This window comes from Pseudogymnoascus destructans (genome assembly GCF_001641265.1).
Source record: "Pseudogymnoascus destructans isolate 20631-21 unplaced genomic scaffold scaffold_4, whole genome shotgun sequence".
Classification (NCBI taxonomy): Eukaryota; Fungi; Ascomycota; class Leotiomycetes; order Thelebolales; family Thelebolaceae; genus Pseudogymnoascus; species Pseudogymnoascus destructans.
The window spans coordinates 1,550,290-1,685,931 of record NW_020167523.1 but is presented as its reverse complement, the minus strand read 5'-3'; the positions used below and the strand labels follow the sequence as shown (position 1 = coordinate 1,685,931).

The following is a 135,642-nucleotide window of genomic DNA, read 5'->3' as shown; positions in this document are numbered from 1 at the left end:
TTCACCCCCTCCACTACCGCTTCAAACACCATCCCGGCTACCCTGCCAACTTACGCCATCCCCCCACCCGGCGCGGCACTCAAGACTGAAGGCCTCTCTTCCTCAGCTGCGGACGCGGTGGCGGATCTGCGCTTTGATGATTTCCCGAGTGCGCCGAAGAAGGTGGTTAATGTTGGGGAGGATGGGCTGGCGAGGGAGGGCGTGCCGAGTGTTGCTGGTGTGGCGGCGGGGTTGAGGGAGGAGGAGTTGCTTTCTTAGAGAGGTTGTTTGTTTGTGAAGAGTGAAGGGGAAGTGGGGATGATGGGGGGGTGTTGTAAGAAGAGAAGGTGTATGCTTATATCTTTGTCCGCGACGACTTTTAACGTTTTTCCTCTCTCTGCCGCGACGAAAAATTGGAGGAGGATGGATGGTTGATATTTTTCTTCCAAGGGAACGAACGACGGAACGGGACTTAATTCACTGCTTGGTGTGTGCGTGCTGGTTGCTGGTTGCTTTTTTTTGTGGCTGCTGTTAGGTGACTAGGTAGCTGGTACCGTGGGAAGGAAGATTGGGGGAGGTTTCTAGATTGGGAGGATAGGGAATGGAGTCGTTTTATTTTATACTTTTGGTCTTTCAATGTGTATGTGATTATTGAAAGTACTTGAAGTTATGGTTCTTATTCGTCTTTTGATCTGATATCTAGATTCTACCCTCTCTTTTCTCATCTTCCAAATCCATCACCACAATCCATCACGCACCAACCTCCCCCCACACCTCCTCAACCACCTTCCCAATCTCACTCAAAAACCTACTCACCTCCTCCTCCGTCCCAACCGTCACTCTTAGACACCCAAGACACCCAAATTCCGTTCCTCTAAACCTCACCACAACTCCCCTCCCCACCGCAAGCTTCTCATAAACGCCCTTCGCGACCTTATTATCCGGCTCCCCCTTCTGATTCAATATCTCAAACAGCAGGAAATTCGCCGCCTCCCCTCCTCTCAGCCTTCCAACCCCCTTGATCGATGGGAGAGCAGCAACGAGCCGTTCGCGCTGCTTAACGATTTGCGCGCGCGAGGATTCCATTTCGGCGATCCCCTCCTTCGACAAGGCGGCGGAGGCGAGGATGCTGGTGGGCGTGCTGATGTTATATGGTGCTTTCAGGGCGTTCATTAACCCCGCTACCTCCTTGGCCGCAAACGCGGCTCCGAGTCTTACGCCCGCGAGTCCGAAGGCTTTGGAGAGGGTTTGCAGGACCACGAGGTTCGGATAAGCAGTGACCAGCGGCGCGGCGGAGGAGGATGGGGGTGCGAAATCGATGTAGGCTTCGTCTACTACTATGATACCGTTGTATGTCTTGTGGTTGAGTAACCCGATGATATCCGCCGGGGGGATGAGGGATCCGGTGGGGTTGCCGGGGGAGCAGAGGTAGAGGATCTTGATTGTCGGGTCTGCGGCGAGCGCGGCGGAGAGGGCGGGGACGTCGGGGCCGAATGTTGGCGCGGGGAGGAGCGGGATGGAGACGAGGGAGACGTCGTTGGTGTGTGCGGAGACGGTGTACATCCCGTATGTAGGCGGGCAGACGAGGATCTTATCCCGTCCCGGGACGCAGAAGGAGCGCAGGAGGGCGTCGATTGCTTCGTCGCTTCCGACGCCTAGGAAGAGGTTCTCGGCTGTTAGAGGCGTGGGCGTTGGTGTTGAGGAGGGTGGGGTGGTGACGCATTGCGTAAGTCGCAGAGGAGGGTTTTCAGCGGGCGTTGGTGGGGGTCGGGGTACCGGTTTAGAGTCTTGAGGGAGAGGTCGGCGCTGGTGAGGGAGGGGGGAGGGAGGGGCCGAAGGCGTTTTCGTTGGCGTCGAGGAGGATGTTGGTGCCGTCGTCTTTGTAGTCGCTGGGAGGGGGGGTTAATTGGGGGATTGAGGGGGGGGCTGGAGGGGAAAGGCTTACTCGCGCGCGCAGCGGTAGGGTTGGAGGGCGAGGATGTTGGGGCGGGCGCAGGTTTGGAGGTTAAAGGGTGAGGATGAGGAAGGCATGGTGGGCGGATTGGGGGGGTGAAGTTGGTGATGGGGGAGGAAGAAGGGAGGAGGGGGATTGGGGATGATATCTGGTGGGGGAGGGGAGTCACGTGTAAGTCGTCTACCACAACCTGGTTGGTCTCGCATACCCAACCACAACTCAACAATTGAAAACCTCTAATGGTCTGTAGCAAGAGAAAACCCTCGTAAAGTGGATAAAAGTCCTTACCAACCCTTACTAACAGTGGCTACGCACCTAGTCATCGAATACAAGTACGACTAGGAAGACGGATCGAATCACAAAGTGTTGTAGCTGCTCGATGTTGCAGTTTTTGGGACAAATGCCTCACAACCGCACTATCGCCGCTTAATGAAGCACAGCTCACGCGCATCCAGAAAGCGGATAGTTAACCACATAGATAAAAGCAAGAAGAAGCTCTTTTCAGCTTAGAGAGGCGCAGGATTACAACCACTGCAACCGTAGCGCATAATACAAGAGGTTACGCTTCTAACATCTAACGTGACGACTGCAGATGCCGACCTAAAACACCAACACAACACGATATTTTTGATACCGTCTTTCAGAATAGTAGCCCACCTAATTTTGCTACATGGCGAAGAGCAAATACTGTACTAGGAACAGCGTTAGACCTTTGTACGGTGTTGGACACACGGACAACAAAATATATATCCACAACTTAGCTAATGCATCTACCGAGGAACTACGTGTGCAGGTTCTAGAGGCTGAGGAAGAGGCCGAGGAAGAAGCCGAGGAAGAGGCCGAGGAAGCCACCCGACAGAAAGCAACAAAAAGTCGAGCCACGGGCGATTGAAGAGTAAATTGTCCAAGACGACCTAGAGGAGGAATTAGACTAACTTACATTATAGTCGAGTACTAAACTAAGAAATTGATTTGTTTTAAAGGTACAGTATTGTAAGCCGCTGTAGGATTTATGTTACGGTGGCGTCATGTGACCTAGTGCGCAGTTTTGGTGGGGTGCGTCTCTCGGCTGGCCAAGACACCACTTTACGCGGGAAAACGCGTCTTGGGTTTAAGCGCGTCGCGTCAAATCTCCTATCCACCAACTTCAAATGCCCCCATGGAAGGAACAACTTCGGAAGTAAATTACCGCCACAACCAACGACCAAGTTTACTGCATCTCTTGTTGGCAGAATATTCCAAGTCGGTTTCTGAGGAGCGAATACCCGGCCCTGTTTGCCTATCCCTCGCTCGTAATCGCCCATCATGAACGGCTTGGAGCTGAGAGATGAAGTGGTGAAGGACCGCATCCGCCAGGCGGAGGAGTTTCTTGATCCTAGTATGTCGTCTTGAGATTGCTGATTACTTACTGGCGAGCGTGAATCTAACAGCTCCCAGATGACCACCAAGCGCGCAGCTACCGCTCCGAGATCATCCTCATGCTGCAGCAAAGGAAGCGCCGCCTCGTCGTCTCCATCGACATCGTGCGCGACCACAACGTCGAGCTGGCAGAGGGCCTGCTTAACCAGCCCTTTGACTTTTCACAAGCCTTTGACAAGGCGCTCAAGAATGTCGTGGCGACGATGCCAAACATATCGAAGAAGCAGGCGGACGAGGAGACGATGTACTACTGCGCCTTCGCTGGCTCCTTCGGCCACCTGGCCTGCAACCCTCGCACAATCAACTCGTCGCATCTGAACCGGATGGTCAGCCTTGAGGGTATCGTGACGAAATGCAGTTTGGTGCGGCCGAAGATTGTGAAATCGGTTCATTATAATGAGAAAGAGGAGAAGATGCACTTTAGGACGTACCAGGACCAGACGATGACGATGGGCCAGGCGTCGACGAGTAGCGTGTATCCGCAGGAGGATGAGCATGGGAATCCGCTTACGACGGAGTATGGTTTGTCGACGTACAGGGATCACCAGACGATTAGTATACAGGAGATGCCGGAGAAGGCGCCGGCGGGACAGCTGCCTAGGGGTGTGGATGTGATTGTTGATGATGATCTGGTGGACATGGTGAAGCCGGGAGATCGCATCCAGCTTGTGGGCACGTTCCGCTCCCTCGGAAACCGCAATACATCGCATAACAACGCGCTCTTCAAGACGGTAGTGCTAGCCAACAATATCATCCTACTATCCTCCAAATCTGGCGGCGGCATCGCAACGGCAACAATCACCGACATAGATATCCGCAACATCAACAAGATCTCCAAGAAGAAGAACGTCTTTGAGCTACTCTCGCAAAGTTTGGCACCTAGTATCTACGGACACGACTACATCAAGAAAGCCATTCTGCTGATGCTCCTAAGCGGTATGGAGAAGAACCTCGATAACGGCACGCATCTAAGAGGAGACATCAACATCCTCATGGTCGGCGATCCCTCGACCGCCAAATCGCAACTCCTCCGCTTCGTCCTCAACACCGCCCCCCTCGCCATTGCCACCACCGGCCGCGGCTCCTCGGGCGTCGGTCTCACCGCCGCCGTCACCACGGACCAAGAAACCGGCGAGCGCCGCCTCGAAGCCGGAGCCATGGTCCTCGCCGACCGCGGTGTCGTATGCATCGACGAGTTCGACAAGATGTCCGACATTGACCGCGTCGCCATCCACGAAGTAATGGAGCAGCAGACCGTCACCATCGCCAAAGCCGGGATCCACACCTCCCTCAACGCGCGCTGCTCCGTGTTGGCGGCCGCGAACCCGATTTACGGACAGTATGATACGCACAAGGATCCGCATAAGAACATTAACCTGCCCGACTCGCTGCTGTCGCGTTTCGATCTGCTGTTTATCGTCACGGATGATATTGAGGATAAGCGCGATCGCCAAGTCAGCGAGCACGTCCTGCGCATGCACCGCTACCGCCAGCCCGGCACCGAGGAAGGCGCCCCTGTGCGCGAATCCGGCGGCCAGACCCTCGGCGTCGGAATCGCGAACGACGCCTCCGTCGGCGCACCCACGGACGTCTTCGAGAAATTCGACGTCATGCTGCACTCCGGCGTGACCCTGACCCGCGGCCGCGGCGCCAACAAACGCATCGAAGTCCTCTCCATCCCCTTCGTCAAGAAGTACATCCAATACGCCAAGACGCGGATCAAGCCCCAGCTAACCCAGGAGGCGATCGAGCGAATCACGGAGGTCTACGTTAGTCTGCGTAATGACGATATGGCGGGGAACCAGCGCAAGACTTCGCCGATGACGGTGAGGACGCTGGAGACGCTTATTCGTCTCGCCACCGCGCACGCGAAGGCACGACTGAGTCCCATGGTGGAGGAACGGGATTCCCTTGCTGCGGAGGGGATCCTCCGCTTCGCGCTGTTTAAGGAAGTAGTTGAAGACGAGAAGCGCGGGAAGCGCCGCAAGACGAGGGTCGTGGATGAGGAGAGCAGTGGTGATGAAGATAGTAGCGATGATGACGAGGACGAGACGCCTGTTTCTAGAAGCGCGACTGCGCCGTCGACACGCGGTACAGCGAGGACGAGAGCGATGCCAAAACGCGGCGCGAGACAGGCGAGCGAGGAGAGTGAGGAGGAGGTGTATACCGCCTCCCCCCGCACCACAAGGACGAGGGCGTCGGCGTCGCAATCCCAGGCTGCGAGGGAGTCGACTGCAGATCTAGCGAGCGGGACGGCGGCGTTGTCGCTTGCGCCGGATGCGGATGCTATGGATGACGACGACGAGGAGGAAGAGGGAGAAGGGATCAGTGATGCGAGGTTTGTAGTTTTCCGCGCGGCGTTGGGGAAGGTGGTTGGTGGGCCGCTGTTTGCGGATGATGCGGCGGAGGTGGGGGATGTGGTTGTTGCTGTTAATAGGGAGAGTGTGGGGGCTGGGGGGGGGGTGTTTGGGAGGGGGGAGGTGGTGGCGGGGTTGAGGAGGATGGATGGGTTGAATCAGATTATGTGAGTATTCCCCTTTTCTTGGCCCTTTCCTGTTAGTAGGGGGTTTGGAAGTTTGTTGGAGATGGAGACTAATGGACGATTGATAGGTTTGCGGATGGGGAGATGGTTTATAAGATCTAAGACCCTGGATGTGGGACGGATGGATGCGGTGGGATGTGGGATGTAATTGGGATTTTTACGAAAGGTGATGATAGTTGAGATGCGACACATGTGAGGGACACCACGGTAGGAAGAGATGATAGGGGATGGGAAGGCGTTATTGAAATTTGGCCCACGGTGGGCGTTGCGGCGTTAGAAGACGCTGGGGCTGCATGCACGGAGACGAACGACGGTAGGGGGGATGTGTGAACTAAGAATCAAATATATTTGTCTATCTATTTGTCTGTGTGTCTGCTTGCTCCAAGGCGCCTTTTCAACGCTAAGGCGCCTTGGAGCAAGCAGACACACAAGAATGGTAGTATCACGAATTCAACCCACCCACCCTCTCTCTTTCAAACCTTCAAAAAAAACCCAAAACTCCCCTTCAAACGCCCATCTCCTTCCCCATCAACTAACCTCCAACCTCTCATATTGACACACCCACCATACGCCCCGCCAACCCCTCATCCCCCACCCCACGCCGTCCCTCCAACTCCCTCATCCTCTCCCCCACATCCACCCCATTCCACCTCTCCTCCCCCCACTCATCAAAACTAAGAACCGGCATCCCCACCTGCTCAATCGCCAAACTTGCCGCCACATTCCCCCACCGCGCCGCCTCCTCCAGCCCCGCCCCGCGCGCGCGCGTTATAGATAGGGCGCCGAGGAACGCGTTTCCGCCTCCCGTGGGATCGATGACCTTTTCAGAAGAGGTGTGGTAGGGTGGGAGCCACGTCGAGAGGCCGAAGTCGCGGGTTGAATGGTCGTCTTCTTCCGGTTCGGAGGAGGTGGGAGAAGTGGAAGTGGGCGAGGGGGGGGAGGAGGGGATATCAGCGAAGAGGGACATCATGTCTATATCCGCCGTGAGCGCCAGTCCCCCACCGCAGATTTTCTTCGCTTTCTTCGGGGGAGGGGGAGGAGGGGACGCGAGGTTCGAGTTTGAGGACGGTGTAGGGCGCGGGTGTGTTGGGGCTGAGCGTCCCCCGTTTTGCGCGATGTAGCACCCGTCCGCGCCGCAGCGGACGATGATCGCGACTGCGGAGAGGGGCATGGACGCTAATAGCATCTCCGCCGCGTCCTCGACGAACGTGCGGTCTACGGAGCCATCTGGGAGGGAAGCGGGGGAGCTCATCAGGGTGCCGAGCTCGGAGTGGTTGGGGGAGCATATGTCGACGTATCCGAGTGCTGCGGTGGTGGAGAGAAGCTCGGTGGGGAGACAGCAGTCTGGGACTGGTTCCCAGATGAAGAGCGGTTTGGGGGGGGAGAGGGGGTAGAGGGTTTCTCTGCGCAGAGAGAGGATGTTGGTGACGAGGCTGATGCAGCGGGTGGGTGAGCAGATGAGGTGGAATGATTTGGCGTGCAGGAGGACGGGGGAGTCGAGGAGGTCGTTGTGCTCGAGGCGGAGCTTGGGGGTTGTGTAGCGGAAGGCGCGGTGCTGGGGGTCGGTGGGGGAGGAGTAGCTGTTTAAGGCGCGGGTGGTGAGGCGGGTGGGGTCGGTGCGCAGGAGGCAGGAGGTTTGCCAGGTGTTGAGGAGGGGGGTGAGGGGGGGGGGGAAATCGGAGCCCCGGTCGACTATCCAGCCTACTTTTTTGGAGAGGAGGGGGGCGGGGGAGGCGATGCGGGCGCCGAGGGCGGAGTAGGCGCCGGCGCCGCCGAGGATGTTGTGTTGGGGTGGTTTGGGGAGGGGGTATTGTATTTCATCTGTGAGCTGTTAGAGGGGTTGGGATGGCAAACACGTGTTCTGAAGTAGCCAGCGGCCAAGGGAATGAATAGATAAATTCCAGGCTGGATTGCAGTAGCACTCCTTTCAAATCCACCAAAAGTCATTTTTAAGAGAGCTCAAGATCATCCGTCTACCGACGAACGGAGAAAATCATTCTTCCAGACAGGAGATGAGAGGATGAGGGGCAATAGTAGATGAACATTAAGTTATAAAGGCGAGACTGGCTTATATGAAACGTATAGCAGAGTCTCCAGAATCCCAAACTATTCACATATGTAGGCAAGGGTATCTATGCATCCTGGCTGTATAATCGATGGTGGTATCCGCCTGGGAGGATAGACGGAGAACAGACAGAATAAACACAGCAGCTTACCAAGAATGAACATTCCAAGAGTGCAAAAGTCTATCTCCTGATCTGGGTTGGGTTCCTCCACGTCCATAGCGGTGACCATTTTCTGTTAATATCGTTGTTATCGTGAAGTTATAGAGCTCAACTCTACAGTAGAGGGGAAAGCAACGGACGACGACGACAACGACGACGACGACGACGACGGCGGCGGCGACAAGGCTGAGGGTTTTATTTGTGGCGGGGCAGAATTTAGTTGCTGGGCCCACCACCCACAAAGCCGCAAGGCTCCCACTCAGCCCTTCAGGAGGCCGGAATAAATATATCGCCGAACTTCCGTTTAATTACAAAGAGTGGCCCGACGAGCTACTATTTACTCAATGTCAGCCTACGACATTGACAATTGTTCTCTTCGCTGTTAGAAAGTATATATCTTTATATCTTTATATCTTTATATCTTTACATAAGTCAACATATATCATCGCGCTTTCCTGCATAAAGCTTGCAGTTGTTGTCTTTTGACGTTACAGTTACGACGCATACGTCGGCCAAGAACCGTCTGCCCTGTCCAACTGTCTGTCTGCGCCTTCCTTCTTTCAAATCATTCCGTACAACAGAGCTACACAAGATGGCTACCAACATGAATAACCTGACAACTCTCGTTAAGAGGTAATCCCCATTCAATTCTCTCTCTTCCCGTCTTCAAAGCACAACAACTACGGGCGCAGCCTACCACTCATATTCCGAGGAGACCAATTTGGTCAACCAGGATGAACGACAGGCTAATTAGACTGGCTCACAGGTTGGAAGCTGCGACATCTAGGTTGGAGGATTTGGTGACACCGGCCTTCGAGGACCTAGCATCGTTGTCAACACCAAAAGAAAACGGCGACGATTCCACAACCACTCGAACCCCCGATGCGTCGGGGAGCAAGAGGCCCGCAGCTGGTGCTGCTGCTGCTGCTGCTCCGGCTCCGGTAGTCGCCGCTGCCGCAGCGAATACTACTTCTCCACCCAAGCCAGCGCATGACCCAGTGCCTGAGTCGGTGGAGGACTTTGATACCTTCCTAGACACTTCGGTCAAGAAGTATGTCGACCTCAGTAATGAAATAGGCGGCGCTATTGCGGCTCAGGCGGCACGAGTCGCAAAGGTCTTCCAGAATGAGCGCACGCTGCTCTTCATCTCCACAATGTCGAAGAAACCCGACTCGGCTGGGAGCGAGTATATGGAGCTCCTCAAGCCTCTTCAGCAAGAGATTAGAACGGTTGTCGATGTAAAGGATGCGAACCGTGGCTCGGAACTCTCGAACCAGCTCAGTGCTGTTGCTGAGAGTATAGGGGTCATCGCTTGGGTCACAATTGACAACAAGCCGTTCAAGCATGTTGATGAGAGCTTGGGGTCCGCTCAGTACTTTGGAAACAGAGTCCTGAAAGAGTTTAAAGACAAGTGAGTTTGCCACGATGTCAGGTCGTTACGGCATACTAATAGAAGCGAGGGACCCGCAACAAGTTCAATGGATCCAATCTTACTATCAAATATTCAAGGACCTGAGCGCATATGTCAAGTCCACCTTCCCCCACGGATTGACGTGGAATGCGAACGGTGTCAGCCCGAAGGAGGCCATGAAGACTGTTAGCTCGAGGGAGTCGACTCCTAGCCAGACTCCAGCGTCATCTCCCTCTTCGTCTCAAGCGTCGTCTGCAGCTTCAGGAGGACCGCCACCACCCCCTCCACCTCCACCAGGCCCAGCGCCAAAATTCGATATCAAAGAGGCAGCGAAACCTGCAGCTGCTGTAGAGGGAATTGGCGCGGTTTTCTCCGAACTGAACAAGGGCGATTCAGTGACTAAGGGTCTTAAGAAAGTAAGCGCGAACGAAATGACACATAAGAACCCGTCGCTGCGTGCTAGCTCCATCGTCCCAGACCGGAGCGAGAGTAGCCTGAGCCCTACGTCGTCCATCGCGCGCAACAAGAGCCCTGCGCCACGTAAGACTCCAAAGCCAGAGTCGCTGAGAACCAAGAAGCCCCCGAAGAAGGAGCTCGATGGGAACAAGTGGATTATCGAGCACTTCGATAACGAACCTGAGATGATTGAGATTGAAGCTTCCATCTCTCAATCCATCCTCATCAGCAGGTGCAGCAAGACCACTATTAGAATCAATGGAAAGGCCAATGCCATTTCGATTGACAACTGTCCCCGCCTGTCTCTCATCATCGACTCTCTCGTCTCGTCCGTTGACGTTGTTAAGTCCTCCAACTTCGCATTGCAGGTTATTGGCACACTGCCAACTATTCTTCTCGACCAGGTCGACGGCGCCCAGATGTACCTGGGCAAGGATAGCATGAAAACGGAGGTCTTTTCTAGCAAGTCCTCGAGTGTTAACCTGAATATCATTGAGGGCGAAGAGGGCGACTTCAAAGAGGTCGCGCTACCGGAGCAGATCCGCACCTATATTAATGAGAAAGGCCAGCTTATTAGTGAGATTGTAGAGCATGCCGGTTAGATAGGTTTTCTCGGCGGATTTTGTTTATATTTGTATCGATAGGTGTGCCTCTCTGTTGATACCAGGGTTGCATGGGGTTGTTGTAGAGCGTGACAGTCACATAGCTTTAGCAATTGAAGTATCTTTGTTTGTCAAGATATTTCTCGTATTTTTACTAATATTGTCCCTTCGTCTATGACCCTTGATGCGACTCCGAATATGTACAAACACAGCCATCCAACATCTTATGCGGACTTCTTCCCCTCCTTGACATCCTTCTCGTGCTCAATAATCTGCTTGCTCCAGCTATATCCCGTTAGTATCCATTGCGGTATTCAATGCATGCTGCGGCAAGAGATTGCACATACTATCGACTTGGGTAGAAGCGTCCCTGCTCTGGGAACTTCGTCCGGTACTCGTTCTCGGCGCTGAACTTCCATGCCATTGCCGTGACTCCGAAGATAGCAGTCAACATCACCGCGGTGTTGACCTTCCAGTTCTTAGGCTGCGTGTACCAGCCACCAGCTGGTGACCAGACGTGCTTGGGGTATCTACAAATAGTTGGTTAGTTGATTGCCCTCGCGAAATCGTGTCGTGGAGAGAGCTCGCAAACGTACGGAACTTTTGCGCCGCCACCCTAATAAAAATTAGTACGCATCCCACATATCGCAGACGTGGAATTGAACTTACCATCTTGATGAATCGGCTGTAATCGTGGTGGTTGATGTTCCGCTCCAACGCGAAATTCAGTGGATGAGGTTGGATTGGAGGTGGTGAGGGACTTCCCGGTCCGCTTAGTCATCACCCAATTGAGGCACGAGATCTTTCTCGCAAGCTTTAAAAATTATTGGGAACCGCGCATATCTCCTCCTACCGCAGCAGTTTGCCCAACCGCCCGAGCCCAAGTCGACCATTTACGAAGTTATCATACCGGACCGGCGGGGACGTACAAGAGGAGGACATATACATTATACCCGATGAAGAGTTTACGGGTGGCTGAGAAATGGACGGGCCAGCTGTTGGCAAGGAGGACTGCAAGACCCTGCTGCATCCGACAGCAGCGCCAACAATGCCAACAGCAGCAGCTCGTACGAGGCATTGCCAGCACGAGGCAACTGTCGAGCGCGGCCGCCGCAGCAGACGAAGTTCTCTTTGAAGATGAATCGCTCAACCCTCTCCGCCAAGCACCCGAGGAGTCCTTCCCATCACCCCTACCCAGCGCGGCTCACACCTCCGCCAAGCTGGCCGCACTACACGCCCGTCTAAGCCTCCCCGCGAAGCTCCCCGTGGAAACGCTGGCGAGGACGCTCGTCGACCCCTCCGCCGACGCGGCGAGAGACTTCAATAACGCATCCCTCGCCCTAGTAGGCTCCTCGCTTCTCTCCTTCCACGTCTCAGAGTGGATCCTATGCACCTACCCCCGCCTCCCCATGGCCGTCCTTTTCGCCTCAATGAACGCCTACGTCGGCCCCGCCACGCTCTCCAAGCTCGCCCAAGAATGGGGTGTCGAGTCCGCCGCCGCCCCCGGGTCGGAAGTCGACCCGGGACTCCTCCAGTTCTCCAAGCTGAAACCGGGAAACCAGCTCCCGACCGCGACATCGGGGCGTCCGAACGATGACCAGAATTACCGTCGCGGACTGAGCAGTCGTGTGGTCTACGACGACGAGTTCGGTGATGTGGTCAGCAAGTTCTCCCTGGCTGGGGCGCAGACCTCGGAGGCGGCACATGCGAACTTCGTGCGCGCTCTCGTGGGAGCAGTGTACATTCACAATGGTCGCGCAGCCGCAAAGGCGTTTATCCGCGCACACGTCCTATCGCGGCACCTCGCGATCGAGAAGCTTTTCGTGTTCGAGACGGCGACGCGGGATCTGTCGCGGCTGTGTGCGCGCGAGGACTTTGAGTTCCCCGTCGCCAGGCTGCTGAGCGAGACAGGACGGAACAGCAGACATCCGGTGTATGTGGTTGGGATTTTTAGCGGGAAGGATAAGCTTGGTGAGGCGGCGGGTGCGAGTCTGGGGGAAGCGAAGACGAGGGCCGCGATTGCGGCGTTGAAGGCGTGGTATATGTATTCCCCGGTTGCGGGACAGGGGACGAGCGCGCCGGTGCCGAGTGATGTGGAGGAGGGGGGGAGGTGGGAGGGGGCGCATATTGATATGGGTGAGATTGTGGCTTGTTAGATGGGTGGAATTGGGGGAGGGGGTTTTGTATGTATAGACTATATGATGGATTTGGGGCATGGGAATGGGGCAGACTTCGTATATTGGACTACTCTAGCGAGAATTAGGGATGAGAGATGGCATCGTCGTTGTGCGCATGCTGGTGTACTATTTGTGGATAGTTGTACAATATACCGGCTCATGTAGAATTCAATGCACACCTCTCGAACATGAACGTATATCCCATCAAAAGTGCACAAAAATTCAACCATATATCATGCATGGTGTCCAAAGATCAAATGATGTATGCGGGCATATCAAACGCAAGATTTCACGCCACCGAAATAACAAAAATCCCATCCATATCTCTTATACAAATGCTACCATTCCTAACAGTCTGGCAGCTATATAGAACCACCCTCTCGATACCCAAACGCCCAACAAAGTATTTTTGAGGCAAGCAAACGAAATGCATCCAAATAAAAATCGCCTACGAAGCCGCAGCCGGTGCCAGCGCCTCCTTAGTGTCAACCTTCTTAGCCGGTGCCTGTCCTGCTCCTCCGTCATCCTCGCGCGCACGCTTGTTGTTGCTCTCACCTCCTTCCGGCGCGGAAGCCTTAGCAGCACTATCATTCAGTCAGTACAGGCGCAATATTCGGGGAGCTCCAACTTACGCCTCCTCGTTTCTGTTGTTATCCGGGCGTGGGCCCCTGGCCTCGCGGTTGGGGTTGCCACCACGTCCGCCACGACCTCCACGTCCACCGCGGCCACCACGGCCTCCACGACCCCCCTTGTTATCCCTGAATCCGTGCCTCTGGTCGTCAGCACGGCGTTTCTTCCAGTCGCCTTGGTCGCGGTCGCCTCCACGTCCACCGCGGCCACCGCCACGGACCTTGGTCTCCTTTGGCTTCCTCACGCCATCCGCAATCTCCTTGTTGCACGTCATGACATAGTCGGCCTTGGAGATGACCTCGAGCTCCTGCTCGCCCTTCCACTTCGGTTTGGGGTCCAGCGCGAGGAACGCTTTGGCCAGCTCCTCGCTCGCGAACTCAACGTACACGGACCCCTTGAAGGCCTTGGTGTCGTCGTCGCGGCGGAGGCGGACCGCGTTGGTGGGGCCGTACGTCGCGAAGAAAGCCTCGATGTCGAATTGGGTGGTTGCCTCTTCGTCGCCGAAGCCCTTGGCGTAGACGGAGCGGGCCTCCTTCGCCTTGTATAGCTGAGTGGCTTCGGAGCCTTGGTTATTTCTCAGTGGTACCTTGCGCTTCACGACTTCCTCGTCGGCGGCGCCGCTGACCTCGACGACAACGGAGGTCTTCAGCGCCTCGACGATGGTGGAGTAGGGCTGGAAACGCTTCATGCGGCCGAATTCGTGGACTTTCTTCAGCGATACGGGCTTGTTCTCCGATCCGCCGGTCAATTCTAGCAAGAAGTCGTCGGTGGGAAGATTGGAGTCACCGAAGTAGAAGTCAACCTTCAAACCTGTCAGCGATCGTCAAGAATAAGGGAAGGGAAATGGCGCATACCTGGGCGCGGATCTCGGACGGGTTGTCCGTGATTGGGAGCTTAGATGGGTCGAACTTGCTCTTGCTCTCGTATCTCTTGAACACGCGTGGTCCTCTGTCCTGGCCGTTGCGCTGGAATTCTCCCTTCCTGTCAGAGCTGTCCTTCGCCTCCTCTCCAGTCTTCTCAGCGCCATTGGCAGGGGTTTCAGTAGCAGTTGCAACCGGGGCAGCATCCGCTGCTGGTGCAGCCTCTGTCTTCTCTGGCGCAGCTTCAGTCGCCACTGGGACTTCTGCAAGCGCCTGAGTTGCGACAGGCTCTGCCAACTTGGCGACCTCAGGAACGGAATCCGACATATTAATTAGATTGTTGACGGATTGACCGGCAAACAATTGATATATGTATCCTTTAATGTAACGTGCAGGTTATATTAAGTCGATGTTGGAGTGACGGATGCGTCAATGAGGGAAAGGCGGGGTGAAAGGTTGATAACACGCGGTCCAACCTGCAGTGTCTTTTTGCTTTCTTGTCAAGAAATAATCCTGTTAAGCAAATATAAGTATGCCGTGTAAAAGATATATGTATATTGACGGGATTGACGTACAAAAATGGCGACAGAGTGGTTATGAGTGTTTTAATGCTTCGACTAAAATGCAAGGCTGGTGACCAAAAGTTCGACAAAAGAAACGAAGAGTTGCCTCGCTTGATGGGCAAGGCTGCAAATTCCGCAAAAGCTTTCCGCCGCCCTCCGCTGCCTCCGCTCCGCTCCGCGCCGCCCACTAGACCACATTGAGATTTTTCGAGGCTTGCATTTCGAGGTGAAGCATCCCGAACGTCGTCTCGTGCTCGAATTGGGTCTTGAATTGCCGCGTGCTGCTTCCAATTCCCGCAGTCCAGCACATACACGTAACTCACCATGAGGACAAAACGCTTCCATGGCCTCAAGGCGCCAGTAAGCTTCATTCCAGTCCCAATTTCCGCGTCTCCAAACGCTTCACCCGTGTGCGCCTGCTAACCATCTGAACCTGCTAGAAAATCCGCATGTCGATGAGCAAATACAACCTCTACAACCTCTCTCAACAAAGAACCACATTCCTTCGCGCCACCTACTTCCAGCAGAAATGGTTTGCGAAGAGGGCAACCCGCGCCTACCACGGCGAGCAGATCCGCGAGAAGAAGTGGCAGCGAATGTTTACGTCCCGCATCAAGTCCGTAATACCCATGAATCACAGATACATGGCCTACTACGATGGATCTGAGCAGGCCACCGGCCGCGGCTCGGGTCTTCAGACCGGTGAAGCTTTAGATGCAAAAGGTCGTCGGTTGAGACAAAACAAAGTGATCCCCTACATGGGCATGACATATGCACCAGTAGAGCGGAGACTAGACACAGCTGTCTTCCGGGCCCTGTTCGCCAGCAGTGCAAGGCAAGCACGGCAGTTTGTTCTACACGGAGGCGTCAAGGTCAATGGCAAGAAGGTATGGGTGTTAACTGTCCACACAAGCCAATTACCGGCTAACAACAGCTTTAGATGACCTATCCCGGCTACCACCTCAACCCCGGCGACATGTTCCAAGTCGAGCCCGACCGCGTCCTCTTTGCCACCGGCGCTCCCAAAGAAGTTGAGGACGTCCAAGCAACCAAAGCCCACCGCAAGCGTCTCGCCGCCGCGAAAGCTCCCCGCTCCGAGGAGACCACCTCTGAAGAGACCTTGGAAGAAGCCACACCCGCCGAGGAACCCGAGCTCGACGAAGCAGCCATCGAGAAGAAGCAGCGCAAAGAGCACAAAGACAACCTCCAATCCCTCCTCGCCAGCGCGCGCGCCGTCCTCGCCGACAAGAGCGCCCACAGCCCCAACGCCAAGAAGAAGCAGGAGATCCGCGCCTTCTCCGCCACCGTGCGCCGCGCAATCGGCAGCGTGAGCCGCACCACCACCGAAGACCTCGACGCGCAAGTCGCCGAGCTCGTGTCCAAGCTTTCCCTCGCCAACGTGCCTAAGGCCAAACCGGCCGCCGCTCCGACTTCCGGAAACGTCGACCCATCGCTGCAGGCGCAGGTCGTAGCTACCAAGGAGTCAGCAATGCAGAAGGCACCTGAGGCGGACCGCAAGACGCTCGCGGAGGCGCTGCGCGAGGTTCGCGAGAACCCGATTGATTCGAGTAAGCCGTATGCGACGCCGTGGAGGCCGCGTCCGTATATGTCTGCGTTTGCGTTTGTGCCGAGATATCTGGAGGTTAACCATAATATCTGCGCGGCGGTGTACTTGAGGCATCCGGTGGCGCGACCGGGGATTGCGGAGGTGCCGTCGCCGTTCCCGTCGGACGCCTCGACGCTGGCTTATAACTGGTACTTGAGACGGAGATAGATGGGGATAAGGCAGGGGAGGAGAAGATGGAAGGGGTAAGATAGTCTGGGGATGGACAGTGTAGCGTGCATTTGTATCATAGGTGGGGTTTATGCAATGTTTCGAACGTGTATGATTGGGGTATTGAAATGAGATAAAATGTATTTCTATATAGAAATGTACAGCTCTTCTAAGTTATATGGCAATTCCTAAAATTCTGCCAAGTGTCGAGCGTTTCTTTGATCTTGAGGACTTGGTCCACAAGGCCGAGACACAGGACCCTCGTCCACCCTGTTTAGCAGTTTCTTCACAGCCGAGGCAAGATATCATTTACGGTAACGAGAAGATATTTAACAAAGAGAGTAGACATTCAATTCCAAACATATGTCATAAGACCCTAGGTAACAGATGGAAGCGCTCTGCTATCCACCACTCAAGATACTATCCAGACACCCCAACGCCAAAATTGTATGCATGTCCCGCAAGCAAGGACAGTAAATATGCAAACCGCTCTCCTTAAATATAATCCGCTTCGCCCTCTCCTTCATGCAAGTCATCATGCTCAATCTCTTCAACCCTTCAGCTCATTCCATACGTCCATCCACCCTCTCTCCTCAGCCTCTCCCTCGCAACCAGATCGCGTTGAATCTCCTCCTCCGTCAACCGATCAGTCCCGCTCCAGTTGGCACTGCTCGTTCTCTGCCTAAATTTCCCCCAACGCTCCTTATTCCTAAAGACCTCTTCCATCCTCAGCTCCCCTGGTGCTCCAAACACACTCGTCGGATCACAGCCCTCCTGCGCCATGATCCCAGCCGCGAGGTTAGGGCTGTTTGCCCACTCGGGGACCGCGAAGTCACCGCCTGCATCCGAGTTCTCGTCTTCGGAGTCCGTGTGGATCTCGGGCAAGTCGATGTTCTCGCCGTTGATGTATCGCGGTGACGACTTAGCCGAAGGCTTCGAGGTCGACTTGCCGTTGGGGTGGCCAGGGCCAAGAGGACGCGCAGGAGTCTTGTGCGCGGGGTTGGGTGCGAAGTTGATGGGTGCCTTGGATGTCTGGGTCATGTCCATTGGGCGGGTAGGCTTGGATTGCATGTGCTGGGGGATTGCATGTGGTGCGTTGTGGACCGTGCTGTGCGAAGATGGTGCGGCGGAGTAGCCAGTAGGGAAGAGAGACTTCATTGGGACATCCTGAAATTTGGTTAGCTTAGTCTGGAGATGTTCCGTTGAGTTGCATACCTTGTGACGAATGGTTGACTGTCTAATTGGAGGAGCCATTGCTCCCCTAGGTTGAGTCTCCATGGCATCATCAAGGAACTCGTCCTCGGTCTTGCGTCGCTTCGAATCATTTTGGTGATAAGAAGGCCCGTTCCGCGGCATAGCTGGACGGGATTGAGCTTCGTCAGCAGGCATTGGGCGCTTCGGCGGTGCCTTTGTAGTATTCTGGAGAGTGTTCATTCTGCTCTCTTCCTGGGGCCTCTGCATGGTAGGGTTCATGCGATGAACTGGCTCAGGCTCCACACGATGGGTGGTAGGAAGCGGTTTGTCCCGTTCAGCATGTGGGTTCGGGCGAGCAGGTGGCGGAGGAGGCCTGTTGAGCTTTGCCTTTTCCAACTCCTGCTTCTTCTCCAGAGCACGCTGAGCGTTGCGCTTTGACTCGAGCTGGCTTGTCAGCTCAGCTTTGGCGTCACGCTTCCGCTGAGCCTCTCGCTCATCCTGCTCCCTCTTACGGGCGGCGGCTTCCAAAGCCTTGACTTTCGTTGTCGTCGATGATGAAACGCTCTTCAAGCTATCAACAGATGCCTTTGGGTGAAGACCTCTGACAGGTTGCTTGGCTCTGGATGGTCCAGCAACAGGTTGGGGAGCAGCCGGAGGCAGCGAGTCGCCAAGAGAAGCTGCCAATGCCGCGTTGGATGGCTGGAACGGGCGGGATCCAGTGTTAACCCGAATTACAACGGGCGCACCACGAGAGTTGGTAGGTGGCTGCTTGGCGGTAGGTCTTAATGTACGTTTGACTGGCTCCTTTGGCCTTCCAATTTGCGAACGACTAAGAGATTGAGGTATGGACGAAGATTCTGTCATCTCGACATTTTCATCTGCATATTCTGCTGTAGCGGCGGCAGCCTTCCCTTCTGCTTCAAGCTGTGCCTTTGTCTTTCGTGGACTCGTTCTTGTAGCGCGGGGCGCAGGTGCCTCGCGAGCCAGAGCCTCACGTTCAAAAGCCTTTCTCTCTTCCTCCTTCTGGATAGCAGCCAGCCTCTCCTGCTCTTGCTGTGCAGTAATTCGTCGATCCTCCTCCTTCTGTGCAGCAAGCCTCCTCTCTTCCTCCTTTTGAGCGGCGGCTCTTCTCTCCTGCTCCTTCTGTTCCTTCTGTGCAGCCACCTTGCGTTCCATCGCAGCGACTCTTTCGCGTTCTTGCTGTATAAAAAGTCGGGCCTTCTCAGCTTCCTTTTCGCGTTCTCTATCCAGCTTATTCAGCTGTTGCACCATGACTTCCGCGTCTCTCACTTCCTTCTCCTTCGCCTTGCGTACGGTAGCCTTCTTAGACGGGCTCTCTGGTATTAGGCTCTGGCTACTGAGCTGAGTCTTGAGCGACGGATAGATGGAAGGTGCGTGTGTTGATTCCATAAGGTCAGCAATTGACTTTGACGCTTGGCAGGTCATTCGTCCAGGTGGTGGCGATAATGTTGACGCCATAGCATCTGCACTGGCTGCAGCGCTACTTGCGAAGAGTCCCTTGGAGGTCTTCAAGATAGATGAAAGCTTGTCTTTGGCCGCCTTCAATGGGCTCTCGCGATAACTTCTTGTAGGCGACTTAGGAGGTGATTGCTCGCCGCCAGGATTCGGGTTCGAAACTGAAATGGTCTTCTTGAGAAGCTCATTATCATCATGGGCCTTGTTTGGAGACCGGATAACAGACGTGGATTGGGACTTTGCGTGGCCGAAAAGGCCATTCGGACGATACTGAGCAACTTCTCGTAATGGAGAAGGTTGGCGTATTTCACGCTGCTTTGGGACGTTGAATTCATGGCCACCAATGCTCTCCTTGCCACGAATGTCTTCCATCACCTCAGTCGTATAGCTCTTCGTTAATGCAGGTCTCGGGCTGAACGGCTTCGATGGGGCAGCTGTGGTTGGCGGCCCAATCCAGGAATCCTCATCTTCTGGGAACGCTCCAGGTGCGTTGAACGCGCGTTCAGTTCTACTTGGGGATTCTGCAGGGCGAGATTCTTGCTGTTGTGCAGCCATGGCGGCAATGTTAGGAATCGACTTTGATGGTCTAGGCGCATTCGGTTTTGATTGCCCCAGCATACTGATTTGGTCTTGCAGACGCTGAGTGTACGTCTTGTTGAAAGCCCGTGCTGCTGTTGAGGCAGGCTCTGCCGCTGGCTCAACATCGTCTACGTCCATCTCATCGTCATCTCCATCTTCGTTCCCGAAACCTCTGTCATCGTTGCCTTTTCCATAGTAGCTCGTTCGGTTTTGCTCCAGATGGCTTGGGCGGTTGCCCATGCTCTTCTTCGTTGTCAATGGCTCTCGTGCCGGCAGCGCAGCAAAACTAAGACTGCTCTTGCGGACAATTTGGCTGACTGGGCTCGAGCCACCCGATGGTGTCGCAGCCTCGTCAAATACTTCCGTTTCTTTCTGCTCGGTCCCAGGCAGCTGAGGTAGCTCTTTTTCTAGCGGAGCGGGCGCGGCAGTTTCTGGGGACTTCGGTTCAGGGGATGCCGGTCGAATCTGCTCGGGCGAGTCAAAATCCACCTCCAAGGGTTGCTTTGTGACTGGAGCGGTGTCCGCGACAACCTTTTCCATCGCCATCTGCATAGTCTGCTCTTCCTTTGCGTATTCATATGAGCCTTCGGTTGTTCGCCGTTCTTCTGATTGCACGTCATCCACTTCTGAAAGGAGGTCGGCTTTGGCGGGTGTCCTCGATGGATTGCACGGTTGTGTAAATGGTTGTGTAAATGGTTGCGTTGCCTCTTGCGTAGATTCTTGAGTCTCAAACACCATAGATGCAGCCTGAGTAGATTGGCTACCATGGTAACCCGAATCCTGGAATATGTTGTTGCCTGCCCGTGCTGGTTTTGGCGGCATTGCGAAATCGGCTTGTGGCACCAGCACGTCTTCCGCGACCTTGAACTTAGGAGCTTGGCGCTCATAAACCTGTCGCAAGGGACTCCCATTTCCGTTTTGTCGCGGTGATGCCGAGAAGATATCGGAAAGAGGCTATAACAGTCAGTCAAGCCCAATATTCCACGAAGCATAAGTACTCACCGCTCTCACTTCTAAGGGATTCCGCTTCCTCGCCGTCCGCGGCGTTTTGCCACGCAATTTTCCAGGTGTCTTGAACATCTCTGTAACATTCCTGCGTTCGCGTTAGCAATCGGACTGCCGGCACAAAAGCCACGTCAACCTACATCTGGTTCTCGTTGAATATCTCCGCCATGTGCTCGTTCAACCAGTCCAGCTCGTTACGCGCAGAGAAGGTAAACTCCTCCACTTCCGCATCTGCAATCTGAACCGCAGATGACCTCTCCTCCGCCACCCAAGCGGCTGATCCAACCTGAAGTCTCGTAGCTAAACGTCCGGTAGCCATCTTGAGGAGATGTAAACAAAGGCTATATGAGCTCTATTCTTCAACGCGCGCGCGGCTTTTCGAATTTTAAAGCTGTAGAGTCGTAGCGTCACAGCATCGCAATGATTTCGAGCTGTTGTCGATTGTTGATAGTCGTTTTTCGTCGAGTATATTACTGTTTTGTCGTTGTTGAATGGTGCTGAGGCTGGTTTGTTTTGGTCGCTGCTACCCTGTCATACGCGAAAGGTGGGATGCACTAGTGGAGTTGCCACACGTGTCTCAAGGCGAGCTGAATTCAAGGAAGGAACTGAGAACTGAGAACATCACAACACCAGCCTATGGTCGATAATATCAATAACTTGAGGTCAACAGCCCACGGTAGCTGCTTGGATGTTAATCCCGGATATTTGTTAAGCGGCGCAGGATTTCTGTATAAAAAATGAGAATTAATCTATGGTATATTTATTGAAGCGTAACGTAATCGTCGGTGTTCGCACCGACCACCTTACAGGTGGTCGGCGAAAGCGAAGTGCATCCGGAAAGCGAAATTGCATCCCGTCATAGCCGAGTCAGAGATTTACACCCAAATATATATGTTTCCCACTCTCAACTATGCACCTGCGATAATTTTGCTCTGTATAATGGACCAAGCCCTCGAATTCCTCCGCAAGAACCCTTCCGAAAAGCCAATCACCGCCGCTCAAATTTATAATGTTAAGACGCTTAATTCCTATACTCGACGAGCGAAGTTGAAAGCCGCCGAAGCCCCAATATCGTCTCCTATTTCTAAACGCGGAGGACAAAATAAGATACTCTCAGAGGTACAAATTAAGGCAATATACAAATATGTCGAAGATTCGTATCATGCGGGTTAAGGGGCATCAAGAGCAATGGTTTTTGCTGCAATTAGCCACTTGTAGGCGGTAGAAATACCACCGAAACCAGCGCCTTCATGGCGCTGGTTTCAGGGCTTTATAAAAAGCCATTCTAACCTTTTTCGAGTCGTTAAAACGAAAGTGATTGCTCGACTTCGAGTTACAACTCATGATATTTCAGCAGTAGAGGACTGGTTTTCAGTATATTTGTCATGGTGTATCCAACATGATATCTAGCCACAAAACGTCTATAACTTTGATGAAACTGGCTTTCATGTTGGATTAGCACTAAGGAGGAGGTAATACTTCCTATATATATTACAGAGGTATGTACAATTAGTTATCGTCATTGAAATATAAATAAACTGACCCTACTAAGATGTATGTTCCAATGGCCGAAAATCGCAGGTCTATTACTATAATCGAGTCAATCTGTGCAATTGGACAAGTGATTCCACTAGTGATTATTATACAAGGACGACAACATATGGAGTCCTGGTATAATGAAAAGCTAAGCGGAGCTCATATTGCTCTCTGATTCTGGATATACAAATGGCGAACAAGCAATGCTTTATTTAGAGCATTTCATTAAACATTCTGATGCTAGGCCTAATAAATGTAAGGATGCCAAAGCCCTCAGTGATGGAAAGCATCGGAGTCGGGCAGGTTACGGTCACGTGGGGAGCATTAGGGTAGGTTAGCCGAGTCGGACCCATTTCGGGTACTTAAGGGGATTGACCAAACGGGGTTCCTCATCATCTTTTTTGTATCCTTCGTAGTAGACCTATAGGATAGCATCCGTTTAGCCTCCGACTCGCACTCTCATATGCTATTACTGTGAGCTGGGTGCCTGTGTCCTTACATTATACAAAAAAGATCACGCCTGCTGGGGACGGCCGTACTTAAATAATATCCCACACCGGAACGACTCAGGAGAACTACCGTTACACCATCGACTGCGACTCGGTGACATTTCGGAGGAGAGACCTGACGACTTCAAATAGCCGTGATTCCAGAGATCTCACGGACAGCCAGTGGATCAGGGTTTGATTCTTCAGAACAAGCTGGTAAAGTCGCCGACGCGTTGGCGCCAAATAGGATACGAGATCCTTAAGAACCACCTCATAGCACAGAGGAAATTGTGGACAAGAGCGTTGATAGCTACGAGCTACCGGAAGTCAAGCTCTTTCGTATCTGGACCGATACACACCTGAGGCAATATGTCGAAAAAGCTGACATCAAACATACCCCAAGACAACGACGGTCAACTGCCCAGAATGACTACCAGACAAACCACCGCTGCAGCTACGACCGCTGGGCCATCCGAAGACATCCCGAGTCTAATGGACCACCTCGAAGCACAGATACAGGAGGTCAAGGATCTACTAGTTATCCTGTCGGCATCCCAGAGATATCAACAGAGTACTTGGGCTTAAGAACTGTACTAATTGATGGAACGAATAGCTCTCAATAAGTCGCAAGGAGAGGTTATTTGATACAACGAATGAGAGTAATAACTCTCAGTATTTCGCTCTACTATTCGATGCTTGAGCTTGAGCAGGCTGGACTTGCATGTAATGGTGGGTGCACCAGATGTGAGAATCTAGCCACCCAAGGAAGGGATGAATTTACTAAGACAACACACTGTCTTAGGAAACAGAGCCAAAGGGTTGTAGCTTAGACTATTCCACAACGCAGCAATCAGGTGTATGATGTGGTGAAGTGGTTTAGACAAGTTGCAACAAATGTTGAGTCTGAGAACTCAGGGGTAAATCAGAGGTTAACACCTCACTGACTTTTCAGAAACAAGGAGTAACAAGATGAATGCTTGGAAGCTTGGAAAAGACGTAGAAGTATGTGCTAGTCGATTTACTGTATTGCCTGCTTGCCCTTTCTTAAGGAAAGGGCAATCCTATTTATGCCAAAGGAGTGTAGTTCTCTCATTTTCCATGACTTTCCATGCCTGACCAGGCTTGGTAAATGTATTAGAAATCAAGTGCGACCCACAACTAGCTTGCTAATCATGTAGTGAACATAAGAGAATCCCATAGAACCATCTCTTGGGTTCCTAGCCTATAGGAAGTGAAAAGGAGGTCCAAGGTCAGAGTACCTATAGACAAATTATGTCATAACTTAACCAATCTTGTGGGTAACTAAGGAGCGATGACGTGTAATGAATCATAGAGGGTTGTAGAAGCTTCTAGAGCTATCGTTCATGTTCCTAGGCCTCTAGTTGGTAGAGATATGCCATGTGGTAGTATTGGCCCACCCCCTTAAGGAGGAGAGTTTTTTAATAACTTGTTCAATGAGTGTCCAAATGATATGCCGTGATGTATGTAGCATAAACAGATGTAGTAGAAGAGTTTGCAGCAATCGTTGAGTAGTATTGCTTCTGTTGTTGGTGTGATAAGCCAAGATATGTATGGTGACTTGTAGGTTTGAGGAGGAGATTTCTAAGTTTGCTCTTGAGTTTGATAGCAAATTGAGTGCAACGAATGTCAGTATGACATTGCAGGTTCCGCGGCTGTGGCTCAAAAAATGACGATGCACTACTTGATGGGCTTGACGGCGTAATCGTATGACCTTTCATTGTATATGCTACTGTTGGATGCTTCTGGGTATAGTGCTTCCAAAGATTACCAGTTGAAGTCTGACTTCATAGCTGCGGAGTAGGTGAATATCCGCAGTCTGGTTGTAAGCAAGTTACCTTAACTGTAGGTGGGTTACTATCAAGTATCAATCGCGAATACAATAGCTTCGTAAATAGTATCGATGACGTCGGTGGCAGCATCCGTCCTGGAGGCTGGAGCCGGAGTGGTGTAGGATTAATATCCTGTTGAATATGAATAGGGGGCGGTAGCGTCGGCAGACTTGGCTCATTATGAGTATCATAGCAATTATAGCCCTCAAGCTCTGTCGGTATATCTGATACCGACGAGTCGCTCATTATCACTTTATACAGCATCAATACAGGTCTCACGACGTTGGAAAAAAGAGGTCTTGGCTACGCTTGGCTATTCTTGGCATATATCCGGATATATACTCGAGAGTATCCGGATATGCCGGATACTCCTAAAATATCGCCGGGTAGGTATATACTCGAGGATATACCCGGATACCACAGGTATATTGGTATCTGTGCCAAACACTGAAGGGATCTTAGTGGCGGTTTAGGGCACTTGAAGAAAGTTCAACTTAAAACAGATCATAGGAAAAGAAATTAGAGTAGTGCACCTATTAGAGGCACGAAAGAGTGAACTAGAAAAGATGGCTTAGGCCTTAGTAGAAGTTAGAAGAGCACTATTAGTGCAACAACAGGTAGCACCATTTGTTTAATAAGAAATGAAGAGACGACTAGGGAAACACATAGCAGAGAAGCTTAAGAATATCATCGACGATGTTAAGACAAGTGCTTAGAAGGAAGTAGATGAGGTTACTGTAACGCTAACTTCTAAATGATAGAAGACATAGAGGTTTCTTGTGTAAGGTTGACTTGACAGAGGAGGCAGGGGATTAGACACAAAGGCTTTCCAAGTAACACGTTACAGTATTGTAAAGAATACTATATTGAGTTGAGCATGAAGCTCCTATCTAAGGAAATACTATCTACTTATATAGTGGCGTCGTGCCAAAGGGATATCCGTGGATAACATGGATAACATAATATCCATGATATCCAATGTTATCCATTACCTGATATTCTGTGGATTCCCGTGGATAACATGGATAACATAATATCCATGATATCCAATGTTATCCATCACCTGATATTCCATGGATCCCCGTGGATAACATGGATAACATAATATCCATGATATCCAATGTTATCCATCACATGACATTCCGTGGATCGCTGTGGATAACATGGATAACATAATATCCATGATATCCAATGTTATCCATCATGTGAGGTTGCAGCCATAAGTGCTAGCCATAGCACTAGCACTTAGCTGTAACAGTAAGGCTATCCCTCATTATATACAGCTGTTCACTTAGTGATCCTTTGTAACCTTAGTAGCTACTATAGCTGCACCAGAATCCCGTCCACACCGCCGGTGGACGCCCCCATACCCACAGTTGAAGCTACGGAGCAACGAACGCCTCGTACACGAAACACCCCCGAGACAGTTTAATTGCCGCCTCTTCGGAACACTCATTCTCCCTCGATTCCAGGGTCATCACGAATGCACACCGAGGACCCTCCGAATCGCTATAAGAAATCAACCATCTCTGAGAAAATCCTTCCTCTCAGCGATGGGGTAGAACATACCTTCTTACAATGGAGCGCTTCGATTCGGGACCGACTCGTAGTCAATGAGGACCACAACCTTACCGACGTCTCGAGAAGAGCATTGATATGGGGAACTACGACCGGCCTGGCGAAGACCTACCTAGAGCCCCAATACCTGTCCGCTACGCATGGGTTCCGCAGTGCTGAGGAGATGATGGATCTACTAGGTTCATACTACCTCACAGGCAACGAGACGGAACAGGCCAGGAACCTCTTCGACGACCTGCAAATGGGAGAGAAGGGGCATGCTAGCGAAACCTTCCCAGAGTTCAAGGCTCGTTTCCAAAGTGCAGCTATCACAGGACAAGTCTCCGAGTCGGAATGGTTTCGGTACATGTGGAACAAGTTGACTCCCCAATTCCGCAGCTGTGTCGCGATCATCAAAAACCAATGGAATGGAGAATACCAGACCATGGTACGAGAACTTCCCGCCTTCGATCAGGAACGGCGCCGGAACAACGAATTGAATCCGCTACCCGCTCTCGCAAGGACGTCCACACGTACCACGGATACGGAGAAAGTTCATCCTAATTCGATTCGACCTTCGGTTCAAGAACCATCACCTGTATAGTGTCATACTGACATTCGTTGCACTCAGTTTGCTATCAAACTCAAGAGCAAACTAGGAAATCTCCTCCTCAAACCTACAAGTCACTATACATATTTTGGCTTATCACACCAACAACAAGAGCAATACTACTCAACGATTGCTACAACGCCAATATTACCACATAGCATATCTCTACAACCCTCTATGATTTATTACATGACATCACTCATATTACCACATGACATATCTCTACCAACTAGAGGCCTAGGAGCATGAACGATAGCTCTAAAAGCTCCTATGAACCTCTATGATTCATTACATGTCATCGCTCTATAGTTACCCACAAGATTGGTTAAGTTATGACATAATTTGTCTATGACATAATTTGTCTATAGGGGTACTCTGACCTTGGACCTCCTTTTACTTCCTATAGGCTACGAACCTAAGAGATGGTTCTATGGGATTCTATTACATCGACTACAGTTACCAAGCCTGGTAAGTCATGGAAAGTCTTGGAAAATGAGGGAACTACACTCCTTTAGCATAAATAGGATTGCCCTTTCTTAAGAAAGGGCAAGCAGACAATACAGTAAATCGACTATCACATACTTCCACGTCTTTTCCAAGCTTCCAAGCATTCATCTTGTTACTCCTTGTTTCTGAAAAGTCAGTGAGGTGTTAACCTCTGACTTACCCCTGAGTTCCCAGACTCAACATTTGTTGCAACTTGTCTGAACCACTTCATTACATCACACACCTGATTGCTGCGTTGTGGAATAGTCTAAGCTACAACCCTTTGGCTCTGTTTCCTAAGACAGTGTGTTGTCTTAGTAAATTCGTCCCTTCCTTGGGTGGCTAGATTCTCACATCTGGTGCACCCACCATTACATAGAGGTAGAAGGTGTCACGGTTCACCAAGGCATAGGGCGCCAGTTGGGTATTATGAATTAAACTCAATCTAGAGAAGAAAGGAAAGAGAAGAGGAGCACTCGAGCAGTGGCTCGATCTGTATACAGTTATGTTGTTGTGGAGTGAATTCTCTTTAGCGAGACCAGTTCTGAGAATTCACTCCACAACTGAAAACTTCGCTCCAACCCCGGAAAGCTCCCCACACCCCTGAACCCCTACTCGAGAATTTTTGGATGTTTTTTCAAAAATGGCAGCAGACAAGCTACCTCCCCATCGACCTTCAGACCATCATATTGAACTCGAAGGTGATGCAAAGCTGGGATATGCACCACTCTGGAATATGTCAAAGGAAGAACTTGATTTGGTCGAAGAATATGTCTTCGAGCACTTGCCAAAAGGGTTCATTGAAGCAAGCAAAGCCCCATTCTCTTCACCCATTATGTTTGTGAGAAAGCCAGGTGGTGGTCTTCGATTCCGTGTCGACTACAGGAAGCTAAATGCCATAACGAAAAAGGATCAATATCCCATACCACTCATTGATGAAACGCTGGCCCAAGTCATAGGAGCAAAATATCTCACCAAACTGGACATTCGACATGCCTTCAATCGAATTCGAATGCAGACAGAAGAAGATGAAGACCTCACTACATTCAGAACTCGATTTGGATCCTACAAATACAAGGTCATGCCCTTCGGACTCACAAATGGTCCAGCAACATTCCAGAGGTACATGAATGAAACCCTCATGGATTACCTCAACCAATTTGTCACCGCATACATGGATGACATTCTTATCTACAGTGCTACTCGAGCAGAGCATACAGAGCACATAAGGAAAGTCCTACAGAAGCTTCGAGAAGCTGGACTGCAAGCAGATATCTCAAAATGTGAGTTTTTCGTCCAAGAAACCAAATTCCTAGGACTCATCATGGGAGTCAATGGCATTCACATGGACCCTGCAAAGGTTTCTACTATATTGGAATGGCGAACTCCAAAATCGCTCAGGGATATGCAAGCTTTCATTGGATTCTGCAATTTCTATCGAAGGTTCATCTGAAATTACTCCAGCATCATGAGGCCATTGGTGAACCTTACCAGAAAGGATCAGATATTCGAATGGACTCATGCATGCCAAACTGCATTTGAGCTGTTGAAACAAACAGTCACAGAAGCTCCTGTCTTGAGGCATTTTGATAGAAACAAGACAGCCTATGTCGAAGCAGATTCCTCAGACTTCATCTCATCAGGAGTCTTGTCACAAAAAGATGATCAAGGGGTTCTACATCCAGTGGCATACTTCTCGAAAAAGCTAGCACCTGCAGAATGCAATTACGAGATATATGACAAGGAATTGCTTGCAATCATCAGATGTTTTGAAGCATGGAGACCTGAACTTGAAGGGACAGATTTTCCAGTCCAAGTCTTATCTGATCACAAAAGCTTGGAATACTTCATGTCCACCAAGAAGCTGACAAGAAGACAAGCTCGGTGGGCTGAATTCCTCTCTCGATACAACTTCCAGATCATCTATAGGCCTGGGAAGCAAAATGGAAAAGCAGATGCTTTGACTCGAAGGCCTGGTGACAGACCAGAAGGCAATGATGAGGATGATCGACAAAAGCAACAGCTTCAGGTGTTGCTACCACCTTCAAGGCTACATCCAGACATTCAGAAACTCGAAGAACAAGGCCAAACAGCTCAGCTAGCTCCAGTGGAAACTCATATCAGAGAAATGACAATTCTTGAGAAAATCCAAAAGTCTCAACTGGAAGACAAATTCTGCAAGGCTACACTACAGAAGCTTGAGAATGGTGATCGAACAAGCAAAGAGGTTGCATTGGCTTATTGCGAACTCAAAAACGGCATACTAGAATATCAAAATCGAGTTTGGGTGCCAGAAACCATTCAGGTGGACTTGTTGAGAGAAGTTCATGAACAACCTTCTATGGGACATCCAGGAGCTGGAAAGATGCTGCGAGTCATGAAACGGCACTATTACTGGCCAAACATGGACAAAACAATAGTTCAATATATCAAAAACTGCCATAGTTGTCGAAGATCGAAACCATCTCGAGATGCCTACAATGGACTTCTACAACCAATCCCTATTGACAGTCGACCATGGATGGATATATCAATGGATTTCGTGACAGGATTACCACTCTGTGAAGGGAACAATGCTATCTTGGTTGTTGCATGCAGGTTGATGAAAGAAAGACATTTCATTCCGTGTTTCGCTGGGCAAGAAGGGACTACTGCAGAAGCTACAGCACAGCTCTTACTTCGACATGTATGGAAGCACCATGGTCTACCAAACTCGATAATATCAGACAGAGGTCCTCAGTTCATTGCAGAAGTCTGGAGTTTGCTCTGCAAAATTTGGAAAATTTCAGCCAAACTTTCAACTGCCTTCCACCCAGAAACAGATGGACAGACTGAGCGATTCAATGCAGAGCTCGAACACTACTTGCGAGCTCATGTGAACTATCTTCAAGACAATTGGGTTTCATACTTGTGCATGGCGGAGTTTGCTGCCAACAGTTTGCCATCAGATGCAACCAAGACAAGTGTGTTTTTTGCGAACAAGGGCTATGAACCAAGTATGAGCTTTGATACAGAGCAGCAAGCATATCACGAAGCCAAACAAGAGCACAAGAACATAGCTCAGACCATGGCCAAGGTTTGGGAGTTTCTGCAGGATGAAATCATGCTCTCGCAAGCAAAAATGGAACATTTCGCAAACAAGAAAAGGAAACCTGCACCACACTATCAAGTGGGAGACAGAGTATGGCTTTCAACTCGAAACAGAGGCCATCAAAGAAGCTAGTCCACAAGCAAGTGGGACCTTTTGAAATTCTAGAGCGAATTGGGAAAGTGTTATGGCTACGGTAACGTGACATCATAGAGTGTTATGACTATGGTAACGTGATGTCATGGTTACAGGACCAGGGCCTAGTAACGTGACGTGTGAGTCACAGGGGGCAAGTGGGGTAGGCTGCCATGTGATGGGGCTAATGGATAGTTGCAGAAACTAGTGGATATTGGATAGTTGAGCTATCCACGAACTATCCTGAATATCTAGCTATCCGCCAATTATCCAGATTACCCATGAGGCACGACGCCACTATATAAGTAGATAGTATTTCCTTAGATAGGAGCTTCGTGCTCAACTGTAAGGATGTCCTCTCGTTTCTCACTCTAAGGAGCAGACAAGGAGCAGACTCTGAGTAGCTGCAGGTCACGTGTGATCATTTGGGCGGGCTAACCGAGTCGGAGGGGTTTCGGGTACTTGAGGGAAATGACTCATGGGGTTCCCCCTTCATCTTAAGAGTTAAGGCAGGTTAGCCGAGTCGGACCCGTTTCTGGTACTTAAGGAGATTGACCCAACGGGGGTTCCTCTCTTCATCTTTTTTGTATCCTTCGTAGTAGACCTATAGGATCGCATCCGTTTAGCCTCCGACTCGCACTCTCATATGCTATTACTGTGAGCTGGGTGCCCTGTGTCCTTACATTCAACTCAATATAGTATTCTTTACAATACTGTAACGTGTTACTTGGAAAGCCTTTTTGTCTAATCCCCTGCCTCCTCTGTCAAGTCAACCTTACGCAAGAAACCTCTGTGTCTTCTATTGTTTAGAAGTCAGCGTTACAGCAAGTTGCATATCGGCTCAAACTTCCAAACAGCATGAAGATTCATCCAGTCTTTCATGCCAATCTATTAAGACTTGACTTGAATGATGCAATCAAAGGGCAGCAACAGGAGCCAGAGCCTCCAGTCATTGTCAATGGCAAAGAGGAGTGGGAAGTGGACGAAATCCTCGACTCAAAAGTTAGTTGAAAGAAGCTTTTCTACAAGGCAGCTTGGAAGAACTATCCACCAGACGAGACATGGTACACTGCAGAGAGCTTCGAAAATTCTCCAGAAGTTACCCAAGCATATCACTGCAAGGCGCACTTGATATGTTACGATATCAAGTGCGCCTTGCAGCTTGAGACCTCTGACTAGACATCTTCATAGACCCTTTAAGGCTCTAAAAGATCCTCAAAAATATTTGAACTACTGTATTAAGTCTTCTAGAAGGCCAACATGTCCTTTTTAGCTTGATTAATCCAATTAGGCCATTGCTTTGTAAAGTACACCCATTTGATCTAAGGATCAAGAACAATTGAAGCAATATAAGCCTCACTGGCCTCTGTTATATTGTAGTACTTATTGAGCTTATTCCATGCATAATTAGCCATAGATTTAATTGCATCTGGATATTTGATTTCCGTTTTTGACTCTGTAATGTCTTCGAAAGCTTAAAGCAAAAAATCCATGGTCATAATCACCTTGGTAAGAGAGCTAAACGAGCCTTCTACATCAAGTGTAGTTTGTTCTAGGATCTTGAGAATCCTAAATACTTCTTCAAGATGAGACCACTCATTAGTAGTCAAAGTATCATCCTAAAGCTCGTCCTTGTGCTCTAAGCAAAACATCTGAATTACAGGCTAAACACCAGGCTATAGAACACAGCTAATCATATAAGACCAAGAGTTCCAATGAGTTCAGTTGTCCTGTTCAAGCCTTTTGCCTTGGCTATACTCCCTAAATTCAACAATTCGTTATAGCGACTGTTATACAAAAACAACAATGTTATGAAGCTTTCTAAGAGCCCTATTTATGCACCAATTAGGTAGTTTAAGTGGTGTTGGATTAGGTGAGACGTCGTGCTTAGTATCACCAAAAAGGAAGGCTTGAACTGTGAGATAGATGATGTGACCCATATAATGAAGTCTATGGTGCTTGCTATCGTAATCAATTTGGTACTCGTTCTTGAGATCTAGATATGTAATTAGATTTGATATTTAAAATAAGTGGTCTAATAATCTTAAATAAACGTACTTTGTGACAAATGCTTTATAAGAGTATCGTTATTTGAAGCGTTATGTTTTCCGTGAGCTTATAGGCCCACATACTAGTGAGAACAATGCTCTTGTTGAGTTTGATATTATTAACAAGCTTGGCTATATAATGCTTAAGGGCAAGGTACTGCTTAATCTCTGTAGAACGGAAAGAAGCCTTGAAAACTGTCTTATGGACATGCCTGCTTGTCGATACCATCGACTTGGGATGCATTGCTGTCAACGCGTTCAGAGGGGAGATTGGATTGCGCGCGATGTGGATGGGTGGTGGCGCTGGGGTGGCTGGTGCGGTTTTTGCGGCCTCTGCATTAAGGGCTTTGTAAGGAGGTTTTGTTGGGGGTTTGTTGGAGCAATGATGTGAGATTATTTAGATTGGCGCAGAACTGAATGGGTTAGAAGTGTATATACGCATAGGATTTAATATTTATGTTTATTCGAGCATAAAGCTGATAATCGCTCTTCGTGCTGCCCTTTGGGACCGGTTCTGAGTCAATGGTCTCTGTGGCCAGCGCATATTTCATCCTAAAGAAGCTCATTTCGCGTCTTGCCATATGCTAAGGTTTGCTGCACTTTTTTACTTGTTTTGGCACCGACTACGGTAGCATCTATATACAGTACTCTCTCACTGTAACCCCCATTTACATCCCCCTGCCACCACCTACACAGGTTCATCTGCCCAATCCGCCTCCGCATAACTCCCACCCTTCGCCCTACCCCTCGCATCCAGCTTCGCTAAAAACTCTGGAGGCACCGTCGGGATATACTTTCTCTCTCTCTCTCTATTCACCCCTCCAAACCCAGCCCCGAAACTAACCAGCATATCCGTGCTCGTCGGAAGCGAAAACGGAAGCATGAGTGCGGGATCCAGTAATAAGTTCTCGGGCGCGTCCTCCTCCTCTTCTTCCTCTTCGCGCTGTATCGAGTCTGGCGTCGGGGATACGCTGCTGTTGCCATTGTTCTGCCTAGGTTTTACAGGCGTAGAAGGCGCCGAGTCGCCTGGTCGCGGTGATGAGGCAGCAGCCCGCTGGCGATCTTTCCGTGCTTTCGTTTCGAGCTGGAGATTGATGATGTATTTCATGGCGCTCTTCGGTAGACCCTTCTCGCCGACTTCCGGACGGTAGTGTTTCACGGAATGGATGAGTTGTTGTGGCGTCAGCTTCGTAAGTTGCTGGAGAGTCCCGACGAGACTCTCAAAGTCGTCAGGGGCGAGGGATGAAAAGCACTGCAACCACTGAAGGAGCTGTATGATGGGCGCGAGATGGCGGCGCGCCGCTTCGACTGTGGTCTCACCTGACGCGGACATGGACCCGTTTTCGTAGTGCTCTGGCTTGCGGTTGTTCGCGCGGGCCCAGTCCTCGAGGATGGAGATGTTCATGCGGATCTGCATCGCCTTGGTGCGGGCTAGATAACGCCGATTGGACATGACGCGGTTGAAGAGCTCAGCAGCGATCCAGTAGAAGAGCTGAGCAAGGATTTGTGCCGAGATGACGGTGTGAATGTCGTATAGGTCGAGGACGAAGAGGGTTGAGGAGAGGAGGGAGGTGACGTTGCGCGGGGCAGGCTTGGCGCGCTGTTTCGGGGACGGCGGTCGGAAACGCTTTTCTGCGGGCTGCTCCTTGACAGTCGTTTTTCGCTTGAAGATTTTCCATTCGTCTTGGAAGGCAATGTCTTCGAATCCAGGGATTGTTTCGTGGTCGAGCATTGCGGGGTCGAGGACCTTGTCTATCCTACGCTCTGCGTCTCTGATGACAAGGATGAATATCTCATTGATGAGCTCCGCTAGCTGCAGCTGAAACTCGCCCGTCGATTCCGAGAGTCCCCCATCCTTCTTCAAGTAGTGTAATAGAAGTGTGGCGTTCGACATCCAAAAGGCCAAGATTGTCATATCCCACTGATATGCCTCGACGACATCGTTGATCTTGTCCATGGCTATGGTGAGCAGTTTGCCGAGGAGCTCTTGGCTGGAGTGGTAGTGTGCGTAGCGCGCGCTGAGGAAAATCATGTTTGCTGGCACCGGTTTTTGCGAGGTCGATCGTTGGGGCGTCATGTTGGTGATGACAATATCCAAGATGCGGTTGAGCTCGCTTTCTTGGAAGACGAACATTTGGTCGTGCAGGCAGCGCGCCCAGTCGAATTCCTGCATCTCCTCTTCCAATTCTTCGGGGGTCTACAGAGTCAGTATAGTCCAGGGTAGGGAAGTTTGATCTCACCTCTGGCTGGTCATCCATCCCAACATTCCCCAGATCGACCTCCAGATCCCTTGCACTCTCCATCATCATCCGCCGCCTCAACTCATTTTCAGCCATCTCCTCTTCAAAGCGATCCTGTTCGAACCCGGCATTGTAAAAGTCGTCTGCCACGCCTGCATTCCCAATGTGATATCCACTATCATGAAGATAATCAGAGAGCTCGCTGTCGGGTGCAACAAAGTCAAAGGCAGTGCGGCCAGAAGATGATTTGGCGTCCGGGGAAGCGCCTGCGTCGAGGAGCGTTTTGGCGATTCCTTTGTGTCGGTTGGTCATGGCCCACATGAGCGCACTCCATTGATTTCGGTCTTGCTTGTCGACGTTGGCGCCGGCTTCGAGAAGGGCGACTACGACTGGTTCATGGCCCTACATTTGTTAGATCGGGCTTATAGCCTTGAGGGACAACGTACAAAACAGCTGGCATAAATCAGTGGTGCAGTGCCTTCCTCATCTGGCAGATCCAGATCGACGTACTTCCTCGCGTCCCCTCCCAGAATCCGTTGTATGCGCTCTACATCTCCATTACTGGCTGCCATATTCAGCGCCCGTTGCAACATTGTTCTCTTCTTGGCATCATCCAGCTTCTCGTCCGCTGCGATTGCGTCTTCGTCTCCGTCTGGTGCCGACCCATCACGGTGCGCGGCCTGCGCGGCGAGCATCCCCATCAGTCTGCTGTCGCTGTCCTCGACTCGTTGGGGGACATCGCCAAAATCGTCCGAGAGGGAGAGATTGTTGAACTGTAGAGGTCTGGCAAGCACTGGCGCAGTGAGGAACTGTGATTGTCCTATGTTATATTAGCCGGGTCCTTCACCGCATGGGGAGACGCACCCTGCCACGCATCATACATCTCCGTCTCTGCTGTATACTCGGGAATGGCACGGCGATCGTTGAGGGATTTCGGGAGGTCGGCGGGGAGCTCTTTCGGTTTCGGCCTGGTGGGGGACAGATCATCGTCGCTGTAGGTGGCAGCAGGGACCCCGCCATCGGGGTCCTCAGTGTTCATTGTGGCCTGTCGGGTGTTGTATTCATGCGTAGTGGTGAGGGTGAGATGTGTAAGTTAGATGCTTGCTAACATGGCGAGAGAAGTGTCGTGCTTTATATCTTTGTCGAAATTCCAAAACATGGTGGTGGTGGTTGGCGGTGCCTTGAGGGGCGCGTCATTGGTTAGTGGCTTGTTTGATGTCCTGGACGGTGAACGAAAGGAGTGATTCTGCCAGACTATCCTCCGGGGCTTCAAAATATATTGATGCCTCTTGGCGGCTCCAACAGTAACGATGCCTCCACGCATACGACCTCTCCTTCGCCGGCCGCAATGGCGTCCTTATCATCCATCACCTCGTCTTCGGGCTGAACCTTCTCGGCCTTCTATAGCTCAAAAACCGACCATTGACATCAAGCACATCCGCCAAAATCCGGACCTCTATACCCAGAACGCGATTGAGCGAAACTACGGAGCGCAGAGTTCGAATCCGCAACGTATCAATGAGCTGTTTGCGCAATGGCAGGGGCATCAGCGGGATGGTCGATCTATGCGCGAACAAAGCAATGTCCTACAAGCTGCGCTCGCGAATCCGAAATCTGCCAGACACCAGGACGCCGCGCGAGCGATTGGATTCGAAGATTTGAGCAGAGATGGGATTATTGCCGCCAGCCGTAGCCTGAAGAGTAAACTGGCGAGCATCGAAACGGAAGAGGCGAAATTGACTAGGTCGATCGAAGGGCTGGCCCTCGAACTGCCGAATTTCACAAGCCCCGACACCCCGCGCGGGCACGAACCAAAGGTGCTGAGCTACATCAATGAGCATCCGTCTGGGGAGTCGGAAAAGTCTCACGTCGACATTGGAACCTCTCTTGGGATACTCGACTTTGCGAGCGCAGGCTCGACGTCTGGGTGGGGATGGTACTACCTTATGGGCGCCGCGGCACAACTCGAGCAGGCGCTGGTGCAGTTTGCGCTTTCGAAGGCAACGGCACGCGGATGGACACTTGTGGCGCCACCGAGTATTGTTTACTCTCACGTCGCGGCAGCCTGTGGATTCATGCCACGAGACCAGAGCGGCGAGACGCAGATATATACGATTGCGCAGGGGGAGGGGGATGTGGCTCGAGGGCGTCCAGAGCTGTGTCTCGCGGGCACGGCGGAGATTCCACTCGCGGGGATGGGAGCGGGTGCGTTGTTGGATTCTGCGGTGCTTCCGAGGAAGTATGTCGCTGCCAGCCGCTGTTATCGCGCAGAGGCAGGCGCGAGAGGAGTCGATACGAAGGGGTTATACCGTGTGCACGAGTTTACAAAGGTGGAGCTGTTTTCATGGACCACACCGGAGCTCGAGGCCGCGACAGAGGTGTTTGAGGAGATTGTGGACATGCAGGTGGAGGTTCTGCGCGAGCTGGGACTGCACTGCCGCGTGCTCGAGATGCCGAGCACTGACCTTGGCGCGAGCGCTTTCCGGAAGAAGGATATCGAGGCGTTCTTTCCGTCGCGGAGAGGGAGGGATGGGGGGTATGGGGAGGTCACGTCGGCGAGCGTGTGTACGGATTTTCAGGCGCGGCGGCTCGGGACGAAGATGAGTCGGGGGGGAAAGAAGGAGTGGGTGTATACAGTTAATGGGACGGGCATGGCAGTGCCGAGGGTGCTCGCGGCGGTGTTGGAGAATGGGTGGGATGAGAGGAGGGGACAGGTGGCGGCCCCCGAGTGTTTATGGCCGTGGATGGGGGGGTTGAAGGTTATTAAGGGGAAGATTGTAGTATAATGTATTCCACAAGTGAGCTGGCCACCCAAGCGAGCTGGCCACAAAACCACCACAACCTAAATATTCCGTACTAGAACTTAACCTTAACACCTTTAGTTTACAAAACTACTCCTCGTTATCTTCTTTAGATGATGAGATAGCTAGATAGCTATCTAACAAGTTCTTGCGTTATGTTCTAACTCTAATACGTGTTTTCTCTACAACCAGTCATGCAAATCCAAACTAACGAAGCATGAATTATTATAGCTATCGAAGCTATCCGAACATCCAAAAATTTAAGCTGTCGAGCTGCTGCAAAAATCTATCAAGTTCCCGAGTCTACGTTGCGTGACAATACAAGAGGGTTTGCGCCCCAGTTAACTGGCGTGGAAGATATGGCAAATTTGATCCTACAAACGCGTGGAGGGCGACGCGTCGGAAAGCTCTAGGCGCATCGATTTGTAAAGCGACAACCAGCCCTTAAGACGCGTTTTAATCGCGTTTATGATTTCCAAAGGGCCTTATGCGAAGATTCTGAGCTAATTAGCTCGTGGTTCCGACTATTGAAAATATAAGAGCAAAATACGGGGTTTTGGACTGTGACTTCTACAACTTCGACGAAACCAAAATGGAGATAGGATTCTTATAGACAAACAAGCCAAGATTCTCTACCTAGGCATAAATGAAGAGCATGCCTGCCTCCTGCACATAGTAAATGCGAAAGGAAAGATATACCAAAGATTAGAGAAGATGTTTTTAGCAGTAAGGGATGAGATTACAGGGCAGTTTGTCTAAAGGTTGCTGACTAAGTCTCTAGTTATAAGCAGTTTTTTCCAAGCATAAGGGATCCAGTGTTCGGCGGATACATATCCGGGTAGTATCCGTGAAGCTCACGGGTAGGGTATATACCCGGCGACGATCTGACGGGTAGAGTAGGGTATATATCCGGATACATGAGGCTGAATATTGTATATAAAAATAGAATATTGTATATAAAAAAAAATGAAGCTTTTGATAACAGTAGTAAACCCCTTTCCGCGAGCCCCCTTTCCGTAAGCCCCTATTTAGGTGCTTCATCGTCAGCATCATCGCCGTCGCTATCAGCCTCCCATATTTTACCCCAATTCGGTAAGCAAAGTAAATATCTAATAGTTGGCAGTGATAACCTATTCCGCTTCTTTGTAATAATATCACTACCATTACTGAATACTCGTTCCGATGCTGCAAATGTTGCTGGAATAGCTAAATGGTCACGAGCAATACGGGCAATAACTGGATATTGGTATTGCTTTGCGCACCAATATTTGAGAATATCAGTATGCTCACCGGGCCGTGGTTCAAGCATCCAGCGCCTCCATTCTGGCTCTTGAAAAGCCAAGCCTTCTGACGCAAATAGATCTTTGTCGGAATCGGGTTCTTGATCTATTGTAGCAGTAGCACCTATTGCTTCTGCAAGAGCTGTTTCGTGAGTAATTCGCTCTGTATCAAGGTGATACTCTTGCTTTTTGTACGTTCTACAAACGTCTTCGAACTGCGCTCTTGCTCATGATCTTCGTGTATTGTCTATAGCATTTGGATATATCTTCTTGAATACTGTATGATTCATTCGTGGGTCGCAAATTGTAGCAACAGCTGAGTGCTTACACTGCTGATTCGTCGTAAGAGTATAATACTCATTGAGCTTTTGAAGTGCAGCTCCACAAGCTACTCTGATCGCAGAGCTTCTACCAAGCTCCTCTTGTAGCGATGTGACCTTATTTATCATCTTCAAGTAAAGAGGAATAGTAAAGTTAAGCGTTGGATATGAATCGCTTTGTAGCCGTCTTGACGGCTTTAAGAATACCAAGAATAATCGTTCGAGAGCTTCAATAATAGCCCAATCGTTGCTTGTTAACGCAATATCCTTCATACTAATATCAAGCTTCTGCGTAGAGCATACTGCAGTAATCGGTATTCGAAGCTTTATAGCTGTTTCAAGCATATAGTACGTTGAATTCCAGCGTACAGGCATATCAAGTGATAACTGGCATGGCTTCTGGCCTGCAGCTTTCATCTGCTTCTGTAACGCATCCTTCCATGCTCTTCGGTTTCGAAAGACATAAATATGCCTTTGGAGCTTCTCAAGTGTAGCTGATACTTCAGTAGAAGAGTTATCAATACACTGCGGAATCCGGGCAAGTCCTTGCTGACACCAGTACGCCTCTGTTTCTGTATCTGGGCTGGCTTTCAAGCTCTTTAGAGCAGCTTGAACTGCAAGATTGATAATATGAGCAATATACCGAACGTCCCCTTCCTTTACAGTAAACGTCCATGGCTGTTGAATAGTCGTCTGCCGCTCACTAGCTATTTTCTCATATTCCGAAAGCATCACAGTATTCGCTGAGGCATTATCCCACGTACAAGTAAAGACAGCACCTGTAATTTCGAAGCTATCTGTTACTGCAGCTAACTCTTGAGCAAGATATTCGCCGCTATGAATTGGCTCTTGAAGGTGGATTACATCAAGTAATACGCACCGGTGCTGCCACTTCTCATTAATCCAATGACCTGTGACAGCAGCGTACTCTGTATAGTTCCGCGCAGTCCATGCATTTGTTGTGATAGATATCTGGCCGCCATAGGTAATATGAGACTGGAGTTCTAATTATAGCAATCCTCGGTGATATGAGAATTGCCGCTGTAGCTCTCGGTGTAGCGTTCGTGAGCTGCCTGTTCCCATAGTTACTTGCAGCTGTTAGCTGTGATCATAATAATACAGAACAGAAGATAATTACTCTCTATATGCCACCACACTCATCACACATTTTTCAGCCACTTAATGTTATCTGCTTTGCTCTGCTAAAGCTTTTGTACAGATTAGATTGAAACCTTCGTATAGAACAGGCTAAACCATATCACAAAGCTTGAGTTTCTCTCTACATTCAAAGAAGCATTTAAAGCTATATTTATAGAGCAGAACATTAAGAGCAGATTCCGAGCTATAGGTCTAGTTCCGTACACACCATAGAATGTCCTCTCCTTCTTAAATCTACACTTAAGAACTCTAACTCCTCCTATAGTTAAGAGTAACAGTTAGACTTCAAAGACTCCTCAAACTATAAGGGAGCTTGATTTTCAAACAGAGCATATTAAGAACTACATTATACGATATCAGAATAGCTCTCCTACCTCAATTAATGATGCTATTAGCTGCCTTGTTAAGGGGGTGTAAGTTATGATACATTCTACTATTCTACTAAAGGCAGAAGTTAAGGCTCTACAAGTAGCAAATGACTAGAAAAAGAGGTGGAAAAGGAATCGCAAGAGGCGTATAATGCAAGGGGGTAGCCTCTCTATACAAAATGGAGAGGATATCCTTTAGAGTGCTAAGGTTGATGCTTAAGTATATATAGAGGTAGCAAGTGAGAGTAGTTTGTAGGTAGGCTCTAAGGGCTGACAGAAGCGCTATGGCTGATGTGAGAAAATAGGACATAATACCCGTATGTATAAGAGGCGCTAGGAATCAATTACAATTAAATAGGGATTATTATATAAGGTGGTAGTGTAGTAGTTGTAGTAATAGTTAATTTTTGTGTTTTTGCTGCCGACTCGCTTTAGGATGCCGACTCGCTTAGGATGCCGACTCGCTTGGGATACCGACTTGCTTAGGATGCCGACTCGCTTAGGATGCCGACTTGTGAAATACGTTATAGAAAATCACTATTCATATTCATGAATAATTCATGAATTTGAATATTCAAGGTTATGTAATATTTGAATATTTAAATATTCAAGAATATGTTGAATAATTTTGCTAACCCTGCTCGATGGAAATGTTGTATGTATTAATCATCGTGCCGCTTATAATTCGTGCTAGTTATTATAGAAGTTATAACAATCACTAGTTATCCGTGATTAATCAATTTTCGCCAACAAACACCATTAATATTCCTTGCGCTATTTAAACCAGTCGCTCCTCACAGTGTTAACCATATCGAAACAATCCTTAATAATCCTAACCTATATCAAGTCCCTTTTAGACTTTTAGCCAACACGATTATCTTAAGTGAGAGCTTAAATATACGAGTCTTCTGAATGGACAGGAGCGTTGTACCCCACAGTATCTAGTAAGGCTGTACCCTGCAGTCGCGGTTTTTAGCTGCTCTCCCGCTTACCGGGGCACTAACCCCACTTTCCGCTAGTGGCTAGGTTTCAAAAGTCGTCATCGATCACGGTGATACCAATTACGAATCCAAGTGATACAAGTCATACAACCTACATAATACCAACTTCTGCACTTCGCCCTCACCCTCACCCCCGCCCTCTATCCACCTCCCCGATCATCCATCCTCTCGCCAACTGTGAACGAAGAGTCACTGTCAGAGCTATCGGAATCATGGCGTCGGCGACTGGCATTCCACAACTTACACCGGACGAGATTGCGCGCCGCGATCCGGTTCCTACCTTGGGACTCGCAGAGGATGAACCGCTCCTTGGCCGCCGAGGAGCTGCATCACAGCGGGAAGGGAGGGCATTGGGGTGGAATCTGATTCTCGGTATATCTTCCTTGCCATCCGATCCTACATCCACTAACACCCTCCCAGGGACAGCCCTCATATCCCAAGCCGGGATCATCGTCCTCATCGTCCTCATCTTCTCCGCTATCTTCACCCACCAATTTTCCCTCTTCTCTTACCATCCACTCTTCAACATCTCCGCCGTCGCCCTCGTCACCCAAGCCGTCATCATCCTCCAGCCGACCCACACAACCTCCCAAAAGATATCAGGGACTCACGTCCACGCTGCCCTCCTTGGCGTCGCAAGTCTGGCCTTTGCAGCGGCCTTCACGATAATAGAATACAACAAGTTCGACCATGGCGTTAATCACTTCACCTCTGCGCACGGTCGCCTCGGGTTCACGACTTACATCTTGATCCTCCTCCAGGCCCTAATCGGCGTGACACAGTTCTTTGTCCCAGGGCTTTACGGTGGCGTGGAGAAGGCAAAGAGGGTGTATAGATGGCATCGTGCGAGCGGGTATGCACTGCTGCTGCTGATGCTAATTACTGTGGCAGCGGCGGCGCTAACGGAGACTGGAGGGGACGTGTTGGGATTGAAGTTGGGGCTTGTGGGGGGTGCGGCGGCGTTGGTTGCGGTTGGCGTAGCGGCGAGAGTTAGGCCCGGGAAGTTTCGATTTGGAGGAGGGGTATGGGCGAGTCATGAGGTTCAGGATAGTGCTGGGGAGGGGGTGGTGGCATGAGAGTGGCCCATGTGGACAGTGAGTATCTGTGAGCGTGCGTTTGAGTTTCGTTAATGAGCAATGGAAGGAAATATATATGCAGGGTAGTGCCCAATTTAGTTCAGTCCATATATTTTTCTATGAGGCCACTATTCGTTGCATGAGACGAGCCAGAGCGGCATGGAGGCCGGACCACTTCTAATTGGAAGCACATTATGGACCCTACAATCACTCATCCTTCGGTCAGGTCGCCGACTGCGATGGGGGGATCAGGATGAAGTTTCACCCAACGTTAGGTAAGGCTAGTATTATGCGTGGGAAGTTGCCACTCTGCTCTCTTAAGGATCCTAGACGAAAACGTCATCGTCCATCAGCATCACCAACTGCTGCCTATTGTCATATTATAAGTTTATGCAAGGTTATGGTGTCAGAGCTGCTGTTTTGAGCTGGCGCTAGTTGCTGCTTTACGCAGCCCCGTGTTGCAAATGCGGCCCTACACCCGTTAAGGAACTCGTAATCTTGGCTGGTAATCGGGTAATATCCCACAGCCGAGCTAAGTTCTCACTTTTAGGTGCGTAAGGTAACGCTTCATTAGAATATGAGTAACGTACATGTATAACGAACCAGCCAACAAGCGAACCGGCCAAAATTATCTACCCCCGCAACAAAAATTACGATAAACACCATGACACTAGAAATCAATTGAAACTACTCGGAGTCCTCTTCCTCAGACATGTCTATTACAATCTGACAAGTGCGCGCATTGTGTCCAGTCTCTCCACACTTCCCACAGCGGCGTGCACGCATTTCTTCCCTTGGCTTGCGACCACTGCTCGCCCTTATTTCCTGCTCTACTTGCTGCACAACATCCCTCTCATCCTGTAGACCCTGCGCATCCTATTGAGTAAGTGATCCTCCTTGCTGTAGACGTGTTTTTTTAGCCCTCCGGCGCTTGCTTATTACTTCATTTGCCTGTCAGAGGTTCTGGTTCTCTGCCTTTAACAATGCTAATTGATGCATTATTTGCGATGCACCCTTTGTAAACTGGTCGACAGCTGCATAGATTGATGTTGGAGAGCTATTCTGATGATGCGCAATTCGGTTTTTAATGAAGGTAGATTTTGATGAGGCTTCAATTGGGTTATTTGGTGTTTGGGAAACCCAAGGTTGAGCAGTACCCGGGCGGGAGCTTTGAGGTGTTGGTGTCTTTAACTTAAGATCAAGTGCAGATATCACTCTCTCAGGGTCGAATGGAAGAAGCCCTGCTCCTCGGAACCCGCCCTGAATGTTGCTTTCAGTTATTGCAGTGTTAAATGCAGCATGGAAGGCAGGAAAGAAGTCATCCTTAGTAATGTGAATAATATGAGCACGCATCATATCTTCAATTTGCCGACCGTAAGCCTTCTTTAATGGGCCAAAACAGCCAACATCAAGTGGCTGGAGTATATGGGAAGAGTGAGCAGGCATACAAGCGTAATAATGTTGTGTTCCTTGCAGTATTCCTCAAACTCATCTGAGTGGTGGCTCTCATGACCATCAAGGACTAAGAGGCGATAACCACCAAACTCCGGGTCTTTGTATGCTTCTCAAAATGCTGAATCCAATCCATGTCTCTCTCATTTGTAGTCCAGCCATTTTCTGTAACAGCAATTACCCAATCGCCTGGAAATCCACTGTTCTCATACCAAGATGCAAGGTGGTTTTTGCCTGCAACAATGACAAATGGCGGCACTGCCCAACCTTGAGAACTAACACCTTGGATTACTGTAACCCATTCCTGATTGCCAGGCTGTACCTTCTTTGCTTTTGTACGCCCGTCTGAGCTTGTCACAACCATAGCAGTTGAGATAACGCCCATCATAAACCCAGTCTCATCAAAGTTGTAGATATCTGCTTCATTGATGCCATATTTTGCAATTGTGTTGCGTAGAAGCTCAAACCAACAACGGATGACTTCTGGGTCCTCGAACTTAGCCCTCTGGTAGTCGTATTTGCGCTGGAAGCGTGTCCGGAGCTCTACACGCCGCTTAACAAAGTTTGAAGCCCAACACGACCCGACGGGTGTCCGGAGCTCTACACGCCGCTTAACGAAGTTTGAAGCCCAACGCGACCCAACGCGTGGCGCGTCACATGTTGCAAGTAGCCGATTTGCCATATCTTCAACAATAGACAACTGAGGAGGAAATCCTTTTGTAGCTAGGTCGAGTATGTATTGAACAAGGACTAATTCCTCTAGATTTGTCAATTTCTGTGAGTTGGCTTGGATATCGCGTCGTGAAGGTATGCCTAGTAATCGACGACCTAGCTTACGGTGGTCTACAGAAAAGGTCCTAGCTACAGCTCGAAGGCGTAACTTTGCGTCACTTTGTAGAGCTTGGATAGCTAGCAGTAATTGCCTTTCATCGTTTTTTGGCAGCATGTTTTGTTGTGGAGGAATTTAACATTTAGTTGGGGGTTATTGTCACCGCATCATTTTGGCCGGTTCGCTTGTTTGGCCGGTTCGCTATACATGTACGTTAATTACAGTATACTATAGTAGGCAGTAATAGACAGTAGGAATAGACTAGATTAAAGAGCTTCCTGTAATGATGTACGGTTATGCTCGCGCTACATCCCACTAAGCCAAAAAGACTACAATATTCCAGCTCGCCCAGAATACGCATAACACGCTATATATACTATAATGGTTACACTCTAGCACCCCGTTACAATTACCCCTCCTTCTAGTCTGTGACGTCCTGGCATGCTGTGCTCTTGTTAAGGTTTCCTAGTGCAATAGTCAGGCTCCCTAATTGGCGCTTGGTGTAAGCAGATTGCCTTAAAACTCTAACGCATTAGGTTTTAGGCCCAAACCCTTCTGTTACTTAGGGCGTTTAGGTAGGCCCTCCAAATGATATTAGAGCGCTATTAACAACAAGTTTATGCTCGAATGTCATACTGACATTCGTTGCACTCAGTTTGCTATCAAACTCAAGAGCAAACTTAGAAATCTCCTCCTCAAACCTACAAGTCACCATACATATCTTGGCTTATCACACCAACAACAAGAGCAATACTACTCAACGATTGCTGCAAACTCTTCTACTACATCTGTTTATGCTACATACATCACGGCATATCATTTGGACACTCATTGAACAAGTTATTAAGAAAATCTCCTCCTTAAGGGGGTGGGCCAATACTACCAACTAGATACCTAGGAACATGAACGATAGCTCTAAAGCTTCTACAACCCTCTATGATTCATTACACATCATCGCTCCTTAGTTACCCACAATATTGGTTAAGTTATGACATAATTTGTCTATAGGGGTACTCTGACCTTGGACCTCCTTTTCACTTCCTATAGGCTAGAAACCCAAGAGATGGTTCTATGGGATTCTCTTATGTTTACTACATGATTAGCAAGCTAGTTGTGGGTCGCACTTGATTTCTAATACAGTTACCAAGCCTAGTTAGTCATAGAAAGTCTTGGAAAATGAGAGAACTACACTCCTTTAGCATAAATAAGATTGCCCTTTCCTTAAGAAAGGGCAAGCAGACAATACGGAAAATCGACTAGCACATACTTCTATGTCTTTTCCAAGCTTCCAAGCATTGATCTTGTTATTCTTTGTTTCTGAAAAGTCAGTGAGGTGCTAACCTCTGACTTACCCCTGAGTTCTCAGACTCAACATTTGTTACAACTTGTCTAAACGACTTCACTACATTATACACCTGATTTCTGCATTGTGGAATTTGATTGATTCGCATTTGATAGAGACTATCCTTACCCATCCGTGACTTCTTTTTGCAAATGTCCGATGCAAGATGTGTTGCCATAGACTTTGGGCCAGCAGACTTGATTGCAGGATGCGTAAGGGCCTTCGAACAATAAGTACAAATGACACATGGTTCTCCAGAAAGCTGGTCTGCTCCTTGGTGATAACTTCTCCAGTATTGAGAACTCCGGTTCGTTGAATCCCATGCAATCTTCGTAAGGAGTTTTGTAGTATGATCTGAGTGTTGTTCATACCATCGTGATAGCTTCCACCACTCAATGAATACATCGTGTGTATCCTTAGTCCATTTGATGAATTGGTTTAATTTGCCAATATATTCAAGGCCTGCAGGGACTTGATTTAACGAGGATAGTCATTGAGAAGATGGAAAAGAGTCTGAGAATACATCTGCAATAGGATTGTCTTAGATGAAGTCGGACGGGAATATTGGCTCTCTGCAACTATATAGTGCAAAATCTATGCCACAAGTCTGGATGGAAGAGCCCTATGCTTAGGAATGGTATAACTCAGTCAGATTATCTACAATATTAGGCATCCCTTGATGTATAGGCTGACCAAGTGTAGATGATAGTATTATGGCAGTAATAATCTAAGGGTCCAGGGTTAGCACAAATAATCATAATAATCATGACTATTCGAATAGTCAAATATTACATAAGCATGATTATTCATAATCATGAATATTCATGGTTAACGTGGTTGTACACCGAGTCGTGAATGTCACCGAGTCGTGAAACTTTTTTATACCCACCACTGTAAGGTATAATTAAACAACCACAACATGTATTAAAACTAAAACTATTCAGAATCTGATGAGCTAAGTACTTCTATGACCTCCTGACAAGTTCGTGCATTATGGCCAGCCCCCCCGCAAGTGCCACAATGTCGTACACCTGGTTGCCCCTCATTCCTACCAACCCCTCCAGAGCGCTTCTCGCGATTTATTTGCTCCGTAACTGCCCTTTGGGACAAATCATCATGTGCATCCCCTACAGAAAGTGCACACCCTTGACGGACACGAGACTTTTTAGCCCTCCAGCGTTTGCTAAGAGCTTCGTTTGCTGCTCGAAGGGTGCGGACTTCAGCTGACAATAAAGTCATTTCATGTGCCAAAATCTCTGTCCCTTTAGCTAATGCAGTAACAGTAGCAAAAATGGGGGTTGGCGAGCTTCCTTGGTGCCGTGCAATGCGATTTTTAACTAGAGTAGTCTGTGAGAGAGCATCTATTGGGTTGCGAGGCGTTTGAGAAACCCAAGGATCAGCGTCTATAGAGGGGGGTCCTGTAGGTGTAGGAGTCCGCAACTTGACGTCTAGCTTTGAAATGATTACTTGCGGATCAAAGGGCACTAAACCAGCTCCGCGAAATCCAGCTTTGGCGTTTTGAGTTGTTATTGACTGGTTATAAGCTGCGTGGAAAGCTATAAAAAACTCAACCTTTGTAATATGGTTTATATGAGCCTTAATAAAGGTCTCAATTTGACGCCCATACATGCGTTTAAGAACACTAAAGCACCCAACATCAAGTGGCTGAGTTAGGTGAGACGAGTGAGGAGGTAGACAGAGAGTTATGATGTTGTTTGCTTTGCAATATTCCTGAAACGCAGCTGATTCGTGACTTTCATGCCCGTCTAAAACCAACATCCGATATGGTCCTTTTGCATGACTGCAAGTATGTTTATCGAAATGATGAAGCCATTCTAGACCTGTCTCGTTGTTGGTCCATCCATTGCTTGTTGGTTTAATTACCCAATTGTGAGGAAGGCCGCCTTCAGTATACCAACTTGAAAGGTGACATTTCCCTTGAACTACTAAAAACGGAGGGATACTCCCGCCTTCAGCATTCACACAAACAATTGCTGTAGCCCATTCCCGATTGCCAGGCTAAACTGCCTTGCCTCTGCCACATCGATCGGCGCGCGTAACAACTAAAGCTGAGCTAATAACGCCCATCATGAAGCCCGTCTCGTCAAAGTTGTAGAAATCGCAGTCTTGGATGCCGTACTTTGCTCTCATGTTCTGCACAAGTTGAAACCACGCTCCAATAAGCTCAGGATCTTCGCACAAGGCTCTTTGAAAGTCATAAACGCGATTAAAACGCGTCTTTAACTCAGGGCGGCGTTGTATAAATCGATATGCCCACCGCGTCCCAACGTGCTTTCCCCCACGCGATTCAAGGATATAATTTGCCATATCCTCCACACTAGCAGGCCGAGGTGCAAATCCTCTTGCATCCATATCCAATATATTTCGAATAATCACTTCCTCTTCTAGCTCAGTCAATTTATGACTATTGGCTTTGGTTTCGCGTCGAGAAGGTCGGCCGGCCATTCTATCAGTAAGCGTAGAATAAGGCACTTTATATAGTATTGATGCAGACCTGCGATTAAGCGATTTACATGTTTGAAGAGCCTCAATAGCTAGAATGATTCGCGCTTCTTGGGTTTGGATTTCCATTGGTAGTTGTGGAGGAAACGCGTGTTGAAGTTCGTAGGTAGCTAAGTAGGGAAAAGTTCACGACTCGGTGACATTCACGACTCGGTGTACAACCACGTTATGAGTTTTTGATAATCATGAATATTCATGATTATCACATGATGTTAGAATCACGTGGCCTAAGTAATTATCTAGTATAGTAGAAAAGGAAACCAAATATATATTAATCTATCTAAATACTTCTTAAAGTATTAATTTAGCTATAAATTCCTCTTCTAGATCCTCTTCTTCTTCCTTTATAAAATCCCAACTCTTTAAACAAGCTATTACTCTAAAATTGTCTTTAGAAAGCCTATTTCTAATCTTTGAAATAATAAGGCTACCTATACTAAAAAAGCTCTCTATAGGAGCACTAGTAGCAGGGATTTGTAAATAGCGCCTAGCTATAGTAGCTAGAATTGGAAATTGAGATTGATTTATTTTCCAATAGTCTAAAAGATTAATCTATATAATATTAGTAAGTTAATTATTAAAGAGGGTTAACAGCTTACCTTATAATGAGAAATAGGTTCTTGGAAATAGATAGAAGTTTCTGTTTCAAAGTCATCTTCTATAGTTTGAGAATATAATGATCTTTCAAAGTCATCGTTATCTTCTTCATTCTCTTGTTGCTGTTGTTGTTGTTGTTGTTGTTGTTGTTGTGTTAGAGGTAATTCGTTATTAAATTCCACTCTTAATACTCTATTAACATAACGTGCATGTATAACGACAGTGCCAAACAAGCGAAAGTGCCAAAATATCGCGACTACCCCATAAGAATTGCGATAAATCCACCACAACAATATAAATTAATTAAAACTACTCGGAGTCCTCTTCCTCAGACCTGTCTATTAGAATCTGACAAGTGCGCGCATTGTGTCCAGTCTCACCACACTTGCCACAGCGACGTGCATGGGTTTCTTCCCTTGGCTTCCGACCACTAGTTGCCCTTATTTCTTGCTCTACTTGCTGCACAATGTCCCTCTCGTCCTGTAGCTCCTGTGCTACCTGTTGACTAAGTGATCCTCCTTGCTGTAGTCGTGTTTTTTTAGCTCTCCGGCGCTTGCTTAGCACTTCATTTGCCTGTCGCAGGTTTTGGTTCTCTGCTTTTAACAATGCTAATTGATGCATTATTTGCAATGCACCCTTTGTAAACTGGTGAACAGCTGCATAGATTGAGGTTGGAGAGCTATTTTGATGATGCGCAATTCGGTTTTTAATGAAAGTAGACTGTGATACAGCTTCAGTTGGGTTATTTGGTGTCTGAGAAACCCATGGTTGAGCGGTGTTTGGGCGAGAGGTTGGAGGTGTTGGCGTCTTAAACCTAAGGTCAAGTGTAGATATTACACTCTCAGGGCTAAATGGAAGAAGCCCAGCACCTCGGAACCCTCCCTGAATATTGCTTTCTGTCATTGCAATGTTAAATGCAGCGTGGAAGGCAGGAAAGAAGTCATCCTTAGTAATGTGAATAATATGAGCCCGCATCATACCTTCAATTTGCTGACCGTAAGCTCTCTTTAATGGGCTAAAACAGCCAACATCAAGTGGTTGGAGTATATGGGAAGAGTGAGCAGGCATACAAAGCGTAATAATGTTGTGTTCTTTGCAGTACTCCTCAAACTTGTCTGAGTGGTGGCTCTCATGACCATCAAGGACTAACAAGCGATAACCACCAACACTCCGGGGCTTTGTGTGCTTCTCAAAATGCTGAATCCAATCCATACCTCTCTCGTTTGTAGTCCAGCCATTTGCAGTAACAGCGATTACCCAATCTGCTGGAAATCCGCTATTCTCATACCAAGATGCAAGGTGGTTTTTACCTGCCACAATGACAAATGGCGGCACTGCCCAACCTTGAGAACTAATGCCTTGGATTACTGTAACCCATTCCCGATTGCCAGGCTGCACCTTTTTTGCCTTTGCCCGCCCATCTGAGCTCGTTACTACCGTTGCGCTTGAGATGACGCCCATCATAAACCCAGTCTCATCAAAGTTGTAGATATCTGCATTGTTGATGCCATACTTTAGAATTGTGTTCCATACAAGCTCAAACCAGCCACGAATAACTTCTGGATCTTCGCACTTAGCCCTCTGGTAGTCGTATTTTCGCTGGAAGCGTGTCCGGAGCTCTACATGGCGCTTAACAAAGTTTGAAGCCCAACGTGGCCCGACACGTGGCGCGTCGCGTGTTGCAAGTAGTCGATTTGCCATATCTTCAACAATAGACAACTGAGGAGGGAACCCTTTAGCAGCTAAGTCAAGTATATACTGAACAAGAACTGATTCCTCTAGGTTACTTAATTTCCGTAAGTTGGCTTGGATATCGCGTCGTGAAGGTACGCCTTGTAAACGGTGACGTAGCTTGCGGTGGTCTACGGAATAGATCCTAGCTGCAACTCGAAGGTGCAAATTTGGGTCGCTTTGAATAGCTTGGATAGCTAGCACTAATTTGCTTTCATCATTTTTATGGCGCATGTTTTGTTGTGGAGGAATTTAACATTTAGTTGGGGGGGGTGGTCACCGCATGATTTTGGCACTTTCGCTTGTTTGGCACTTTCGTTATACATGCACGTTATAATAAGCAGAAGACCACCTAGTAGCATTATCTATAAATGTTAGTATTATTATATAACTAAATAAGGATATAGATATTAGCTTACCTAGTTGTATTTTTTTAGGCCCTTGTATATCTTTAGTATGCCTTGCTAATATTTAAGGCTATTAATAATCTTCCTCATTTTAAGCAATGGTGATAAATTAGATAAATCTATTAAAGTTCGTATATATAAATATTAAGGGGATAACGTACATGTATAACGAACCGGCCAAACAAGCGAACCGGCCAAAATATCGCGACCACAATACCCCCCAACTAAATGCTAAATTACTCAACAACAAAACATGCCCCAGAAAAATGATGAAAGCCAGTTGATTCTAGCTATCCAAGCTATACAAAGCGACCCAAAGTTACGTCCTCGAGTTGCTGCTAAGATCTATTCTGTTGACCACCGCAAGCTAGGCCGTCGTTTATTAGGCATACCTTCACGACGCGATATTCAAGCCAACTTACAGAAATTAACTAACTTAGAGGAATCAGTCCTTGTTCAATATATACTCGACCTAGCTACCAAAGGGTTTCCTCCTCAGTTGTCTATTGTTGCAGATATGGCAAATCGACTACTTGAAACACGCGACGCGCCACGCGTTGGGTCGCGTTGGGCTTCAAACTTTGTTAAGCGGCGTGTAGAGCTCCGGACACGCTTCCAGCGCAAATACGACTACCAGAGGGCTAAGTGTGAAGATCTAGAACTTATACATGGCTGGTTTGAGCTTGTGCGTAACACAATTGCGAAATATGGTATCCATGAAGCAGATATCTACAACTTTGATGAGACTGGGTTTATGATGGGTGTTATCTCAACTGCTACTGTTGTAACAAGCTCAGACGGGCGGGCAAAAACAAAGAAGGTACAGCCTGGCAATCGGGAATGGGTTACAGTAATCCAAGGCGTTAGTTCTCAGGGTTGGGCAGTGCCGCCATTCGTCATTGTTGCAGGCAAAAACCACCTTGCATCTTGGTATGAGAATAGTGGATTTCCAAGCGATTGGGTAATTGCTGTTACTGAAAATGGCTGGACTACAAACGAGAGAGGTATGGATTGGATTCAGCATTTTGAGAAGCACACAAAGCCCCGGAGTGTTGGTGGTTATCGCTTGTTAGTCCTTGATGGTCATGAGAGCCACCACTCAGACAAGTTTGAGGAGTACTGCAAAGAACACAACATTATTACGCTTTGTATGCCTGCTCACTCTTCCCATATACTCCAACAACTTGATGTTGGCTGTTTTAGCCCATTAAAAAGGGCTTATGGTCGGCAAATTGAAGATATGATGCGGGCTCATATTTCTCATATTACTAAGGATGACTTCTTTCCTGCCTTCTATGCTGCATTTAACATTGCAATGACAGAAAGCAACATTCAAGGAGGCTTCCGGGGTGCTGGACTTCTCCCATTCGACCCTGAGAGTGTGATCTCTACACTTGATCTTAAGTTAAAGACACCAACGCCTCCAAGCTCCCGCCCGGGTACTGCTCAACCTTGGGTTTCCCAAACACCAAACAACCCAATTGAAGCCTCATCACAGTCTACCTTCATTAAAAACCGAATTGCGCATCATCAAAATAGCTCTCCAACCTCAATCTATACAGCTGTTGACCAGTTTACAAAGGGTACATCGCAAATAATGCATCAATTAGCATTGTTGAAGGCGGAGAATCAAAACCTGCGACAGGCAAATGAAGTGCTAAGCAAGCGCCGGAGAGCTAAAAAAACACGATTACAGCAAGGAGGATCACTTAGTCAACAAGTAGCACAGGAGCTACAGGACGAGAGGGATGTTGTACAGCAAGTGGAGCAAGAAATAAGGGCGAGTAGTGGTCGGAAGCCAAGGGAAGAAACCCGCGCACGTCGCTGTAGCAAGTGTGGTGGGACTGGACATAATGCGCGCACTTGTCAGATTGTAATAGACACATCTGAGGAAGAGGACTCCGAGTAGTTTCAATTGATTTCTAGTGTTGTGGTGGATTTATCGCAATTCCTGTATTGTGGTCGCGATATTTTGGCCGGTTCGCTTGTTTGGCCGGTTCGTTATACATGTACGTTATATAAACTTACTAATATCATTATCTTGCTCTATTAATATTTGCTCTTCTATTTCTGTTGGAATAGATATATTTTCATCCTTTAATAAATTTAATAATATATCTTGTACTGCTATGTTAATAACATGAGCAATACAAGGTATATTAACGTACATGTATAACGAGTCGGCCACCCAAGCGAGTCAGCCACTTTCCACCATTCCCACCACCTTTTACTTTGCAACTATTTCCCTCTACCTACAAAAATGGAATCTACTTCAAACGAAAGCCGTATAATCCTAGCAATTGAAGCTCTTAAAAATGACCCTAAACTTACCGAACGAGCTGCAGCAGGTATCTATAAGGTTCCCCGGGCGACTTTGGCTGACCGACGCGCTGGAAAACTATCAAGACGCGATATAACTGCAAATGGGAGGAAGTTAACCAATACTGAAGAGAGTGTGCTTCTTGATCATATTATTGATCTAATTGAGCGAGGATTTCTGCCCCGGCTCGAAGATATACAAGATATGGCCAATCGCCTCCTTGGGGTACGCGACGCAACGCGTGTTGGCTCACAATGGGCAGGGAACTTCGTACGACGCCAACCAGCCCTTAATATGCGTTTTCGACGTCAAATTGACTACCAGAGGGCCCTAGCTGAAGATCCTAAGATTATACAAGCTTGGTTTGCACTTGTACAGAATACAATTTCAAAATATGGTATTGTCAACTCAGACATCTACAACTTTGATGAGACTGGGTTTTTGATGGGAATGCTCTTGCATGCCAAGGTTGTAACAACCTCTGATCGACGGGACAGACCTCGTACAAAGCGGCCTGGCAATCGGGAATGGGTTTCTGTAATCCAGGGTGTATGTGCAGATGGCTGGGCAATGTCGCCATATATCATTGTTAAGGGCAAATATCACCTCCTCTCCTGGTATACCAATGGCCAATTCCCACCAACCTGGTGGATCCATCTGAGCGAAAATGGCTGCACTACAAACGCTATAGGCCTAGATTGGTTGAATCACTTTGAGGGATGTACTAAGCCTCGTACAACTGGTGGATATAGACTTCTAATCCTTGACGGCCACAACAGCCACCGGGCTAATGAATTTGACGATTTCTGCAAGCTTAACAATATTATACCGCTTTGCATGCCTCCCCATTCATCGCATATCCTCCAGCCTCTCGATGTAGGCTGTTTTAGCCCTTTAAAAGCTTCGTATAGCAAGGCAATTGAGCAGATGATGCGGAGGCATATAACTCACATTACTAAAGACGACTTCTTTCCTGCCTTCCAGCAGGCCTTTTTTGCTTCAATGGGAGAAGAGAATGTACGAGCTGGCTTCTGAGCAACTGGCCTTGTTCCATACGACCCTGAAACAGTAATTTCTTAGCTGGATTTAAGCCTAGAACGCCTACACCGTCAAACTCTCAGCCAGGAACCGCTACCTCCTGGGGTCTAAAAACGCCAACTACAGCAATTGAGGCTGTACAAAGCTCTACTACCTTGAAATCTAGGATTGCTAGGCATCAGGGTAGCTCTCCAACCCATTTATATAACGTAGTTGACGCCCAGGCTAAAGGTATCTCAATGCTAGCACACAGACTAGTCCTTCTTGAAGCTGAGAACCAGGAGCTTTGTACAGCAAATGAGCTACTAAGCAAACGCTGGAGGGCTAAAAAAAGCTGCCTACAGCTTGGAGGTTCGCTTTCAGCACCTGAAGCTAATGCAATACGGCTAGAAAAGGGTATAGTTGATGCTAGGAGAGAAAATACACGTAGGGAGGGTAGTTCTACAGAGCGGACTCAGCTACGTACTTGGCGTTGTGGCAACTTGTCATACTGACATTCGTTGCACTCAGTTTGCTATCATACTCAAGAGCAAACTTGGAAATCTCCTCCTCAAACCTACAAGTCACTATATATATTTTGGCTTATCACACCAACAACAAGAGCAATACTACTCAATGATTGCTACAACCATCTATGATTCATTACACGTCATCGCTACTTAGTTACTGGGCCGATATTACCACATAGCATATCTCTACAACCCTCTATGATTCATTACATGACATCACTCATACTACCACATGACATATCTCTACCAACTAGAGGCCTAGGAGCATGAACGATAGCTCTAAAAGCTCCTACGAACCTCTATGATTCATTACATGTCATGGCTCTTTAGTTACCCACAAGATTGGTTAAGTTATGACATAATTTGTCTATAGGGGTACTCTGACCTTGGACCTCCTTTTACTTCCTATAGGCTAGGAACCTAGGAGATGGTTCTATGGGAATCTCTTACATCGACTACAGTTACCAAGCCTGGTAAGTCATGGAAAGTCATGGAAAATGAGAGAACTACACTCCTTTAGCATAAATAGGATTGCCCTTTCCTTAAGAAAGGGCAAGCAGACAATACAGTAAATTGACTATCACATACTTCCACGTCTTTTCCAAGCTTCCAAGCATTCATCTTGTTACTCCTTGTTTCTGAAAAGTCAGTGAGGTGTTAACCTCTGACTTACCCCTGAGTTCCCAGACTCAACATTTGTTGCAACTTGTCTGAACCACTTCACTACATCACACACCTGATTGCTGCATTGTGGAATAGTCTAAGCTATGACCCTTTGGCTCTTTTTCCTAAGACAGCCGTGCCTGGATGTATGCCTCCATCCATTTATACTTCTGTATGCGCGCAAGTTGCACTTGGTTGAGTGGGGAGAGCGCTGCTGTCAGATGCTCTTTTAGCGGCCCGAATATTGCAACATCCAGTGGTTGTAGTAAGTGCGATGTATGAGGGGGAAGTATCACTAATACAATATGGTTCTGCATGCAATGCGCAATGAAACTCCTGCTAATGTGTGAGTTGTGGCCATCACATATAAGAAGCCGGTGCTGACCATCTGCTTTTGCACGTGTTGTTGGCTCGAAGATGCATTTTAACCACTCCAACCCATGGAGGTTGCTTGTCCAGCCTTTCGTATTCGCAGAGAAGAACCACTGATCGATGACTGCGGGCGGAATCCATGATTGGAGAACGTTCTTGCCCTTAAAGATCCCGAGGGGTGGGAGGATGGTTCCGTCTGCGCAGATGCACTCGACCATCGAAACCCATTCCTGACGGCCAGGATGCACTTGATGCTTCGTACGAAGTGTTGAATCAAGGATAATTCAAGTAGATTCCATTGTCCCAATCGAAAATCTGGATTCATCCATGTTATACGTGTTCTCTTGCATGATTCCAAACTCTTGAACCACCTTGGTGTACGTGTTAAACCATGCCATAAGCACTGGTTTTGTTGCACCGTCCATGCGTACAGTTTCGATCCGTAGCCCAATAGCGACCTGTAGATGGGGATGTCGTTGTATGAATCGTGGTACCCAGTCACGACCGAGGGAAAATCGTGGTTGGGGTAGAAGTAAGTTTGGCGTTGCGTCGTCAAAATTGAGTGACTGGTGCGACCAGAGTTCTTCAGCTATTTCCTTCAACAACCGATGCCCTGGAGAATAGCCGCTGATTGCTAGGTTTTTAATCCACTTTAGAAGTATCTGTTCTTGCACGCCTAATAAATTCTGCTGTTTCTGGCGGGCTTGGGAGCGTGTCAAACCTCCATTGACGTGTCGCGTCACTGAACTCTTCGGCAGCCCCAGCACTTTCTCAGCGTGATATGCACTCTTATACTTCTTAGATTGGATGTCTAATACTGCCTGGGCTATTAAAGTTTCACACTCAGCAGCACCCAGGCTTTTACAGCGAACCATTGTTGAGTTATTCACAGTTATCAGAAGTCGGCGGGGTGAATTCCCCGCGTTACACCATCCCCCGCGTTACGCCACGACTTCCGTTATTAAAAGTTAATATATATAAAACATTTAGATAGAATTTGTACTTACATAGTAATTCCTAAGTAATCTGTTTGATTACTAGCTGTCCATACATCTAAAGTTAAAGAAAATTATATTTTAAAAAGTACAGTAGATAGCTAGGAAATAGAGTAGGAAATCTAGTACTGTGTAAACAGTCCATTTGTGTCAATTACTGCTTGCATACGTGTAGGCATACTGTCCATAAGCTCATTAAGCACTATAATGTTACGGCTATAGTAACATGATGTCATGGTTACAGGGCCAGGGCCTAGTAACGTGACGTGTGAGTCACATAACGTGACGTGTGACTCACAGTGGGAAGCGGGGTAGGCTGCCATGTGATGGGGCTAATGGATAGTTGCAGAAACTAGTGGATATTGGATAGTTGAGCTATCCACGGACTATCCTGAATATCTAGCTATCCGCCAACTATCCAGATTACCCATGAGGCACGACGCCACTATATAAGTAGATAGTATTTCCTTAGATAGGAGCTTCGTGCTCAACTCAATACAGTATTTGTTATATACTAGTAACGTGTTACTTGAAGCCTTTGTGTCTGATCCCCTGCCTCCTCTGATAAGTAAACCTTTACGCAAGAGAACCTCTGTGTCTTCTATCGTTTAGAAGTCAGCGTTACATATAGGTGAAATAGACTCCCATGCTGCCTTTACAGCTACCCGGAGCCGGTCATAAGACATAACTTCAGGATAATTATCCTGAAGATAGTTCTTCATATAGTGCCATACTCGCTCAATTGGATTAAGGTCAGGGGAATAGGGTGGCCACTCAATTGGGTATATGCCACGCTCTGCAAACTCTGCAATAGTTGCACCTGCTCGGTGCCCTGGAGCCCCATCCTGCATAAGCAGAAGACCAACCGTGGATTACAGGCACAGTACGGTCCATATAGGCCTTTGAGCAGATTTTCCCCCAATCCTTCTCCCAAAATATGCAAGGCCCTTTACCTAGAGCTCCTGAATAGCAGCCCCAAAACATTCAACCTGCCGGTCTCTGCCGCTTCTCAACAATGCATGTAGCTCCCATTCTTCTCCTGGTTTTCGAGTAACCCAAGTCCGTGTATGCCGTCCACCTGTTACCCAAGTCTCATCTGTCCATAGTATCCTATCCCAGTTGTTCCGAGTCCAATCTTTGTGCTCAAGTGCAAAAGCAAGGCGTTTTACTCTATTTGTCTCAGAAATAGGTGGTTTTCTCATTGCGAGGCGGCGATGGTAGCCCTCTTTATGTAGTGAATGACGTAAAGCAAGCCTACCACAAGATAGGTCTAGGACCCGGATAACCTCAATATAAGGCATACGTCTATTCTTTGTAGACGCAGAGATAAAAAATAGCTCCGTACAAAGGTGGGACGTCGGAATTACTTCGGAGTAAAATGCTGTATCCTGAGGTGTCAACAAAACGAGGTGGCCCGGTTGATGTGCTGCCTGGTTGGCTGATATAATCTGCAATGGTGCAATTAGGCCAGGAGAAGTGTTAACCGCCCGGCGCGGCGCAAAACGCCACGCCGGGCGGTTAACAACGAATAGAATCCCTTTCTATGAGCGCGGAATATGTTCATCACAACGAAACGCGGTTCTAGGTCACATTTATTTTTGGTGATACCAATGATGCAAGCGCCAGCGATTATGTAATTGTCTACGTAGAGGCTTTTAATCAAGAATTTTTGCACGTCACCAGCATTTGCACAATGTCTTAGTAGAATTGGAATGATTGATTCAAACAACAATTCATTTTTATGATGCAGACCCACTGGTCAACATCCACCATTCACATCGCTAATATTCGATCTGAGTGGTGCTGTTTGCACTATGAAGCATCGTCACCAATCCTCCTGGTCATACAGCACTGTCTGAGGGGCCTTAACACGGACCAGAGTGGACATCCAACCAACCAATCAGCGCTCGGCGGCCCACCCACATCGACTTTGCCGCCAATGTGTCGGAATGCATTCCAACCACACTACCATTCCTTCTTGAGTACTTGGTCACATAACAACAGTCTCTTGCACCTCCCATTCAACCATGGCAAGCGCCCAAGGATGGTTGTACCGCAAGGCCCGTACGATGGGTCGACCCCCAGTGTACGCAAACGCCGCATTCCCTCGTGTTCAAGCCCGGCGTTAGAAGCCACTACAAATCGTCGTTCACCCAAAAGGCAGAAGGTCTGCCATCCAGCAGTCCCGCCGTCAAGGTTTTGGGACCATTTATCGGAGATCCCTCTCACTCGGAACGCATTACGAGAGTTAGGCAATAGGAACGCCAAAGTCTCCCACGGCTCACCAGCTACACGAACCTGTTGCGAGACCGGTTGCCACCAGCTCACCGACTTGTTTTCACCAACTGACTTGAGGCGAATCACTCGTTTTGCAAGGCACGGTGGCCCTGATCTAAAGGATTTGAGAGGAGTAGGTGGATATTCTTCAGTTTCTGTGCACATGCTGAAAGTAGGTAGTACCCAATACCAACGGGAACCAAAGCCAGGATGAGTTCTAACCAGCCAGGCATCAGGCGCCGAAAGAGAAGCTCAAGATCACCAAAGAAGAGCTCGCAGTCCCCTTCGAAAAGTAATAACACGACGACTACGAGGAGCACAGGGCCATATGATCGTGCCTTTCAGCAACACCTCGTCGACCACAACATCTTGCCCGATGGGTATGAGTATCCAGATGGCCGGTTGCCGCCAGAGCCCGAGAATATGGATGAGATACTTCGAGCACTATCTCAGCCTAGACAATCCCTATCTCCATCTCGATTCTCGAAGGATGACTTTCGCAAGTTTCAACGAGAAGACGCGCAGGCGTCCAAGGAGAGACAAGTCACGACAACTATCATCCCAATAATTGAAGGAGATGTTGGGGATAAAAAATGTGTTGCTGGTGAGATACCGTTTACAAACCTCGACCACCTGACTGATGGGACACTTGTTCCGGGTAATCCTGATATATACTACGGCGCGCGTCCTGAACAGCTCGACCGGAGCATACGCAAGTGCCTGGGAGGTCATGTTATGCCTTCCACCCAAGAAGATTTCCCCGTTGCACCAAATTTCTTCATTGAAGTGAAAGGACACGATGGGTCAACCGCGGTGGCTAAAAGACAGCTGTCCTATGATATGGCACTGGGGGCGAGAGGCATAAACACTTTTCAGGGGTACAACAGCTCTAATTTGCCGTATGACAACCGAGCCTATACCCTCGGTTGCACTTATCAGGCTGGGATCATAAAGATGTACGCCAGTCAACCAATACTACCCTCCGTGCCAGGAGGACAACCTGGGTATAACATGACGCAGCTCAAAGTATTGGCTCTGACCAATGACGCAGAAGCCTTTCGACAAGGTGCTACTGCATACCGGAATGGCAGGGACTGGGCAAAGCGGCAACGAGATGATGCCATCAATCAAGCGAACGATAGAGCCAGCCACGAAATGGTAGAATCTTTCAAAGGTGACGGCATTGGACTGAGCTTTGCAAGCGAGGCTTCGGCTAGCGATATAGTCGTCGCTAGCCAAGATATAATTCCAAACCGCTATTCTAATGTGCCATCTTCTGAAGAGTCTGAGGCCTCCGCAGACGAACTGTCACTAGATTTTCAGCCTCCAGTCAAACGCAGGAACTCAGGTTCTCCGCAAAAGAAATCCTAAAATGACGAATATCTGAACTCCCCAAACAACGAGGCGGCAGTTGAGCAGTTCGAAACCACGGAGCTGTTGGGAAAACCAGGGTAATATACCTCCTTCGAACAACAGTTGCTGATAGGGGGACGGTTTCCGTATGGGACTCCAATGTCAATTTGGTCACAGGGATATCAAGTAGATGGTTAGATGGACACTTCCAATCTGCATTTTTTGGTGAAAAGTGCGTGAAGCATGAAAAAGAGCCTTCGAAGAGCCAAAGAAAAGGGGCGGGCAGTGTAATTATATCACTGTTGAGGGTATGAAGGTGCATTATCGGTTTATTTTTCAAGCGATATCTTTATTCAATGTTGCCAGGGCGTTCAATAGCGAACTTTGCTTACGCGGGGGTGGGGGGAGATAAGTCATGGGCGAAAGTATGCGACACGGCGATACCAGGGTTATGCTATTTGATTCATAATACCAATTGTTTCTAGCAGTACATTTTTGAGTTTTGTCAAGTAGTGCACCTGGATTGGCCCTTTGATCCTCTTGGGAGAGCGCCAAAAGGAGCTCATCTCTTACGCAAATGCTAGCTAGCCTTAAAATACAATGCAGTGATTTCCCCGGTCACCTTGCCTCAAACTCTTTAATTCGTTCAGAGTGTATTGTATCTTCCTTCTCCCAGGAATTCTCACCCGCTGGACGACCCTTCAAACAAAATATTCAATTTCCCCCCTCCGTTCTCGCTTCTTGAGTACTTTCACACCGAAGTTCCCTTGATAGCTCGCCTCAAAATTGTCAACAAGATCCGAACTGATGTCGTCCTGTGCCTGCCACGTATTTTTATCATCACCAAAGCCTTCCCACTTCACGAGGTACCAAACCACATTACGTACTGTCGACTTGGCAAGCAACGCTTCCACCTCGCAGATCTCATCTGTATCGCTTTCTACTCCTTGGCTGCTACGACGCGGCTGCATTGCTGTGTGATTTTTGTTCCCAGTTGATAGTATGCCTCTGTGAGCACCCTTGGTTAAAAACCAGATGCATAAATTCCCCCGCTTTCGTTAGCTGAGTTCGTTATCTTGCGTTTCTTGTACTTCAGCGTCTGTGAGCGGTTCTTCAGCTTTGTGCAGTAGTGCACTTGCAACGTCCCCTTCGTCCTTTCCGGGAAGTAGGCTGCGCACTGGGTACTCACGAGTCGAGTAGTAGAATTTTTACTTACCCAGCTGAGTTACTCACTCATGTCCCGAGTATTGTTGAATGAGGATTACTCACTTGCTGAGTACCTAGTATGGGTCTTGGCAACTCAGTTAAATCACGTGTTTGATTAGCCATTACTTATTTGTTGGAGAGTAGGCCGTGGGCGCTGGGATACGGTGGTATTTGGCCCTATAATCCACTACGGCATCCCAGGATCTCCGACCGGTGCTGGAAACCACCACAGTCTCAACTGGGGTTTCAGCTCTGAAGCCACCAGAATAGGGGGCTTTTGGGGGGTCGAAGCAGAACCTCCGAAAGGCCTACAAATAGCCACGTAGGCCCATTAGATAGTGTAGTTAATCAATCGATCTTATTTTGCTATAGTAAGCTATATACTGTGTGAGAACTCCTGCCCCGTTGCACCCGTGAGAAGTCCCGACCACTGGAGAAACCACATGATTTGTGTGTGATCCCGTACCACGGTACTTCCTGTTCCAACATTATTGTAATGGTGGGTGCACCAGATGTGAGAATCTAGCCACCCAAGGAAGGGATGATTTTACTAAGACAACACACTGTCTTAGGAAACAGAGCCAAAGGGTCGTAGCTTAGACTATTCCATCAGCAATCAGGTGTATGATGTAGTGGAGTGGTTTAGACAAGTTGTAACAAATGTTGAGTCTGAGAACTCAGGGATAAGTCAGAGGTTAGCACCTCACTGACTTTTCAGAAACAAGGAGTAACAAGATCAATGCTTGGAAGCTTGGAAAAGACGTGGAAGTATGTGATAGTTGATTTACTGTATTGTCTGCTTGCCCTTTCTTAAGGAAAGGGCAATCCTATTTATGCTAAAGGAGTGTAGTTCTCTCATTTTCCAATACTTTCCATGACTAACCAGGCTTGGTAACTGTAGTCCACATAAGAGAATCCCATAGAACCATCTCCTAGGTTCCTAGCCTATAGCAAGTAAAAGGAGGTCCAAGGTCAGAGTACCCCTATAGACAAATTATGTCATAACTTAACCAATCTTGTGGGTAACTAAGGAGCGATGACGTGTAATGAACCATAGATGGTTGTAGAAGCTTTTGGAGCTATCGTTCATGTTCCTAGGCCTATAGTTGATAGAGATATGTCATGTGTAGTATTAGCCCAGTAACTAAGGAGTGATGTCATGTAATGAATCATAGAGGGTTGTAGAGATATGCTATGTGGTCATATCGGCCCAGTAACTAAGGAGCAATGACGTGTAATGAATCATAGAGGGTTGTAGCAATCGTTGAGTAGTATTGCTCTTGTTGTTGGTGTGACAAGCCAAAATATGTATAGTGACTTGTAGGTTTGAGGAGGAGATTTCTAAGTTTGCTCTTGAGTTTGATAGCAAACTGAGTGCAACGAATGTCAGTATGACACTTATGTTAAAAACGGGGCGCGACTTCATTGATCAAGACGCCATAACTCCATAACTCCATAACTCCATTCCCATATTGTTGATGTCCTATTACACACTATAACCTTTGGCCTTTAGGTACCAGGTTACCAGAAGGTTGCCAGAACTCATCTGACCTTCATTCCTGGGTAAGACACATTTCCATCGATTAAGCCCACAGCTCCATGATTAAACATCATATCCCGCAAACGCCGAACCAATATCATATCCTTTGCCTGAATTGTCACTCTCTTCACATGAATAGCGAGAAGGTTTGTCACTATAACTGTTAGTATGTCCCTGTTACTATGTTTAAACATCATACTCTCAAATTCTCGAATGAGGAAGCATTCAGCAGCTTCCTGAAGAGCTAGGATAGCAGATTGCTGGAAGCGAAGATTGGACTTGAAGTCTTCTGCAATTTCCCTAACAAGACGCTGGAATGGGAGCTTTGGGATAATTAGGCTAGTATCGAGTTGCTGTCTTCTGATATCGCGGAGAGCCTTGGTGCCTATATGTTTATTAGAGAGTTCTGGTAATCCTCTGGTAATCCTCTGGTAATCCTCTTACCAGACTTTGCGCGGCGCGTGGCCTTCTGAGCATGATTGTTGCTAGCTTGAGATGAGCGAATTGGAGCTTTTCTTGCTGTGCCCACGGCCTTTTCCTTTCCCTTTTCACCAAGCCCAGAGCCAGCCCGTAATCCAAGTGGCATCCTTGGTGCTGTGCCTCCAGTTGATCTCCTAGCAGTTTGCTTGGTACGAGCCATTTGCTAATATCAAGGTGAGTTAGTGAAGTAAACACAAGACAAAGAAGTAAATCAAAAGATATGTGTACTTACAGTGAGTTTGTAGGAAGAATATTGCAGAAGAAGAGTATAGAAAAGAGGTAGAGGTTGAAAGGTATGTGTTTTATATGAAGGTGCGCGTTGTGGTGTTGCTTTTGGAACAGTAATTCTTTGTAGGTGAATATTCCTTCACAAATATTTTTGTTTGCAACTTTAAAATAACCACGACCTTAGAACCACCTTCCTTGGTTACTGTAAGGATGCCCTCTCGTCTCTCACTCTAAGGAGCAGACCAGGAGCAGACTCTGAGTAGCTGCGGGTCACGTGTGATCATTTGGGCAGGCTAACCGAGTCGGAGGGGTTTCGGGTACTTTAGGGAAATGACTCACGGGTTCCCCCTTCATCTTTTTTCCCTTCATCTTTTTTGTATCCTTAGTAGGCCTATAGGATAGCATCCGTTTAGCCTCCGACTCGCACTCTCATATGCTACTACTGTGAGCTGGGTGCCCTGTGTCCTTACAGTTACTCTCCGATCTACACATTCTTCTTCCCTTTTGCGCCTTCACCTCTTCACTAGGACTTTCAAGTAAGTTTATTATCTTGATTCTATAGCCAGAACTTCCGGCGATCTTCTGCTAATCACGTGTTTAGTATGGCGAAACGCAAGGCACCTGAAGAACTCTCCACTAATGTGAATACTATCAAAGCTCGCAACCGCGTCTCCAACCTTACTGAAGATGAGAAGGCTGTTCACTTAGCACTCAAGGCTGACTATGCTGATCTGAGCTACTACTTAAAGAAGTTATATAAGTCTGCAAAGTATATCGCTGCCTCTACTGAAGACAAGACACGTCTACAGAATGAATTGAAGGTTGAGCGTATTCGTGTTCAGTAAGTTCCTTCTGGTAATCTCTGGTAGCCTCAATCTAACTATAAACAGGACTGAGAAGGGTACTCATGCATCTTGCATTGTGAATCAGAAAGTCAAGAATATTAGCGCCTCTTCTTCTTCTCCACGAGCACCACCATCTACTCCGCCACAACTTCTGTCTGAGCTTGCTGCATTTGAGGGTATCTCAAGTATCCCAATCGATGACGATCATAACAGCGAATGGGAGGATACTGAGGTTGAAGACGATTTGGAGTTGGAGCTTATGTTACGGCGCGACGATATTTTAAATCACGAGGCTGTTCTACCAGATGAGCTTTCCGAAGAGATCGCTAGATCCAGGCTCTCTTAACTCAAGCGCGCATTGATGTATGCTACCTCATGGTCTGGTAATCTTCTGGTAATACTAATAGTTGATAGGCCCATGAAGAGTCCAATTTCCACAAGTGGCAACATTTTTGGGATAGATGTATTCGCTCATATACGAGAAAGGCTGGAAAGTTGAGAAAGAAGCCTGAGCGTCTCTTTGAGTATATGCCGTGGATTGATGTAGAGGAAGGGTACGTCTCTGATCATCCTAGCAATCTTCTGGCAATACTAATTGTTTATTATAGCACTTTTCACGAGGTTATCCCACCACATAAATATTTCTGTTTGTACGAGCAGGCAGTTTGGACAAACTTTACAGCTTGGAAGTTTGGAAAGTGGGCCCAATTACCAGGACCTGCGCAGTGGTACCCAAAGTCTTACAATCTTGTCGACAATGGATGGTTGCAAGTCTCCACTCATAGTTCTAGCTTCAAAGAGGCATTCTTACTTGTCTACTCTAAGAAGTTTGATAAGGAAAAGTGGGCTAAGGTATCAACTGCGCAGGATATGTTGTTCCTGGAGCTAGAGTAGAGGAGAACTTGAGTTTGCTAAAGTTATAGTGCCGGAGTACCTGGTTTTCCAACGCGAATAGGGGCTATAGAGAAATTTAAGTACTTCATCGTAGCAAATGTAACAATACAGCCTGCTGTGCTTCTACGTTTAAACACTCTAGACAAGTTGTGTTTATTAGGCGCGATAAGCGGGGTTCCTCTACTACCCTCAATATGGTGCTCCTCCATATTAGACCATTAATCCGCCTAAACGATATACTATATCAGTCCTAGAGACTGCAAGAGGAAGTGGAAAGGCTGCCTATAAGCGAGCGCCTCCTCGATAACGAGACTCTACTCTAGATCTAGCCTACTTAAGTACTATACCATCGACCTGATATAAGCATACAATGGGGTAGGGATATTATACAGACGCCTTGGATTGTTACAAAAATGTTTACCAAAAGCCACAGAATTGTTGATATCTAATGGAATACTCTAGTATGCAGAGGAATAGAGATTAAGCAATATGGCCGGGATTACCTAGTTGCTACAATCAAGTCTTGAGTCCAGTCACTACCATTAATCATGTTTATTAATGACTTTATGCTATATTGCAATATGTACTGCTCAGATACTGGGATATATATGATGCCAGCTGGACTAGGCATTAAGCAGCGGCAAAGGAGCATGAATAGTCATACTCTTACCCTTAGACCCCATGGCTGTCAATTAGATGCTACTGTATCGGTCCTCTGTACATGTATAGAGACACTTGAGCGTGGTTGCTTAATAATTATCAAGGGAGTGCAGACAATTGTATAGGCGCCGTTTATTACCATACTGTAACGCTGACTTCTAAACGATAGAAGACACAGAGGTTCTCTTGCGTAAAGGTTTACTTATCAGAGGAGGCAGGGGATCAGACACAAAGGCTTCAAGTAACACGTTACTAGTATATAACAAATACTGTATTGAGTTGAGCACGAAGCTCCTATCTAAGAACTAACTATCTACTTATATAGTGGCGTCGTGCCTAGTGGACTCCTGGGAACTTACTCGAGTCCTCGGAGTCCTGGACTCTTAGGATTCTTCTCATCATCCTGCGAGTCCGTCACGTGCCTAGTGGACTCCTGGGAACTCACTCGAGTCCTCGGAGTCCTGGACTCTTAGGATTCTTCTCATCATCCTGCGAGTCCGTCACGTGATACTTTCGGAACTACTATTCCCTGCTGCCCCTCCAGGTACCAGGGCCGGTTTCATGCGACCTCCCTCCTTTCTGTCCTGTAGTTGGCCAGCCTTCTTGTTCCGTCGTAACACATACTAGGCAATATAAAAGGACAGCAGTGTAACGCTGACTTCTAAACGATAGAAGACATAGAGGTTTCTTGCATAAGGTTGACTTGACAGAAAAGGCAGGGGGATTAGACACAAAGGCTTTCCAAGTAACACATTACAGTATTGTAAAGAATACTATATTGAGTTGAGCACGAAGCTCCTATCTAAGGAAATACTACCTACTTATATAGTGGCGTCGTGCCAAAGGGATATCTGTGGATAACATGGATAACATAATATCCATGATATCCAATGTTATCCATCACCTGATATTCTGTGGATCCCCATGGATAACATGGATAACATAATATCCATGATATCCAATGTTATCCATCATATGACATTCCATGGATCGCCGTGGATAACATGGATAACATAATATCCATGATATCCAATGTTATCCATCACATGACATTCTGTGGATCGCCGTGGATAACATGGATAACAAATATCCATGATATCCAATGTTATCCATCACGTGAGGTTGCAGCTGTAAGCGCTAGCCATAGCACTAGCACTTAGCCGTAACAAGCAGCAGTTAGCTAGGTTCCTTTCACCAAGAGCTAACCTCTGTTGTTAGTTTTGTGATGCAAGCCTTAATACAAGGGGTAATCTCAGAAGGGATATCAAGTGCCATGGCTGGTTCCATTATCAAGTGCAGGAGCTACAGATGTAGATGGAGGAGCTTACTTCAAAGGCGACCTGGGTACAATTTGGTCGCCAATGACATTGTCATGAGCTGCCCCCTAGACTCAGCCCATAGTGAGTTCCTAGGTATCGTCTAGAGGCTCTATCCAATCCTATATGGTCCTTTGCTAACCCTACATGCCTAGGTAGAGTTTACCTAACAGTTCTAGAAATTCCCTTTCCCCCCTAGCTAGAGTCGAATACAGTCTCTAGAAAACCACTTAGGGTCATGGTCAATGAGTGAGTGTGGGAAGGCGTCTATTATCATACCATTGATACTTCGCTGTTGACTAAAACAATCACATGTTCAGAGCGAGGAGCCCTTCTTGTCCCTAGCGTTTTCAACAACTCATGATATCAGAAGGAGCTTGGCTCTAAGGCGCTTTGTGCGGATGCTAGCACCAATCTCTAAGGTTGTGAGCAAGATCGCTACCACCCACCTTAATGCTAGCTCTGTTCCAATGGCTACAGACTCTCCTGTACTTGTACAGAAGACTGTACTGCCAGACGCTGCTCCTACTGTCAAGTCCTATGGTATTAGGATGTGTGGAATGTAGTAGACCTAGTCAAAAGTCATGATCTGGTTCTTAATGAGGTTCTGATGGATACGACTCCTAACAGACCATTGAGTCCTTCTCTTTTGACTGCTCATTCTGAATAAGGCAGTAGCAGCTTTACTTTAGTACCCCTTTTTACAGCAATGTTTTATGGCGTATGGCTAATAGTAGAGTATTTATGGTCATGGATGGATTTACTACCATAATTGTATATTAGAAAACCATAAATAGGATAAAGTAAATCACATTTGTCCTGGAATATTATGATTTGTATATGACATGTGTATGTTCGTACATCAGGAACGATATTGTATTGAATTTATATGGAATAGTTTCGAAATAATCCTGTCACAATGACGATACTATTGTACAGCTATTTCCATACTCTCTCATAGAGCATTTAGTTTATTAGCTCAGTTTTGAAGGATATTTGGTGCCATGCATATCGCTTGAGAGGTGCTAGAGACTCCGATGGTGTTTCGCTCTGTCTCCTCTAGTGAGATCATAGTGTTGAATACTGTTACGGTGGAGATATTGTACTGGGCAACTAGTCCTGGACTGGTCTGGCAAGCATCATATGGCCCACAAATCACCCATGTAAAATTAGGCCAGCACCCTATCAAAGAGTGCCACAACCGTCTAAAAAAATGGGCCGTCGCCCGTAAGGTAGCTAGTGTTAAAATAATCTACTTTCCTTTTTTTGTTGCTGCTAATCTTATAAAATTTAAATTTATAAAGGCTCTAAGCAATTACCTATAGCTGGTATCTAAACGTTGGGGCTCTGTCTCCCATCTCACTTAACTGCTGATCTGTATGTTCGCTCCCATCACTGTGCAAAGCATCCCTCTTCTCATTAATCCGCCTATAACTATATCTCAACGCGGCTAAAGCAATCATGCCAATAACACAGAACATGAGTTCGAGCCCGTGACCTAGCAGGAACTTAGGAGAATCGACATTGCGGTAGAAGTTCGAGGCCATTGCACCTCCCAAATTTCCAACGCCAATGTGTAACGCCATACCGGCTGCACGCTTGTAGGAACCTGCGAGATTGTTGGACATCCAAGTAATGTTTCCTGGGAAGGCCGGGTAGATTCCACAGGTGGCAATGAAAACGCCGGCGTAGACGACGCCAGGGACAGTGCCTGCTGCGGATCCAGCGATGGCCATAATAAAACCGACGAGTATTGCACACATCGGAAAGAAGACGTATGGCGAGCGACTCCTCCCTGCTTTTGCGGCCTTGTCCGAAAAGTAGCAGACCACCAATGTCACGACGGCCGCTGTGATGTAAATCGGGATTGTGAGCAGTTGAGCAATTGTCGCAGTGTAACCCAATTGAGAAATGATGGTAGGCAGGAAGAGGCTGATTCCGTAGAGGGGGCAGACAATACCCCAGTACATCAGAACTCCGAGATATAGCTGCCAATCAGTCATAGCCTGGACAACATATTTCCACTTGAACTTGTCATCCTCAGCAACCATCCTGTCAGAGCGACTAGATCCTTGGTACTTGAGACGATAAGCAGCCCAAGCCCTCTCCTCCGGCGTTAAGAACGAAGCAGTTTCGGGGAAATCATGGAGCAGAAAGAAAGCGGCAATAGCGACAACGACGGTAAGGAGGCCCTCGAGGATAAAAATCCATCTCCAGCCCTCGTATCCGCCAACGCCGTTCATCTTAGCGATGAGATAAGCAAGAAGCCCAGAGAAAGCTCCAGCCATCGACGCCGCACTGAAGAAGAGACCTTGGCGAAAAGCCATTTCGTTCGTGCAGTACCACATTGTCAGGTAGTACGCCACACCAGGGTAGAGACCAGCTTCGGCGACGCCAAGAAAGATGCGGACGACGACTAACGTGTGGTAATTCTGGACGACTCCTAGACACACGGTGCAGGTTCCCCAGGCGATCATGATGGAAGGCAGCCAGATCTAGGAATACATTAGATCTGAGTTATCTAGAAACGAGAGAAAACTCACAGATGGGCGGAGGCGTTTGAGAAGAAGATTCGAAGGGACCTCGAAGGCGCAGTATGTTAGAAAGAAGCTGTTTCAAATCATTAGATCGTTCGTCTTAAACTTTTCATACGGGGCAACTAGCAACTCACACAGTCGACGCAATATTGTATCCGTCATCTGATAGATGAAGGTCTTTGGTAAGGCCTTGAATCTTCGCATTGCCAATATTTCCACGATCAAGAAAAGACAGCAAATACAAGACTGCGAGAGCTGGAATGAGTCTGACGTCCATCTTTCTTAGCGTCTTCTTCTCATCAATCCCCGAGAAATCGTCATCGTGTCCCTCAGAATTTAAATCATGCTCCTTAAGCTCTTTGACGCCGGCATCTTCTTGACGAACAGAAACAGGCTTATCAGCTATAGACGACATTTTGAGAGAATCAGGAGTAGATACATGCAAAACTGCACAGTCTTGGTGACTTCAGATTTGAACAACACAATACTCGACGACGATCAAAACAATGAAGATACTAATCCAAACTAGTGAAGGATATTTGAGTAACTATTTAATTAGAAACTTATCTCTCTACGTATTTTAATACTTATATATCTTTGTAGAGTCTTGCTCTGACTATCCCATGACTTAGGAAAACCCCGCATCACGGATCCGACCCTGGATATCATAGTACCCCTGTTCCCTGGCGATCATCCCACGAGTTGCCTCTCACCGCTACTCCACTAAATCGCTTGTCGCGACGCACCCCGCTGAGCCCGACTGTGAGCGATGAAAATGCTAGTCGGAATAGTTATACAAGATCGTTCTCCACAAATAGTACGGATCCGACTTCAACCATTAGGTAATGGTTGAAGTCATTACCTAATGGTTGAAGTCGGATCCGTACTATTTATTACGTAATATAGATCTGAGGCTTTCAGATGAAAATGTGGGGTATAAGCGACCCCGCGCTCCAAGGAAAGCCCCACACAGACTCGGAGTTTGTTACACGAAGATCGTTCTCTGATCCTGTTAGAATGAGACCTTGGTGCTTGGCACTAGAGCATTTTAGCAACTGTTCTGTCACACTTTTAGCGTGTAACAGTAACATATTTAGTAAGGCGTACCTAATGCCAAGGTGCCCACTCCAGCCCCACGTGCCCAAATAGGAAAGGGGACTGTCACACTGTAACAGAACTCTGTCGCACTATAACAGCCATTTCTAGCCTAGTAAATTATTAGTGTATTATATGTAGTTAGCCATAATCAACAATTTGAACGACATCCTATGCTTGAAATAGGTGAATACTACTCTATGATAACTATAGAAGCCGACCCTCATAGCTTATAGCTGGTAATTTAGACAGAAAGTGCCATCTACAAAGCCCTAGACCCCCTAACCCTACAGACTCTCTTAACCCTAGTGGCAAACTCTACTAGCTAATTTGGTATGTCAGCTAGTGGTGCCACTAGAGAGTCAGCCTAAAAAATAGGCTATAACGAATAGCACTATAGACTCTGCCCTCCCTAAGTTTGCAGGGCTAATCCAGAACGGCATTGCCTCCCTAACACTGCTCTCTAACACACTAGACCTAGCACGCATTGACCGATATGCTATAGCTATCGCAGAGGTCTTTAGCACCTGTATTCAGACAGTAGGACAGGCCACCTAGCCCTATAGTAGACACCACAGTGCTAGGAGCCGCACTAACGCCACCTCCTCTATAGAGATGATACAGAGGACAGCCCCTCTAAAACCACATGCGAATTCCACTGCATAGTGCGCTAGGCTAAATGGGACTACTAGAAACATATCATCAATGGCGTTAAAGATGACAAGGCACTCTACAAAGTCATTAACGTAAGTCGTGGCGTAGCAGGACAGATGGCGTATCAGGATGTTTTGTGACTAGACCACCCTACTAAACCAGCAACAACCAACTATAACACAACAATGACACAAAAGAGAAGTGAAAAGGTGTGTGACTGAGAGATTCTGATAGCAGAAGCAGTATTAGGCATACAAATTAGAACATATAAATTATGTTATGAGGCGGCAAAAGCTTTAGGCCTCAGTAGGAATACTGTAACAAAACGTGTCGCAGGTGGACTCTCCTAGAGAGATGCACGCCAAACACAACAACTTTTATCAAAAGCATAGGAAAGTATGCTACTTAAGTGGACCAAGGAGCTTACAATCAGCGGGTATGCACCGAGCCACCAAATACTCTAAGAAGTTGCAGTTGAAATCCGCATAAACCAATGCCACATCTTCTAACCTCATGATTCTGAACCTCGCTAACATCATAACAACCAACTAACAAACATATACTCCGACACTCCTAAGTTCCCGCTAGGTCAGGACTAGGTTCCACAGTTCATTAAACGGCATCTGCATTTACAAGTTAGATTAGGACGAAGAATCGAAGTGCAAAGGATAAGCGGGGTTACGAAGACAGTGTTAGTAGGGTGGTTTAACATGTACTAGGGCCGTAACACGTCTACAAATTAAAGAACATAATGTGTATAACATAGACAGACTGGGTTTTCGATTAGGACTATAGAGAGTACATGAATCATCGTTGATTCTACACTCTATACACGTTATTAAGCGCACTCAGGACAGCAAGAATGGGTGTCCGCTGTTGAGTGCATCTGTATAGATGGCACAACCATCAACCCTCTCATTATTCAAAGGACAGAACGTTCTACAAAGCTGGATTCTGCAAGAACTGATTGATAAATGGTACTTTTCTGCAAACTCAAAGGGTTGGACAAGCAATTTACATGGTGTTAAATGGTTAAAATGTGTCTTTGAACTAGCGACGCATAAGAAGGCAGACAGTGGACAACAGCAATGACTCCTTATATGCAATGGTCACGACAGTCATATAAGTGGTGGTTTTATATCACACTGTATGTAGAATCAAATATCTCTCCTCATACTCCCACTGCACACTTCGCATGTGCTGCAGCTGCTTGATGTTGCAGTGTTCAGTCTACTAAAAAAGCGCCTCACATCTGCGCTGTCACATCTAAATGAAGCGCAACTCACATGGGTACAAAAGGCAGAGTGGTTAACTGCATACATGCAGGCAAGAGTTGACGCATTTTTGATTAATAACATTACTTCTGCATAGAGAGGAGCAGGCTTACAACCATTCTAACCACTGCATGTCATGCGGGATTTGAATTTGACAGTTGCAACAAGCACAGCAGATGAACGTCCCAAAACACCTTCAAGACGGTGTTTCAACATAGCAGTCCCCTAGACTGCTATATATTGCACAAAGCAAATGCGGTACTGGCTACGGCTTTATAAGCTCATACAATACTAAATACACTAATGACACAGTACATCCACAAATTGGCAGAAGAGACGGAGCGACTAAACACTTGCAACTTTTTACAACAACGTGAAGCAGACAATCTACAAGCGATAATACAGACACAGAGGACACAGAACAAGGGTAAGAGGGCAGTTTTAAAGGGTCAATTCCATATTACTACAGAGGAACTATGGTCTAAAGTTGTCGAGGCTGAGGAGGCAACAATAAAGAGAACATAGGGATTAGGTACAACAGCACTAAACAACAAGATAATTGTGCCAATTGAATTGAAAATTGAAGAGGAAGACTTAGAGAGAGAATATTACTGTATTATCATTAAGCCCTAAGGTAGTTAATACATGGTATTGCAGTTACGTGCGATAATCTACCACTGAACGTCCTGCTACGCCATCCGTCCTGCTATGCCACAACTTACGTTAGATGGCACAAGCTCTCCTCTAACCTTAAGGCACCACTACTAACAATCAATGGCCAAACCATTGAGGATACAATGGGAAAAGCAGAGGCCCTCTAGACATCAATACTAGAAAGGTATAGCGACACAGATGACCTACTAGCAGACCCCCTATCTAGCTAGAACGGCACTAGCCACCTACCCTAGAACCAAGGCATCTCACTAGAGGAGACAGAGCGAAACACCATCGGAGTCTCTAGCACCTCTCTAGGCACTAACAAAGTTACTATACGGCTCCTCAAAGCATGCTAGAAACACATCAAAATTGCGATCCACGACCTATACAACAGATGTCTTGCAGCCAACCACTTCCCCTAAAGCTAGAAGCTAGCAGAAGTCGCTATGCTTCTAAAGTCAGCAAGAAAGACAGGACCTCACCACACTCCTAGAGTCCTATCGCCCTCCTCTCCTGCACCTCTAAAGGCCAAGAAAGGATAGTCGCTAGACGCATTGCCTAGACAGCCCTCACTAACTCGGTCCTTAGTCCCTAACATGGGGGCGCCCTCCCTAAACGATCAGCCATGGACCTAGTGGCCTGCTTCACCCACGATGCAGAAGCTGCCCTAGCTACAGGAAACGAAGTCACAATTTGCTACAGCTCATTAGCAGCTTCCTTACCAACCGCTAGGTCCAGGTCTAGCTTAAAGACTCCACCACCCCATATTACAAAGTAGTCTGTAGGATGCCCTAGGGGTCACCTCTCTCACTAGTCCTCTACATGCTCTACCTTGCAGAATTCCTCTCCTAGGACACATCCCTCTGCTTTGGCTACGTAGATGACATCTGCCTCTATAGAGCCACCCCATCACTTAATAGAAACGTCCAACTACTAGCCTAGGATGTCCAAGGCATTATTAACTAGGGCACCTATAACTTCGCTATGTGCCTCTAGACTATAGAGGCAAGCCACCCTCTCGTCTAGCGCATTCAGCCCCCTATGATTAGTAGGGGCAGAGGAGCCAGAACACACTAACGCCCCAAAACCAAAGTCTAGAGACTAGGAGTACTGCTGCCTAGCATACCTTGGCCACAACACCACTAGATGCAGGACAGATCCTATAGGTGGCTAGGACAAGATCACTGCGTCAGCCGCCTTCAAACAATGGTGGGACCACCTACTATAAACAGACGTCACCATCTTCTCTGATGGATTAGAGCAGCACTAAGCAGGCAACAGAAAAGTCGGATTGTAACGCTGACTTCTAAACGATAGAAGACACAGAGGTTTCTTGCATAAGGTTGACTTGACAGAGGAGGCAGGGGATTAGACACAAAGGCTTTCCAAGTAACACGTTACAGTATTGTAAAGAATACTATATTGAGTTGAGCACGAAGCTCCTATCTAAGGAAATACTATCTACTTATATAGTGGCGTCGTGCCTCATGGGTAATCTGGATAGTTGGCGGATAGCTAGATATTCAGGATAGTTCATGGATAGCTCAACTATCCAATATCCACTAGTTTCTGCAACTATCCATTAGCCCCATCACATGGCAGCCTACCACCCCGCTTGCCCCCTGTGACTCACATGTCACGTTACTAGGCCCTGGTCCTGTAACCATGACGTCACGTTACCGTAGCCGTAACACGGATACAGATACGCTATATACTAGAACAGACACTAGATCGCCACAGGGAATGGAGCTATCAACCCCCTCTCACATGTCTTTGACACTGAAATTATCAGAGCCTAGAAGGGCCTACAGCACACCCTCCGCCTCCCCCTAGACATTAGACACAGCCGCCTCTAGCTATGTATCAACAGCACCTTAGTTATATGGTGTCTCTAGGGAGAAGCATCCTTCTCCTCCTAGTGGGCCTTTCTCACCTGCTGGGAAGCTATGTAAGTCTTCGACATCAAAACCTGCTGGTCCCCTAGACACATGGGGATCAAAGGCAACGAAGTAGTAGAGCAACTCACAGACCTTAGGGCTACAGCTCCCCTGCTAGCAGACTCTGACCAAGCCTCACAGCCTATAGTCAGCAGCATCCGAGCTTGGGGACGCTCTGCGCAGCCAGGAGGGTCACCCGATTTGCCTCAGTGGTGGCGGTGGCGACGTCAGCAGGAATGAGGGGGTGGCCTCATCGGCAGTGCGGAGGGCCGCAAACTCTTCCCAAAGGAACCAGGGCAGCTATTCCCACCAAGATCAGCACCAGCCAACCAACCCCAACACCGAATCCAACAAGAAAACCTACCGGGACGCAAGCCAGCTGCACAGTGCAGTACCCACACTTGGAGCTGGCCGCGGACCAGATGCAATCGTGAGATTGGATCCCACGAGCTTTTGCCTGAAGGCAGTGCAGACAGAGCACTCGGAACGCAGCCAAAAGGGCCCCGGAGGGCGTCGGAACCGGCATTGTCAAAGTTAAAATTCTGCGAATCCCGTCAGCCCAGCACACGTTGTCACCCACGCACCAACACGTTCCCATCACCTACTCGTTCGTGTGGATTGAAAATATACTATCCAATTTATTAGTACATTGTCAGACAATCCACGAGAAGGGGTCACTTACCATCCTCGGAGGGGTGGTCGCTGGCGTTGTTGTTGGAGACAACAAGAAGAAGTGGACGCGGCTGCGTACTCATAGTCTGGCTTACAATAATGAACTCCGAATCGGGTTAGCGCGGCCACTTCTCCTTTCATACATCAGAAAGTTCAACCCGAATGCTTCACGGATACGATTCGGAGCCCACTTGGACCACCAGGAATGTACCCCAGAGCGAACAAAGCAAACTCTGGTTTCACACACTAAACGGAGTCGATACGGCACAACAGCATGACATACAATGCACCTTCCTGACACGACATATAAACAGGGTTGTTACAGATGCAATTACAAACAGAATTACCGCCAACATGAAATGCTCTTCTCACGGATACCATTCAGAGATGTTGCGGAAATGATTCTCACAGCGTGTTTCACAGACAAAACACTCTCTTAAGAGGGGGTGTAGTGTAAGGATGCCTGTCCCTCAGTGACGGAAGGTATCTGAGTCGGACAGGTTACAGTCACGTGGTGAGAGTGAAGGCAGGTTAGCCGAGTCGGACCCGTTTTGGGTACTTAAGGAGATTGACCCAACGGGGTTCCTCTCTTCATCTTTTTTGTATCCTTCATAGTAGACCTATAGGATAGCATCTGTTTAGCCTCCGACTCGCACTCTCATATGCTATTACTGTGAGCTGGGTGCCCTGTGTCTTTACAAGTACAAGCTGTAAGCATGGAATATTAAGAATGTGTATTATATTTGTATATAGCAGTGTTGCCCAAGTAGTACTCGCCATGAGTAGTACTCGGTGAGTCCCTGAGTACTACTGTACTCAAGTGATATTTTTGAGTACTCAGGGACTCGCCGAGTACTACTCCGAATACTCTGAATACTGCCATTGGCAATGATGGGTAACTGGGCATAGAATAGAATAGATAATTTGAAGCTTTCTTCCACTTGAGCGTTCCGTATTACTTCAGACTGTGAAAATGAGTGGCTCTTCTCTGTCGCCAGTGCCGGCTGAGTATCAGTCTGATGCTTTAGAGCTGCCGCCCCTTATTCCGATGCCGCATATGCCTCTAAGAGTTAAATCACCTGATTCTACATCAATCCTCTTTTCGAAAGGGCTATTCTACCGTACTTTATTAGATACAATACCTGCTAGAATCCAATACCAATGCCTTCAAACTGATTGCAGCTATATGATGAGCCAGCTACTAAAGAGCCAGACGACGAGTAATCTTTGGAAGCATCTTAAGAAGATGCACCCATCTGTGCATGCAGAATACGAGAAGCTATCCTCCTCAATTAGAAGCTCGTTAACGCCGTCTGCTTCTGCTTCTGCTTCTGCTTTTTCCAGCCTGCCAAGCACCCAGTAACGCACTAAGCTCGTCAAAATATAGAGAGCTTGTACTCTCTTTTGTGGTATCAAATAACCTACCGCTATGCCTTGTGGAAAGCCACTCATTCCTGCAATTAGTTCATCATCTAAACTCTAGTAGAACTACGATCAGACGGGATCTATTCTGCTATCATAAAGCACGGCTTCAAGTAGAATTACAACAACATATTATAAGCGGTGGACGACTTGCAATAACGACAGATACTTGGTCCGCTCAAAACTATTCTGAGTATGCAGCACTTACAATACACTGAATAAATGATAATTGGCAAATGAGAAATACTATACTTGACGTTATACACCTTCAGGAGCCAATCCACTCTGGCGAATACCTTGCTGAACAGATGATACATGTAACGGACGATTATAGTATTACGCCTGCGATCTTTACAGTTACAAGAGATAATGCGTCTACAAATACAACTATGCTATTAGAATATGAAAAACTGGCATCAGCGCAACCTATTACCCTGAAACAACCATGGGCTTTTACAGCGAAAGCAGGAGACGTACGCTGTATTGGGCATATTATCAACATTGCTGTTCAAGCTACTTTAGCTTCCTTAAAGGCAACGTCTGACGAAAATGTAGAGGCATACCGGCTTGAGGTTGGGGCTGCGCGAATACCAACTACTATTGAAAATGAAATCATGACTGTTCTTGCCAAGCTCCAGCATCATATATGTATTTCGGAACCTCTGTGGATGGGAAGATGCCTTGAAGAATCAGTGTAAAGCTGCAGGTATTAAAGTCCGTCAGTTGACACTTGATATGCCAGTCCGCTGGAGCTCAACTTAACAAATAATCGATATGGCTTTAAAGCTTCAGGTTCCGATTACAGCTTTATGCGCATCACAGCAACTTGATATTAGTATGAGGGATATCGCTTTAACAGCAATAGATTGGGCTACGTTACATGACTTATTAAAGCTATTCTATATCTTTATCTGCCCAACTGAGAAGCTACAGGGCTCTTCTTATCCAACTCTTAACTATGCTGTTCCGCAGTATATGAGAATGATCAAGAAGCTTGAATATATGAGAAGTGAGCTACCAGAACGAAGCCCAATTGCTAATGCTACTTTGATTGCATTAAAGAAGCTTAATGATTACTATACTCTAGCTACGAATCAGCCACAGAGTCACTCTACGATTGCTACAATTTGTGATCCTCAGTATAATTTCAATGTTTTCAATATCATATGGAAAGACAGTACACAATCGATCAAAAAGAACAGGGCAAAGGCACAGTGGCAGGACTGCTTCTACCAACCACGAGTCTGATATTCAAGCAGCAAACGTTATTAATAGTATTGAAGATGAGGATCTAATCCAGAGCAGCAAGCTATGAGTATTGATATAGACTCAGAAGACGAGCTATATGTATCGCAAAGCCATCACGATACTGAGCCAGAATGGAAGCGATGGATGAAGGCCGACAGTTGGTAGGAACACAGATATTCTCAAATATTGGCAGAGTAAGCAATTCCAATATCCGTTGATTGCTTCTATAGCAAAGGACCACCTAGCTATTCCAGCTACCTCAGCGGACTCAGAACGAGTATTTAGTGTTGGCAGTGATATTATCACAAAGAAACGGAACAGATTATCACCGTCTACACTTAGATATCTACTTTGCTTACGGAATTGGGGTATTATATCACAAGGCGACGACGAGGACAGCGGCGACGATGCAGATAATGAGAGTTAGAATAGTAAATACAGTCAATTTCTATTTTATATGCGAGTACTACTCACGGTATTCGAGTACCGGCATTCGAATACCGGTACTCGAGCTTCAATTTTGAGTACTCTACTCGAGGATGCTCAAGTAGTACTCAGAGCGGTATTCGGGCAACACTGGTATATAGCATACGCCTATTCGTGCGAGATGAGGCTATAAACTCAATAACCTCTTGAACTTGCTCATCAGATAGAATAAGTGGCCTACCTATACGCTTCTTCGGAGTTAGAGGGCCCTAGCAAGCATACCAAGCCTGCCGTTCCGTGCAGCCAATATAGGCTGTAATTTTTTGGAACTCCTAATCTAGGGAGCATAGTAGTGTGCAACGAAGCCGCTCATCGCGAGTAAGATGAGGCATTGTAGTTATTGAAAGAGTAGGAATTTTGACGCGTTAAAAAGGTACAAACAAGCCTACGCGTACCCATGCTCCAACCCATGCCCAACCCCCGGTCATCCCACGACCAACTCACAAAACTTATGAACAACACCTCCGTAGTTAAGATAACACATGATCGGTTTGCCAAGAAACCGTTGGGGGACCACATCGAGATTTGCAACGCGGACCGTGGTCCTGGTTGGAAAATCTTCGAACCGGCGGTTTGGGACCACCAGTCCCCCATGGCCCACCCTAGCTATTCCCAACGTCGAGATCGACGAATTATCACCTCGTCGCCCGTGCAGATCGTATGCAGGTGTAGTGTTCGTGGGGGAGGATAACCCCTCATGTCGGAATGTCGGAATGTCGGAATGTCGGAATGTTCGACGCGAACGCGGGACGCAGACCAGTTCCTGGTTGGAGACAATCAGCGTTTATTCTGAGCTACGTTCTGACGCTTAGAGAAAAGATGTTACCTTGCAATGCAGCGATCACCAGAAAGTGGCCGGGATCATCGAAGCCGGGAGCTTCTGGAAGCAAGCTCAAGCATAGTTTCATACTGAGGGCTCGGTAGTGATCGCTGCGGTGACAAAAGCAGAGCTTCAATGACGAGAACGAAACTGGTAGTGAGAAACCCCCAACGGTGACAGGAAGTCTAAATCTCCTCCGCACCGAGTCTTTCCCTAGTCGTACGAACCTGAATCTGGGGGGTTACGAATGTTATGCCGTAGGCGTAGGCTGAGGTGAACAGGGATCCTATTCTCTTGTGTGCATTCGGGATATTGTGCATTCAGGATATTGTGCATTCGGGATATTGTGCATTCGGGATATTGTGCATTCGGGATATTGTGCATTCGGGATATTGTGCATTCGGGATATTGTGCATTCGGGATATTGGTACTCGAGTAATAGTTCGGGGTGACTGGAGGGTGTTTTGGGTGTTTATGTGTTTTGGAGGGAGTCGGATCGGTATATCACCACAAGAGCGGGGTGATGAGAGGGAGTACTGATGTTGTCAGTTTATCTATGATTACTTCAAGAGATGGGCTCTTTTTACATCGATATCAAAGCAGCTGACCCGCTATCAAAGCCAGGTAACTCATCAACTCCCCATAGACCCGCTGGCATCGAAGAGAAGCAAACTCCAGTGCGCACTCACACCAGAACCAGCATGAGCCCTGATCGTCGAGTCTACAATCATATTTATATTTATCTCACTCTTCCAGGTAATAACTTCTTACCTGCCCTGACACTGTCCCTCCCTTGGCTCAGTGAGGATGAGGGTTGTGGAGTCTATCGAGTTGAGTCTCATCATCACAGCCACATACCCCCGTCTTCACGTACACACCACCCCCCCCGTCTTCACGTACACACCCACCCCCCGTCTTCACGTACACACCAGCCAACACCAGCCCAGACCCTGATACCCACCATGACTGCACCCCGGACTTATGGCATCGCATGTTCTCACACCAGACCAAGCCTCCAAGCCCCCCAACAGACCAACACCCACCAACCCCTTCCCCAACACCACTCTCAGCGCCAGAATAGCGCAATCCCTTTATAACCCCCCCCCACCACCCGCAACACTCCACCCAGTAACGCTTTTACCACTTCACAAACACCTTCGCAAGTTGGCGGGCGAAGTAGTTGAGTAGGAAGGCGAGGTGGTGTGGTGGGGTGGAAGGGGGGATGTGGGGGACGGGTTGTTACGTTGGGGGAGGGGTGGTGAGAAAACACGATACGTACGAGCACAGATTAGTAAGTCCGCAGACAAAGAGACGATATTTGCACCATGGGCCTGTTGAGCACCCGCTGCTTCCGACGTATCTTCGGGGGGAAAAACACAATGGATGGTATCTTGGAGTTGTCGTGATGGATGTGACAGTGATATATACACTGCAACCCGTACAGCACAGAGCGTATCCATGATATCACACAAAGTACGATGTCATGTCACTTCCGACAACCCCTGAATGATTGTAACGACCCGCTATTTTGAAGTTTGTGGAAACCCACTTATAGCGATCGGTTTAGGTAAAAAGGCGTTAATAAGATGAGATCATTAGCAGAGGCATTTTGACAAAATAGTGGATGGTGACAATCATTCAGGGGGGGGGATAGTAAGACTCAACACAACTTTTCGGGATCATACCTCATAACCTCCCGCCCCTTCAAGCACGCACATAGCAAAAAAACAGACATTTATATTCATCCTCCCGCCTCTCAAATCATATACTAAAACCCTACCACATCAAAATGGCCTCCCCCGGTTCTTCCCTCTCTCTTACCCCTCCTCCCTCTCCCCACTCTCTTCCCTCAGCTACAAAAAAGGAACTATGCTAGATAACACGATTTCCCTAACCCCGCCTGGCCCAGACCCGATATCCCAAGTTTGATAGCCCCGTGAACCCCAATTTGTGACCCCGTCCTGAGAACGCCGATAAAGTAAATGATTATGATGCGATGATGTGTGTTGATGTGATGATGTTGGTGTGTGATGAGTGGTGGTGGTGATGTTGGTGATGTGTGATGATGTTGACGATGATGATGGTAAAAAAAATAGACAAGACGAAGACAGATCACTAGATGTACTCGGCACATAGCCGGAAAACGGGGCAAAAAATGCAAAAAATGCATCCCAACCACCACATACAGAAAAAGCGACTCGACAAGCAGATAAGCAGAAAGAGAGATGAGTTGATCAGCCTTCTACGCCTCAGCCCCCCCTCCCCCACCCTTCTGCATCTCCGCCAACCTCCCCTGCCTCGCCCTACTCTCCTCCACACTCCTCGGCACTCTCTGCCACGTCATCCCCGTGACCACCACCCCTCCAACAAGCACAAACGCACAAACCCTCATCTGCTCTCTAAACGCACTCGCATACGCCGCTCTGACCGCCTCCTGCTGCCCTTCCGAAAAGCTCGGTAGGACAGCGAGGGAGGCGCGGAGGGAAGACAGCTGGAGGCGGGAGAGAGGGGAGGTGGCGTGGGTGACGAGGTTGGAGAGGTGCCGGTTGAGGATTATGGTGCCGATGGCGAGGGAGATGGAGCCGCCGAGGACGCGGGATTGGCCTACAGCGCCTTGGGCGGCGGCTGGGGGGGGTGTTAGCGGAGGTTCTACGATTGAGTTTAAGGGATGGAAGGGGAAAGGGGAAAGGGGAAAGGGGAAAGGGGAAAGGGGAAAGGGGAAAGGGGAAAGGGGAAAGGGGAAAGGGGAAAGGGGAAAGGGGAAAGGGGAAAGGGGAAAGGGGAAAGGGGAAAGGGGAAAGGGGAAAGGGGAAAGGGGAAAGGGGAAAGGGGAAAGGGGAAAGGGGAAAGGGGAAAGGGGAAAGGGGAAAGGGGAGAATGGACAGGGAAAGCGAAGTAGACGTACCAACGGTGTCGAAATCGTGAGCCAGCGCCATCATCATGGTGATACTGGTAAATGCTAACCCGAAGCCGGTGCCGAGAATGACTTGGTACCCATACTGCGCTCTCGGGATACGGAGGCCGTCAGCGGTCGTAGAGATGAGGCCCGAGCCGAGACAAGCCAGTGCCGTGGCGAAGATGAGTGCGTGCGCCGTCAAGTTCTTTCTTGTCGCGATCCCACCTCCAAGTGTGGTGCCAAGAGCAACTCCTCCCAGGAAGGGTAAAGTGTGAATCCCCGCCATAACGCTACTATCATTGTTCACAACCTGAAACCTTATCGGCAGATTAATCAGGATCATAAAGAACGGAAACCCCACAACCAGCGACGACAAGATCCCCGGCCCCGTCGGTCTCTTCAGCGCAATCGACAGCGGGAAAATCGCTTTAATCTTCAACCCCGACCTCCCGCTCTCCAGCCACGCGATCCACGCAATAAACGCCACCCACGACACTGCGGAGACGGTGAGCGTGGCGATGATGACGGGGCTGCTCCAGGCGTATTCTTGGGATCCTGCTTGTTGCAGGGCGAACACCAACAGGACGGTGGCGACGAGGAGGAGGAGCGCGCCGAGGACATCCATTTGGGCTAGGGATGTTGAGAGGCGGTTTTTGCGATCTGCTTGCGCGGGCCAGGCGATGAGGATTAGGCCTACGCCGAGGACGGCAGCGGGGGCGTTGAAGAGGTATATCCACCTCCACGTCGAGTTGTTGGCAATCACACCTCCCAGGATGGGACCGAGGACGTAGGAGAAGGCAAAGCACATGCCGACCAGCGAGGACATGAGGGCCCACAGCTTGACAGGGGTGATCTGCGGGAGCACGATCATGGAGAGGGAGAAGAGGCCCGAGCCGCCGATGCCTTGGAGGGTGCGGAAGGCGATGAGTTGGTTGATGTTTGTGGCGAGGCCGGAGCCGAGGGAGAAGGCGGCGAAGAGGAGCCAGGCGAGGATGCTGGCGCCTTTGCGGCCGATGCCGTCGGAGATGCGGGCGAAGATTACGGCGAAGCCTGGGGGGAGGTGTTAGGAGGGTGTAGGCGGGAGGGGAATGGCGGGGGGGAGGGCGTACCCATATATGAGAGAAGGTAGGATATTACAACCCAGGTAGTCTGTCCAACTCGTCAGCCGTCATCATTGTCAATTCGCAGGAGTAGTGAGGGCACATACAGTAGTCGTAGCTGTAAAGTCCTCCCCAATAGACACCAGTGCCGTAGCCGTAATCGACGTCTCGAGTGTCGCGAGGAAAAGGCCAAGCAATAATCTGTAGACGTCACGTCATCAGCCGTTATCCTTCCATTATCACCAGCTCCACCATAGCTCCCTCCCCTCCACCCCAACATCCGCTCCCTCCCAAACTCCCACCTCAAGGATATCAGAATATAACTCACGCAGTCGTAACACCGCCTAACCTCCACCCCTCCAGCGGCCTCAACGCCGCCTCCCCAGCCCTCTCCCTAAACCCCGACGAAGTCGCCTGTGCATCCCCATTCTGCGCACCCCTCTCACGCACCGCGTCCGACGCGGCGCCGCCCTCCTCTGCCTTGCCCTCGGCCTTGCCACTGCCGCTGCCGTCTGTTTCTGACGTGGGGCACGAGGACTTGGACCGTCCGCCGAGGGAGACAAGGTCCATGGTTGTGGATGTTGAGGCGCGGTGTTTGGGCATCTGGGCTGGTGCGGGTATTGTGTCGATGAGGGTTGGTGTGGGCGGTGGGTGAGCTTGGCGGTTTGGTTGAGGGGATTCGAGTTGGGATATTGCTCGTGTGGTGTGGAGTGTTGTCGTCAATAGACTCGCGCGCCGGCGGTGGTGGTGGTGGTTATGATGATTCAAACAATCAAACAATCAAGGTGCTCGCAGCTCGGTTCTAGCAACGTATGCAAACTGAACGGCCTCACGAACCCAAGCCAAGCAAAACAATCAATCAATCAAGCAAGGAGGAGTGGATATCGAATGTCGAAATGGAGCCAAAATAAAGAGCAGATGGGAGGAGGAAATAAGCTTCACTCAGGAAGTGCCTTCTTCCCTTCTCCTAAGGCTCTCTCTCGGTGATCGACTTGATCGTCCGTCTAGAGCCCGTTTCGCTGGCCGTTCTGCAGGAAGTGGAGGAGGCGACAGAACGCAGCAGGGCGGCCGTAGCGGATAGGCCGGGGGGGGGCGGGGGGGGGGGCCCCCTGTGCTTGTGCGTCGGTTGGGGGAGGGAGGTCGCTGGTGAAAGGTGGTGAGTCCTGGACAGCGTGTGCCCAGCATCTGCCCAGCGTTTGCCCAATGATGGGGATAGGGGGGGATGGACGAGGGGAGAGAGAGTCAATGGGTTCGGCTCCACCCCCATCTCCGCCGCGGCCCCATTGTCATGGGGGGTGTTTTGAATTACTCTCCACTCACACTTCCATTTGTAGACGGATAACGGAGGAGCAGGATTTCGGGAGATTTCTGTGTAGAGAGGGGAGAGGAGTAGTGATCGATCTTCGGCGACATGGCCAGAAGGGGTCGTCGGATTAGACTCGGTCGACTATCTGGATGCGGTTAGAGGGTGCTCAAGATTTATTGGGGATGGCGCGTGGAGGAACAGGGGGTTGTACGTACTCTTTTTCTTGTTTTAGAACGGGGGGGAGAGGGACAGGGGGTGAGGGACAGGGGAGAGGGGGTACTTGACGAACTAATCCGGATCGGGGATAGTGGTGTAGTGTGGTTCGTACCGGTGTCCGTACTCTTTAGTACTGAATCTGTTAGTGGATGTACGGATGTACACAGCGTACTGATTTTTATAGTGGTGGATTTTATAGTGGTGGATTTTATAGTACTGGATTTTATAGTACTGATTTTATAGGACTGTATTTTTCTACCACTATATTTTCTAGCATCATATCTTCTACCACACTAGAGCAATTTAGCAACTGAATTACTGTCGAACTTTTAGCGTGTGACAGTAACCACCCCTGCCCCTCTATTCCCAAATCAGCGCTAGGCTCTCTAGGCTAAGAAATTACCATATATGGCAATACCTAGTTAAAGGCGCCTATACCCTGCCATCACCGCTATACCCTTAACCCTAACGATCAGCAGGGCTAATGAATAGCAGATTTACCACCTACTAACCTTAATGAGGCACTCGCAAGCCCTCAACACAAGACACTTAGAAGCTCTCCTTCTTAAGGCCAAAGACTAGCACTAGGTGTTAGCACATAAGAGGTGCTCCTGCTGTTGCTGCTTATCGTAGCACTGTTGCCACCTAATTAAGCAGCAGCAGCAGCAGTTGCTATAAGTGGTTCAGCTAGTGTTCATTTATAAACACTAGTTGTTCTGCCTAGGGGACCTACCCCTAGGTAATGCGTAGCACCTGTTCTGGTTTATAGAATAGGAACTATGCTAGCTGATTCCCCTGCTCTGTATTAAGGAGGTGACTTAGGAGAGCCATCTAGCACCGACTATAGAGACTGCTCTCTAAGTCATCTGTGCTAGACTAGCCTACCTAGGCTGCTAGGTGAGCCTCTGTAATGTCTTTAGATGCTCTAAGGCCTAGCTTAGCATTATGTTTAATGACATAGTGCTATTCCTCGCAGCCTAGTTTAGGCTGCCTCTCTAGTGGCACCACTAGCTGACATACCATCAGCTAGCAGAGTTTGCTGCTAGGATCAAGAGAGTCTATAGGGTTAGGGGTGTCTAGGGCTATAGATGGCACTTGCCGTCTACATTGCCAGCCATAAGGCAATGTGGCCTAGAGAGCTATGTTCTCTAGGCACAAGCGCCTTCATTGCGTTAACTAGCAAGCCATCTATACCCTAGATGGCTTAATCAGCTCGCTTATAGGGCCATTTGCTAGCCTAGTTAATAACTAGGCTATATAGTGTAAGTCTGTGATGAAGCTATATAGTGTAAGTCTGGCTGTGACGAAGCTATCTATAAGGTAAGTCCCCCCTTCCCCCCTCTTGTAACTAGTGCTAACCTCTTAACAGATCATAGAGGGTCATAAGACCCTCTATGTCTTTAGTGACTTAGCCTACTTAGCTGCCTTTAGCACTACGTGCCTGATCGAGCATCCACTTGGGCGGTTTAGCTTGCCTAAGGACTAGTAGTGACAGAACGCTACTATGTCCTCTGTTAGGATTGAGGTTGGGAGAGTCTTTGGCTCTGTCTAGCAAAGCTAGTCATATAGTGCCTTTAGCAAGGGGCTAAGGGCTGGTATGTAGCCTGTCGCTACATACTTTGTCATTACTGTCTTGCTTATGAATGTACAGACATGCCTATAGGGGCAAGAGCAGAGGAACTGGTTTAGATTAACTCCTATATATCTATCATAGGTATGTACATCCCTATTATCCCCCCTCCCCCTAATTCCCCTCCTAATTCCCCTCCTAATTCCCCCTCTGCTACATCATCGCTAGCATCTATACGACATTGTCATTAACAGGGCTAACCTTAGACTCTAGGTCCTTAAGCTGCTTCTTGACAGCAGCATCCTTTTCCTCCCTCTCCTCCTACTTTAAGGCGCTGCCTATCCAACTAGCAGCCCTCTTAACAACGCTAAAGAGGTGTTTAAGTCCTATAGTGATAGGATCCCCCTCGAGGGCTATAACTAGTGCTAGGGCAGCTAGTCATCATCATTATGTTGTAGGGTCTGTAGTTATAGGGTGTGGGGTCTTAGGGGCAGTGCTGCTCTCATCCTCCTCATTCTCTTGCTAGTAGGCATGAGAAGCAGCTCTTAAGAGCTGCATCTTGTCTGTCTAGAGCATAAGAGAGGCCTGCTGCTACACCGCTAATGCAGTTGTCTCTTCATTAGCAGTGCCCTATGCCTCTTGCTAAGCTTGCTTAACCTTCTCTTAGGCATTAAGCATAGTGATCTAGGAGTCTAGAGTGTCTGTCATAGACGACTAGGTGTCTTGCTTACTGCTATTAAGCTTGGTGATATATGTCCTACGCTTACAAACAAGCTTGGCTATAGCCTAGCTAAGAGTTTAGTGCTCTTTGCCTTAGTCTACTATATGGCGCTTGGCAATCTGCTTCTAAAATGCTTAGTTAGACTAGTGGCCATATGCGGCCTACTCCTTGATGTAGAGCCGTATGACAAAGAGCATGTCCTTAGCGGTTATATGGTTTTGACTACCATAGGTAATGCTAGGGGTGGCGCTAGTGGCGCCATTGTCAACATTGTCATCCTTCTAGGTTGGGGCTAGCTAGGCCCTTTAGGGGAGAGGGGGGAATCTATAGATGGGATAGGCAAGTAGTTAGGGGGCTCCTCTAAGGGCAAGGGCAGGCTAAGCCAGTCGAGACTAGGGCTAGGGCTCTTAATAGACTCTCTTTAGAGAGCTGGCTTGCCATCTACATAGCAAGCTAGGCTGTTTGCTAGATGCTGTAAGGGTCAGCTTCTATAGTTATCATAGAGTAATATATAGTATTCACCTATTTCAAGTATAGGATGTCGTTTAAATTGTTGATTATAGCTAACTACATATGATACACTACTAATTTACTAGGCTAGAAATGGCTCTGTTACAATGCAACAGGGGACTAGAGCGATTCAGCAGTGTTTGACAGTCATCAGCTTAACACTGCCTGATCCGGTGATGTGAAGCAGTACTAGAGTACTACTAGATTATATTAGTATTAGAGTAATAGAATCCTTGTTTAGTGCTTACCGTACCTCTTAATTAGGCAATATCAAAAGGGTGACGTGTAGGAAGTTGTAGTTTTGGTGATATATTGTCAGTTTGGCTATATTAACTGTATTAATCAGTGTAGAAAAGTTGGATCATGATCGGTCGTTAGATAGCTAATTTATTACTAGTAAATTGTATGTAACTCTCCCCTTCCAGCCATACCCCCTATTTCCCTTTGTAATCCCCTATGTGACGTAGAGCCCTTTGTTCCCTCTGTAGAATACTAGCCTTTGATAAAATTTTCTACTTCAGTAAGTGCTTTGGAACTAGGCAGGTAGGGGCCTATTCGACCACCACTTTCGTTATAAAATATCTTTGTGACGTAGCTACTATATTGTGTAAAAATATAATAATATAACCTAATGTCAGATACTAAAGAGCTAGAGTTGATTGCTCTTACTGTTTGCATAGCAGCCTTACTTGTTCCACATCATCGCTAGCGCCGATATTTGTAAGGATGCCTCCTTACCTAGATACTCGAAGGACCCGCCTCAGAGCTGTTACGGTCACCACGGGCATGAAAACTGACTTCGTGCTGTTTCGGACCAGTTGAGGAGCACATAGCGAGTTACACTATAGTGGGGAACGGTTCGGGCTAACCCCCCCTCCTACAATACTCTCAAAAAATCTATTCTATCTCATCTTACCCAGACCTAAAGTTTATAAGGGTATAGGGTTCGGGGTTGATGTGGACCTGTTGCGGTGGAAGGTTCAGGGCTAGGGTTGAGATAACCGAGTCGGGCCCGTTTTGGGTATTTAAGGAAACAGACTTAACGGGGTTCCCCCTTCATCTTTTTTGTATCCTTCATAGTAGACCTATAGGATAGCATCCATTCAGCCTCCGACTCGCACTCTCATATGCTATTACTGTGAGCTGGGTCCTGTGTCCTTACAATATTACCAGTGGCTTATACAGTCTTTACATATAACTCAACGCCTACAAGCCCGGATTACATACGAATATGAGAAGTTCAACTAGAATCTACGATCGTGGGGTAGTCAAACTCTAGGGTAGGTAGTACACAAGTTCCAGTAAGTAATTGATATATAGGGGTTGAGGTTTAGGGTATAGGTTCTTATACTATTAAGGTTTTCAATCGAGGAAATCGCCTAACTTGTGCCACTCCTTCGGCTTTATAAAATCGAATGGAGAGACCGGGTAAAGCCAGACTTAGAGACTGCTCTTTGTGTAGTCCTAGCTCGCCTTGTGTATCTAGGGCATTAGTCAACCTACGCTGATCTTTTTAGGCGATCGCCAGCATGGCTCTCTACAGTTTTCAACAACGTAATGAGCCACTTAGTACATGAGTTTGAGGCTGTACTCAAGTAGCACCCATACCTTATATACAAGAAGCTGTTACAATTTGAAGAAGTGATTGAAGACAGTGGTGGGTGTGGTTAAATATAGGGGTTCGTTGACGGAACCTTCTAAGGCTTTTGTCGACTAGCAGGAGACTCTGAAGTCTAGCGGCAGTGGTATTCTAGATATCAAAGGAAGCACAGAATGCACTTCCAAGCAATTGTAACCCTAGACAGGCTTGTATCATCCTTAATTAGACCATATAACGGGCCTGCAAACGACTGGCGAATATGGCAGGATTCTGGCTGCATATAGCGGATCCGGCGTACTATAGGAGGAAGAAAGGATTTATATCTTTATGGGGACTATGCCTACCATTGTACAGAGGGTATTCTAGCCCCATATACTTGCCCTCATGGTCATCAATATCTTCTGCAAAAGCAGAAGCAGTTTAATAAGTGCTATCATCTGTAAGAATTGCAGTATAGAACGCCTTTGGGTTAACACAACAGTTATAGACGTGTACAGCATTTGACAAGGGGTTACAGTCACAATCACAGCCTGTAGCTGCTCACTTTAAAGCTGCAATACTGCTGTCAAACTGTTATACCTGTATTTGTGGCAATTTGATTAGGACAAGGTTTCTAGTACCATGTTACGGCTAAGTGCTAGTGCTAGCGCTTACAGCTGCAACCTCACGTGATGGATAATATTGGATATCATGGATATTATGTTATCCATGTTATCCACGGCGATCCACGGAATGTCATGTGATGGATAACATTGGATATCTTGGATATTATGTTATCCATGTTATCCACAGGGATCCATGGAATATCAGGTGATGGATAACATTGGATACCATGGATATTATGTTATCCATGTTATCCATGGATATCCCTTTGGCACGACGCCACCATATAAGTAGATAGTATTTCCTTAGATAGGAGCTTCGTGCTCAACTCAATATAGTATTCTTTACAATACTGTAACGTGTTACTTGAAAAGCCTTTGTGTCTAATCCCCTGCCTTCTCTGTCAAGTCAACCTTACGCAAGAAACCTCTGTGTCTTCTATCATTTAGAAGTCAGTGTTACATATCACCACCAACAGTAGAGGAGTATCTTTGTTATAATAGCTAGCTACGATATATACTAATTACTTGACTCTATCCAACCCCCTACTTCATTGATCCCATTATGCTGTGAGCTCTCAACTAGGACGCTTCGACCAATAGGCCCATGAAGCGCTTGCTCAAGTAACGATATCATCATTAACTGGCCTTTTTTTATTTCTTCCTGGCCTTCCTAAAGCTCGCGGATCAGGTAATCAACTTGCTGAAATTGCAACTCAATACTACTCGTATTAAGTCCTCCGTTCTCACTTTCCTGCTGTCTATCCTACTGGTCCATATTACCTTGAGTATATCAGGCTTTTAAAAGCTCAACTAATGACTCAATACTAGTCGACGTCCATCTTCACCCTGTATATTCAAATGCTCGTCTAGGATCATTTGATTATAGGAAGGGAAAGATATTTTCAGGCGCTTCTTACAGCTTCTTCCTTAACTAACTAACTGACCACGAGCATAAGAAGTGCTTTGATATACTAGTGTTAGGGTTTCAAAAGGAGGCGAGTTGATAGAGCTGATGTCCTCGCTACAGTTATCACTTTGTAGCTCTTCGTCGTCATCATGTCAAAGCCTAAGAGCTCCCATGCTCTTTGGCCAATAGACTTATCACAACTTTTTAGAGGATTCCTCTGGTATTTCCTCTTTGCTACAAGGACTACAGAGAGTGAGTCCTGGATATCCTACGCCTGCTGTGACGAAGTAAGAACAGTATTTGCTGCCTCACTTTGCTCCTTATTAAGTGGCTCCTCCTTACCAACAACGTCAATCTAGTTATTAATCTAGACAGTCAATTCGCTCTCACTGTCTGTCTAACCAGTCCCAAGACTGTCGATACGCTTCAGCATTTCGATTTGCAAGCTGGAATAGGACTAGCACTTCAGCCTTCGTCAAAGGGGCCATCTTAGTCAGAGAGCCTTGAGGATCGCAGCTTTCTATACACTGCTAGGTTGAGAGCTGCGATACTTCTGGTGTTTCGGCTTCGATTTGCCCCTTAATCATAGGCTGGATAGGCAGAGCAGGGCTTGCTCTGCCATCTTCTTTGAAGGTAGAGTATTAGCGACGTCTCTAGGGTAAGGATTAGGGCTCATAAGCTAGGAATTCGAGCAGCTTCGAGTGTAATGGTGGGTGCACCAGATATGAGAATCTAGCCACCCAAGGAAGGGATGAATTTACTAAGACAACACACTGTCTTAGGAAACAGAGCCAAAGGGTTGTAGCTTAGACTATTCCACAACGCAGCAATCAGGTGTATGATGTGGTGAAGTGGTTTAGACAAGTTGCAACAAATGTTGAGTCTGAGAACTCAGGGGTAAGTCAGAGGTTAGCACCTCACTGACTAAGATCAATGCTTGGAAGCTTGGAAAAGACGTAGAAGTATGTGCTAGTCGATTTACTGTATTGCCTGCTTGCCCTTTCTTAAGGAAAGGGCAATCCTATTTATGCCAAAGGAGTGTAGTTCTCTCATTTTCCATGACTTTCCATGACTAACCAGGCTTGGTAAATGTATTAGAAATCAAGTGCGACCCACAACTAGCTTGCTAATCATGTAGTGAACGTAAGAGAATCCCATAGAACCATCTCTTGGGTTCCTAGCCTATAGGAAGTGAAAAGGAGGTCCAAGGTCAGAGTACCTATAGACAAATTATGTCATAACTTAACCAATCTTGTGGGTAACTAAGGAGCGATGACGTGTAATGAATCATAGAGGGTTGTAGAAGCTTCTAGAGCTATCGTTCATGTTCCTAGGCCTCTAGTTGGTAGAGATATGCCATGTGGTAGTATTGGCCCACCCCCTTAAGGAGGAGATTTTCTTAATAACTTGTTCAATGAGTGTCCAAATGATATGCCATGATGTATGTAGCATAAACAGATGTAGTAGAAGAGTTTGCAGCAATGGTTGAGTAGTATTGCTTCTGTTGTTGGTGTGATAAGCCAAGATATGTATGGTGACTTGTAGGTTTGAGGAGGAGATTTCTAAGTTTGCTCTTGAGTTTGATAGCAAACTGAGTGCAACGAATGTCAGTATGACATCGAGGCCATTATCACTTATATAGAGCGATACTGTATTCGGCTTACAATTACATGACGTCTATCCAAATTAATTACTAACTTATATTCTAACTACAATAGGAATCTAGCTGGCTGTTAGCCTTGAATAGATAACTGTCTGACACTGACAGTCTTACTTCCTATTTAGGAAATAGTGTAGTTTGCTGCAAGCAGGGTTTGTACAGGGTTTATACGGGGTTTATACAGGGTTCCTAGTCAAAGTTTCTACACTAACTACATACAGGACTGTCGAATGAGGTGTCTAACACGTCTAACACCTGCTGAATCATTCTAGGGCAAAAGTTTTATATACCCTGAATTTGACGTGATAAGTTTTATATACCCTACATAATATGAAACCCCCTGCGACCAGTAAAAACCCCCCCATCCCCCCCCCTAGCCCCCCTCGCCGTCGCCCCCTCGCTGTCGCTCCTTTCGACGGCCTCATTCGGCCCAGTCGTCAAGGGCTCTCGACCAGGCGTCTAGGTCGAGGTAGAGCTGACCGTTCATAGGAACGGTCAGCTCGCCAAGAGAAGCCATCCTCGTGGGCCTGAGCCGAGCTCAGGACTTCCGATGCCTCGCGACGATGGCTTCCGAAGAGTCGTCGAGTGCCTCAGTGAGGGCAGCGGCTAGCGAGTCAGCTGGGACAGCGAGGAGGGCGACGGCGAGGGGGAGCAACGGCGAGGGAGGCAACGCGAGGGAGGGAGGCAACGCGCCGAGCGCTTTTGCCCATCATTCTACTATCCCCCCCTGAATGATTGTCACCATCCACTATTTTGTCAAAAGGCCTCTGCTAGTGATCTCATCTTATTTACGCCTTTTTACCTAAACCGATCGCTATAAGTGGGTTTCCACAAACTTCAAAATAGCGGGTCGTTACAATCATTGAGGGGGGATAATACTGTCACACTGTGACAGTCCCCTTTCCTATTTGGGCACATAGGGCCGGAGTGGGCACCTTAGCATTAGGTACGCCTTACCAAATATGTTACTGTTACACGCTAAAAGTGTGACAGTAACAGTTGCTAAATTACTCTACTACTACACCTCCGATATCCCATCCCCATACATCCCCATCCCCATCCCATCTATTCCCTTCCTCCCGCCGCCGATGCCTCATCCCTCCCCGCCCCACAGTGGAGATCCATCCACCTGTTGGACCTCATCTCATATCCCCACCCTCATGTTGGACCTCATATCGGCATCCCAATCCATCCCTCCACCCGCCTCCTAGAACACACCCGAGGTCCCAACACCGCCACCGCAACTCCTTCCCTCTCCGGATCATCCCTCCGAGATGAGACCGGGCTGTCGGGTGTGGTGGCTGGTTCTCGGCGCCGGGGGTCGGGGGGAAGGGGCGTGTTGCATCGATGCCGTGTCCCATTTGCACCGTGTGTCTGTATCAGGTTTGTAAGTGTCATGTTGTTCAGTACGTGGTATGGGCGGACTGCGGCGGGATAGACTCAGATGAGAGAGAAGATGCGAAGTTGGGCCGAAACCAATGTCGTTGCAACGGAAGAGGGGTAGCGCAGCAAGGAGATAGCTATGTCCCCGAAATACGGCCGCGACACACGCACTCCATAACTATCCACCATATCGTATGTACTGTATCATATCCTACGTATATGATATCATCCAGGCTCAAAATCCGACACATCACCTCGCCCGAACCCATCCGCCGCGGCAACTTTCCCCCGTCTTCCCCGCGGTACACTGCATGTCTCATCCGGGACGACATGTCTTCCCGTCATCCCCCCATCTTACCACGCGAGTCGGCCGTCGGGACCGCCGTGCGACAGCGCCTGTAACGTACTGTACAGTAACTCCCATGCTGTCTCTCATCCCACACACTCCTTGCGTTACCGTGCCAGCTGCTGGTCCGCGGGTGGGGGGGTGCTTACTGTAACTTACTGTAGTCTACCTGTGGTGATGACGGCTGGTACCGCCGTCGTCTCTGCGTGGTGTGGGGGTAATATATAGACGGGGAAGCCGAGTGTGGTGCCAAGACGGAGGGAATGGATGGAGGATGGTACTACCTTGTTGCGCGTGTGGTGTGGTATGGGAGGAGGGGGGGGGTGTATGTGTGTGTGACGTGCCGCGGTTGGAGGTGGTGAGGGGGTTTGATAGAGAACGGGTTTGATAGGGGAGCATATATCCCATCTACCTAACCCACACCCTTCCTCCAGGCGGGGGTAATCTTTGAGGGTTGAGGTAGTCTGGTCGGTGGTGTGGAGGAAGGGTGTGGGTTAGGGAGATGGGATATATGCTCTTCAAAGTCGATGATAGCCGTGAAAGGAGTCCTGTCGTGGGGTTGGTGGTTGTGGTGGTTTGCAGAGGTAAGGACGTAACCCTCTCCTCTCCCATCTTGTAAGTCCTTAGAGGAGTGAGTGAAGCGCACTTGATACTCGCTGTGATCTAACCAAATCTCTTCTGCTATGTAGTCGCTGCATCTGTATCCAACAAGTAAATCTGTCCCAGTCGTGATACATCTCTATACACCCCTTTTCTACCATCAGTGAAGCTGCTGGCCGTATATTCATCATATCCAAGAGAAATCCATCTCAATCGTGATATCCGTCGTATATACACCCCCTTTCCCTCACCCTCGGCCACATAACCCCCCCCCTAATCCCCTTTCCCCCCCATATCTAACTCTTATATATCGCCCTCCTAACCCCCTTCTCCACCACATAACCCCCCCTTAATCCCCTTCCCCCCCATATCTAACTCTTATATATCGCCCTCCTAACCCCCTTCTCCACCCCCCCACCACAGCCCTCACACCCCCTCCCCCCCTCGGCACAACATGTCCCTCCCCATGCTCCACCACCACCCTCCCCTCCGCCGCACACGCATCCCTCAGCGCCTCCCCCGCGCCATTGGTAGTCACGTAATCGCGTTTCCCGCCCCAGACGTGGGTTGTGGGGATGTTGATCTGTGCGCCAAGTGAGAGGAGGGGAATGGCGAAGGGGTAGAGGGAGCCGGAGAGGAAGATTGCTAGTTGGAAGGGCAGGCTGTGGGGGGTTGAGGAGGCGTTGGAGGAGCCGTTGGTGGAAGAGCCGTTGGAGTTGGCGGATTTGAGAGAGGCGGCGGAATCTTCGAGTAGTAACAAAGCGAGCATCACAGCACCCTGAGAGAAACCGAGGCACGCGTCATAGGGACCGTTGTCGGCGATGTAGGTGCGGATGTCGAGGAGGCCTTGGGCGATGTGGGTGTCGAGGGTGTGCGGGGGGTGCCAGGAGAGGTAGGGGGGTGGGTAGATTGCTGTTATTTCTGGGAGGGGGGTTAGATTTGTGTTTGTGAAGGGGGGAGGAGGGGTATGGGAGGAAGGAGTGATAGGGGGAAGGAGCGCTTGAAAGTATGCAAAGGAAAGAACGATCGCCCAAAAGTACACTTAGAAGGAAGGTCCAACACAATGGATCTCTCTTTCGGAAGGAAAGAGCGACCCCATGCGTGATGCAGCATATGCAAGGAAAGAACGATCGCCCAAAAGTACACTAAGAAGGAAGGTCCAACACAATGGATCTCTCTGTCGAAGGAAAGAGCGACCCTATGCGTGATGCAGCATATGCAAGGAAGGACCGACCCTGACCCAAATCACGGGGACTACTGGGTAGCAATGCAGGAAGGAAGGAGCGAACGGCCGGATGTAACGGAAGGAAGGAAGGAACGGCAGGGGAAGTAAGGGGGAGAAAGTCGAGGTAGGAAGGTGTTCTTTTCTCACCTTTGGGAGCGGGGATATCGTATTCGCCCTCTGGGAAATCGAAGGTGTGGCTGTCGCCTAGTTGTTCGCGGATCTGGGCTGGAGGGGGTGTATTAGTAGGTGCGCCTTTGGGGAGTGAAAGGGTGAGGCTACCAGTTTGGGCCTCGAAGATCTGAGGGGTGTCAGTTTGTCTTTCGGATGAGATGGGACAGTAGAAGACGGGGTAAAAGGGGATGGAAGGGAGATGGGGGAGATATCAAAAGAAGAGTCTAACGAGTAAAGAAAGGAGGAAAAGTGAGTGAGATGGACAGAGTAGATGGACAGAGTAGATGGACAGAGTAGATGGACAGAGTAGATGGACAGAGTAGATGGACAGAGTAGATGGACAGAGTAGATGGACAGAGTGAGATGGAGTAGATGGACAGAGTGAGATGGACAGAGTAGATGGACAGAGTAAGATAGACAGAGTAAGATGAGCAACGAGGGGGATGATATAAAAATTCAAGACAGTAAGAAAAGACAGTAAGAAGGGACAGTAAGAAGGGACAGACAAACATCGGCATTACACCCCAAGCCATGGAGGCAGAGAAACCTCATCTTTCTCTCTTTCTCTCTCTTTCTCTCTCTCTTTCTCTTTTTTCCGTCCTCCTATCTTCTCCTTTCCCTTTCCCTATCCCTTTCTCTCTATTTCCCGTTGCCCCTTTTCCCTCTTTCCCTCTTTCCCTCTTTCCCTCTTTCCCTCTTTCCCCCTTTCCCTCTTTCCCTCTTTCCCTCTTTCCCTCTTTCCCTCTTTCCCTCTTTCCCTCTTTCCCCTTTCCCTCTTTCCCTTTTCCCTCTTCCCTCTTTCCCTCTTCCCTCTTTCCCTTTTCCCTCTTTCCCTTCCTACTCTCCCTCCTTCCCCCCCAAAACCAGTCCTCCCTTTTTCGCTCCGACTGATTGATACTCTCGGTTCCTCGGCACTTCTCTTGGCGGGCGTACAGTGGAAGGCGTACAGTGGAAGGCGTACAGTGGAAGGTTGAAGGATGTAGGATGAAGATGGAAGATGGAAGATGGAAGATGGAAGATGGATGGAAGATTGGCGATTGAAGATTGAAGATGAAGATAGGTACATACCCATAGGTACATACAAGGGGCACAGCTTAGCGGCGACGGAGGTCTTGGCGCGCGTCTGGCTGGGCGTTGGTTGCTATTTTGTTTTCGCCAACTCGGATATCTTTGGATCGTTTATATCTCTATTCATATCACCATTCATATCACCATTCATATCTCCATCCATATCACCATCCATATCACCATCCATATCACCATCCATATCTCCATCCATATCTCCATCCATATCTCCATCCATATCTCCATCCATATCTCCATCCATATCTCCATCCATATCTCCATCCATATCTCCATCCATATCTCCATACCACATGGTATCTCCACATCTCCATCCATATGGCCTACCTCGGCTCACTCCCTCACCCTAAACCCTAATAGTCCTGTCCTACCTCCCGTACATCCACAGGTACCTCCAGGTACATCCACATGCATCCTCTGTACCTCTCCGTACTGTCATTAATACCTTACCAATCGTTTCACGCACATGCTTTTTCGCTTTTTCGCTTTTTCGCTTCTTCGCTTCTTCGCTTCTTCGCTTCTTCGCTTCTTCGCTTCTTCGTCCCCCTTGCCTTGTTCCTTTTCCTGCCCTGTCCCTTTCCCTTGCCCTGTCCCTTTCCCTTGCCCTGTTCCTTTTCCTTTTCCTTGCCCCTCCCCTTCCCCTTCCCCTTTTCCTTGCCCGCCCTTCACCTTCCCCTTCCCCTTCACCTTCCCCTTTCCCTCCCCCTCCCCTTTCCCGTCCCCCTCCCCTTCCCTTCCCTTCCCTCCCCCTTCCCTCCCCCTTCCCTCCCCTTCCCTCCCCCTTCCCTTCCCTTCCCTTCCCTCCCCCTTCCCTTCCCTTCCCTCCCCTTTCCCCCTTCCCCCTTCCACCTTCCCCCCTCAACACTACGCAAGACCACAGCTCATACCTTCTCGGACATACCTCCCCCTTTGGATAGCTCAACTCCACCGATAACGTGCCCCACCACCACACAGAGAGGGTCACACAGAGAGGGTTACAGTACGTGCTTGCTCTACGACGGAGACAGAGGGAGGAGTACTTGCTTGCTACTCCATCGTCGCCCAGACCAACATACCCAGACCAACATACCCAGACCAACATCCCAGACCAACATACCCAGACCAACATACCCACCAAGGTCCCACCAGCCCACGCCCTCCCCTCCCTCCCTCCCGCAGATAAGATCATCGCTGTCTCGCTTCTCCCACCGAACAGACCACCTCCCCCTCAACGACACTCGACAGAAACACGCCCCCAAAGCATGTTTCCTTCCCCGCATTCCTACCATTCCTCCACCGACACTCTCTCGACAACCACAACGACGACGACTACATTCTCTACTACACCGACAGCTGCCGACTTACATATAATCTCCCCCACCACGCTCCCCCAGACTCGGCATCCCCACTTCCCCGCCGCCGCCTGATGCCAACGCCATAGACGCCTCAAACCCCCACCCAACCCAAACCGACAACCGGATAGAGCTCCCGCTCTCACATATACAACCGCGGCCATGGCCGCCCTGGCACCCGCGCACCCCTCCCTCTCCGCCCTCGCCCTCGATGTCGAAGCCGCCCTCGCCTCCCTCTCCAAGCGCCTAGATGCGCGCCTCGACCTACTTGAAGCGCGCTCCCTCGGGGGCAGCGCCGGCACCGATACCAGCGCCTCCACCTCTTCCCCACAGCCCATACACGGGCGCCCCCTCCTACCATATGTCCCCGATACGCCCCCGCTGCGCGAGGAGGTGCTGCTCAAGGACGAGCAGCAGCGCCGGGTAGCCGAGGTGCTGACGCCCGGGTCCTCTGTGGATGAGGACGCTGGGGGCGGGGTGCACGAGGGGGAAGGCGAGGATAAGAGCATGCCCATTGCCATTGTGGGAATGGGATGTAGGTTTCCGCAGGAGGCTACTAGCCCGGAGAAGCTGTGGGAGATGCTGTATAATAAGAGGCACGCGCGGACGGAGGTTCCGAAAGACCGGTTTAATGTCGAGTCGTTTTATCATCCGGATGCTGATAGGAGTGGTTCTGTGAGTTTTTGATATATATATATATATTTTTTTCTCATGATATGCAGGACTAACGGGTGATAGATGAACCTGAAAGGTGGGCATTACCTCAAAGAGGATATTGCCGCGTTTGATGCGCGCTTCTTCTCCATCTCCCCCGCTGAGGCGAAGAGTATGGACCCTATGCAGCGGATTCTGCTGGAGGTGGTCTACGAGGCTATGGAGAACGCCGGTATGACGCTGGCGGATATGGACGGCTCTGATACGGGATGCTATGTCGGCTGCTTTACGGATGATTATGACGGTCTCCTGAAGCGTGATATGGAGCTGTCCCCGAAGTACCACTCTGTGGGAATTGTGCCCGCTATTCTCTCTAACCGCATCTCCTTCTGCTTTAACCTGAAGGGTCCCTCTCTGACGGTCGACACTGCCTGCTCTAGTAGCTTAGTCGCCGTCCATCTAGCCTGCCAATCCCTACGGGCAGGCGAATCCCGCGTGGCCATTGTGGGGGCAACAAACGCCCTCATCAACCCCGAAATCCACGTGGGAATGAGCAACATGCACTTCCTCTCCCCAGACTCGACATGTTTCACCTTCGACGAGCGTGCGAACGGCTACGCACGTGGCGAGGGTATGGCTGCTTTAGTATTAAAACCCCTCGATGCGGCGCTCAGGGACGGAGATACCATCCGCGCTGTTATCCGTGGAACGGCGTCGAACCAGGATGGTAGGACGGCTGGTATGACGCTGCCATCGAAGGAGGCGCAGGCGGAGCTCATCCAGACCGCCTACGAGCAGGCTGGCTGCGATCCCGCAGCTACCGGCTACTTCGAGGCGCACGGCACGGGCACAGCAGCTGGAGATCCGATCGAGGCGTCTGCGATCGGAGCGACGCTTGGAAAATCCCGCGGGCCGGGTGAGGAGGGGAAGCTCTTCGTCGGCAGCGTGAAGACCAATATCGGCCATCTCGAGGGCGCTAGTGGACTGGCTGGCCTGATTAAGGCGGTGCTGAGTCTGGAGCGCGGAGTGGTGCTGCCGAATCTGTGGTTTGACAATGGCAACCCCGCGATCGACTTTGAGGGGTGGCGCATCAAGGTCCCTACCGAGCCGACGGCGTGGCCGACGGAGGGGCTGCGGCGGGCGAGTATCAACTCGTTTGGCTTTGGTGGGACGAATTGCCATGCTATTATCGATGATGCGTTCCATTACCTCCAGAGTCGCGGGCTGAAGGGTAATCATACTACGTCCCCAACGTCGCTGCTGGGGGAGGGGATGCAGCGACCGCTGTTGCTGGGGCAGGGGGGCAAGATTGAGGAGATCGTGGAGAAGGATGCGATTCTTGCTTCTTCCACCTCGGCCCTGAATGCGCGCCCGCGCATTTTCAAGGTCTCTGCTAACGAGGAGAAGCTTGCTGTTACGCTGGCGAAGAGTCTCGCGGAGCATCTCGCTACTATTCCTGCTGATGCTACTGATACGGCTTACCTTGATAACCTCGCCTACACACTGCATACGCGCCGTACTACCCTACCTTGGACTGTTGCTGTTGTTGCATCGTCTATCGCCGAGCTGGCTACTAAGCTCGAGGCGCCCGGTCTCAAACCCACCCGTCGCGCAGCCGAGACGCCAAAGCTAGGCTTCGTCTTCACAGGCCAAGGCGCGCAATGGGCCGGCATGGGGCGCGAGCTCCTAGCCTACCCAGTCTTCAAAGACGTCGTGCTGAAAGCCGACGACATCCTCACCTCCCTCGGCGCCCCGTGGTCGCTGCTCACCGAGCTCTCCAAGCCTGAATCCGAGACCCGCGTCAATGAAGCTGCCATCAGCCAGCCGCTGTGCACTGCTCTGCAGATCGCCCTAGCGGATCTGCTGAGTGCATGGGGCGTGCATCCCGCGCGCGTTGTCGGGCATTCCAGTGGTGAAATCGCGGCTGCGTATGCGATTGGTGCCCTATCCCTTAGCGGCGCGCTGCAGGTCGCGTATTTCCGCGGTGTGCACTCGTCGAGGGTGTCCTCGCTGGGGCTGCGCGGGGCGATGATGGCGGTTGGTCTTGATGAGGCTGCTGCAAGGGGGTATGTGGCGGGTGTTGATGCGGCGCTTGGACGGGTGGTGATTGCTTGTATTAATAGCCCGGGAAGCGTTACAGTCTCGGGTGATGAATCGGCGATTGAGGTGCTGAAGAGCAGATTGGATGCGGATGGCGTGTTTGCGAGGAAACTTATGGTGGACACGGCATACCACTCGCATCACATGCATTCCATCGCCGCGGCCTACCGCGCAGACCTCGAGGATCTCGCTGTCACGCCTCTAGGCCAGCGCTGGCCCATCGAGATGATCTCCTCCGTCACCGCCCGCTCCGCCGCCGACGAAGCACTAGACGCCGACTACTGGGTCCGCAACATGGTGTCACCCGTGCAATTCTCCTCCGCCCTCGCCCACCTCTGTACCCCCGAGGCAAAGGGGAAGAAGAAGGGCCAGCGCCGCGCCCGTGGCGGTGCAGTCAACATCCTCGTCGAGCTCGGGCCGCATGCTGCGTTGGGTGGGCCGGTGAAGCAGATCCTGACTGCGTCGACGAGTTTGAGTAAGGCGGGCATCACGTACCTACCTGCGCTGCTGAGGAATAAGGATGGTGCGGAGACGATGCTTGCGTTGGCCGCGTCGCTGTCGGCGTCGGGACATGGTGCCGATGTTCATACGGCTAATTTCCCGTCGCCGCTGGCGCAGCCCCTCGCGACGCTGCCGGACCTGCCGAGTTATGTCTGGAACCATAGTACGCGGTACTGGGCTGAGTCGCGGCTGTCGCTGGACTACAGGCTCCGTCCGTTCCCGAGGACTGATGTGCTTGGTGCGCAGTCGACGGATTGGAACCCTACTGAGCCGATGTGGAGGAATTTCGTGAGATTGTCTGAGTTGCCGTGGCTTAAACATCACCAGGTGCAGGACACGGTCATTTACCCCGCGGCGGGGTACGTGTGCATGGCTCTTGAGGCTGCGGCGCAGGTTCTGTCCGTTACGGCGCTGCCTCCGGGACGGATGGTACGTGGGTTTACGGTTAGGGATCTCGCGATCTCGAGAGCGCTTGTTGTGCCGGCTAGCGAGGAGGGTGTGGAGACGGTGTTTAGCATGCGTCCCCTGCCGGATAGTACGACGGTGAGCTCCGCCGCGTGGAGGGAGTTTAGGGTGTTCTCGTACGGAGAGGGTGGATGGGCGGAGCATTGTAGGGGTATGGTGGGTGTTGATTTCACCCCTGCTTCCGCTGCTGTTGTTGCCGCTACTGGCGCTGCGCCTGTGTCTATCGCGGAGATGGTCGGCGCTGATGAATTTGTAGAGGGAGAGCGCGCGGCGAGGGCGGAGATGGAGAAGGCGGAGCGGGTGTGTGGGCGGAAGGGCGACGTGGGGGGGATGTACGATGCCCTCGCCGCGGGAGGGCTGTGGTACGGTCCGTCGTTCCGGGTTATCACTTCTGTTGCCACTGGCGGCGGGATGGCCGTCGGTCGCGTGGCGGTGCCGGATACCAGGTCCACGATGCCTATGGAGTTTGAGTACCCCAGCCTCGTGCACCCGGCGACTCTGGATGGGTTTATCCAGATGATCATCCCCGCCCTCTCCCAGGGCGACCTGGGTGGTGCTGTCCACGAGCCCTTCGTGCCGACCTTTATCGAGGAGTTATCCTTTGCCAGCACTATTGCTAGTCAAGCCGGCTACGAGTTCCGCGCTTGCGCCAAGGCGGCGTTCAAGGGGGTGCGCGAGGCGGTGGCCGGGATCACGGTGTTTGACCCTCTTGGGGGGGAGGCCGTGGTCAAGATTAAGGGGATGAAGTGTACGGCTATTAGTGGGGGTGGCCCCGTTGACGTGGTGAGGAAGCATTGCGGGACTGCCGTGTGGGAGCCGGATGTGGATTTACTCGGTGATCTGCAGATGCTGCGTGTCCTCCGCGGGGCTGCTGTCCGTGCTGCGTCACCCGGCGTTGCGGGACGCGAAGACGTCGAGATCGTAGCGTGGTGGTTCTGCGATGCTGCGCTCCGCGATGTGCAGGAGGCGGAGGTGAGTCCTCAGAGGAGAGAGCTATATGAGTTCCTCCTCCACCAGCGCGAGGTTGTGCGCGTGGGAAAAGCGGAGTACCAGACTCCCCTCTGGGAAGCGCTCGAGGACTTCGCTACGCAAGAGCGCGTGCATAACCTTATTGCTGATTTCTCCACCTCTGGCGACGCGGAGGCGCGACTGCTCGTGCGCATGGGTATGGTGCTCCCCGGTGTGCTTCGCGAGGAGATCGACCCGGATGTCTTCAGGCAGGAGAGCGGGGTCGTGAGCGATTACTTCGCGACCGCGATGGGGGTGCCGCATACGTATGCGGCGTTGCAGAGGTACCTGACGATGCTGGCGCACAAGTACCCCGATCTGGAGTACCTAGAACTCGGCGCCGGGATGGGGGATGCGACGAGGCATGTCCTGGACGCGCTGGATGGGTGCGCCAAGTACAGGTACCCGAAGGTGAAGGCGTATACGTACTCTGATCCGTCTGATGCGACGTTTGTGGCTACCACGAAGGCGTTTGAGAAGTGGGGAAGCCTGTTTGAGACGCGTGTTCTGGATATTGGGGGGGATATCGGCGCGCAGGGCTTTGGGGGACGGCAGTTCGATGTTGTCATCGCTGCAAACTCGCTCGGTGATGCGGTGGATGTAGAGGTTGCGCTGGCGAATGTTCGGGCGATGCTGAAGCCAGGGGGCAAGCTGATACTGCTTGAGGCGACCCACCTTCATCTCTCGGCGGCGGTTATTCTGACAAGACCGGCGCCACCGTTGCAGGAGCATCAGTGGGAGGATGTGTTGTCAAGGCATGGCTTTGGTGCGCTTGAGGCCAGTGCACCGGATGTCTTGGATGCGAGGGCGCATGTTACGAGCGTTATGGTCGCGTCGGTGCTGAAGCCCGACTCTAACGTTGCCACCCTCGGACTCCCGCTCTCTCTGCACGTCGTCCTCGTCGCGCCCTACGGTGGCGGGGCCGCAGCGGCTGAGCTCCTCGACTCGACGTGTTCTGCCTTGGGGGGCCACGGGATCGGGGTTGAGATCGTGTCGTTCACTGGGCTGGCGCGAACGGAGTTGCAGGGCAAGATTGTCATCTGTCTCGCTGAGCTGGATTCGAGTGTGCTTGCTGAGGTGCTGCCGGCGGATTTCGCGCAGCTCCAGAGGCTGACGAGTGAGCCTGTCGGACTGTTGTGGATTACGCGCGGTAGTATCGCGGGGAGGAGTAGTAAGCCTGAACTCTCGATCTTCCAGGGCCTCGCGAGGAGTTTGCGCGCCGAGCAGGAGGGGTTCCCGTGCGTTACGGTGGATTTGGACGCGGATTATAGACTCCCTGCTGATCAGGTCGTTGATCTCCTGTTTGGGGTCTTCAGACAGACGTTCATCCGCGGACAGGCGGCGGCGGTGAATGATCGCGAGTTTGCGGAGAGGAATGGCATACTGCATGTCAAGCGCATGGTGGAGGACGATGCGTTTAACAAGTACATCGCCACGCGCACTGGGGCCGCAGCGCTGAAGCCCAGGGCGGAGAAGTTGGTTCAACCCGGACGTCCGCTGAAACTCACGCTTGACGGGGTGGGAAGTCTGGATTCGTTCTACTTCTCCGACGACCCCACGGTGGGCGCTACGGTGCCGATCGCAAAGGGGGAGGTGGAGATCAGCGTCCGGGCCGTCGGCCTGAACTTCCGCGACATCCTCATCGCGATGGGCGAGATGAGCGATAACTACCTCGGCAACGAGTGCGCGGGCGTCGTGACCCAGGTCGGCGAGGGGGTCACGCACGTCGCTGTCGGTGATCGCGTCGCGGTGTGGTGTCTGGGGTGTTTCGCGACGCTGATGCGGAATCCGGCTGATACGGTGATGAAGATCCCGGATGATATGGATTTTGTCGCCGCGGCGGGGTTCCCGATTATTTACGTCACGGCGTATTATGCCCTCGTGCACTTGGCGCGTATGCAGGCTGGGGAGTCGGTCTTGATTCATGCTGCTGCGGGAGGGGTTGGGCAGGCGGCGATACAGATCGCGCAGAGGTTGGGTGCGGAGGTGTATGTTACCGTTGGCACGGGGGAGAAGAAGGCGCATATCATGTCTCTCTTCGGCATTCCCGCGGAACGCATCTTTAGTTCTCGCGATGTCAGCTTCGAGGCTGGCGTGAAGCGCGTCACCGACGGACGCGGGGTGGATGTCGTCCTCAACAGTCTCGCGGGGGAATCCCTCCGCGCTAGCTGGCGGTGCGTCGCGCCCTTCGGCCGGTTCGTGGAGCTCGGCAAGCGCGATATCGAGGCCGGTGGACGCCTGGATATGGGGCCGTTTGTGAGGAATGTGGTGTTTGCGAGTGTGGATATTACGGCGATGTTGAGGCTTAATAGACGACTCGGGGCGAGTATGTTTAGGGAGGCGATGGGGATGGGGATGGAGATTCGCAGGGAGTTGGGTGGGGTGACTGGTGGGGGGGAGGGAGGGGCGAACCCGGTGAGGACGTGGGGGTTTGGGGAGGTGGGGGAGGCGTTTAGGCATATGCAGGCGGGGAGGCATGTTGGGAAGATTGTGGTGGTGCCGGGGGAGGGGGATGTGGTGCAGGTATGTTTTCCCGGGTTTCCCAGTTTGTCGTCAGGGGATGATGCTAATTCGTATCAACAGGTCATGCCGCAGCCACCCAAGGGCGCGAAATTCCACGCCGACGCATCCTACCTCCTCGCCGGCGGCCTGGGCGGAATCGGTCGAAGCTTATCGATGTGGATGGTCGCCAACGGGGCACGGAATCTCATCTTCGTCTCCCGCTCCGGCGTCTCGAATGATGCCGCGCGCGAGCTGGTCAGCACGCTCATGGGGAAGGGGGTGCGTGTTCAAGTCATACAGTGTGATATCGCCGACGAGGTCATGCTGTTCGACTCGCTCAACACGTCGTTGAAGACTATGCCGCCTATTCGCGGGGTGATTCAGGGCGCGATGGTGTTGCGTGATCAGATCTTTGCGAATATGCCATACGAGACCTTCGTCAGCGCGGTGCGTCCCAAGGTCCAGGGTTCGTGGTCGCTGCATCAGGCGACGTTGGACCAGCCGCTCGATTTCTTCGTTCTCTTGTCGTCTGCGTCCAGTTTCCTGGGTAACGCAGGCCAGGGTAACTACGTCGCCGCATGCACATACCAAGTCGCCCTCGCCGCGCACCGTCTCGGCCTCGGCCTCCCGGCAACCGCAATCGACATCGGCAAAGTAGCCAGCGTTGGCGTCGTGGCCGAGAGCAAGGATTCCATCATCGAAGAGAACCTCATCCGTATCGGACTCAAAGATATCCAGGAGGCGGAGCTGCACGCCATTATCGAGCTGGCTATGCTCCCCAACGCTGTGGGGGTCACGAACGGCCATCTTATCACGGGCGCTCATACGAGTCTCGATCCCGGGGCTGATATTGCAGACCTCCCCTTCTGGAGCCGCGACCCCGTATTCTCCCACCTCGACGCCCTCCGCCCGCACCTCGCGCGCGCGGCAGACGGCTCGGGCGGCGCCTCCACCGCCGGCCGCGCGAGTCTCAAGACCCTGCTGGGATCCGCACCATCGAAGTCCGCAGCCGTAGCCACGGTCCTCGAGGCCCTTTTAGCCAAACTGGCGCGCGCTCTGGCGATGCCGGTTGCGGAGATTGATGCGACGAGGAGCACGGCGGCGTATGGGATTGATTCGTTGCTGGCGGTGGATATTCGGAATTGGATCTTTAGAGAGGCGGGGAGTGATGTGGCGGTGTTTGACGTGTTGCAGGCGGGGAGTGTGGGGGGGTTGGCGGGGAGGGTGGTGGAGGGGAGTGCGTTTTTGGGGAAGGCTGCTATGGCCGTGGGGGGTGGTGAGGAGTGATGAAGGGGGGGGGGGGGTTAATGCATATATTCGGAGCGCGGTTGGGTTGGGTGGGGATTCGCATCTTTACCTGTTTTTTTTCTGTCATCTATCGCTCTCTTGCTCTTGCTCTTCTCTTTTTTTTTTTTTTTTTTCTTTGAGTCTGGCCTGTATATTCCATAATTCGGTGGGGTTGTATATGAGATGCATGGGGATGAAGATGTGAGGGAAGGGGGAAGAGGTTGTGTATTTAGCAAAGATGGGGAGTATATATTTATATGTGTGATTGGTACCATTTAATACGAGTATTTGAATATGGAAATTTGGTTGTGGAAGGGAGGGGAGCTGGGGGTTTGGGGGGTTATATGTGGATGGCGGATGGCGGATGGTGTATGATGGATGGTGGGTTTAGCCCCCAATGTTGGTGGTGTTGGGGGCCATGGACGGCAGGGTTAGCACAAATAATCATAATAATCATGACTATTCAAATAGTCAAATATTACATAAGCATGATTATTCATAATCATGAATATTCATGATTATGATTAACGTGGTTTATCAATACCCGGTTAATATCAGTACCCAGTTAGCTTTTCGCATTTTATCCACAACCCTAGCTTCAATACGCGTTATTTCAATAATGAAGTGAGATCGTATTGCAAGACAGTAGGTCTACGTATGTACAGCGACTATCGGCTGGAGGCCTCCTTCTGAGGCTTCCAGCTCCTTATATCCTACGTTCCTACATGCCCTAGTTTACCGAGCCCTAGTGGCTCCACTGCCAGGCAGCCCCTGAGTTCAGGGCGGCCTCACATGATGGGCCGCCTTACACGTATTATGCGGTTCATACCCAAGAAGCTAGAATCATCTTAGCTACCGAGGCTATTGTACCACTAAAAAGCTTACTTGTCTTCGTGCAGCAATGATCTATAACGTACCTTATTCTACACTTACTGGTAGAATGAACAGTCGTACGGATATTCGTGAGCGACGACCAGCTGTCCAAAAATTGACTGAACTTGAAGAGGAAGTAATTAGTCAACATATAATTGACTTAGATTCAAGAGGATTTGCACCCCGGTTGGCTGGTGTTGAAGATATGGCCAACTATCTCCTCGAAACGCGTCAGGGAAAGCGCGTTGGGAAGCTCTGGGCGCATCGATTTGTACGACGACACCCAGAACTAAAGACACGTTTTAATCGTGTTTATGACTTCCAAAAGGCCTTATGCGAAGATTCTGTGCTTATTGGAGGGTGGTTTGAGCTCGTACGAAACATGAGAGCTAAATATGGGGTGTTGGATTGCGATTTCTACAACTTCGACGAGACAGGGTTTATGATGGGCGTGATCTGTCCTGGAATGGTAGTTACGCGCTCCGATCAATGTGGCCGAGGCAAGGCAGTTCAGCCTGGCAATCGTGAATGGGCTACAGCAATCGTGTGCATCAATGGTGAGGGTAGAAGTGTGCCTCCATTTCTGGTCGTACAAGGGGTTAATCACCTTGCAAATTGGTATACTGAAAGTGGCTTACCACACGACTGGGCTATCAAACCAACAAGCAATGGATGGACTGACAATGAGATGGGTTTTCAGTGGTTAAAGCACTTTGACAAGCATACTGCTCGTACGGCAAAGGGCCCTTATCGAATGTTGGTTCTTGATGGACACGAGAGTCATGATTCAGCTGCATTTCAAGCATATTGCAAGTCCAACAACATGTAACGCTGACTTCTAAACGATAGAAGACACAGAGGTTTCTTGCGTAAGGTTGACTTGACAGAGGAGGCAGGGGATTAGACACAAAGGCTTTCCAAGTAACATGTTACAGTATTGTAAAGAATACTATATTGAGTTGAGCACGAAGCTCCTATATAAGGAAATACTATCTACTTATATAGTGGCGTCGTGCCTCATGGGTAATCTGGATAGTTGGCGGATAGCTAGATATTCAGGATAGTTCGTGGATAGCTCAACTATCCAATTGTCATACTGACATTCGTTGCACTCAGTTTGCTATCAAACTCAAGAGCAAACTTGGAAATCTCCTCCTCAAACCTACAAGTCACTATACATATTTTGGCTTATCACACCAACAACAAGAACAATACTACTCAACGATTGCTACAACCATCTATGATTCATTACACGTCATCGCTCCTTAGTTACTGGGCCGATATTACCACATAGCATATCTCTACAACCCTCTATGATTCATTACATGACATCACTCATACTACCACATGACATATCTCTACCAACTAGAGGCCTAGGAGCATGAACGATAGCTCTAAAAGCCCCTACGAACCTCTATGATTCATTACATGTCATCGCTCTTTAGTTACCCACAAGATTGGTTAAGTTATGACATAATTTGTCTATGACATAATTTGTCTATGACATAATTTGTCTATGACATAATTTGTCTATAGGGGTACTCTGACCTTGGACCTCCTTTTACTTCCTATAGGCTACGAACCTAAGAGATGGTTCTATGGGATTCTCTTACGTCAACTACAGTTACCAAGCCTGGTAAGTCATGGAAAATGAGAGAACTACACTCCTTTAGCATAAATAGGATTGCCCTTTCCTTAAGAAAGGGCAAGCAGACAATACAGTAAATCGACTATCACATACTTCCACGTCTTTTCCAAGCTTCCAAGCATTTATCTTGTTACTCCTTGTTTCTGAAAAGTCAGTGAGGTGTTAACCTCTGACTTACCCCTGAGTTCCCAGACTCAACATTTGTTGCAACTTGTCTGAACCACTTCACTACATCACACACCTGATTGCTGCGTTGTGGAATAGTCTAAGCTACGACCCTTTGGCTCTGTTTTCTAAGACAGTGTGTTGTCTTAGTAAATTCATCCCTTCCTTGGGTGGCTAGATTCTCACATCTGGTGCACCCACCATTACACTGAGTCAGGCAGGTTATGGTCACATGATAAGAGTTAAGGCAGGTTAGCTGAGTCGGACCCGTTTCGGGTACTTAAGGGGATTGACCCAACGGGGTCCCTCTCCCTCAGTGACGGAAGGTATCTGAGTCGGACAAGTTATGGTCATGTGGTGAGAGTGAAGGCAGGTTAGCCGAGTCAGACCCGTTTCGGGTACTTAAGGAGATTGACCCAACGGGGGTTCCTCTCTTCATCTTTTTTGTATCCTTCGTAGTAGACCTATAGGATAGCATCCGTTTAGCCTCCAACTCGCACTCTCATATGCTATTACTGTGAGCTGGGTGCCCTGTGTCCTTACATATACGAAGGTCATATATAGCCACAGGGGGTGTTTTAACTGTTTAGTGGGGTGTAGATTAGTCTAGAGATATAGATTTACATCTTATAGGGCAAGTTATAGACTAGGTTACAAGACCACAAACATGTGCGGTAAACAAATGTAGCTTATGTAAATCACTTATACATACAGCTCATATGTGCCCACTTAAGGATAGTTCGAATTAGGATAGTTTAATAATAGATATTTTATTTTGTTGTTATGTAATTATGTTGAGAATTACTGAATTAGTAGGGTCGTGATCTGTTAACATAAACGATCCACTTACTTATTAAGTACATTATGCACTTTGTAAATAATCATGATTATGATTACGACCTAATAATCATGATTATAATTGATTTTCTAACCCTGGCTCTTTTAACCATGGTTCTAAAACCACCGTCATCAAAGTTACCAAGGTGGTAGACGAAAGGTTCTGCCTTTACCCACCTACTATTTGTTACGATGGTCACGGAGGTCATGGTGCCAGTCCGGGTAAAGTAAGCTAGATTGAATTTAAAGAGAGAAGAAGAAGAAGAACAAAGGAAGGTGAGGCTATTACTCGTAATATACAGTTGTCTGCTTAGCGGTTGTAGCCTTGGTGACTAAGCTGCACCTGTAATCCCCTATATACCTATAACAACCATAATAACCATAACAAGCTGTGAGCTGTAATCGTAACATAGATAGCCTTATTATTTTAAAGATTAGAAATAGGCTTTCTAAAGATATTTTTAAGTAATAGCTTGTTTAAAGAGTTGGGATTTTATAAAGGAAGAAAAAGAGGATCTAGAAGAGGAATTTATAGCTAAATTAATACTTTAAGTAGTAACATAACCTGAAAGCTCTGTCCCCTTTGCTAATGAAGCAACTGTCTTCCTTGGTGACGTGCAATACGACCTTTAACTAAGGTTGTTTGTGAAAGAGCTTCGGTCGGGTTGTGAGGCGTCTGAGAGACCCAAGGGTCCTTGTCTACCGAGGGGAGCCGAGGAGGTGTAACCGCTTGTAAGTTAACATCAAGCTTAGATATAACTACTTAAGGATCGTACGGTATTAAACCAGCTCCCTGGAATCCAGCTTGGCCATTTTGGACTAAAAGTGACTGTTCATACGCCGCCTTGAACGCAATGAAGAACTCAACCTTGCTGATATGATTAATATGAGCCTTAATAAAGTGCTCAATTTGAAGACCGTACGACCGTTTTAATACACTAAAGCACCCGACATCAAGTGGCTGGGTTAAGTGAGAGGAATGAGCAGGCAAACAAAGGGGTATAATGTTGTGTTACGGCTATAGTAACATGATGTCATGGTTACAGGCCCAGGGCCTAGTAACGTGACGTGTGAGTCACAGTGGGAAGCGGGGTAGGCTGCCATGTGACGGGGCTAATGGATAGTTGCAGAAACTAGTGGATATTGGTGTAATGGTGGGTGCACCAGATGTGAGAATCTAGCCACCCAAGGAAGGGATGAATTTACTAAGACAACACACTGTCTTAGAAAACAGAACCAAAGGGTCGTAGCTTAGACTATTCCACAACGCAGCAATCAGGTGTGTGATGTAGTGAAGTGGTTCAGACAAGTTGCAACAAATGTTGAGTCTGGGAACTCAGGGGTAAGTCAGAGGTTAACACCTCACTGACTTTTCAGAAACAAGGAGTAACAAGATGAATGCTTGGAAGCTTGGAAAAGACGTGGAAGTATGTGATAGTCGATTTACTGTATTGTCTGCTTGCCCTTTCTTAAGGAAAGGGCAATCCTATTTATGCTAAAGGAGTGTAGTTCTCTCATTTTCCATGACTTACCAGGCTTGGTAACTGTAGTTGACGTAAGAGAATCCCATAGAACCATCTCTTAGGTTCGTAGCCTATAGGAAGTAAAAGGAGGTCCAAGGTCAGAGTACCCCTATAGACAAATTATGTCATAGACAAATTATGTCATAGACAAATTATGTCATAGACAAATTATGTCATAGACAAATTATGTCATAACTTAACCAATCTTGTGGGTAACTAAAGAGCGATGACATGTAATGAATCATAGAGGTTCGTAGGGGCTTTTAGAGCTATCGTTCATGCTCCTAGGCCTCTAGTTGGTAGAGATATGTCATGTGGTAGTATGAGTGATGTCATGTAATGAATCATAGAGGGTTGTAGAGATATGCTATGTGGTAATATCGGCCCAGTAACTAAGGAGCGATGACGTGTAATGAATCATAGATGGTTGTAGCAATCGTTGAGTAGTATTGTTCTTGTTGTTGGTGTGATAAGCCAAAATATGTATAGTGACTTGTAGGTTTGAGGAGGAGATTTCCAAGTTTGCTCTTGAGTTTGATAGCAAACTGAGTGCAACGAATGTCAGTATGACACCAGGGGAAGGGATGATTTTACTAAGACAACACACTGTCTTAGGAAACAGAGCCAAAGGGTTGTAGCTTAGACTATTCCACAACGCAGCAATCAAGTGTATGATGTAGTGGAGTGATTTAGACAAGTTGTATAAATGTTGACTCTGAGAACTCAGGGATAAGTCAGAGGTTAGCACCTCACTGACTTTTCAGAAACAAGGAGTAACAAGACCAATGCTTGGAAGCTTGGAAAAGACATGGAAGTATGTGATAGTCAATTTACTGTATTGTCTGCTTGCCCTTTCTTAAGGAAAGGGCAATCCTATTTATGCCAAAGGAGTGTAGTTCTCTCATTTTCCATGACTTTCCATGACTAACCAGGCTTGGTAAATGTATTAGAAATCAAGTGCGACCCACAACTAGCTTGCTAATCATGTAGCGAATGTAAGAGAATCCCATAGAACCATCTCTTGGGTTCCTAGCCTATAGGAAGTGAAAAGGAGGTCCAAGGTCAGAGTACCTATAGACAAATTATATCATAACATAACCAATCTTGTGAGTAACTAAGGAGCAATAATGTGTAATGAATCATAGAGTGTTGTAGAAGCTTCTAGAGCTATCGTTCATGTTCCTAGGCCTCTAGTTGGTAGAGATATGCCATGTGGTAGTATTGGCCCACCCCCTTAAGGAGGAGATTTTCTTAATAACTTGTTCAATGAGTGTCCAAATGATATGCCGTGATGTATGTCGCATAAACAGATGTAGTAGAAGAGTTTGCCACAATCTTTGAGTAGTATTGCTCTTGTTGTTGGTGTGATAAGCCAAGATATGTATGGTGACTTGTAGGTTTGAGGAGGAGATTTCTAAGTTTGCTCTTGAGTTTGATAGCAAACTGAGTGCAACGAATGTCAGTATGACATTCTAACAGTTCTTACAGTTCCATCCTACAGGGTGTCGTAGGGTCCTATCTTGTGACCTACTCAGCTAATAGCTCTGCTAATAGCCATAACATGCTGCTCCTTTGCTCTACGTAAGAAAGATGGCTTGGTAAGTCCATTAGTAATGTATTAATAATATATCTATAATGCATTATAAAATCTTACCTCTTCTTTCTTTTTCTACAAGGCATTCTTCTTGATATCTTTCATCCTTAAAATGAAGATTACTATCAATAGTAATACAGTTGAACCTGGATATAAGGATCCCAACAACAAGAGCAATACTACTCAACGATTGCTGCAAACTCTTCTACTACATCTGTTTATGCTACATACATCACGGCATATCATTTGGACACTCATTGAACAAGTTATTAAGAAAATCTCCTCCTTAAGGGGGTGGGCCAATACTACCACATGGCATATCTCTACCAACTAGAGGCTAGGAACATGAACGATAGCTCTAGAAGCTTCTACAACCCTCTATGATTCATTACACGTCATCGCTCCTTAGTTACCCACAAGATTGGTTAAGTTATGACATAATTTATCTATAGGTACTCTGACCTTGGACCTCCTTTTCACTTCCTATAGGCTAGGAACCCAAGAGATGGTTCTATGGGATTCTCTTACAGATCCCTCGATATAAGTATATCCTCGGTATAAGTATGGGTAGTCTGGTCCTGTAGTTTTGTAGCTGTAAAATAAGGATTATTTCTATATAAAGATGATCCTTAAATCCGTAGTCCCAAAATTATTTTTATATCAAACAATCCTTATAACCCATATTCACCAACTCCACCATGGAGGCCTAGCAACCAAAAAAAAAGGCACGCACTCACCAATGTTCAGCGACAATATATTTAACACAGATATGTCAGCCACCCGTGCACTCAGCCTAAACTTATAGCCTGGTATGCTGCTCAAGCTCAAGGTTGCCAACTTAGCCAAGGCCAAATATCCTCAATTCTTTCCACAAAGTACCAATATCTTGACTCAGATACACGGAAGAAGACTGAACTTGGCACAAAGAGAAAAAGTAATGGCAAATATCCTGAACTCTAGATAGCTCTCTTCGACTGGCAACAATGCATTCAATGCGATCATTACTGGTGACATTCTAAAAACTAAGGCACACAAACTTTGGGACCGTCTGCCACAATATACTATTCATAGGAATGAACCAAAATGGTCGAATGGCTGGTTAGTGTAACGCGTAAGCCCAAGGTCTCACAGGAGTCCAGGGAACCAGGTCAAGAGGCAGGAAAGGGGTATCGTATTCGTGAGGACAATAGGTCTACGTAAGTACAGCGACTATTGACTGGAGGCCTTCTTCCGAGGCCTCCAACCCCTTTTATCTATGCACCTTGTGCCCTACTTTACTGAGCCCTATGGGTCCCTAATGAAAGGGACCTCACGTGGTGGCACGTGATGGCCTTCCTTACAGTTAGATGGATTCAAGAAGAGATTTAAGATTAAGGAATATGTTTGACATGGAGAAGCAGCTGCAGCGGACATCCATAATCCTACAAATATCATGCAAATGGAAGATCTCTGACAACTATGCGCAACATATGCAGATAAAGATATTTTCAACATGGATGAAACTAGGCTCTTTTGGAAGATGACACCAACCCAAATGCTAGCCACTAAAGCTTTGAGTAGGGGAGAGAAATCCAAAGATCAGATTACTCTCACATTTACGACAAATTCGACTAGAACTAAGAAGCTAGATATATGGGTTGTGGGAAAGTCGAAGAATCCTCAATGTTTTAAAAATATTGATGTTAAGCACATGCAGATTCAATATCGATACAATGAGACAAAATGGATGACAGGGCTAATTATGAAAGAATACCTAGACTGGTTAAATGAGAAAATGAAGCATCGCAAGATACTGTTATTACTTGATAACTTCTGTAGACATGAAGTCGGAGTTGAACTTGTTGGTGGATTACAAGGTTTGTCGAATGTTCGAATTGCTTGGCTTCTACTAAATATGACATCTCATTGGCAACCTCTCGATTAAAGGATAATTGCAAGCTTCAAACTTAGGTATCGAAAACAATGGATTAATTACATGTTACACTAGCTCGAGGCCAATAAGAACCCTAATAAAACAGTTAATATTCTAAAGGCGATATAGTGGAGTCGACTTACGTGGGAAGCACTTAAAGCACCAAAAATCCAGAAGTGTTGGTGGCGATCGACTCTTATAAAAAAACCAGAAAATATAGATATGCGTCAAGATAATACTAGTGAGGTCGAGGAACTGGGAATGGAAATTGCGAGGCTACCAGGAGATATCATGCCAATTGCAGATTTTCTCAACCCTATAGGCGAAGAGATAGTTGACAGAGATGAAGATATTTTCGAAGCTGTAGTACAGAGATACACTATTACAGAGGAGGATGGGATTGCAGACAGGGACGAGGAAGGGGAAGAGGAAGACATCCGACCATCACTTGCGGAAGCAAGCGAATACCCTTCAATTATTTGCTTCCCTCGCTGAAGATGGAGGTCGGATTTCAGTAATAAAGGCATTAGAACAGATTGGCAAGGATATCTCGCAAGAGAAAGTCGCGAAGAGTACCCAACTTTTACAAGATGGCTGGGTGTCAAAGTAGCATACAAATTTTTTTTTTTTTTACATATATTCCTCAGATTTCCGTGAACCTCCACATAAGGATATCCTCGCTATAAGGATGCCACGCCCGGTCCCCGAGGGCATCTTTATATCCAGGTTCAACTGTAATACAGCCTTGGCAGGGGTCGGCTGAGCCCCCCACTTTGGGTCAGCCGAGGCTACACCCCATGGTCAGGTCACCTACGTTCTGCTCGCGAACGCATATAGCTTACCACCACGATTATATGCCAGGGGAGCTCTCACCCGAGCTCTCAGCCCCCTGGGATCTGCACTGTCGGCTCCACTACCGACCGCGGGTAGAACCGAAGCTGGATGAAGCCTCAACGGTTGAGCTTGATGTCGCCAGAATCTGAGGCCAACCCTTGTCGTAAAAAGGGGCGCGGAGTTGTCTCCGACGCTGGGATGATCGCGGGCACACCGACAAGCTCCAGCTTATATTTTTGGCGCCGCGGGTGACCGTTGCAGGTCTGTGGAGACGCAGGCAGCGTTTTGAGAAATTCCATTTCTATGTCTTGTAAATCTATAGACCAAAGTTGAGGGAAGTAGAAACACCTCCCCCCTCCACCGTTTCGTATGTTCTATACCACCCCGTCCACTCACCCAAAAACCAACCCCCAAGCCCCAACGCCCAACCCCTACCAACAAAGCAACAACACACCACACACCACGCCCCTCTACCCCCTCCACCCCCCCCTGGCCCTCCGCCTCGCCTCCTCCACCTGCATAAGCCGCCACTCACACCCCTCTGCAAACTCACAACTCCGACACTTAAAAGCCTCCTTTATCGCAACCCCCTCCGGCGCCCTCTCCCCCCTCCACCAGCCCATCCCATGCCCCACATACTCTCCCAAAACAGCCTCATCCATTGCGAACACATGCTCTCCAATCACCCCTCCCGTCCCACAACTACGATATTCCGCGCGGAGCACGCGTCCTAACCCGCCCTCGCCTACTACCTCGGTGAATAACTTCATCATAACGCCCCATAGCTTCTCTAGGGTATTATTGCGCGCCAGTTCCGACCCAGCTGGATCCGGCGCGCTGGCGACTTCTTCCGCGCTTGAGGGGGCGTCGTAGAACACCTCATCCGCGAGCGCGGATACCTGCGCCACGAACCCAGGACTAAACGGCGCGTGCGTGTCAAGCTCATATCGCGCCGCGAGGGCGGAAAAGGGGGTGTCGCCCGCGGCGAGGGAGGAGAGGAGGGTGTGGTAGAGCATTAGTTGGAGCTGCGTTGGCCGAAACGACGCACCGCGGGGTAAGGAAGCGACGGAGCGGGTTTTGACATCTGTGATGTACAATTTCCGCTTCGTCGGTTGAGGAGGGGCGGGGTGTAGGTACTCGTCCAGCGCGCGCTGGTCAGTAGGGAGTGTCGTCCTAGGCTGCGGCGGTGCTTCACCGCGAGCCACCGCAAAAACATGGACAGCCTCCTCCTCCTTCTCAACATCCGGACACATAAACCCAACCTCATCAATAACCCCCCCCACCACCTCCCCATCCACAACACCCCACACCTCAAGCTCCCTCGTCATCCCCGTCTCCCTCAGCGTTCTCAGGCCCTGAATAACATTCCACACCCTCAACCCCCACGCATCCTCCTTAGTCGCAACCTCGATCTGGACAGAAGTATACACCTCCTCCTCGAGCGCAGCGTGCACCTCGCTCCCGCGCTTCATAGCCTCGGTGCGCGGCTTGCGCCCGTGCATCGCGAGGGTCATGGAGTATTGAAGCTCGCACCAGGCGGGGGAGACGAGGTCGGTGACGGAGAGGGCTGTGCGGGGGGCGGGGCGGTAGCGTTGAAGGGGGCTGCGAGGGTCGCGGACTGGGGCTTCGGGTGGGGGTGGGGGTGCTTCAGGTGCGGTGATGGGTTCGTTGAGCGAGGAGAGCGTGGCGGAGACTAGCCGCTTAGCAGGTGTCAGATTGACGTGCGGGAAGGGGGAGAGGAGAGGGGGGACTCACGATCCGGGTAGATGGCACCGTTTGGGCTGCCTGGGTGTGCGCTGCTACGGACTGGCGGGGCCGGGGGGGGTTGAGTCTCATACGCGATCGGCATCCTAGCCACATAGCGTGAGCCTGCGGGATGGGCATCGCGGCGAGCGGATGGGCTGTTCTCGCAGGAGAAAAGGAATGGAGTTAGCGGAGAAGGGAGGCTGACCACCGTAGATGGGGTCTGGACGGCGAGACGATCGAGAACCTCTAGGTCTTCGGGGGAGAAATCAGAGCCGTAGTCGCTATCGGGGTCTGTTGGGGGGGTGCGGAGGGCCATGCTCTATGCTGATTGTGCTTGCATGTTCGGGGTGTCGTGGTTGGGCGTGGGATATGGAAGATGGATGTGGGAGGGTGGGAAGTGGTCTTATGAAGTCGGAGAGGGGGCGAAGAGTGCATGACAAGGCTGGCGGTTATCAAGGGTCTTTGGGTCGGTCGTCTTATCGGGCAAACTCGAGTCCGCGCCGTATACGCGACGCTAGGGACGCGAGAGCACGTGATTCTAGAACAGTAACTTCCCACTCTTTCTGCGCATTTTTGAATAATTTGCGCAATTCTGCGCCATATTGTGCGCATCGAGGGTTTGGATATATCACCACCCAATTCTTAAATATCTTGAGCTTCGTCTTCTTAATCTACGCACTTTTGAACTTCTCTATTTCCGCCTCAGGAGGTTGGTTATGCAGCCAACCTCACTCAGAGAAGATGATACCTGATATGATGCCTTAGGTGCCTCAGGCCGAAAGCTGGTCAGAAAATCGGTTGTAGATCGATAGTCAAGTCGTCGTCAATTAAGGCGGTCGCCTTAATTGAGGCGGTCGCCTTAATTGACGACGACTTTGACTATCGATCTACTTGATTAGGTATCCCCAACAATACCAACACACCAAACAGAATCACATAAATAAATTTATATTTCTCTATCCTAAATATCCCCATCCCCCCTTCGAGGCACTGTAGGTAGATTATATATATAGCATAGATAACTTATAAAAGATGCGCATGCACATCCCTCATAACTTCCACACCACACCAATCTCGTAATATCTCATCTTTTCATATTTTGTGCTTCCCCCTCGCTCCCTCCCAAATATCTAAAGCCTGAAAGCTCCAAATTTTAGAATATAAGAATACGCTCAAGTGAGCTGAATAAAATAAAAAAAACTCAGCACGCCTCCAAAACTCTTGAGGCGGCCAGTCGTAATTGCGAATGTAAAAAATCCGGTTTTCTCTCCGATCCCTGCCGGCCGAATTATGATCAAGGGGGGTATAAGACGTTCAAAAAATAAAAATTCATCCTAAATATCCCATAAACTATCGTGAAAATAGGCGTTTCGCTGTTGCGAACCCGGGTATGTGTGAAGCAAAATAGTTAAATATCGTATATACAGCGAAGTAGTATGGCGAGGTGGTCCGTAGACCTTATCCGTAAATATGCATGGCGATAATGATGTCTGGCTTATAGTAACATGCTGCACGCCGCGAAGGCCGCTGCGAGAGCGACGAAGCTCGATTGCAGGGAGATGGAGTTGGCGACGCTAGGGCTGCTAGTCGAAGGAGCCGCGCCTTTAGAGGCATTGGAGTCGCCTTGCTGTACGGCGGAGGCCACTCCGGTGGGCGCCGCGTTGTTGTAGAGGGCGGTATCATTCTCAAATAGCATCTGTGGCAGGACGGTGGGGTGGACAGTGGCGGATGTGGTATCGTCACTGCTGCTCTCTTCGCTGCTGCTGCTGGACTCGCTAGTGCTGGACTCCCTAGTGCTGGATTCGCTGGACTTGCTGGACTCGCTTGAGGAGGAGGAGCTTTCAGCCGAAGAGCTGCTGGGGCTGGGTGTGGGGGTTGGTGTTGGAGTAGGTGTTGGGGTGGGCGTTGGTGTCGGGGTTGGAGTGGGATCGTGGGAGGAAGATGGCTCAGTTGTTCCCTTACCGCCTCCGCCACCACCTCCACCGAATGATCCGCCTACGTCGAACGTCTCAATCTTTGCCTTTGAACCCTTTGGCACAGTGACAACGCAGAAGTTGCCACCTCCGGCACCGGTTGCCGAATTGCCGCTCGTCACACCGTTGACTTTGACTACGGCGGGGTCGATAGAGCAAGGCAGGCCGTTGCAGCCACCGCCATCACAAGTAATCTTGACACCGAACTTGGGGAGCTCGTTCGAGAAACTCGATTCGCCGGTATAGATAGGATTCCAGGCGATCTTGACGAATGTATGTCCGCTGCCATCGGTATTGGCGCCGGCAACATACGGACTCCAGTTACCAATCGGCTTGGATCCATCGCCCCAAACACATGCCTCCGCCGTAGAAACTCCAGGTGGGTTGATGTAGTAGTGTGCCGCCGTCGATGCCCAGTACTCTGTGTCAGGAACTGCGATTTCTATAGTTTGATCACTGCCCACATTAGTAGGGATGAGCATGGCCTCGTTTCCGGGGAGCACAGTCTGGCAGTACGCGACGGAGTGGCTGCACTCGTTGTGGGCGAAGACGGAACCGGTTCCCTGGTAGCAATAGGGCTTGTTTGGGAATGGCTTCTTGATTTTACCACCGCTGTCGCATTTAAGGCCACCATTCTACGACCGTTAGTTTGACTAGGATGCAGGCTTAGGGGTTCCTGAACCTACCATCGATGCTGGATATGAGTATGTAGTTGCGTCGGCGTCCCATTGACCCATGAGTTGTCCAGGTGGGCATGCATAGGGGCAGAACTTGCCCGCAGTGCAAGGCTGGTCGGGGCTCATCGCCCACCCAGCATTTGTACGGCCTGGAGTAACAGCGACCAGACCCGCAGTCAATGGGAACGAGCAAATATCACGCTTATCCAAAGCCGGCTGGTCCTCGTGCTCTACTCTCGAAGAGTGAGCATTCTTGTGGCTGTGTCCATGTCCATGCCTCCTCTCGAGATTCTCCAATTGCACTGGTCTGTTGTGCGAGTGCCTTGCTTCAGACACAGCTGCCAGCAATACAATAGCGGCGCCGACGGCAGCCTTCTGCTCCAAGAATCTCATCGTCGCGCGGTGTTGGTGCTATCGCCAAGTGCTAGGGCGAGGATCACGGCCAACAGCTCGTGGGATGGCGTCGATTTAGTCTTGCCCGCCGATCGGTTTTAGTAGTAGCTTTTCTTCGGGCTTGCTTGAGCGAAATTTCTCCTCTTGATTTCGTACGAAGAGCGACAGCGAGGTGGTGATGATATAATAACGAGTGTGATGATGGATTGAGACAGAAGTGCAGATGGGGAAGAAACGACAGAATATGGGGACGGGAGGGAGACGGGATGGAGATGGGAAGTGGCGATTCGATAAAAAACGGAGATGAAAGCTCTGACCTGTCTCTCTGTGACAACTAGCCAGTCACGGTCCCTGATGGGGCTGTTTCGATCCATTTGCACTCTGTGTTGTTCCCACAGTTCGCACAGTTCAGATGGGGAGCCCACTTGGTCCCGCCTGGACCTGTCCAGTAAGTACAAGTACCAGGGGGGGGTAAGGACGACGGACCCTGTGCATGTGTTGCCGTGTCCCCAGAAATAAGATGAGAAACGACTCCTATCATTAATTGGCATAATGGCAATAATGGAGGTTAATTGGATCAAATAACTCCAAGGAAAGGGCGTCGGGGACAGCGGAAGGAAGGGGCCAGTCGCTATTGGGCAGTAACGAGTGGCAATCAGGACATATTGGGCAACTTCGACCAACTTCACTTCGACAAGGCAGACGCTGAAAGCCCCCCTGTTCCCCTGTTCCGGTGTTGTCCCAGTGTTGTCCCACCAGCTGGTACCTGGCGCTAATATCTGCACCATACAGTAGTTTGTCACCCAACTACGAGTAGCTCTGTCTTGGGGCGGGCCATAACCAGCGAAACCGAAAGATGCAAGGTCCCGCACATGGGGACTCTGTAAGGGATTTCTGTGATTGGGCCACGCGTTCCACCAAAAATGAGATTAATGAAATACTTGGCAGAGTACTCCGTATGAAGCGTATGAAGCGTACGAAGCGTGTGTGAGGACTAAGTACGGAGTACATATGTATGTTTCGTCCAAATGCGTGTATGGTGTGGGATAACCCTGAAGCCCTGATTCCTGTAAGTAGTTACTCTTAAACAATAGGGTCCGCAAGAAGAGATTGCCCTTATATTTTCGGTATACCAAGGTTTCCTTATATGTCGTGATCGGCGCTTGAACTTCGGAGGAGAGCTGAGGACGGCGCGCACGGCGCGCAGGCGTACGGAGGTGTTGTTCATAAGTTTTGTGAGTGGGTCATGAGATGACCGGGGGTTGGGCATGGGTTGGAGCATGGGTACGCGTAGGCTTGTTTGTACCTTTTTAACGCGTCAAAATTCCTACTATTGTATTTTATATGTAGGAAATTCATACTCTTTCAATAACTACAATGCCTCATCTTACTCGCGATGAGCGGCTTCGTTGCGCACTACTACGCTCCCTAGATTGGGAGTTCCAAAAAATTGCAGCCTATATTGGCTGCACGGAACGGCAGGCTTGGTATGCTTGCCAGGGCCCTCCAACTCTGAAGAAGCGTTCGGGTAGGCCACTTATCCTATCCGATGAGCAAGTTCAAGAGGTTATTGAGTTTATAGCCTCATCTCGCACGAATAGGCGTATGCCATATACAAATATAATACGCATTCTTAATATTCCATGCTCACGGCTTGTCCTAACCCGCGCTCTGTCTGTGAGAGGCTATAATCGACGTAAGTATCCCTCTCTACTTTACTACTATATAGACTAATAATTATTAAGGGATTGCTATGCGGAAGCCTATTATCTCAGAGACAAATCGACAAAAGCGACTTTCATGGGCTATTGAACATAAGGATTGGGTACGGAATGATTGGAATAGGATACTTTGGACTGACGAGACGTGGGTAACGGGAGGCTGCCATACTCGTACATGGGTTACTCGAAAAGCAGGGGAAATGTGGGATGATACATGTGTTGTAGATAGAGTACAATGGAGAAGGTAAGAGACTCCTATTTACTATAGGATTTACTAACAATCCCTAGAGGTTGGATGTTCTGTAGCTGCTTCTCAGGTGGTCTTGGAAAGGGTCCTATACTATTTTGGGAGAAGGAATATGGGAAAATAGGAGCTGAGTCCTATATGGCTCATACTGTCCCTCTAATCCACGGCTGGCTACGCCTATACCCAGGCCTTACATTGATGCAAGATGGAGCTCCAGGTCATAGAGCAGGTGCAACATATGAAGAGTTGAGATCCCGTGGTATTTGCCCTATAGAATGGCCCCCGTATTCACCAGATCTCAACCCAATTGAACGGGTGTGGCATATTATGAAGAATTATCTACAAGATAATCATCCAGAACATATGTCCTACGACCAGCTCCGTGTAGCTGTTAAGGAAGCATGGGAGCAAGTTGGAGAAGCTGAGCTTAATGCTCTCCTTAATAGTATGCCTACACGTATGGCAGCAGTAATTGCTGCAAATGGTATGCACACAGAGTACTAGGCTTATAGTATAGTTTTATATAGGGGTTTAGGTATCTACTCTACTCATTATTCTACAGAATTGATTGCTCTCACACTCAAGTGTTCGTGACGCGTGAGAATCGGTACTTTGGCCAGAATTGCCAAACCAGCCTACGCAGGGGGCCCTAGCCCGACCCACTCACAAAACTTATGAACAACACCTCCGTATAGTCCCAGACCGTACAGGTCATCCACATTATGGATATCGAGCATTGACTAGCAAAGCTGCGGAGCTGGAGCCGTGGATTCTGAGCCTGTGGAATCGTGGAGTCGTGAAACGCTCATGACCGAAAGTGGCCCGTAAAGGGAAATGAGATCGCTTGTTGCGGTTGCATTGGAAAGTTTCAGTGCAACCACATGCTTTATCACGTGATACGAAGCTAAAAAAGCTATCAATTCCCCGTGACCTGGAATTTAGTTATCCCACCCCTCCGTTATCGATAACGACCCCACGACAGTACCTGTAACAAGCATCCATCACGCTCCCAGACCCCAATTGCTTCCTTCCAGAATTGACCAACTTAACTTCCCCATAACCCTCTATTTCTTTTAATTATTCGTTCTCACAAGAATTATTCGTTCTCACAAGATACCCCGACAGCCACCATGGCTGCTCCTGAAATCCCCAATCTGCTCTCCATGCGCGGGAACCGCTCGCGTGGCGCTGGACGTGGTAGAGGGGGGTCCTCCAGCACGAGAGGCGGGGGGCCAGACAGGGACAAAATGATCCGCGAGACCGATACTGATGCCAACGGTTCCCGACGTAGTGCAGTGGCATGTGGTTACCTCGAAGACCCCTACGTCAGCGAGTTTGTCGCCGACTTAGGCACTGATTCTCCTGCCCTGCGCATGCCCGTCATAAACAGAGGTGCTTCCCCCTTCGTCCCCGCCTCTTCATGATAACACCCTACTAACAGCCTCACCCCCCAGGGACCTACGTACGCACCATAGTAATCGACCGCCTAATTGAGAACTTTATCAACGCGCACCCCGAGCAAAACGTCCAGGTCATCTCCCTCGGCGCCGGCACCGACACGCGCTACTTCCGCTACCTCGACCGTGGCCACAAAGACCAGATCCTCTACCACGAGCTCGACTTCCCCATAATCTCCGCCAACAAACTCGCTTTTATCAATCGCTCCGACAAGATCGGGCCTCCGGGGAGCGAGTTCAACAGCCTGCGCGCGGTGCCGGACCATGACCCAGAGAAGAAGATGTGGGGGTACTTCACTGACGTTGATAAGAACGCGGGGTACCTCTTCCACCCGATAGACCTGCGAAATCTGCCGGCGGAGATTGATAATATCCGCACCGACTTGCCTACGCTGCTTGTTTCGGAGTGCTGTCTCTGCTACCTCGCAGCCGAGCAAGCGGACGCGGTGCTCAACTTCTTCACCTCCCGCATCCCCACCATTGGCACCGTGATCTACGAGCCCACCTCCCCCACCTCCGCATTCGGCCGCGTCATGACCTCCAACCTCGCCGCGCGCAACCTCGCCATGCCCTCCATCTCCACCTACGACTCTCTTGACGCGCAACTCGAGCGCCTACGGGCAGCAGGTCTAGATATGTTCCAAGAGGGCGCGAGTATCAGCTGGTTGTGGGATAACTGGATCGAGGACGCGGAGAAGGTAAGGTTGGGGCAGATGCAGATGTTTGATGAGGAGGAGGAGTGGCAGTTGCTTGGGAGGCATTATTTGGTTGTTTGGGGGGCGAGGGAGCAGAGGGAGACGGAGGGGGCGTTTGGGGGGTGGGATTTTTTGGAGGGGGAGGAAGAGAGGAGGATTAGGGAGACGGGGGAGGAGTAGGGGGGTGCAGTGCGGGGTGGGGGGCTGTGCATTTGATGGCGTTGGAGTTGAGCGCTGGGCTGGGATGATTGATGATTGATGATTATGAATAGAGCAGATAGCAGTGACGGAATAAGACAGTCACACAGCGAGGCACACCAGTTTATATATTATGGGTTCATTGGCTCCATAACCGTCTCATGCACAGTAATGTCTCAGGCACAGTAATACGCAAGTCAACCCCCATAAAACAATCCTGTCATAATCCATCTTATGAACAGTAGTAACATGCAATAAACTCCATGAAGCCTCCATACCATTACGCCCCGTGTCCTTCCTTCACGCCGAAGTCAAAGTCAATAAAAGCCGGATACCCAGCAGAGGAACTGTGTCAGTTCAAAACTATTCAATAGTTAGTACAACCCACATCAAATCAACGAACAAAGGGTCACTTACGAGCTTAAGCGGAGTCCTGTTCAGACCCCTCGTGCCATTCAGCATCGCGCGGGACTTCTTTGGGCGCACCTGAAGTCTGCGGAAAGCCTCCTGCACGTGTCTTGGCTCAACGGGGGACTTGCCAACCGCAGGGGGATCAAAGAGTCCCTTGACAGCCTTGCGCTTCTTGCCCTGGTCCTCGACGCCGCTCTTCTCCTTGTAGAGGTCCTCCTGCTCCTTGATGCGGAGGGCCTCCTCGGTGAGGGTCTGCACGATCTCAAAGGTCAAGAATCCGAGGATATCAACAATATCGTCGTTCGGCTTTGACTCAGTGATAGTCCCGAAACCAGCCCACTCGCGGAAACGCTTTCCCTTGCGGAACGTGAAGGACGCCTGACGGTACTCAGACCACGTGACGTACTCCTCCTTGGTCATGGCCTTGGTGCGCTCATCAGCCTTCTTGAGGCGCTGGAGGGTGGCGTAGTTCATTTCCTCCTCGTCCTCGTCGTCTTCGTCGTCGCGCTCGGGGACTTCCTGGGAGTAGAGGGAGGCGATTTCCCAGGGGAGGCCGACCTTGGCTTTCTTGTTCTTCTTGGAGACGTCGACGGGACCGGTGGCGGCGACGGCTGCCACAGGCTCGTCGCCGGTGCCGATGTCGGCTTCGTTGCCTTTGTCGTCGGAGTCCTTGACGTTCTTGCGCACGTCTTTCCAGGAGAGGAAGGTACGGAGGCGGGAGACTTTGGCGGCGTCGTGGCGGATAAGGAAGATCAGGTCGTCGGTGGTAATGGACTTGGAGCCGCGGCGGGCGGCGTTCTCGGTGCAGGTGCGCAGCTGGAAGGTGTTAGATCAGGTCAAGGGAGGTATAGATCGATAGATCGATCGATGGATACTATATACCATTTCGATGACTTGCTGGCGCACGATCTCCTCGACCATGCCAGTTGTTTCTGGTGATGGCTCGCCGGTCTCACCAGAGACGTACATCATCTTTTTAAAGACTTGGTTAGCAATCCACTTCTTGTAGTGCTGTAATGCCTTCTGGGCTGTCTTGGGATCTTCAAAGTCGGAGCCAGACTCCTCGGACAACGCAGTTGCTGCATCCTTGAGAGCCATCGTGGATACTGTCCACGCGAAGCGAAGCGTGGGGAGGTTGTAAGGTAAAGAATGAAAACAGTAACGGGGAAAAGCAATAAGCAACAAGGAGACCCGCCAGAGAGATCTGGTTCGCTAAAAACGAGCAACGAAGCGGTGAAATTCACTTGTGTCAAGCATCCCCCTCGACACAATAGCAACCCAACTCCCAAATGTGGCCAGCAACAAATGACTGCAAAGAAACAAAGCTCGAAACGTCTACTAACCTGCTGGATCTCCGTCCTATACTTGGCTGTCTTATCGGTCGACATCTTGGCGATCTTGTTCTTCGATCAACTTCTTGCTGGTGATCAGATATATCGACCTCTTCTTCAATCGTCGACCTTCTATCAACACTTCATACCCACCAAACTCCCCTCATACAATAGAAAAAGGTCCTCCGATATCGTCGTCGTGATGGAAAACCTCGCAATCGCCCATGGGATCAAATGCGCGTTACGCCTCTCTCCACGAAGCGTGTGTGATGAGGAAATAAGAAGAAATCTAAATCTAAACGCCAGACGAGAGCGTTTTATGTTGCCCGAGGCCAAAGTGGTCCGAGCGCACGACGTCGTCCATGGTCGTCGGCGCCCCAGCGATTGCGTGGCTTGGCGCCGCGCTAAGGCGGCTGTACACATCAGTCTTAATGGGAAAGGTTTGTTCCGTTCAGCAATTATTTTGGCCTTGAGATTCTATTTGATCTTGAGCTTCTATTTAATCTTTGATCAGTCTACAGGAAATTGGAATTATAGTAATTATCAGAGTAGAAGTGCGATGCGGTGATGCGGTGATGCCATGCAGTGATGCCATGCAGTGATACCATGCCTTTTATTATACAGTACAATTAATATTTGCAATCTGGCGACAGCGATTACAGCAACTCCAATTTAAGTAAAGACGCTCAATAACCTAGACGTTCAATCCGTAAAACAGGTGTTGACAAATGGAACTAAATTGATAAGTTCTTTGGTTAAAATTTGATGTATTAATTCTAGGCCGGCTAAATATCGTTAGTTATCAAACATGTGATATACGAAACTGCACAAACCAAAATGCACAGGGATATCAAAATTATTCAACATATTCTTGAATATTTAAATTTATGAATATTCAAGAACATCACATGATTATCATGTGATATTCTTAAATATCTAAAGTTACTTATTATTTAAGTTATAAGCTAGCTTAGAGGTAAGGCTATAATATATAGGTAGAATATAAGAAAGTATAATATACTAAATAAGCTAAGAGCTATTTAAACTACTAATTTAGCTATAAATTCTTCCTTAAAGTCTTCCTCTTCTTCTTCCTATATAAAATCCCAACTCTTTAAACTGTTACCATTACAGCTCACAGCTTGTTATGGTTATTACGGTTGTTATAGTTATAAGGGGATTACAGGGTGTAGCCTTAGCTACCAAGGCTACAGCTGCTAAGCGGACAACTGTATATTATAAGGAATAGCCTCACCTTCCTTCTTCTTCTTCTTCTTTCTTTAGATTCAATCTAGCTTACTTTACCTAGACTAGCACCATGACCTCCGTGACCATCGTAACATAAGATTGAATCTCACCTTTCTTTTGCTCTCTAAGCCTGAACCTTGATACTGAAATTCGAATTCCCTTCTTTAGAAACCCTATAACCATATCCTAAAGTCGATTCCAGAACACCACAGAACACACTAGAACACCACAGAACACTACAGACTTCATAGACCAGACCTTTCACAACGGTCCCTCAACAAGGAATATAGCTGTGAGGGAAGTGCGCTCCTCTTAAGTGGCTCCTATAGTCGACACACTGCGCAATAGTGTAATGGTGGGTGCACCAGATGTGAGAATCTAGCCACCAAAGGAAGGGATGATTTTACTAAGACAACACACTGTCTTAGGAAACAGAGCCAAAGGGTTGTAGCTTAGATGTCATACTGACATTCGTTGCACTCAGTTTGCTATCAAACTCAAGAGCAAACTTGGAAATCTCCTCCTCAAACCTACAAGTCACTATACATATTTTGGCTTATCACACCAACAACAAGAGCAATACTACTCAACGATTGCTACAACCATCTATGATTCATTACACGTCATTGCTCCTTAGTTACTGGGCCGATATTACCACATAGCATATCTCTACAACCCTCTATGATTCATTACATGACATCACTCCTTAGTTACTGGGCTAATACTACACATGACATATCTCTATCAACTAGAGGCCTAGGAACATGAACGATAGCTCCAAAGGCTTCTACAACCCTCTATGGTTCATTACACGTCATTGCTCCTAAGTTAACCACAAGATTGGTTAAGTTATGACATAATTTGTCTATAGGGGTACTCTGACCTTGGACCTCCTTTTACTTCCTATAGGCTACGAACCTAAGAGATGGTTCTATGGGATTTTTTTACGTCGACTACAGTTACCAAGCCTGGTAAGTCATGGAAAGTCTTGGAAAATGAGAGAACTACACTCCTTTAGCATAAATAGGATTGCCCTTTCCTTAAGAAAGGGCAAGCAGACAATACAGTAAATCGACTATCACATACTTCCACGTCTTTTCCAAGCTTCCAAGCATTGATCTTGTTACTCCTTGTTTCTGAAAAGTCAGTGAGGTGTTAACCTCTGACTTACCCCTGAGTTCCCAGACTCAACATTTGTTGCAACTTGTCTGAACCACTTCACTACATCACACACCTGATTGCTGCGTTGTGGAATAGTCTAAGCTACGACCCTTTGGCTCTTTTTCCTAAGACAGTGTGTTGTCTTAGTAAATTCATCCCTTCCTTGGGTGGCTATATTCTCACATCTGGTGCACCCACCATTACATTAGACTATTCCACAACGCAGCAATCAAGTGTATGATGTAGTGGAGTGGTTTAGACAAGTTGTACAAATGTTGAGTCTGAGAACTCAGGGATAAGTCAGAGGTTAGCACCTCACTGACTTTTCAGAAACAAGGAGTAACAAGATCAATGCTTGGAAGCTTGGAAAAGACGTGGAAGTATGTGATAGTCGATTTACTGTATTGTCTGCTTGCCCTTTCTTAAGGAAAGGGCAATCCTATTTATGCTAAAGGAGTGTAGTTCTCTCATTTTCCAAGACTTTCCATGACTAACCAGGCTTGGTAAATGTATTAGAAGTCAAGTGCGACCCACAACTAGCTTGCTAATCATGTAGTGAACGTAAGAGAATCCCATAGAACCATCTCTTGGGTTCCTAGCCTATAGGAAGTGAAAAGGAGGTCCAAGGTCAGAGTACCTATAGATAAATTATGTCATAACTTAACCAATCTTGTGGGTAACTAAGGAGCGATGACGTGTAATGAATCATAGAGGGTTGTAGAAGCTTCTAGAGCTATCGTTCATGTTCCTAGGCCTCTAGTTGGTAGAGATATGCCATGTGGTAGTATTGGCCCACCCCCTTAAGGAGGAGATTTTCTTAATAACTTGTTCAATGAGTGTCCAAATGATATGCCGTGATGTATGTAGCATAAACAGATGTAGTAGAAGAGTTTGCAGCAATCGTTGAGTAGTATTGCTTCTGTTGTTGGTGTGATAAGCCAAGATATGTATGGTGACTTGTAGGTTTGAGGAGGAGATTTCTAAGTTTGCTCTTGAGTTTGATAGCAAACTGAGTGCAACGAATGTCAGTATGACACTACTCTGTCGCTACTAATCTCAATGTTACTATCACCATGATCCTTACCATACCGTAAAATTATCACTTTGGATTTTAACCCAACCTTCTTCCGCTCTGCTACCCTCTTCCTCTCAACCCTTGGCTCTTCGATTTCAATTTTCCGTTGTTGCACCTGTAGCTGCTTTACTACTTGCTTTGATTCCTTTGCTACTCTTGCCTCTGCCTTTGCTTGTAATTTTGCTTTCTTCTCCTTACGTAACAGTCGGGCGTCTGATGCATATAACTGCCCCCCCTTCTGTAGTGATTTCCGTGCCCTTGCCTTTGCTGTTTTCTGCTCTGCTGACCGTAAGGTAACAATGTCAAGCTCGGTCTTATAGAGCTCAGCTTGATGTAAAACAACTGTAGTTCCACGTGCAAATGATTGAAACCCTTCTCTTGATGGTGATGAGAAAGCTGCCTCTACTCTCTTCTGCCAATGTTTAACTGCCTGTATAGTTTGCACACTAGTTTTTGGAGTTGAGATAAGGTCGTACGAAGCAAATGGCTTGTAGTCTGGTGTTTGATTCCGGGTCTCTTGTATTTTATCAATTACTAGTGGAGGATTATATGGATATAGTCCTGCATTTCTCCAACCTGATTGAATTATCCAGACAGTTAAGGATTGCCGTCGGATTTGTGGAATGTCGGAAAGGAACGTACGTAGCTTATACTCATAGTCATAGCTGCGTACTGCTTGATCAAGTGCCTTTTGATGGAAGTGTTTGCACTGCTTAAAAACTGCTACATCAAGAGGTTGTAGTAGATGCGTAGTATGAGCAGGAAGGCAGCAAATAACAATGTTATGCTCTTCTGCTAATGTGAGAAAGCGCTCCGTTTTATGAGAGTCATGGCCGTCGAGTAATAGGAGGCGGGTGTCATCTGGTGCCATATGCTCTGCAGATAGTTGAATAAAATGCATGAGGTTTTGAATTGCAATGTCGTCGTTTGAATACCCACTCTCATTAACGATAACAAGAGCATTTGGCTCATCTGCAATTGCTGTACCACTTGCATTTACTCCCTCAATCACAGTAACAGAGAGCCGATTCTCAGGATTATCAAAAGTCCATTGCTTTATGCCAATCGGCACAATAACAGCTGTAGATTTATAACATCCAATCATGTAGCCGGTTTCGTCAACATTCCATAAGTTATATGGCTTAATGTTGTGTTTTGTAATAAGTGCGTTATATGTAAGGAAAAATTCCTCAAACACCTCTTTCTTTTGTGCCTGCTTTCTATCCGTATTTAAAGTCTTCATATAAATCGAGTGGAATTCAGGGTGTGCCTTAAGGAAGCGTTGTAACTAACCACCGTTGCGATGGGATCGTACAATCGGGTCGCAAGTCCGCAACAGCCCGTAAAACCATTGATCGGTTTGTAGGGACCCCACGCTTAAGTTGGTCATATATAAATTGACAAACTGCAGTATCTTGTTCTTGAGATAAAACTCGGTTTTGACCCCCGCGGGGAAGGGGAGGGGTAGTAATGTGTCGTCGAAGTGTCTCACGGTTGACATTAAACTTGAGGGCAACCCAAGTAATTGTATAAGTATCTGGTTGTTTCAAGTAGAACTGCCGGGCCTCAATAAGATGGTCAGCTCGACTTGGATCGCTCAAAGTTCAGACTAGACTAGACCGTGGTCTGAGAATTTGGGACCAGGCTAGACCATGGCCCGGTCTAGGGGAACCGGTGGTCCAGGTTCCCTATGACGCACCCTAGTGATGATAGAGCACGACAGCGGAAAGTTAGAAGTCGGAAGTCCATTCAAAAAGGCGGAGCTATTATAGTTGAAACATGCACGGAAGAAGATTTACGAGAAGAAGGTAAAAGAGCAACTTATAGAAGAAGCAAGAGAGAGAAGAGAGAGAATGCGCATGGTGAACATTAAGCGCAAGATGCAGCTCCGTGCTAGTATCGATGCACGGAAAGCAGAACGAGTACAGAAGCGGGACTTACTTAAATTCCAAAAAAGTAACCTGGATACCAAGCCACTAAGAGGATTACTTCAAGTAATCATTAACCTAGACATCAAGCGTAGGCAGGAGGAGGAGGAGGAGTTACAACGGCAATTAGCCGTTAAAGAAAGCGGGTTTGTTGACTTTACAGACCTAAACTACGACATGATTCACAGTGCAAGTGACGGTAGCAGTGATAATGAATCACTGACCAAGAATATAGATCCTAACTTATTTAATTGATTAATTATATATACCTATGTACGTCGTTGTTGTGTCGTGTTCGTTGTTTCGTTGTCGCGTTCAACTCGCGCGCGTCCTCTCCCGAGAGAGTGCCGATCGCTTTCGCAGTGCCGATCTCTTTCGCCAACCGCCTCTAGGCAGTGGTTTGGAAACCAACGATTACGGTGTTCGAGATAGAGATATATACTCTCAGAATGTTGCGCTCTCGAGCCAAGAAGGATGAATAGATCTTCGGTTACGAAGTCCAATCACTGCCCCTGTAAGAATAACGCAAGTCGCTGTCGGAGCGCCTACCAAGCCGTCCATTGCTTTTCACGTCTCCCCCCGTAGTTTCTCAATCAAGTCGTCAAACTACAATTATGTGTTCAACAAATTGCCTCACTCACACACGCCGACCTGGCAACCTGGCTGCCAGCAGCGCCAGAGACCATACTTGATTCAAATGGGGGGAAACACAATGGACGCCAGTCTTCCGAGAACTGATCTGCAACGATGGAGGCTCAAGAGCACTGAGGGCGTGCATCACTGGTTTTATCTCAGCGAGGAGCAGGCAAAAAAGCAGCAGCAATCCGTCGCAGAGCGCTATTTCCTTGGATATCCGACTGTATGCACCCACCTTGACCATCCTCCGGCAATGTCTATGCTAACCACCAGCTCGGTAGGGCGCGCCCACCCTCCCAACACCGCAGTCCTTCACCGACACGGCACTCAATGGCTACTCGTTCT

The 135,642-nt window shown here is 48.8% G+C and overlaps 26 protein-coding genes across 26 annotated transcripts in view; 13 read left to right on the top strand and 13 right to left on the bottom strand.

Annotated features, from left to right (window-relative positions):
- VC83_02223 (uncharacterized protein) overlaps positions 1–622 on the top strand; it is a 2,213-nt gene extending 1,591 nt beyond the window's left edge. The window contains exon 3 of the mRNA XM_024465890.1: positions 1–622. This exon is cut by the window's left edge and continues 959 nt beyond it. Coding sequence (XP_024326615.1) covers positions 1–258 — 258 coding nt within the window. The 3' untranslated portion in view covers positions 259–622.
- A 107-nt stretch (positions 623–729) lies between these two features.
- HIS5_2 (histidinol-phosphate transaminase) lies at positions 730–1,702 on the bottom strand (the record flags this gene model as incomplete). The annotated part of the gene is made up of 2 exons (XM_024465889.1): positions 730–1,652; positions 1,699–1,702. 2 exons carry the CDS (start codon positions 1,700–1,702, stop codon positions 730–732), a joined length of 927 nt encoding a protein of 308 aa, XP_024326616.1.
- A 57-nt stretch (positions 1,703–1,759) lies between these two features.
- HIS5_1 (histidinol-phosphate transaminase) lies at positions 1,760–2,010 on the bottom strand (the record flags this gene model as incomplete). The annotated part of the gene is made up of 2 exons (XM_024465888.1): positions 1,760–1,868; positions 1,925–2,010. 2 exons carry the CDS (start codon positions 2,008–2,010, stop codon positions 1,760–1,762), a joined length of 195 nt encoding a protein of 64 aa, XP_024326617.1.
- A 911-nt stretch (positions 2,011–2,921) lies between these two features.
- On the top strand, positions 2,922–5,996 carry MCM3 (MCM DNA helicase complex subunit; the record flags this gene model as incomplete). Its single annotated transcript, XM_024465887.1, has 3 exons — positions 2,922–3,311; positions 3,371–5,876; positions 5,963–5,996. The coding sequence occupies exons 1-3, from the start codon at positions 3,239–3,241 to the stop codon at positions 5,994–5,996; spliced, it is 2,613 nt and encodes an 870-aa protein (XP_024326618.1). The 5' UTR covers positions 2,922–3,238.
- Positions 5,997–6,284: 288 nt separating this feature from the next.
- VC83_02219 (uncharacterized protein) lies at positions 6,285–7,556 on the bottom strand. Its single transcript, XM_024465886.1, has one exon. The coding sequence runs from the start codon at positions 7,144–7,146 to the stop codon at positions 6,442–6,444; it is 705 nt and encodes a 234-aa protein (XP_024326808.1). The 5' UTR covers positions 7,147–7,556; the 3' UTR covers positions 6,285–6,441.
- Positions 7,557–8,511: 955 nt separating this feature from the next.
- VC83_02218 (uncharacterized protein) lies at positions 8,512–10,712 on the top strand. The gene is made up of 3 exons (XM_024465885.1): positions 8,512–8,752; positions 8,886–9,530; positions 9,580–10,712. The coding sequence occupies exons 1-3, from the start codon at positions 8,712–8,714 to the stop codon at positions 10,586–10,588; spliced, it is 1,695 nt and encodes a 564-aa protein (XP_024326807.1). The 5' UTR covers positions 8,512–8,711; the 3' UTR covers positions 10,589–10,712.
- Positions 10,710–11,440, bottom strand: VC83_02217 (uncharacterized protein). The gene is made up of 4 exons (XM_024465884.1): positions 11,258–11,440; positions 11,185–11,204; positions 10,936–11,118; positions 10,710–10,873 (listed from the first exon to the last, which is right to left on the bottom strand). The coding sequence occupies exons 1-4, from the start codon at positions 11,258–11,260 to the stop codon at positions 10,813–10,815; spliced, it is 267 nt and encodes an 88-aa protein (XP_024326814.1). The 5' UTR covers positions 11,261–11,440; the 3' UTR covers positions 10,710–10,812.
- Positions 11,441–12,744, top strand: VC83_02216 (uncharacterized protein; the record flags this gene model as incomplete). The annotated part of the gene is made up of 1 exon (XM_024465883.1): positions 11,441–12,744. The coding sequence occupies exon 1, from the start codon at positions 11,545–11,547 to the stop codon at positions 12,742–12,744; it is 1,200 nt and encodes a 399-aa protein (XP_024326813.1). The 5' UTR covers positions 11,441–11,544.
- Positions 12,745–13,213: 469 nt separating this feature from the next.
- On the bottom strand, positions 13,214–14,950 carry VC83_02215 (uncharacterized protein; the record flags this gene model as incomplete). The annotated part of the gene is made up of 3 exons (XM_024465882.1): positions 14,250–14,950; positions 13,398–14,197; positions 13,214–13,349 (listed from the first exon to the last, which is right to left on the bottom strand). Exons 1-3 carry the CDS (start codon positions 14,580–14,582, stop codon positions 13,214–13,216), a joined length of 1,269 nt encoding a protein of 422 aa, XP_024326816.1. The 5' UTR covers positions 14,583–14,950.
- A 20-nt stretch (positions 14,951–14,970) lies between these two features.
- NAM9 (mitochondrial 37S ribosomal protein nam9) lies at positions 14,971–16,769 on the top strand. The gene is made up of 3 exons (XM_024465881.1): positions 14,971–15,178; positions 15,259–15,705; positions 15,759–16,769. Exons 1-3 carry the CDS (start codon positions 15,143–15,145, stop codon positions 16,590–16,592), a joined length of 1,317 nt encoding a protein of 438 aa, XP_024326815.1. The 5' UTR covers positions 14,971–15,142; the 3' UTR covers positions 16,593–16,769.
- A 66-nt stretch (positions 16,770–16,835) lies between these two features.
- On the bottom strand, positions 16,836–21,725 carry VC83_02213 (uncharacterized protein). The gene is made up of 4 exons (XM_024465880.1): positions 20,987–21,725; positions 20,844–20,934; positions 17,808–20,795; positions 16,836–17,759 (listed from the first exon to the last, which is right to left on the bottom strand). Exons 1-4 carry the CDS (start codon positions 21,163–21,165, stop codon positions 17,151–17,153), a joined length of 3,867 nt encoding a protein of 1,288 aa, XP_024326810.1. The 5' UTR covers positions 21,166–21,725; the 3' UTR covers positions 16,836–17,150.
- An 11,468-nt stretch (positions 21,726–33,193) lies between these two features.
- Positions 33,194–37,986, bottom strand: VC83_02212 (uncharacterized protein). Its single transcript, XM_024465879.1, has 4 exons — positions 35,749–37,986; positions 35,331–35,704; positions 34,885–35,286; positions 33,194–34,841 (listed from the first exon to the last, which is right to left on the bottom strand). Exons 1-4 carry the CDS (start codon positions 35,921–35,923, stop codon positions 33,333–33,335), a joined length of 2,460 nt encoding a protein of 819 aa, XP_024326809.1. The 5' UTR covers positions 35,924–37,986; the 3' UTR covers positions 33,194–33,332.
- Positions 36,195–37,670, top strand: DIA4 (Serine--tRNA ligase, mitochondrial; the record flags this gene model as incomplete). Its single annotated transcript, XM_024465878.1, has 1 exon — positions 36,195–37,670. The coding sequence occupies one exon, from the start codon at positions 36,195–36,197 to the stop codon at positions 37,668–37,670; it is 1,476 nt and encodes a 491-aa protein (XP_024326812.1).
- Positions 37,987–41,882: 3,896 nt separating the features above from the next.
- Positions 41,883–43,184, top strand: VC83_02210 (uncharacterized protein). The gene is made up of 2 exons (XM_024465877.1): positions 41,883–42,184; positions 42,233–43,184. The coding sequence occupies exons 1-2, from the start codon at positions 42,025–42,027 to the stop codon at positions 42,886–42,888; spliced, it is 816 nt and encodes a 271-aa protein (XP_024326811.1). The 5' UTR covers positions 41,883–42,024; the 3' UTR covers positions 42,889–43,184.
- Positions 43,185–59,407: 16,223 nt separating this feature from the next.
- On the top strand, positions 59,408–62,636 carry VC83_02208 (uncharacterized protein; the record flags this gene model as incomplete). Its single annotated transcript, XM_024465876.1, has 2 exons — positions 59,408–60,076; positions 60,124–62,636. 2 exons carry the CDS (start codon positions 59,408–59,410, stop codon positions 61,312–61,314), a joined length of 1,860 nt encoding a protein of 619 aa, XP_024326586.1. The 3' UTR covers positions 61,315–62,636.
- Positions 62,637–65,352: 2,716 nt separating this feature from the next.
- VC83_02207 (uncharacterized protein) lies at positions 65,353–66,489 on the top strand (the record flags this gene model as incomplete). Its single annotated transcript, XM_024465875.1, has 4 exons — positions 65,353–65,591; positions 65,641–65,890; positions 66,010–66,149; positions 66,204–66,489. The coding sequence occupies 4 exons, from the start codon at positions 65,353–65,355 to the stop codon at positions 66,487–66,489; spliced, it is 915 nt and encodes a 304-aa protein (XP_024326593.1).
- A 3,211-nt stretch (positions 66,490–69,700) lies between these two features.
- On the bottom strand, positions 69,701–71,548 carry VC83_02206 (uncharacterized protein). The gene is made up of 3 exons (XM_024465874.1): positions 71,137–71,548; positions 71,009–71,075; positions 69,701–70,960 (listed from the first exon to the last, which is right to left on the bottom strand). Exons 1-3 carry the CDS (start codon positions 71,415–71,417, stop codon positions 69,785–69,787), a joined length of 1,524 nt encoding a protein of 507 aa, XP_024326594.1. The 5' UTR covers positions 71,418–71,548; the 3' UTR covers positions 69,701–69,784.
- A 3,759-nt stretch (positions 71,549–75,307) lies between these two features.
- VC83_02205 (uncharacterized protein) lies at positions 75,308–77,157 on the top strand (the record flags this gene model as incomplete). The annotated part of the gene is made up of 2 exons (XM_024465873.1): positions 75,308–75,367; positions 76,768–77,157. 2 exons carry the CDS (start codon positions 75,308–75,310, stop codon positions 77,155–77,157), a joined length of 450 nt encoding a protein of 149 aa, XP_024326591.1.
- A 5,856-nt stretch (positions 77,158–83,013) lies between these two features.
- On the bottom strand, positions 83,014–86,275 carry VC83_02204 (uncharacterized protein). The gene is made up of 5 exons (XM_024465872.1): positions 85,592–86,275; positions 85,371–85,464; positions 85,273–85,312; positions 84,173–85,213; positions 83,014–83,892 (listed from the first exon to the last, which is right to left on the bottom strand). Exons 1-5 carry the CDS (start codon positions 85,864–85,866, stop codon positions 83,510–83,512), a joined length of 1,833 nt encoding a protein of 610 aa, XP_024326592.1. The 5' UTR covers positions 85,867–86,275; the 3' UTR covers positions 83,014–83,509.
- A 10,761-nt stretch (positions 86,276–97,036) lies between these two features.
- On the bottom strand, positions 97,037–99,053 carry VC83_02203 (uncharacterized protein; the record flags this gene model as incomplete). The annotated part of the gene is made up of 4 exons (XM_024465871.1): positions 98,594–99,053; positions 98,192–98,210; positions 98,060–98,137; positions 97,037–97,608 (listed from the first exon to the last, which is right to left on the bottom strand). The coding sequence occupies exons 1-4, from the start codon at positions 98,633–98,635 to the stop codon at positions 97,037–97,039; spliced, it is 711 nt and encodes a 236-aa protein (XP_024326589.1). The 5' UTR covers positions 98,636–99,053.
- A 1,171-nt stretch (positions 99,054–100,224) lies between these two features.
- Positions 100,225–109,014, top strand: VC83_02202 (Type I Iterative Polyketide synthase (PKS); the record flags this gene model as incomplete). The annotated part of the gene is made up of 3 exons (XM_024465870.1): positions 100,225–101,172; positions 101,236–107,748; positions 107,809–109,014. The coding sequence occupies exons 1-3, from the start codon at positions 100,660–100,662 to the stop codon at positions 109,012–109,014; spliced, it is 8,232 nt and encodes a 2,743-aa protein (XP_024326590.1). The 5' UTR covers positions 100,225–100,659.
- A 9,856-nt stretch (positions 109,015–118,870) lies between these two features.
- On the bottom strand, positions 118,871–120,630 carry VC83_02201 (uncharacterized protein; the record flags this gene model as incomplete). Its single annotated transcript, XM_024465869.1, has 2 exons — positions 120,156–120,630; positions 118,871–120,093 (listed from the first exon to the last, which is right to left on the bottom strand). Exons 1-2 carry the CDS (start codon positions 120,460–120,462, stop codon positions 118,871–118,873), a joined length of 1,530 nt encoding a protein of 509 aa, XP_024326587.1. The 5' UTR covers positions 120,463–120,630.
- Positions 120,631–121,098: 468 nt separating this feature from the next.
- On the bottom strand, positions 121,099–123,462 carry VC83_02200 (uncharacterized protein). Its single transcript, XM_024465868.1, has 2 exons — positions 122,806–123,462; positions 121,099–122,754 (listed from the first exon to the last, which is right to left on the bottom strand). The coding sequence occupies exons 1-2, from the start codon at positions 123,187–123,189 to the stop codon at positions 121,642–121,644; spliced, it is 1,497 nt and encodes a 498-aa protein (XP_024326588.1). The 5' UTR covers positions 123,190–123,462; the 3' UTR covers positions 121,099–121,641.
- A 2,694-nt stretch (positions 123,463–126,156) lies between these two features.
- Positions 126,157–127,489, top strand: PPM1 (carboxy methyl transferase for protein phosphatase 2A; the record flags this gene model as incomplete). Its single annotated transcript, XM_024465867.1, has 2 exons — positions 126,157–126,549; positions 126,612–127,489. The coding sequence occupies exons 1-2, from the start codon at positions 126,288–126,290 to the stop codon at positions 127,487–127,489; spliced, it is 1,140 nt and encodes a 379-aa protein (XP_024326708.1). The 5' UTR covers positions 126,157–126,287.
- Positions 127,490–127,642: 153 nt separating this feature from the next.
- SPT3 (transcriptional regulator) lies at positions 127,643–129,563 on the bottom strand. The gene is made up of 4 exons (XM_024465866.1): positions 129,262–129,563; positions 128,801–128,890; positions 127,925–128,734; positions 127,643–127,870 (listed from the first exon to the last, which is right to left on the bottom strand). The coding sequence occupies exons 1-4, from the start codon at positions 129,304–129,306 to the stop codon at positions 127,865–127,867; spliced, it is 951 nt and encodes a 316-aa protein (XP_024326709.1). The 5' UTR covers positions 129,307–129,563; the 3' UTR covers positions 127,643–127,864.
- Positions 129,564–135,373: 5,810 nt separating this feature from the next.
- VC83_02197 (uncharacterized protein) overlaps positions 135,374–135,642 on the top strand; it is a gene marked incomplete at both ends in the record, with an annotated part of 358 nt that continues 89 nt past the window's right edge. The window contains 2 exons of the mRNA XM_024465865.1: positions 135,374–135,520; positions 135,579–135,642. The exon at positions 135,579–135,642 is cut by the window's right edge and continues 89 nt beyond it. Coding sequence (XP_024326716.1) covers positions 135,374–135,520; positions 135,579–135,642 — 211 coding nt within the window. The remainder of the gene's footprint in view (positions 135,521–135,578) is intronic.

Bases quoted from the DNA above. Each gene is read 5' to 3' on its own strand.
- VC83_02217 (XM_024465884.1), bottom strand. The intron at 11,119-11,184 runs GTACGTTTGCGA...AACTATTTGTAG, and splicing joins GGTGGCGGCGCAAAAGTTCC to ATACCCCAAGCACGTCTGGT. The intron at 10,874-10,935 runs GTATGTGCAATC...AACGGGATATAG, and splicing joins CGCTTCTACCCAAGTCGATA to CTGGAGCAAGCAGATTATTG.
- VC83_02200 (XM_024465868.1), bottom strand. From the start codon at position 123,189: ATGAGATTCTTGGAGCAGAAGGCTGCCGTCGGCGCCGCTATTGTATTG. The intron at 122,755-122,805 runs GTAGGTTCAGGA...TAACGGTCGTAG, and splicing joins ACTCATATCCAGCATCGATG to AATGGTGGCCTTAAATGCGA.
- VC83_02218 (XM_024465885.1), top strand. From the start codon at position 8,712: ATGGCTACCAACATGAATAACCTGACAACTCTCGTTAAGAG. The intron at 8,753-8,885 runs GTAATCCCCATT...ACTGGCTCACAG, and splicing joins CTGACAACTCTCGTTAAGAG to GTTGGAAGCTGCGACATCTA. The intron at 9,531-9,579 runs GTGAGTTTGCCA...AATAGAAGCGAG, and splicing joins CTGAAAGAGTTTAAAGACAA to GGACCCGCAACAAGTTCAAT.
- VC83_02206 (XM_024465874.1), bottom strand. From the start codon at position 71,417: ATGTCGTCTATAGCTGATAAGCCTGTTTCTGTTCGTCAAGAAGATGCC. The intron at 71,076-71,136 runs GTGAGTTGCTAG...GATTTGAAACAG, and splicing joins TACAATATTGCGTCGACTGT to CTTCTTTCTAACATACTGCG. The intron at 70,961-71,008 runs GTGAGTTTTCTC...ATGTATTCCTAG, and splicing joins TCAAACGCCTCCGCCCATCT to ATCTGGCTGCCTTCCATCAT.
- VC83_02204 (XM_024465872.1), bottom strand. From the start codon at position 85,866: ATGCCCAAACACCGCGCCTCAACATCCACAACCATGGACCTTGTCTCC. The intron at 85,465-85,591 runs GTGAGTTATATT...TGACGTCTACAG, and splicing joins TTAGGCGGTGTTACGACTGC to ATTATTGCTTGGCCTTTTCC. The intron at 85,214-85,272 runs GTACGCCCTCCC...ACCTCCCCCCAG, and splicing joins CTACCTTCTCTCATATATGG to GCTTCGCCGTAATCTTCGCC.
- NAM9 (XM_024465881.1), top strand. From the start codon at position 15,143: ATGAGGACAAAACGCTTCCATGGCCTCAAGGCGCCA. The intron at 15,179-15,258 runs GTAAGCTTCATT...TGAACCTGCTAG, and splicing joins TCCATGGCCTCAAGGCGCCA to AAAATCCGCATGTCGATGAG. The intron at 15,706-15,758 runs GTATGGGTGTTA...CAACAGCTTTAG, and splicing joins TCAAGGTCAATGGCAAGAAG to ATGACCTATCCCGGCTACCA.
- VC83_02212 (XM_024465879.1), bottom strand. From the start codon at position 35,923: ATGAACACTGAGGACCCCGATGGCGGGGTCCCTGCTGCCACCTACAGC. The intron at 35,705-35,748 runs GTGCGTCTCCCC...AATATAACATAG, and splicing joins GATGTATGATGCGTGGCAGG to GACAATCACAGTTCCTCACT. The intron at 35,287-35,330 runs GTACGTTGTCCC...TAACAAATGTAG, and splicing joins TGATTTATGCCAGCTGTTTT to GGCCATGAACCAGTCGTAGT.
- VC83_02213 (XM_024465880.1), bottom strand. From the start codon at position 21,165: ATGGCTACCGGACGTTTAGCTACGAGACTTCAGGTTGGATCAGCCGCT. The intron at 20,935-20,986 runs GTAGGTTGACGT...ACGCGAACGCAG, and splicing joins ATATTCAACGAGAACCAGAT to GAATGTTACAGAGATGTTCA. The intron at 17,760-17,807 runs GTATGCAACTCA...ACCAAATTTCAG, and splicing joins AGTCAACCATTCGTCACAAG to GATGTCCCAATGAAGTCTCT.
- SPT3 (XM_024465866.1), bottom strand. From the start codon at position 129,306: ATGTCGACCGATAAGACAGCCAAGTATAGGACGGAGATCCAGCAG. The intron at 128,891-129,261 runs GTTAGTAGACGT...GTCTTTAAAAAG, and splicing joins ATAGGACGGAGATCCAGCAG to ATGATGTACGTCTCTGGTGA. The intron at 128,735-128,800 runs GTATATAGTATC...AACACCTTCCAG, and splicing joins GCCAGCAAGTCATCGAAATG to CTGCGCACCTGCACCGAGAA.
- VC83_02210 (XM_024465877.1), top strand. From the start codon at position 42,025: ATGGCGTCGGCGACTGGCATTCCACAACTTACACCGGACGAGATTGCG. The intron at 42,185-42,232 runs GTATATCTTCCT...ACACCCTCCCAG, and splicing joins GGGGTGGAATCTGATTCTCG to GGACAGCCCTCATATCCCAA.
- VC83_02219 (XM_024465886.1), bottom strand. From the start codon at position 7,146: ATGAGCTCCCCCGCTTCCCTCCCAGATGGCTCCGTAGACCGCACGTTC.